The sequence below is a fragment of the Mytilus californianus genome, unplaced genomic scaffold (assembly GCF_021869535.1).
Source record: "Mytilus californianus isolate M0D057914Y unplaced genomic scaffold, xbMytCali1.0.p SCAF_5, whole genome shotgun sequence".
Classification (NCBI taxonomy): domain Eukaryota; kingdom Metazoa; phylum Mollusca; class Bivalvia; order Mytilida; family Mytilidae; genus Mytilus; species Mytilus californianus.
In genome coordinates, this window is record NW_026262701.1 from 68683320 (window position 1) to 68805215 (window position 121896).

General features: G+C 33.0%; 2 protein-coding genes across 2 annotated transcripts; one reads left to right on the forward strand and one right to left on the reverse strand.

Annotated features, from left to right (window-relative positions):
* The first annotated feature begins 11455 nt into the window (after nucleotides 1-11455).
* On the forward strand, nucleotides 11456-32801 carry LOC127701340 (uncharacterized). Its single transcript, XM_052205230.1, has 3 exons — nucleotides 11456-11724; nucleotides 29305-29730; nucleotides 32069-32801. The coding sequence occupies exons 1-3, from the start codon at nucleotides 11667-11669 to the stop codon at nucleotides 32446-32448; spliced, it is 864 nt and encodes a 287-aa protein (XP_052061190.1). The 5' UTR covers nucleotides 11456-11666; the 3' UTR covers nucleotides 32449-32801.
* A 33333-nt stretch (nucleotides 32802-66134) lies between these two features.
* LOC127701313 (uncharacterized) lies at nucleotides 66135-121218 on the reverse strand. Its single transcript, XM_052205198.1, has 2 exons — nucleotides 121162-121218; nucleotides 66135-67492 (listed from the first exon to the last, which is right to left on the reverse strand). The coding sequence occupies exons 1-2, from the start codon at nucleotides 121208-121210 to the stop codon at nucleotides 66297-66299; spliced, it is 1245 nt and encodes a 414-aa protein (XP_052061158.1). The 5' UTR covers nucleotides 121211-121218; the 3' UTR covers nucleotides 66135-66296.
* Between the last annotated feature and the right edge of the window lie 678 nt (nucleotides 121219-121896).

A 121896-nucleotide genomic window follows, 5' to 3' on the forward strand; every position in this document is an offset into this window, starting at 1 on the left:
ACACTGTAGACTTTAATGCCACATTACTCGGGAGACTGGCGGGCACTTGTGAGGTACTTTGTCTGCTAAAGGTGCAAGGATCTTGAAACGCTCTAGCTGTAAACGTGAAAGAGAGTCACTGATATTATTCTAAACTCCAGGAACGTGTTCGGCGCGAAACAAAAATTATTTTTACAGGCATACAAAGTAAGAGTTCTCATAAGTTTCATTATCAATAAACATCTGGAACGACCTTTATTAACAATATGTACGGTGGCTTCATTGTCACATCGAAATAAGATCTTTTAGTAGTCCATGAATGACCCCATAAGATGGCTGCAACGACTATAGGATAGAGTTTTAGAAAAGCCATGGAATATTTCTTTTCACATGGAGAATATAAATCATCCGGCCAAGGAGAGCAAAACCATTTCCCCTTGAAATAACCACCATAACCAATGGTAGAAGCCGCATTTGTATATAATTCGATATCCCTAACACTATTATAGTCAGAATCATAAAACATGTTAATGCCATTCCAGTTTACCAAAAACGAGTACCAAAAACGCAAATCGGTACGACATTCATCGGTCAAATAGATTTTGTCTTTGAGAACCTTGACAGTTGTTGATAAAGGTATTAGGTATGAAACAAATGAACGATCCGGAATTATAACCCGCATGGCAAAATTTAATGCCCTAACAATTGTAGAAGTTCACGTTTAGTACAATATTTTCTGTTTAAAAACTTCTTGATAAATTCACTGATGCTACTTGTTTTATCTAAAGGCAATCGGCTCTCCATCTTTTCCGTATCAAGTATAATACCCAAATATTCAATAACTGTACCAGGGCCAACAACCTTGTGTTTAGCCAGTGGAATATTAAGTCTTTTAAAAAGAGTAGTCATTAATGCCATAGTTCTCTCTGCGCAAGAATCTGGTTTATCTATAGTCAAGAAATCGTCTAAAAGGTAAAATATATATTCAATTTTGTAGATATTAGTAGCAATCCAACAAATTGCTCTGCATAAGTTATCGAAAATAATTGGCGAGCTCCTACAACCAAACGCTAGTCTATTAAAGAAATAGTATTCTTTACACCATGTAATGCAAAATAAATGCCACTGGTCCTTTCTAATACCTAATTGTTTGAAAGCGGACTCTATATCGAATTTTGAGCACATTGAAAAAAAAACTAATTTTTGTATAACTTTGATCGCATCGTCTATTCTGACATACGTCATTGAACAATCTTCTTTACTGATCAAGTCATTAATACTACAATCATCATCGTCGTCATGTGGGGCTGATAAATCCAATATAAGCCGCTTTTTCCCGGAGTACTTCCCCACAGCAAGTCCCAAAGGGCTGACTCGATAATAGTTAAACGGTGGACTTTTATACGGACCTGACAAGAAACCTTTTTCACATTCTTTGTCAATAAGCTCCAGAACTGCAAATATGAGCCAAAGAACAAACCGGTCTGGCACAACCCCTTGTGGTGTTATTAGTGTAGTTATTGCAGATCTCTTTTCCATCATGCAAAACTCGTGTTCTGCCCCTCCTATCAACGCGATCGGAAGATGGTCTATTCTTCGGATAAGTATTACGTTCTACTGATTGAGAAGAAAGAGGACACAAATTTGTGATCGGTAGCGTAACAAAGTCTACAAACTTCTGGCCTTGCATGCGGAGCTAAAAGCGTAAGAATGTCATTTTCTTTTACTCCCCAGTCAAATTTAACTTTGAAATCGCGAAGTGCAGTTGCAGCTTTGGCGGCAAAAAGCTTATGATATTCATAAAATTTCTCACCGTAGATAGATTCAATCTGTAAAATGTTAGCTAGGTAACAATCTAATTCTTCGCTGCGTTGAGGAAAACCCTACACATGACGCGCTTATATTTGCCAAAAGCGCATACGAACTCTTTAATAGTGAGCGATCTATGAAGCCGGATATCCTTTTTTCCTGGCAAATTAATTTCTAGACCACTGCTAGTAAGTAAAGTACTTATACTAGCTAACAGCCTGAACGGATTCGTAATCTTTCATTAGTAATCCGGCTAAATTAACGTCCCTACCTTCAATTATTTGCTTTTTAAGCGCTGGTGAAATGATATCGAAAAAGGGAACAGACGATGATGGCACTCCGTTAATAGTAGCTGTAGATGTGTTAAGGGTGGGATTTATCCCGCAATCGCTTTCACTAGGAGAAACACCGTACCATTTGTTTAATGTAAACACATGATTATCTGCTGTGTGCACTCGATGAAACCTATTTCATCTTGTATCTTGTATATTCCCAGAAAACTCCACTGATAAAGGAGCATTAGAATTATTCCTGTTGGTGTTACAATTCATAGAATCCCTTAGTCCTATTAAAACTTCTGTTAAATTTCCTATCAGATGTGGAAGTTCATTAGACGAATGACTGGTCACAGTTTGTAAAGTTGGCGAGCCTTCCTGGTCTTCATTTGACAATTGTTCAGGTTCGGAAACTGATTTGAGATTATCAAAATAAAGTTGTTGTAACACTGTTTTACTTAGCTTTGAAGTAATGTTTATTCCAATATTTGTCAGTTCTTCCTTGAATTTCTTAACTGACCAAGACGAACAGTCACTTTCTTGTCTGTTGATTTCAATTGAATCCGGAGAAAACCGACTTGTAGATTTCCTTTTTCTCCAAGAAGTCATAGTGTAAAGTAATCCGTAAAAACATTCAAAAGTTAAAAACTAAACTTTAGATATATATAAAAAGTGTTGTAATTCCAGAATAATAATATTTTTGGTTAGACAAGAACTGCTAACGAAACTGATCGAAACAAGAAGACAGCGTTATCTATCAAAATAATTTCAAGAATAATTATTTTAACGGCTATGATCTGACCGTTATCTGACTGCTAAGCTATAAATTCTCGACGAGACACAGAAACAAAAACAAACACCCGAAAGTCGTTATGGATCATTAAGAGAAGAACTTCTCAAACGAGCAATAAAATGCAGCTGTCGAAACAATCATAAACCAAATTATATGCTATATATTCAAATAATTTAACATGAATAAGAATGAAAATATGTACTTTTAATTTGTATATAATCATTGAACATGGGAAAAATCTTCAATTCCATATAAAAATGAATACAATTATCTGCTTTTGAATTATTGAAAACATCTTACTAAAATAGATTGATCCTTTTTACATCGCGATGACCGTGAGGGAATTCCGATGCATTGTTGCCGACGAGATTTCTACTTACGTAACTTTCGTGTTTGACTGGTAACCGATCTATAAATACGCGGACATTATCGAGTGCAAAATAACATTCCTTATCGCTTGTTATAAATTCATTTCTTAAATGAATACTCATAAAATATTTTTGTTTAGAACATAAATTAATTATATGAAAATGTTTTGTCGTTAGAAATATATATATAAGTAAAAAATCATTGATAACTATGCACACGTACAGAAAAATTGTGTTAACGCATGCGGAAGAATATCTCAAGAACGTTTTGCGGGAAAATATGAATGCCTGCTCAAATCCAATCTATTAGAAAAATCATATTATTACAGAAGAGTGTCCACCATGCACTTGCACTGCACTATTATTAGAATAGTAAAATAGAATGATATACAAATGGGTGAACATTATATTTTAGTCATGTAACTGTTATATACAAACATTAATATAATATATAACAACAAACCAGAGTATACTGATTTGTATCACTACAATATAATAGTTATTACGGTGACGTTGAATTCCCTGTCATTTATTCATTATCCACGCACGAACTTATCTCAGAAAAAAATATATCGTACATTAACCTCACTTTCAGGTATACAGATGTGATTTTTTTTTCTGAGACAAGTGCTTGTGACCACAAGAACTTGCGGTCATCCGATGTTCAGTACTTCAGTACTTTGATTCTGTTTTTTTTGTCAAAAAGATCTATTGTGTGAAACATTTATTCCTTATGATTTCTAAAGAACAAATAAAAAGAAAAAACGACACAAGCCGTATTCAAAACCACCCTAAGAAAAGATGTACGAGGCGAGAAAAAAGACCATGTTAAAAAAAAAAAAAAAAAATAGTGATAAATAAGAATAAAAAATATGGTAAACAACTGCAAAAAACAGTCTATGATTAATTTTGATGGAGGGAATGGAAACCTAAGTTTTAGTACAGTTGCATAGTTTATGAATTGAAAGTTGCAAATCAATATGTATAGTTAAAATCATCTTGGTACCAAAGCTCAGGCTACTAAGCAAATGGTATCCTCCGTGACTAACTGACCGCCAACAGCTGGATCTTCACATTGATACTTATACAAACATACAAAATCACAGAAAACAAGATACTGCCAAACCAGGCAAACAACATTAATTGATATTTGGTTGAAGAACTCGATTGAAAAATATTTCATCCATTTTTAGGATGAGATTTAAATACACAATTAATAAAGTAGGTAGGTTTTGAAGCCGCGACCGCGATTGCAATCGACAAATTACGACTATCACCGCTCCCTAGAAAGAAAGAAATGTTGAGACATAGTGTCTTAAAGCCTTGCAACAGGCCACCAATGTCTATTTATCGGAACTAAAATGCCTTAACATTGAGCATCGCAATTAACGTCCAAACGCCAAGTGCTTCTTATCTCTACTTCCTAATGGAAAGAATTCCAGGAGATGAACTAGGCAAGAAGATTTATTTCCATACCCCTGCCGCCCTGGGTATTTAAAATTTTCAAATTAAGTACTTACTCATCAGTGTCATTAATTCTTGCCTAAGGAGTTTCTTCCAAGAAATGCAGGCAAAATGTGAGAGTTTACTACTCAATGGACTAATATAGCACAAAACATGTTAAACATTTTAATGTTCATACTAAACATGTTAATGAGCATACCAAACATGTTAATGTACAAACCAAAGATGCTAATGTGCATACCCAATGTCAAGAATGCCATATGTGGTAAACAATCGTCATCTTTTCATGTTTTTTATCTATTGTGCGATTTGGTGTTCGTTTCAGTTATTGAGTCGTCTCTCTGTCGTCTCTCTTCAATTTGTTTACAACCTGTCTTAAAAATGACGATTTTAATGCTTGTCATGCTATGTGGACACTTATCCATTGTTGAAGGCATAGCATTGACTTCTAAATGTCTGTTTTCGTTAACTTGTTTTGACTTGCAGCTGCTTCATAAAACTTACACGAGTTTTACTAAAAGAGAGGCGAAGGATACCAAACGGACATTCAAACTTGTTTATGATGTCTTTACACTAAATCCATTGGAGGTTGGATGTGTACTGATTGATATTTTAGTCTTAGATGCATGATTTTTTTCATTAGTTGTTATTGACTTTGAACTAGCTGTCAATAACTGCGAGTACTCTCAGATCTGTACTTAGTGTCTTTCAGTTGTGTGGATGTATAAATACCCGCCCACGTCCACTCTGTGTTTTTGTTAGATATATTTCTATTTGTATCCATCTGATGAGTTAAGCCTTTTCAACTGATTTTTATAGTTTGTTCTTATGTTGTACTGTTACACCACTGTCCCACTTTTAGGGGGAGGGGGTTGGTGCCTTTAAACGAGTTTAACTCAGCCACATTCTGTATGTGCCTGTCCCAAATCAGGTGTCTGTCCCAAGTCAGGAGCCTGTAATTCAGTGGTTGTCGTTTGTTGCTGTGAAACATATTTGTTTTTCGTTCATTATTTTGTACATAAATTAGGCCGTTAGTTTTCTCGGTTGAATTGTTTTACATATTTCATTTAGGGGCCTTTTATAGCTGACTATGAGGTATGGGCTTTGCTCATTGTTGAAGGCCATACGGTGACCTATAGTTGTTAATTTCTGTGTCATTCGGTCTGTTGTGGAGAGTTGTCTTATTGGCAGTCATACCACATCTTCTTATTTTTATATCATAAGTCGAAAATAAACTGAAAACGTTATGACTAAAAAAGAAAAAACAAACAAACAAACAACAGTACACAAAACAACATATAAAACCATAAGACTGAGCAACACGAACCCCACCAAAACTGGGGGTGATCTCAGGTGCTCCGGAAGGGTAAGCAGATCCTGCACCACATGTGGCACCCGTTTCGTTGCTCATGTAAATACAAACCCGGTGATATGTCTAATTCTGCAGGTCACATTCGGGGTAAAGGGACGATATTGTAGTTAAGATTCTAAAGCGCATCCTTATATAGTTATTATGTCAAGTTAATACACTACTATTGTCTATATAGCATCTATATTATATCTACATCAAGCAATAAAAAAGGAAAACGAGAATAATACCAAACCACCAGCAGTTATAATAGTTCTTTAATAATCAGTGGAATACATTTCTTTTAGAAATACTTAGATACATTTAAAACAAATAAAATACATATCATACAAATCGATCATATTAAACCAATGCGTTTAGCTGACTTTTAAATATATGAATAGCTACTTCCGAGAAATTTAACCTTTTGTAACATTTTCTCAATATGGAACTTAAGATTTAATTCGCAATCAGTTTATTGTCAAACAGTGCTATAAATCATCTTATTGTTGCCCCTAAAGAAATCATGAAATATGGAATTATACTGCAGATATGAAATGGATATGGCCTGATAAGTTTGATAGATAATTTGCCTTCAAGTAATTGCAATCGACACTAATTCAATAGCGAACATTGGTCTTTCTTTTCATTTTGACCAAACTGTAATATCTACCTGATGTGATCTAGGTATTACAATGCAGTCATAACGTTTTCCCGGAGAGTTAATCCAATTTTATTGATATATTGACATGCAGTATTTAGTTGAACAACAGTAGGCACTGGAAGTCATTATTCGAAATTAATTCATAAAAAAATCAACTGTAGTTTATACAAAAGAAAAGTGTAAATTTCGAGTATCTCTTTTTAAGTTTCTGCATGTATTTTTTCGTGGTATAATTCTTATACAGAAGACCTGTTAGTTTCATGACAAAAAAAAAATATAAGATAGATGCTAAAAATAATAGTTCATAGCAGGCATATGCATATTATGATTATTATTACGATATCGGTCTTGTTCGTGTACATGATTGAATGATAGATCGCAGGCAATCATGCTCCTCAAAATACAGTCCTGTTTTTTGGGGAAAAGATTTTCGTATGTTTCGAACTTATATAAATACACCCTCAAGATTAATTGTTTTTCTTATCATTTAACCAAACCCAACTTAATAGTAATGGGATCTCGCGTTTAATTCTAATTTTACTATACAAAAGACTTTAAAAATACAAATAATTAGCCAATGAACGGCAAATAAAACAGTGGACATACATAGGAAGGGTAGTTAAGACGGTCACTGGAATATAAAGGCGTACTATGTAATCTAAAAAAATATGCCTTACAACATGCCGCTGAATAGTTAGGGAATTTATAAGATGCCAATCACGTGCCTTATATTAACTTATTATTAACTTCCTCAAGCATACTGGTATAACTGCAAATTCAACACCGCAAAGAATACAAGCTCTCTTTAGCAATCAGTCTTTCCCATCTACAATCGGGCTTCTTAAAACATGCAACAGGATTAGGACAAGCGATTCAATCCAATACACAAGCACACGCACACACTGTAATTCAGTGCCCTTCAGTTTATTTACATGTTAAATTTTATGGAGTATATAGCAATTTGCTGATTGTAATTGCTTACAGATATAATCAATAAAAAAGAACAAATATAATTTGACTAAAGGTTTTAATAACAATCAGCCATTCGCAATCCCCAGTGATTTAAGAAATGTTTTTTTTTCCATTTGGCTGCATGTTCCACTAGAACAGTTTAATTATCTTTGATTTACCCGACAGTTTGTTGTTAAAAGGAAATATCATCAATATCCCTACAAGAACCGAATAAAACGAACATATCTGTTGATTGACAAAGTCACACATCTAATAGACAAAGACATGTAAAAAGTCCATTTAATTCTTAGCGTAAGTACAGGTCAAGCAGTAAACAAGCATTCAACGACTTCTGAAGGTTTCGTTCGGCGCTGACTTGATTTCTTGTAATAAGTTGTGCATGTAATTGATAATAATCCCCACAAGCAAGAGTATAAAGGACAGACTGAAAAGATATTTATAAACGAAATACAGCGACGCAATTAGTGCGTTCAGAAAGTAATTGTCCTGGACCGACGACTGTAAAATACCAGCACGTTTATACCACTCCTACTTCTCGTTCGCAACTTCAAGATGTAATGATTAAGTCCACCAAAAATATAAGAAGCATCTTGAAAATTGCATCCTTGTGATCATCATGCCCCTTAAAAGGAAGAGCTACACAAACGGGGCTTGTTAAAGCCGCCAATATTGAAAGATCCTAAAGCTTCAACTCAACGGACGCCAGGCCAGGTCACCCCAGTTACTGAGCCTCATACGCCTGTCTCTGAGTCTGGAAGTAAACAGAAAGAGGGTGTGTTATTACCTGCACCCTCTGATGACTCTGTCTCAAGTCAGAAAGTCAGATGTCGGAGGATGATGGATGACAGAATCAGAATCACAAGAGGAAGAAGAAAACCAAGACGCACGCCGATCTTACCAAAGATCAACAAGAAGCCATGGTTGACTGGCTGAAGACCGATAAAGTTATCTACAGCAAGAAGCTGATGGCTATAGGGACAACAAGAAAATAAGTATCAATTAAAATACCGAACTCGAAGGTAAGTTCAAACAAGAGGCTCTCAAGAGCCTGAATCGCTCACCTGTAATTTTTTGCTTAAATCTTTCATCAATGATTATTTTTGCTTTTCAATATATATTAATGAGTGGCTTAAAAATGCCATTTCAATGTTCTTTGTATCTGTCATATTTTCTGCAAAAGCAAAAAAATACATTTTACAACTAGTGGCTATGTTTCTTGACGTACAAGGAAATAAAATACAAAATTTATACTATATACTATGAAACTCATTCAGCCCAAGTTTGGCTGAAATTGATTTAGCAGTTTCAAAGGAGAAGATTTTTTTAAAGTAAGCAAACTAGATGAACAAATTGTGAAAAATTGTCTTGAAAGGATAATAACTCCTTAAAGGGGCCAATTGACAATTTTGGTCATTAAACTCATTTGTAGATCTTACTTTGCTGAACAGTTTAGTTGTTTACAGTTTATCTTTATCTATAATAATATTCAAGATAATAACAAAAAACTACCAATTTAGTGGCAGCAACCAAACAATGGGTTGTTAGATTCATCTGAAAATTTCAGGGCTGATAGAACTTGACCTAATAAACATTTTTATTTCGTCAGATTTGCTCTAAATGCTTTAGTTTTCGAGGTATTAAGCTAAAAACTGCATTTTACCCCTATGTTCTATTTTTAGCCATGGCGGACATGTTTTTTGACGAAACAGAAAATAAAACACCGACTTTTTTCTAGATACGCTAAGGACCATTCAGCTTAAGCTTGGATGGAATTGGTTCAGTAGTTTCAGAGGAGAAGATGTTTGAAATAGTTTACACCGGACGGACGACGACGACGACGGACGACGACCGACGCCAAGTGATGGCAAAAGCTCATAATTCCTTTGGAAAGGTAAGCTAAAAAGGGAAGTCCATAAAACCTGACAAAATCAACGTTTTGCAAAAGACTCATCAGTGACTCTTATAATAAAAGAAGTTCAGAAGGTCAAATAAAGCACGAAATTTGAAGTTCCCTGCTCCCTTTTCTTTATGAAAAAAAATCTACGCGTGTTGCGTACAAGATTTTAATCCTGATGTCTATGATGAGTTTATTTCTATTTTGTTAGAATAAAAGCTATGAAAAACCATCACATCCCCGACTATCAATTCCCAAATTTCCCTATTAAACACTACTATTCAATACCATTTAATCTTCATTTACAAAAAAAATTAAATAGCAGCAGCAAAACACCTCAAAAGTATGAATTGAGTACTACTAGAGCTGCTGGAGCAGCAATACCCAAACTCAATTTACTACTCCAGTCGTGCTCATTTACAGAAGCAGCTAAAGCATTTGAACCGCGAAAAGATTAAAATGAGCACGACTGGAGTAGTAAAAATTCATTTCAAAGCATACAGTCACGAAAATAAAGAAGAAAACTTGGTAAGATGCCTGTGAACATTCCCTCTCGCCATAACCACCGCCGCTCCCGCCCCCAATGGAATTACCTACCTATGATAATTTAACAAGAATAAACTCGCCATAGATACCAGGATTCAAAATTGGTATACAAGACGCGCGTTTCATTTTCAAAAGACTACGAAAAGGGAGACAAAAATACCAAGTTTATTCTTTTGTTAACAAATGAAATAAGTAATATAGAAAAGCTCCCTAGGAAACATGAAATGGGGAAAATATCTATTGCCGTCCTTTGTAGCTAACCCAAAGAAACTAACGTTAAACATTTGGGTAATTCGAAATTGAGAACGCGGACCATCGGAAAGTCTAACTATTGTACGGAGTTTCTCTTATTCATATACAATGAATTAGTACAATTGATTGTTGATTATTGATGCAAGAAATGTTTCCCCTACCGAGCATCGTGTATCCCTCCTTGATTGTAGGTTTTATGTGATTTTTGTTTGTTCTTTTCGCTTCTTAATATATATTATGTATTATACTTTGATTTATTGAACTGATGAGTATTGTTTTGGATCAGCTGCTTTTTAAAGATATGACATATGAAAAAAAAACAATCACTTTTTATTTGAGTACCTTTGATGCTTTTTAATTAGCTTGTTTGATGAAAACATATCTGTTACAACTGTTACAACTAGTTAATTTATGACTAACGAGATCAATTAGGTTGATCAACAACTCATTAAACATAGTTAACTTTATTTAACTTGTATTGATTAATGGGTTAAGACTGCAATTTTTTTTTAACGCAGAGTCATATATTTAAAAGTTGTATATAATTATAATCTTATTGATAAGAACTGTTAAATTACCTTTTGAATTTTATTTGAAAAAAAGTTAATGGCTAGAACAGAAGCATTTTTAAATACAACAAATATAATTTAAGCAATAAAAATATTGGATTTAAGTTAATCAAGAACGCTCTGAGTCCTAAGTTTTAAAAGCCATAGAAAGAGACATGTTTAAAGATGTCAAAATATCGATTTATTTGAGGGAGAAAAACAAAATTTATAATGCGTTTTCGATGCATAACAATGGAATGGTTTATTCCCAAATTGTCCTTTCATAGGGTATCATGCATCATTCTAAAATATTCACATTGTTAGAAAATGTTAATTGGGCAGAACATTGTATCAGAACTAGAAAATGAATCGAATACAATGAAAATTTAATTTCAGAAGGAAAATTTGCCTATTAAATATTAAAATATGATTAAAATCCCAATGATTTATACGTTTTAAATATCAAAATATGTTAAAAACATAAAAGTTTTATAGATTTGTTTTATAAGATTTGCATTTCTAACATATAAATGGATCGATTACTTGAAAAGTATGATGATATCAAATGATAAAGTGCCTATGAGATTTACATTGGTATGTCAACGAAAAAACAAAAACATAATTAAAAATATTCCCTTGCGACTTTGGACTCACGATCTGTATATGATTTATTTATTTAAATACCGATAATGCAATACTTACACAAACAAGTGGAATTAGGAGTTGCAATGGATTGTATGAACATTTAAGAATAATGACTAGTTTTTTGATATTTGTCATTTCTGGATATTTCAGTAGTATATTGTGTCAAGGTAAGTGATTTATAGAATTCAGTCTTATATATTATTATTATCGTGAATTTAACTATTGGCATCTTCTACATCAGCTTTAATTTAAATGTAAAAGGTATGAGTATCTGATTATCATCGTGAAAAGATGCTAAAGATCAAACGGTTATCGTGACAGATTTGTGCATCAAAATCTTGTTTGACGATATTTTTAGGTATGAAACATACACTACAATGATTTATAAAGCAAAACGAGTTGGGTGATTTTCTATAAATTTTATACAATAAAACAGAATTTGCATTGACAATTAGAACATTTTGAGAGAAAAAAAAACATTTATAGTCACCTTAATTGAATGACATTAGCAAACTTTACCACATGTAATTTCCTACTTGGAGCACAGAGTCCTATGAACAGTTTTTTTTTCAGGAGAAGAAGTATGGGCAAAAAAACTTGCAAAATACACTGTACAACAAACGTTAAGCGCTGAATAAGAAAATATACTTAAATACATAGAATACTGTTTTGGAAATGACATTAATCGACAGTTGAGTAATTATATGTTCTCTTTAGGGAGATGGAGTAAAACAAAGATACGAACATGCCCATCTTGGCCCTAAAACCTAAACAATTATTTAGTTATAATTAAAGAAAAACAAAGGATATGGGGTTATCCATCCATGACACAAAATAAGTACATGCACAGCAAAAAACACATAAAAAGCAAAGGAACAGCGCTTTTATTGCTGTTCTTCATCTCAAAGTCACAGTGAAGCCTTCAACACCGAGCAAAAAAAAATCTTAAGACGACCTCTAGAACCGGCTTGAGCGGAATTCTTTGCAAAAATATTCTTGCTTAACACTCTAGGTAAGTGTCCTTAAACAACATTATATTGATGAGTCTTCACAAAACCTCTTTCTAAATTATAAACATCAATTTTATCAGCAATCAAATCGGGCTTCAAAGTTATTGTGAAGCTACATACTCTAGGTGCGGCATGAATCAGATTTGGATTCTCAAAAATTTCAAAGATCTGTCAGAGTACATACAATTTAAGTATCTTTCCTCTTGCAATAGTATTAAAGCATTTGTCTTTTCTACAACGAGATTCGAACATGCCTATCTTGGCCCTAAAACCTAAACAATTAATTATTTATAGTTAAAAAAAACAAAGGATATGGAGTATCCATCCATGACACAAAATCAGTACATGCACAACAAAAAACACATAAAAAGCAAAGGAACAGCGCTTTTATTGCTGTTCCTTATCTCAAAGTCACAGTGAGGCCTTCAACAAGGAGCAAAAAAAACCCAAAAACATAAGACGGCCCCTAGAACCGGCTTGAGCGGAATTCTTTGCAAAAATATTCTTGCTTAACACGCTTAGTAAGTGTCCTTAAACAACATTATATTGATGAGTCTTCACGAAACCTCTTTCAAAATTATTAACATCAATTTTATCAGCAATCGAATCGGGCTTCAAAGTTATTGTGAAGCTACATACTCTATATGCGGAATGAATCATATTTGGATACTCAAAAATTTCAAAGATCTGTTAGAGTGCATACAATTTAAGTATCTTTCCTCTTGCAATAATATTAAAACATTCGTCTTTTCTACAACGAGATTCGATTGAGAACAAAACTTTACGACAAATAAAATGATTTCAGCTTCCCAATTGTGAACTTTCCATTTTTATGTATCAAAAGTCCAGCAGCGCATGCACATGGAGTATATATACTTTAGTTTTTCTATGTTATCTTTTGTGTACTGTTGTTTTTCTGTTTGTCGTTTTCTTTTTTAGTCATGGCGTTGTCAGTTTATTTTCGACTTATGAGTTTGAATGTCCCTTCGGTATCTTTCGTCTCTCTTTAATGATGTCAGTATTCGTGAACTTTCTGGTTTAATCCGAGTGGTTTGTGTGGTTGCTTTGCCCCTTCATAAAAGCAAGATATGTGTTTCTGCGTTGGTCTTTCTGTTTTATAAGATAAAGATCATCTTATATTGTAATTATAAAAAATCTTTTAATCTTTAAATCTAGTATCCATATTTAATTAACACCTCCTTTAAGGTAGATAGTTTTACAGTACCTCTGACGCCCTGTTCAGTCGCTTATTCAATAGGTGTTAATAATTTTGAAAGGGCAGTTGGCAGATCTAGCAATATAACATTGTGTGTAAGATTACCTCGGTAATTGTGGTATCCAGTGAAATGAAAGAAGATCTAGTTCTTCAGTTTTGGTTGAAATTCCAAAGGAACATACAGCCAACCTATGATTGTTCAGAATTTCCTCTTTAGTAAACGTCGTGGGAATATTCATTGAGTTTTCAAAAGAATTTCCAACGCCGAATTCCTTTATGAATCAGTTAATATAATGGGATACAGACAAAAACGTTTTATCTTTTTTTAAATGCCAACCGATCTGAAAACTCTAATTATGCAGGGTATGTTATGCATTATAACGATGACCATAGCTGTGTTGACGCCGCGGTTCAGAGTTGTACCACAGGACTATCAATCTTACATTGCAACACCTCTCTGTTGACAGAAAGAGAACTACTGGATTTGGGAATTGGGAACTGCGACACCTTAGTTGTAAGATAAAGGTGTCGCAGTTCCCAATTCCCAAATCCAGTAGTCTTCTTTCTGTCAACAGAGAGGTGTTGCAATGTAAGATAGATAGTCCTGTGGTACATTTTATCAAGGATGCGAACTGGCATACAAGGACTGATTGATCAGTTTGATTAATATTCTGATAACCAATATCCTATGAATTGTAACTAATGTCTGATTTATGGCCGCACATTTAACTATCGTTTGCCCATGTCAATATAGCGGTATGATATGAGATACGGCATGATTGACAATGATACAAATATCTAACAAACGAGCAATGAACAAGGATGTAAAAAGTAAAATAACAAAAATACCGAACTCCAAGGGAAATTCAAAACGGATAATCCTTTATAAAATGGCAAAATCAAAAGCTCAAACACATCTCTAACGAATGGAAAACAACTGTCATATTCCTGACTAGGTACAGACATTTCCTTATGTAGAAAATGGAAGATTTAACCTGGTTTTATAGCTAGATAAACCTCACACTTGTATGACAGTCGCATAGAATTCCATAATATTGACAACAATGTGTGGGCAAAACAAACAGACATAATAGGTAAAAACGTCAAAAATTGAGGTACAGCAGTCAACATTGTAATATAATCGTAATTACTATAAAAACAAACTGTTTCAACAAAGAAACTCAAAATTGCATATAAACAAAGTACATAAGCAAAAGTGAAAGATAAGAACTCAAAATTTATCATATCATAATGGCGGGATGTATAAGTACTGATCCACGTCATAAGTATATAATCAAAAATGGATAAACAGTAAAGGTTAAAAATATACAAGGACAAAAAAGGGGGAACTTTATCAAAAAAGCACCTGAGATCACCCCAGTTTTTGGTGGGGTTCGTGTTGCTTAGTCTTTAGTTTTCTATGTTGTGTCATCTGTACTATTATTTGTCTGTTTGTCTTTTTATTTTTGGCCATGGCGTTGTCAGTTTGTTTTCGATCTATGAGTTTGACTGTCCCTCTGGTATCTTTTGTCCCTCTTTTTTAACACGTAATTAAGATGATAAACAACGACAGTACCTAGAATCTATACTTCGAGACCATCATGTATTATTTGTGAAGTTGATACGGAATATTTATCAACAAGGTCTTGGTATCTTCCAATGAACTCTTTTAGAAACAGGACGAGACGTTCTTTGACATAACCTTGGTTCATCAACTTTCTGCTCAGACACTGTTGACGTTTTATAAAGTCGAAATAGAATCTGCAAGCTCTTGAATACCGAATGAGTTGGGAAATGTATATCCAATATGCAGTCGAAGTTGGTATATTGCTGCTAAGGTGGGGGAAATTTACAATTTCAAAATTAAAGTCGTCTCGCTTGTCATAGATTATGGTATTGAGATGACCACTTATGTCAAATTCGAGGTATAAGTCTAAAAATGAGGCGGAGGAAGCCGTGTCTGTTGTTTCTTTAATTTCTAGTTCTGGAGGATATATTAATGGAACCCAATCAGAAAAATTTGGATTGTTAATGGAAAGAATATCATCAATATATCTGAATGTGAAATTGTATGATCGGGCTTCTCGCATACGAGTAAACCACTCGCATACGGCCTTAAACAATTACCAAATTATAATATAGCAATATGCAAAAAAAAAAAAAAAAACTAAGATGATATAATGTGAAATAATTCAAAAGAGAAGACTAATTATTGATTGACAAGATTATCATCAGCCCAGTAGACAGCACTTTTGTGTTGAATGTAAATTAACTTTCTTAAAATGTTGAATTATTCGAAACAACAAGAGTTTTCTACCCCCAGACAAAGATGCCTTTGCCGTATTTGGCAAATCTTTTATTCGACATTTTCAGTTTTTACTGCTCTTTAACTTCGGATTTGATTTAGCTGTTTTGATTCGAGAGCCAGTGATGAATCTTATGTTAACAAAACCCGTGTGCGAAATTGTAAACCTGGGGCCTGGTTTTCGAAAGTATCTTATGACTAAGACATGTCTTACGATGGTGTTAGGACATGTCATAGTCGTAAGATATGTTTTTGAAAGTGTCCTTATTTACGATATATCATAACTTTTATCTTAAATTTAAGACATCTCGCGACATGACTTATGACGGTCTTACGAATATCATTAAAATTAAGACATTACGAAATAATGTACCTTTACAGAAAAACTTTCTTTTCCGTTGATCAATTAAATATTAAGACAAAAAATGCCAAGGATATTGTGCTGTGTGACAGAATAACCCAACTTTTTTAGCTGTAAAACCTTTTAAATATCTATCATTGACCTAAAGAAGCAGGTCCATTTTTCTTTCGATTATCTTCCGCTGTTCCAAGGTGATTAGTGTCATTTACTGCATTTATCTTTGCACATGTTGCCTTTTTGCAATATTTGTTGTTGTGTTGCTCAGTTTACTATATAGTGCAGATTTATTCATCTCCACTTCGTCAATTCAAATTTGAATCTCTTGCGACGTAAAATTTGGACTCCTTTTCTTACTCATGATTATATATAACAAATATACTATATATTATTTCTTTCCTCATATAGAATTTATGAACGTATTTGCACGGACATTTCGTTAAACGGGTACTCAGTGTACCAAATCTTAAAACTATTCACAATTACATAACACTTCATGTATAATAATACATGCACGCAAAGTTCTAGAATTTAATTATATATGTACAAACTAAATCTAAACAAAGTATCAACTCAGATTGTAATTCCTTGTCATATATAATTTCATGTTCATTATAATGAAAAAAATAAAATAATCATAGTCATAATTATTATTTTCATACTTATTTTTTTTATAGTTATTTTTATCATATATAATCATTATTTAAGACAATAAGACAATACTTTATTATTAAACCTCAGACACATAGGTGTACAAGAGGACATCGTATATACACGTATACACATTTTTATACTCAATACATTTACACTACACATAAAAATGCATGCATGCATGGTAAAATACAGCAAAATGTCAATTTACAAATTACCATAACATTCAACTCAAAAAAAGACAAATATAAATCATAAGTATCGTGTAAGTATTTTTAAAAATATTGCTAAGTTTTTGTAAAGTTCTACATGACAAAATGTTAGAAGCTGTTTTAATTTGTACTCCGTTGGATTTGCAGTATAAAATTCTGGTATATATTTATTTCTAAACAGTTTTATTTCCTGTTTTTGACATTTGAATAGATAATGAAATTCATCTCCTATCCCGTTTCCACAGAAATGACAAATTCGCTCATTTTTTGGTATTCTAGACCATCTTCCCGTTTCTACAGGAAATTTTAAATTTGAGCATCTGAATTTTGCTATATAAATCCTGTCACACAGCTTCAACTTTATTAAATAGGTTTCCAAACGAAATTCCTGTTTGTAATGTGAATAAAATGCACCTCTTGAAGAGTTATTCATTTGGGAAAACCAATGTTGGATAAATTGGTCATTCAGTTTTTGTGAAATAATGTTCTTTAAACCCAGTTTATCTAATGGAAGTTGATTCTGCCAAATAAAACTAATTCCATTTTCGTCAAATATGGATTTAACGTACGTAATCCATTTAAATTTTGTGGGGTATTGAAAATGTAATTTGAGCATTAATTTATACATAATGGAAGATAACTTGTTATTCTCCAATAATAAACTATTCCAAAACATCACCATTTTACGTTTAACAATAATTTCCAAAAGGAATCTTCCGAGTTCCCCATACACCATATAATTTGGTGTACTGCTTCTTAATTTCAAAATATTTTTGCAAAATTGAAGGTGTATTTTCTCAATGCTATCTTTACTTTCAAATCCCCATACCTCTGAAGCATATAATAAAACAGGACTAACCAATGAGTCAAAAAGTTTAAGCTGCAAATCGACGGGAATACATATATTTTTTTATTTTTCGGTATAGAGCATACAAAGACTTCTGTGCCTGATCAAGAAGTTTTTTTCGTGCAGTATAAAAGCTACCATTGTAATTAAAAAGTATACCAAGGTAGCAGTATGAATCCACTATTTCAATGTTTTCTCCATATATCCTAAAATTCTAATTTCTTTTTACTTTCTTTTTACTAAAAATCACTGCTTTAGTTTTGCTTGTGTTAATCTTTAGTTTCCATTTTTTACAATATTCTTCAAAACATGCAAGGGTTTTTTGTAATCCTTCTGCACTTTCAGACAATAGCGCAGTATCATCTGCGTACAGTATAATAAACAATTTAACATACATGTGTAATGATTCCAACCACAGATTTGAAATATTATCTAGACTTTCTATATTATTTTCCACAAAATAACTTTCTAAATCATTTAGGAACAAAGAAAATAAAAAAGGTGATAAATTTTCACCTTGTTTTACTCCTGTGTGAGATATAAAAAATTCGGATATTCATTTCCTTTCTTGACACATGTTTTTATATTTTGATACATATTATAGATCACATTAAATAGTTTACCTTTAATGTTTGATTTTTGCATTTTTTGCCACAATCCCGATCTCCATATAGTGTCAAAAGCGCTTTTAAAGTCTATAAAAGTGCAAAATAGCTTCTTACCAAATGAAAAATATATAGTAATTAAAGAATACAATACAAATATATTATCAACAGTAGAGAATCCTCTACGAAAACCTGCTTGTGATTTTGAAATCAGGTCTACGTGATCTGCATAATTATTTAACCTGTAATTCAACATAGCAGAAAAGGTTTTACTAAAGCATGAATTTAATGTGATTTCTCTGTACATTTCGGGATCGGATCTTGATCCTTTATTTTTAAATACAGTTATCATGATTCCATTAGACCAACTGTCTGGGACAATTCCAGTATCTAAAATTAAATTGAATAGCTTAACGTAAATTGGCATTAAATCGTCAATTGTATTCTTTATATATTCATTTAAAATTTCATCACTACCTGAAGCTTTGCCATTTTTTAAATTCGAAACGACCTTTTTAATTTCATCTTCGGTTACTGGACTATTTAAAAATACCTCGACATCGTCTGATAAAGTTTCAAAGTCAAAATTTTGTTCGAAGTAATTTTCTGGCTCGACATTTTCATTTAGGATTTTAAAATGATCATACAATGCTTTTAGAGATATATCGTCATTGTTATCTTTTTTCTTACTATCATTTAGATTATTAAGGATTTTCCATAGAGCTTTTGTATCCTTTTTAGAAATGTTACGCAACTCATCAGCAACCTTCTGTTGATAGTTTGCAAAAGCCTATTTAATGTTATTTTATGTTCTTTACTAGCTTGTCTCATTTTACTTCTGTTTTCAGCATTTTTCAAAAAACTATATCTCTTTCGAGCTTTATGAAATTTTTTTCTACTCATCGAGCATTTTCTATTAAACCAAGGTTTTGAATTTTCATGTTTGTAAAAATGTTTATGTTTTTTTATTTTCCCAAACGTTTCTGCCGCCGCATCTTTAAAATTTTTGCTGATATCTAAAACTATATTGTTTATATCATTTTGAGTTGCATCATTATTTACGGACAATTCGTCCAGTTTATTCATAACAGTGGCTAAAATACCTTCGTGATCATTGTGAATTCGATCAGCGTATTCAGATTTCTGTTCACTTTTCCACCTGACAAAAGTTTTATCATTTCTATTGTCGGTAACAATTGAATCTGGTTTACTAAATGTGGCCTGAAGTCTAAAATGTATAAATGAATGACAATCAGAATATAACGGTATAAAGTCAGCAATTTCAAAATAAAAAATCATAGGGAAGAGCATTGATGAAATAATTAAATAATCAACAACACTCGAATCGTTACATGTTTTCTCCCCAATATCTTTATCTGATCCAACTCTTGAATTAGCAATATATAAATTATTTTTTCTGCACAACTCTAACAGTCTATGACCATACTTATTAGGTCTACATGTACACTGAGACACTCTTTGCAAGGTGATTTTGTTTTGAGTCAGATTCTCAAAATCATATAAATACTGTAATATATCAGCATCACAATCTAAATCAAACATACTAATAACTGACTCATCAGGTATAATATAATCGGGTAAAGACCCAGTTTTTGAGTTAAAATCGCCAACTAGGGCAACATTACAATTTTCAGTGTTTGTTAGGATATTCAATTCATTTTCCAATTCTTCAAAAGCTTCTATAGTAGAATACTTAGAATTTTCAGGTGGTACATAAACACAGCCAAAAATTACATCTGAATTAAGTGACAAAATTGATTTCGAAATTTGAAACCATAAAACAAATTGACTCTTAGTATTATGGAATTTCAACTCTTTTTCTAAACTCTTTCTATAAATAACAACTATCCCACCTGATGCTTTTTTAAATTTTTTTCTATTTTTTGTGACATAAATATAACCGTCTGGTAAGTTTAAATTATCTAGGTCAGTTAACATCGTTTCAACAAAAATACAAATATCATGTTCAAGCAAAATGTCAATGAAATCAGGAGACCCGAATAGTCTTTTCTTAAAGTCCACACACATTTAAGAAACACATATTTAAACTACCATTGTTAATTGTATATTTCTTATTCAAAGTTTCATTACTGTTCGATTTCTTTTGAGGTTTTCCTCTTGCACCATTCCTCTATCTGCCAGAATTCGGCGGAGCATTTGCGTGCGGTGGACGAGGAGACGGTCCCTGTCGCTGTCTTTTGCTAGGAGGGGTATCACTAGAATAAGACCCTTTTGGGCTCGTGTCATGGTTTGTCGTCGAAGAGCCGGTATGCTCTTTTCTAGAGTCCTCTAATACCGTGTCAGGAATGTAGAGCTGATTGTCTATATATAGCCTATCACGCACAAGAGAGGCTTGTCTATTTTGCTGTTTGGCCTGTTTTAACACAGGATACAGTTCCTTCCGCTTTTGTTCAATTTCATGAGGAAATTGTTCCCGTATTCCATACAGTCTACCTTTAAGTCTGGTAGCATTTGCTAATACATGTTCCAGATCGCGGTGATATAGGAATCTTGCAACTATTGGTGCTCTTCTGTTGTCTCCCTTTGTTCTGAATCGATGGACATTGCCGAATTCGATCTTGTAGTCGATCCCCAGCTCATTGTATAAAAAACATCGCAAAAGCTCTTCCGTATCTTCACCCGGAACTCTATGCAATCCCGTGAAGATTAGATTGTTTTTCATTGACCTGCATTGCAAGTCAAGAATGGCTGCCTTTAGTGACTCAATTTCCTCTGATTCGATGACTGTTGGAACACTCGGTTGGACGATAGTGTTCTCTTCGAGTTTCTTAATTCTCGTATCATGATTGTTAATATTACGTCTGTTAGTTTTTACTTGTCCAGTTACCTGATCAAAAAGATTACTAACACCTTGGCAGCTAGTCTCGCAGTCTGACAGCTTTTTGATGAAATCGCTCGCCTGGTTTCCTAATGTTCTAACCCTAGCCGACACCGTTAAGAAATCTTGTTTCAAATCATCAAGGCGCTTTTCCATATTTGTTTCCATTCGTCTCATTGTAGAGTCGATACCCGTAACTATTTCCAAAATCATGTTTAGCAATGCGCCTGAGTTCAGATTTACATCATTGGAAGCGTCAACGATTCTTCGGCTCTCCTTAATTAACCTCGACGTATCGCTCATCGACATTCTTTTGATATGATTGGTTGTTCTAATAAGTGAAGAGGTCAAATTTACTATAAAACAGCTGATTTTACTATAGTCCAAAGTCCACTTTCATTCAATGTCTAATGAACAGTTTTCAATATATACACTGTTTATCCCCCAGGGTATGCAGGACAGGTCTCAGTGAAAATAATAGTTTCTTTGTTATCAAAAAACTTCTAATATGGGTTCTAGATCTCCGAAATTCAGACAATAAGCTCAAAAAGTATAATATTTACAATTGTCGAAATCTTACTCCAGAATCTCCAGTATAACTATCCAAAATCCATATTTTTGTTGAGAGAGTAACAACACTTCATTTTCTTTCTAATCACGTGATTTCTCTCAACAAAAGAAAATATGTTCAATTATGATAGTCATAAGAGCATCATAGGTATGACTTTCTTAGGACAGCTTTGATTTACATTATATGACATATCATATGATAGTCATAAGATTGTCATAAAATTTGTCCTAAGATATATCTGATGACATATCTTTTGATGTTTTCGAAAACCAGGCCCCTGATATTTTTATTCTAAATTAATAATGGAAAAACAAGAAAGACAGACAGTCTTATGTGACAATCACTGGACAACATGCTCATAGTTTGTTACAAACACATACATGTTTTTCCAGACCACCATATCAATCAGTACATCAAAAACGAATTTAGTGTAAAGACTTCATAAGCAGTTTGAGAAATGCATGACCTTGCATTTGTATGTAATCATTATGCCAGCATATAAGTAGTGAAAGGATGTATGACCATTATTGAGCAATATATGTAAAGTTTAATCAATTTTTAGTAGCGATGCAGACAATTTTTAATCTCTTACTACATGCAATATTATGTTTATAATCTTAAAAAATAAGACCAATCAGTTTACATCGTATATTATCATAGATGTGATATCCTGTTTGTAATAAGATACATCCGAACTTCCAAAACAAATAATTGCATCTTTGACAGATTTTTTTTAGTCAAGGTTTCAAGTAATTTGTGGTTCAAGTAATTTATTGTTTTAACCAATTTGTTGGAACGAAATCCATGAATTAAAATTTTACCAGTGAAAAATAGATAACGTTCTTTTAAATTTAACATGTCACTTCGTGCAAGAGCATAGCGTACGAGAAAGGAAGTATGCAGACAGTTAGCAAAGGATACATCACTGACCAAAATAGGGAAATACAAAAAAGGCGAAACCCCGTGTCTTTTGTCGTAAATTTTAGTATAAATAAAAGTTTTCTTCGTAAAACAGAATCAATATCAAGAAAATGACAATTAAAGTTGTTCATATAAAAAATTTTTGTGACATAGACTAAAAAGCTGATTTTTCCATCTATATTACTCAATCTACCCTGTTCAAAAGAAAGCAGTGATTTGTGGTCATTAATCTATTCAAATTAATAAAAAGTTTTCCCCCGAGAATTTCAAAGTAATCTTCATTTTCAAAAAATTCTTTGAAAGGTATGTAAGTTAGTGCAAAGATTGTCAGACATGTACAAAACTGAGCTTGATGAATGAAACTAGCCATTTGCCTTTCATATAAGCTTTCGTTTCCCGCAATTAGGTAAAAATATCCCACAGTCCTTTGTAATAGTGTTTATTCTATTTTACCATCGGGTAGTAACCTCGTCATATCGAGAAGCGTTTAGTAGAGTGATTTTGTCATAGTTTGGTTAAGATGAACATGGTTGTGTTAAGTGTTTTTGATGACAAACAGTGTCAAAATATAAACATTCAAATAGTTTGTTAAAGGAACTAATGACAACAAATTCAAGCTGGTAAGCATCTTTGTTTATAGCTAATATGCTAATACATCAAAATTTGTATCATATAGTTATTAATTTGACACAGAATAATGCTTGCGTATGTCAAAATTTAAAAGTTGTGATTCGTTTCTAATGCATAAAGAAAAGCGGTTTGCTTACTGTCTGCTACATCACATATTTTGTTATGATATAAAACTGCCGTCAATTTTCCCGAAAAACAGCCCCTAGTGCACACAATTTGAGATTACAGAATATTCGGTGTCATGGTTTGGTTCATTCGTGTCATGGTTTATTTCATGTTGAACATGGTTCAGTTATGTGATTCGATTCGTGAATGAAGGAAGAGTAACGATCAAAATAAACAGACATTATATATATTGAAATACTCTTTTAAATCGTTGTATTTGGAATACCAAAGGACATATATACGCACATTCAATGTAGTATTATATATATTAAGTACATGCGGTCTGATTGCCAATGAGATAACTATCCACCCGAGACCAAAATGACGTAGATGTAAGCAACTATATGTCGTCATACGGCCTTCAACAATGAACAAAATCCATACCTTTTAGCAAGCTATAAAAGGCTTTGACAAAATTATATGTAAAAGAAATTTAAATGAGAAAACCAATGTATTATACAATATTACAAAAACATATTCATTTTTATTCGTTCGTAATAATAATTGATAAAAGTGAACATTAAATCGGCTTCATTCTAATTCGGAATTGTGATTTTTCATATATTTAAATTCTAATCTTGTGTGTATTTTTTTTTTATTTTAATTTTACTAAAAGTTTATACAACAAATAAGTTTTAACTGTTGTCCATGTCACGCGTTAACTATTTGTTTCGTGGATGGTTGAAGACGTACTTATTGTGTCCTCTTGATATCGTTTGGTTAGTTTTGTAGTTGGGATACTACAGCATGGGCGTATAACCCCACATCTCCTTTTATTCATCATAGACTGGTTCAAAATAAAACAACAGATATTTAGTTTGGTAGAAGAAAAAAAAAGTAGAACAAAAATTACTTTTTGACTAGCTGATACGTTTTGCAACTTTAAGAAGACGTTTTTACAAATTTTACAAGTGATGCCGCTCACGATAGCATCGACAGAGTCAATCATGGACATACAGAGAAAATAATCTATGTGAAACAGAAGCAGCGCTTTTTGTTTTTATACGACCGCAAAAAAATTTTGCGGTCGTATATTGGTATGAAGTTGGCGTCGTCGTCGTCGTCGACGTCCGAAGACACATTGGTTTTCGCACAATAATTTTAGTTTAAGTGAATGGATCTCTATGAAATTTTACCATAAGGTTCAAAACCACAAAAGTAAGGTTGGGATTGATTTTGGGGGTTATGGTACCAATTGTTAAGGAATTAGGGGCCAAAAAGGGGCCATAAAATAAGCATTTTTGTAACTTCCAGATAATAACTTGTGTGTTAGTGTATGGATCTCTCTGACATTGTATCACAAGGTTCCATATTGCAAAGGGAATGCTGGGATTGATTTTTGGGGAAATTGCCTCAAAATTTTAGGAATTAGGGGCCAAAAAAGGGGCAAAAACAAGCATTTTTCTAGTTTCATGAAAATAACTTGTAAGTGTATGGATCTTTATGAAATTGTACTACAAGGTTCCATATCACAAAGGGAAAGCTGGGTTTGAGTTTGGGGGTAATTTCCCTAAACGTTTAGGAATCTGGGGCCAAAAAGGGGCCAAAAAACAAGCATTTTTCTATTTTCCAGACAATAACTTGTGTTCAAGTGTATGGATCTCTCTGAAATTGTACTGCAAGGTACCATACCACAAAGGGAAGGCTGGGATTGAGTTTGGGGGTGATGAATCATAAGGGGTTCAAAAAAATTGGGGGGGGTCTATTTTAAGACTTGTATGATGTATTTAAATTGGTAATTATGGTTGCAAACTCCATTGGAAATTTGAATTGAGATTATGACCATATCTTGAGGGAAAGATTGTTTTTTGGAAAAGGGGGGAGGAGGGGGGGAAATGAAAAAAAAATTAGGGGGGGAGGGGGGTAAAAAAGAAATTGTGGGAGCAATTTTTTTTTCATTTCAGATTTCAGATATTAAAAAGAAAACTTCTTCAAATATTATTTCTTTTTGCAAAAAAAAGGGGGGGGGGGTAAACAAATTTTTTTTAGGGGGGAGGTCAGTACGCAACAGCATAGTGTAATTCACATAAGCAAAAAAAAGGGGGGGGGATTTTTTTTTTGTGGAAAGGGGGGGGGGGGTCAATTTAGCAACAGCATAGTGTATTGCACAAAAGCAAAAAATTGAATACAAATTCAAATCATATAACCAATTCTAAGTTCTTTGATTACAGTTATTCGGTGTCAGAAACCTATAATGTGTCAAATATTTATTTACAATCCAAATTCAGACCTGTATCAAGCATGAATATTGTGTCCATTTTTGCCCCAACTGTTCAGGGTTGGACCTCTCCGGTCGTATCCAGCTGCGCTCAGCGAAGCATTTTATTATAATTATTATCTCAAAAGATAGTTTAAAAGAGCAGTGACTATTTAAATTATAAAAGCAAAATAATAAAAATACGGGACTTCGAGGAAAATTCTAAACGGAAAGTCCGTAATCAAATGGCAAAATCAAAAACTGAAACACATCAAACGATTGGATAACAACTGTCATATTCCTGACTTGGTACAGGAATTTTTTCTGTAGAAAATTGTGGATTAAACCTGGTTTTATAGTCAGCTTAACCTCTCACATGTATGACAGTTGCATAAAATTTCATTATATTGACGACGATGTGTGAACAAAACAAACAGACATAATAGGTAAAAATGTCAAAACATAAGGGTACAGCAGGCAACATTGTGTTATAATCATAGTCACTATAAAAACTAAACAAATATTTCAACAAAGAAAAACAAAAAGGCATATAGACAAAGCACATAAGCAAAAACGAAAGACAAGAATACAAAAATTTACCATGGCACAATAACACAATGACGGGATGTATAAGTACCGAGCCACGTCAAATGGATTGGGCAAAAAATAGACTAAACAGTTAAAGTAATAATTTACAAAGACAAATAAAAGAGTACTATAACACGTCATTAAGGTGATAAACAATGTCATTACTTAGAATCTTTACTTAAAGACCATCGTTTATTATTTGTGAAGTTGAAAAGTAATATCTACCCACAAGGTCTTCCGATGAACTTTTTTGGAAAAAGGACGAGACGTTCTTTGACATACCCCTGGTTCATCAACTTTCTGCTCAGACACTGGTGACGGTTTACAAAGTCTGAGTAGCATCTGCAAGCTCTTGAATATCGAATGAGTTGGGAAATGTATATCTCATATGCAGGAGAAGTTGGTATATTGCTACTAAGGTTGGAGAAACTGATAATTTTAAAATTAAAATCGTCTCGTTTGTCATAGATTCTGATACTAAGATGACCGCTCGTGTCAAATTCGAGGTATAAGTCTAAAAATGAGGCAGAGGAAGCCGTGTCTGTTGTTCCTTTAATTTTTAGTTCTGGGGGATATATTAATGGAATTCAATCAGAAAAGTCTGGATTGTTAATGGAACGAACAATATATATGAATGTGAAATTAAACGATCTGGTTTTTTTATCTTCTTGTTTTTTACAAATGTCTGAAGGAACTCCGACTAATATGAAGATAAGAAGAGGTCGCTGCCGCACATTTCGCTCCCATAGACAATTTGGTGACAAAGTCTACATCCAAATTCAACAAATATTTTGTCAATAAGAAACTCCAGCATACTGGTCACTTGTTCCTCTGTGTAGTATGTTTTATTTTTTTTGTTCACTATTTACAAAATATGCCGTATGGTATCCAAAAGTAATAAATGTATAGCGTGCGCTACCATTTTATTTTGAAAAGCATTGTAGATTTAATTTTTTTTCTTTTAGACGATTTTTCAATTACACATAGGGAATGGTGGTACACAGGGTTGAAAAATTAAACGTTTTGATAGTACTCATTTCAGATTTATATTTATTCAGAAGTTCTTTAAGAGTTTTTTTAAAAGCCATACATGGTTAATACCACTACGCCGGTAAACAGTTTCACGGTATTTCTGAAAACCCTCTTTCATTGCGGAAAGAATCTTTGTCAATCTAATGGACAATTCTTTCGTCGAACATGCAGATGAGCTGGAAATGTACGGCTGCTTGTATGGAATTTTGTGAAGCTTAGGTATCCAATACAAACAAGGTAAGTCATCCGATTTGCTGCTCAAAGTAATGTTCATTGAAGCTAGTAAGGTCTTATGAATCACCAAAATCTCATACTTGTCAAATGATGTTTTTGTATGTGGGATTACATGAGTGCTCATTTATTCCTAATTCTTTTACAAGACATTCGTAGTAATACGATTTGCATACAAAGACAAGTCACAAACAATTAAATTGTTTAATGTACGCTTTGCCAATTACAGCATCTAATTTTGGTTTAAAAGGCTTTTTTTCTTCTTAGTTAGTTGGTAAATTGTGTAACTTCGTTTAATAACAAGCGTTTTTAAACAATATATCAATATTGAGCTGAAACACATATATATTAATTTGGATCTAAACCATGACAAACTTGATCAAAACCATGACAAATTTCTAGACACTTAACCGAACCATGTCATAACTTAACTAAACCATAGCAATTTCGATAGTTTGATTATTCTGCGTTAGTTTCTTGAAAACAACAATTCCAATGTAGATCGTTTGACTAACAATGCAAATTAAAACATCTTATTTGCTTTTCATTTGCTCGTTTGAATAGAACTGAGGCAATCGTTCGGGGAAGTAACTTAACACAACCATGTTCATCTTAACCAAACTATGACAAAATCACTGTACTAAACGCTTCTCGATATGACGAGGTTACTACCCGTGATGTAAGTATTGTCAATATGATACTTCCATGGTTTTACCAATAAATATTTACAGTGTCATTAACACATATTTGATAGCACAATATATCCTTCCGGAGCACCTAATGTCACCCCCGGTTTTTTGTGGGGTTCGTGTTGCTCAGTCTTTAGTTTTCTACGTAGTGTTTTGTGGTTTTGTTCGTCTGTTTGTCGTTTTCGTTTTTTGCGATAGCGTTGTTTTCTTCAATTTATGAGTTTTGAATGTCCCCTTGGTATCTTTCCACTGTTTTTTTATATATAAAGTATACGACAGTGCTGTCTCTTTACCAGAATTTAATTTCCCCTAAAATAAAATCCTTTGTTCTATATTTGAAGATTTTATTAACTGATCTCAGAATCGTATAAATGTTTTTCTTTTTATTCAAACTTGAAGGCCCCAAATAAGGATGATATGTATACACAAAAAAGAAAAACATGTTGAGTTGGAATTCTTTTTACTTACATTATCTGTTTGTTAAAAGTCAGAGGATGCAGTTGCCTTTAGATTAGGCTCACACGAAGCTAGACAAATTGTTAATTTGTTTTGACAACATATTCTTCAAAAGTAGCCTGATATCATAAAATAGAAATAAACGAAGCTTGCCAATCATAATCAAAACATATTTAATTTAATAAATGATTCGTGATTTACAGATATTTATTTAACAACGAATGGAAGTTACGAATACACAATTTTGGAGAGTCTAAAACCTTCTCCAGATAATTGCGGAGAAATCCATTTTCAGATACGAGCTGGAAAGAATGCTTTCATTGCCTTACTCTCTGGAAACGACGATTCAGACCCTCTATATGAAATAGCATTTGGTATAAATGATGTGTGTTCAACAATAAGAAAGGGGAAAGGTGGGCTTAACACTACAGGCGCCCTCGATGCTAATGACGTTTTCTTAGCACAATACGAATGGAAAAACTTCACAATCAGGTGGAACAATGGCTTTATATACGCCAAAACACCTTATATATCTATGACTTTGAATGACGAATCTCCTTTACTTGTAAAGAAAATAGCAGTTACAACTGCAGATGACGCATCTGGGGATTGGCACTTCAACACAGAAGGTATGTAATTTAAAAAGTCCCTTTACTTCTATTATTCTGGTTTATTGTATAAACTGGTATTATAGCAATTAAATAGTCTTACCAATAACTAAAGTAATGTATATGTTACAGTACAAGTTGGAATTCAGTAGAATACTGAATCCTCCTATTACAAATCGGAATTCCAATATCTGCTAGTAGAAATGTGGATATCCAGATGTGTACCAGTAACATGATTCTGGATTGTACTCTAGTAGGATCCAGGATATTACTTAAACAATAGTTAGTTTGGATCTTACTAGAGTTTTTACTGATGCACTTGAGTAGGAAAACTAAATAAATGATAATATAATGCACTTTAATACTTTTTTACAATAAAATATTATATATGTAAAATACATAAACTTCCTTGAAATTCTTTTATTTAAAGTAACATTTGCTTACATTTTGTTTATGATATTTCGATAAGCAAACAATTTTGACTTTACAACATAAACAGTTTAGTGAAACAAATTTTGTGTAAATTAACTGAATATTAATTTTGAGACATTGAAAATTTAATATGTTTTTGTTAAATTTTGTATCGAAAAACATCATAAACTGACTGAATTAAGTTTTACCTGATAGACAATATTTAAATTACTTCAAATAAAATTTTGATGTCGGTTAAGAATGTCCTTCTAATTATTCAAAATTTGTCAATATTTTGATCAAATGTGATGGAATACATGCACATTAAATTGTTGTTCAAATATTTAAAGTACCTCGTATGAACCTATTTTCTTTTTGAATTCAGACAAGTTTGATTAAATTAGTTTATTATGAAGAAAATCAAAATATGTTTTTTTAGTAGTCATCTATAGGACAACCAAGGATCCTCCTAGTACAATCTGGATATCCCAATTTTTACCAGTAGATATTTGGACTTCTATTTTGTACTGGACTAACATAAGTATAAATCCGAATTCCAATTTCTACTAGTAATTATTGAAATTCAAATATATACTTAAAGGATTCTGGAGCCTCCTGAATTCCAATCTATACTGTCAGATTTACATACTTATAACTGAAAGAGAAAATCCTATAGTCTCTCTTCTGACAGTGTATTTTACGTGGAATATAAAACAAAAATATGTTATTAAAATACTTTTTTTTGTTTAGAAATTAAGTCGTGGCATTGTGGTATTTTCTCGTTCTGAAATCAAATGTTCTTATTTAATGTTAAAATAAGGATGGCAATAAAAGATATTTAGCTTCCACAGGAAAAGATCTTGTAAAATTTTATTTCAAGACAAAAGAAATGGATAATGAAAAAAAAAATGGTAACTTTTTAGGTATTAATTTAAAGTTCTTTCATCGGACATCCTTTGGTGGCAATATTGTTTTATATATCTGAATAGAAACTATGGAAGCGTAATAGCGCCATTGAATTTTTTTTTAAATCTCGGTGTTATTTTGCAAACTTTTGCGAAATTTCGCAAACTGCTTTATTTCGGAAACTGCGCCATTTAGCCAACTTTGCGTAACTTCGATAAATTCAGCGTCATTCGTAAACTTTGCATAATTTCGCAAACTTTAAACAAACTTTTGGTTTATTTCGTAAATTTTGCGTTATTTTGCAAACTGTGCTCGAACAGTTTTTTTTTATTGTTGAAAAACAGCAAACATACTATTACAGTTAAAACGGAAGCAAATGTTATATATATATATATTAGTTATAAATTGAGTAAGCTCTCGAATTGTAGAATAAAGTTAAATTCTCTTTGTTCTTTTGTGTACGTTTTGTTGATCTACTGATCAATTTAAAAAGTGAGAAGATTCAGATATGAAAGAAAGCTAGTTCGCATATTCATGTGCATGTCTTAATTCAGGAACAACGTTGGTTATTGTCGTATGTAATATCTGAATAGATGTCGGCTTATATGTCCGCGTCCATCTGTCAAACAATACAACGAACAAACTCTTAATTTAACTCAATTCTTAGTTTCGTTTTTTTTTTGGTGTGAAAAGGGGGTGGGGGCAGATACTAAACGTAAGGTTTGGTTTAGCTAAGAGGTCTCAGTTGGAGTAGGGACATTAAAATCAGATTTAGGTGAAGCTTGTTCAACCAGATATAACCAGTTTAACAATAAGAAGTGAAAGCAAGGAAATATAGCAACGAAAAATGTTGGCGAAATATAGTGAAGTTTGCGAAATAACAAAAAGTTTGCGAAATAACGCAAAATGTTTGCGAAAGAACGGAAAGATAAAAGAAAATTTATGTGGCACTACTTTCATTCCGTAAGAAACAGTGTTCTGTTAAATGATTGTTGTTATGATTTTAATTAAGTCTTATTATAATTTTTTAATTTTTTTTTAGTTTCAATTCCAAACGGATGCAATATAACAGTTCAACAAACAACTACTTCAGTTGGCGATAGTACTCAAGAAAACCAAGTCTGCATGTGTCCATGTTCACGGGTCTCGAATAGTAAATGGCTCTATCTTAAAAACTTAAATCTCACATTGGATGAAATACGAGTGATACTGTCTGATGAGCTTGAAGATTTGCGAAAAAATTTAACAATCGATAAAACGAACACATCGGCATATTTACGTACAAAAATATCTGCACCTGATAATCGTCCTTCTGCAAAATCGATGGGTGCAGTCGGCGGACTATTTCTGGTTACAATCGTCGTTTTAATTTTCGGGTCTGATACTATTAACTTGTTTAAAACAGCACTTTTTAAACGGTGAACAAATCAAAATTAATTGTTGTAAAAAATCATTTTGCAGTTTTACTAGGAAAGGCCGAAAATTACATTGAAGTGATGACTGTTAGTCGTGTTAGTGCACCCAATTAACACGCGGATAAATTGTATCATTCGTAAGTATATCATCTGCACTATTTTCCTCGGTCTTTAACAGTAGTACGGTGCTATTTTCTTTAAAATAAGTTCAAATGTTAAGAAATGCACGATCCAAAATTCTGGAGGATGTCAGCACAAAATGCATATTTTGAGGTAAAAATAGAATGTGAAAATATGCAAAACTGCTAGAACAGCGTTTATGTTTTATCTTTATTTAGACGAATACAAAATAATTTATTATTTGGTTTTACCTTTCTAGCATTTTCCTACTATCTTGACATCTTGACAGAAACCAATTGTACAAAGCAAAACAAAAAAAGACAAAACAAAATCAGCAATTCAAGATCTACAAAAAGCCAATATAACTGAAACAATCGAATTATAAGAGGAATTGGCCTAAACAAGATTTTTTCTTTCAATATTTAGATTAAGGCTATTATTTGTGGAATCTACTTTTCTTCAGGGTCCTCGGTGGCCGAGTTGTCTTATGTGTTCATTTACAGAATCCACAAACAAGCAATTTGAAATCTACCAAACATTTAAAAAATTTACTATTGTTAATGGCTGCTTACGGGAAGGTCTATTGGTTTTGTAGAAGTGCGGATTTGGAATATTTGTTAATAATATTTTCCAACCTGATTTTTATGGGAATCGATATTTTTTTTTCATACATTGGTTTTATAGTGTGTTCTTTTATGTACCTTCGGTTAGTCTTCTGATCAAGTTAAAAAGGGGGGATATTTAAAACCAAACTAATTTAACCCCGCCATATGTTCAATTGCCCGTCTCAAGTCAGTTACCTTGTCAGTGATTGTCTTATGTCATATTTATCAATCTTTAGTTTGCCTTTGAAACAAGTGTTTTATTAATTTATTCACAGCTTTTAGTATATTTAAAATGTACAAAGTTTTATTGTTGTAGATTTTCTCGCTGTGTTGAAGACCCATTGGTGGTCTTGGGCTGTTTTCTGCTCTTTGGTCGGGTTGTTCTTTCTTTGACGTATCCCGTTTCCATTCTCAATTTTATGTGATGACTTCTAGGTGCCATTTGGTTATTTGTGTCGTTGTAAATGCTGTCTCACTTCATACCTTGTATTACCTTTAATTCATAATTTGACCCTATTATTAAAGCATTATTGGCCTTACATTTACCCAAAAGCTGTACATTTCAAAATTTAAAACATTCTGGAAAAAAATACTGATAGATATAGAGTCCCTGGTTATCTGCGTCTTTGTCAAATTAACTATCGACAACAACACCTTTTTGTTGGCTTCTTTCTTAGATTTATTTGTATATTTGTTTGATTTTTTTAAGTTAGTTGTGTTGTTTGTCTGTGATGTATGTTTACACAGTTTTGGCTGCTGAATCACAATAATTGTCACATATCAGTCTCCGATGGTATCATCAGCTCAGTAGTCGGTACGTTCCTTAAGGTTTCAACTCCCGCAGGCAAAGTTGACCTTAGATGGATTTGGCTTGTATGAAGGTCCTTTAGCTCTTCAAGTGTTTCGGTTCTGATAAATCCTTGACTTTCAATTATTTGGCGTTGAGTGTTCCTGGAGAAGGTAAATCAAGAACAGCGATTCGGACGCATGAAATTTATAACGTGTTGTTTTAATTTTTTAACCAATTATGTCTTTTTCAGTTGCTCACCCATTTTTGTCAATATAAAGGAACTATAAACACGGTCATACAAGTGGGATGTTATGCTAGCTATAAAACCAGGACTAACCAACCATTTTCGACAGAAAATATCTGTACCAAGTGAGGAATATAACAGTTGTTTTCACTCGTTCTGTTGTTTGATAACGTTTGATTTGTCAGTTTTTATTGACTTTCCCTTTTTGAATTTACCTTTGCATTCGGTATTTTTTTGTCTTTTTTTAAATATTGTTGTCATTCTTTCTGCGACACGTACAAGTCAATGTACAGTGATAGACAAGTGTCAATTAAAAGTATCAAACTCTTTTGGTCATTAAAAATGTAAAAACTTGTCATTTCGGACAACAACAAAACTCTTAAAAAGCCATTAAAATATTGCAAATTGATTTCTTTCTTTTCAAGACAGAACTTTATTGCTGTTTATGAGAGATACAGTTAAAAAAAAATATAATTATCAAATGGTTATTGGCAATTGATATTTTACTTTGATAAACTGCTACAACATTCAATCAACTTGACCAAAAAGTGGAACTCAGTATTGTCGTATCGTTTATACATGGACTTTATCCGTTGATTGTGGGGTCAGCGCAACAAAAACATAGTAAAGCAAAATGCATAAAATATTCAAGGGCAACATGATTGGGTAGATTTCCTCTGGAGGTAAAGGTGCAAGTAAGAAGGATTTTATATATGTGTGAACCTGTGAATAATAAATCAAATCTTTGTATTTAATGTATAGATTTATGCTTTGCTTAAAGCCTATAACACAATTAAACTTTAAATGGAATAATTCAATAGAACGATTGTTAAACTGTACTGACATTGAATATATTTTTGCCAAACAAACGGGCCACTGTGGTAAATTTTACAGTCTTTGTAATCAGTTTGTACAACAGTGTTCTAGTGATATAGAAAGTTCATTATGTGGACAATTTTACTCGATATTAAAAAAAAACTCTTTGTAAAGCTTCTAAAACTTCCTCAATATTTCAAGCTTTGGATCACATATTTATTTTAGGTGTTCAAGTTTGCGTCTCATTATCGAAAGTAAAAGATAGCAAAATATTCCGATAGGATATGTGCTTTGTTCTTTGTGAAGGGTGAATATTGGCAATGAAATTCATCTATGATTTAAATGTTCTAATCAAAATATTATTACCTATCTACTATACAGTGAATCCTAATTAATAAAAAAGGAAGGTATGCTTTCAATATATAATGTACATCTGCATAAGCGACTTTCTGTGTTCATCAAAAACGTTTTGAAGTGTTGAAATGTTTTATATATAATTGTTATTTCTACATGTATGTATTTATTGATACCAAAGGTACACATGTAACTGTGTTTTTAGTTTTCAAATAAAATCTTGAAAATTGCATGATAAATTATTTGATTTAATATCTATATATATTTTTCTCATAAAACTGGCTTTAATTTGTTGGGGGACAAAACGGACTCAATCGGCATGCTTTTATTTTATGACTAAAATGTCGATTAAGTTGTTTGAACGCATTTTTGTTGAAAATCATATTGTGACCTAGGAATATATTATTCCACAAAGAAAGCATAGCGTAATAAATAAAATCAACAATGACGGTGAGAGAAACATAAAGGAATGATATGATTGAGAAAAAAAGAAAATAAAGAAGACCACAGTCTATTGTGAAGCCCGCCTCCGGGTTTCGGATTTTCTCGCTGTAATGAAGACCCATTGGTGGCATTGGACTGTTTTCTGCTCTTTGGTCGGGTTGTTGTCTCTTTGATACATTCCCCGTTTCCATTCTCAATTTTATGATACATGTACAATAAGATACATATCTTACACAGCACACTTGTGTTGTAAATGATCACGTCTCTGTGTAAGAAGTAAGAAGTGATAATTAATTAATGAACTTACAAAGATTTCCCATCTTTAATGTAAAATAGAAATACCATTTGATATTTTAAGTTCCATTTGTATTGTGAAACATTGAAGTTAGTAACAACAAAACAGCGGGGGATTGAAATTAAACTTTGCATAGTTCTTTTATAGCAGAATGTCATCATAACATAATTTCATTGCATTGACTATTATCGTTGCTCTCTATTCATTTATAAATATTATAATAGTTATTGATATTTTCCTTTTTTTTCTGTCTTGCATGTCCCATATTGATCCATGTCAACAAATGTATAATCACTTGGAAGAATAAGAGATGCGTAATAATCTATATTATAATAATAACCAATTATAATATGTTTTAATATTTTAGTAAAATTGTAAAAATTTAGGACGTTCATAATTTTCATTGACATGATATTTGCTAGTTTACTATTTCCACAGGTAAATCAATATCTGATAGTTTCTTTTTGTTCCAAAATCAAAAAGGGCTTTAGATTCGTGTCCATATGATATGTTATAAATTCTATCGTTTGAAAAGAGAGGTTGCGTTTAAAATTATGTGTTCATCCCTCAAAAACAAATCAGCAAAAATCCTCGAAACAAAAAACATACACTAGAGCAAGGCCATTTTATTGAGATCATAAAATGCTTGACCTCTATTTTAAAAAAGTCAAAATCAAAATGCATCAGGTCAACTAAACATTCGACATTTCACGATTCCTATGAATTTTAGGATCGATGGGTTGCTGTCTTATTGACGTATAACACTAGTTCCCATTAAAAATGATTACATTTCATTGTTGTAATAACCGACATTAATCTGCGCTATTGCAGAAACCAGTAAATTCACTACATTTTTTGTTATTACACGGTTTGTATCATAACAATCTATGATTCGTAGCGCAAATAATTATCATTAATCATAATTGTTATCGTAATTATTGCAGAGAAAACAGTTTCGTAAGTCAATGTCAGAACAAAAATATATATACCAAATAAAGCAGTTTGTGATATCTTTAAACATTACAATGCATATTTTTTTACTTGAAAATTGCCAGAAGGAAACATGATAGTCATGAATGCCATAAATTCTAAATGATTTGCATTTCCTATACTATCTTAAAACATTTAATAAAATCTATTACGTTTTCTGGAATTGATTTACATAATGTTAACATAGCCAATCTTGGAACAATGACAATAAAAACTTGTCGACTACGCAATAACTTCATTGTAGCGAAAGTTTCACAGCATTGAAAGAACTTAGAATCGATTTTATAAACGGAAAAAATCATATAAGTAAAGGCTAATAGTACGAACATCATGTGTTATGTCAACGAATATTAATCCGACATTTTCTACATAAGGAAATGCTTTTACTAAGTCAGGAAGATGACAATTGTTTTCCATTCGTTTGATGTATTTGAGCTTTTGATTTTGCCATTTGATAAAGGGACTTTCCTATTTGAATTTTCCTTGGAGTTCGTTTTTTTTGTTATTTTACTTTTTACAATAACAAATTCATAGGACAACACAATACTTAATATGTTTCTATCCTTCATCATATATTGGTAACTTTGAAATTACAAAAATTTAGCAAACATTCTTCGCATCCAGGTTCATCGGAATCTCAGATTTTGACATCATGTAGAAATCCCCTTTGACGACATAACATAATGTAAGTTTTTTTTATGAAATCAACGATGTTTTCCTGATTGGTTGATACAATTGATGAAAGAACATGGAAAAAATATCTCCGACAGTCAATCAAGGGTAAAGGTTAACAAAAAAGTCCCTTCATCGTCATTGTTTGATCTGCCTTATGAAATTACTTTTAGGCAAGCTTTAATGTGGCCAGTGTAAAGCCAACAGGTGATAAAGGTAACTGCTATCAGTTTCTGCTATCAAGTTTACGTTCTTTATTTTTGTCTTTGTGTTCTTTAGATGTCTCACATGTTCAGAGTGTTCAATTTAAATTCAGACGAGAGAATGTCAAAATTACAACATACCGGGTTTTACTACAGTAAAAAATTCTGTTGTTGAAGCAATTAAAGGCCATAACACCTTGATAGCACAAGTAAAAAATGTCAAATTCATTGCTGACCTTCATTTGACATCAAAAACAACAAACATATGATTAAAATTTGAAGAAAATTGGTAGAACGGTTCTCAGGTTATCTCATAGAAACCACATAAAGAGCCATTTTAAAAATCAACCAAGGACCACGACTCCTGAACAGCAAAATTGAAAATCCTCAATTTCAAACTAGACCTACTTTTTTCTATTAGAAACAACACATATATAGAATTGAAAAAAATTATTTGGTTAAATGTTCTCAAGTTATTACATGGAAACGACACAAATCACTACTTAGTAAACCAAAGACCATGACTTCTGATCGAAAGGAAAAAATTATTGCGTGCATTTATTATTGCAATTTTTGAAAAATGGACAAAAAAGCGAGATTAATTATTGCGATTTCAGATATCAGAATGCGAGTTCTTATGATTGCGATATTCACCCAGTCTCATTATTCGCATTAATAAAAACCCCCCAATAATTTCTGAATTTACAGTATCAAACTTAAGGATGTAGTCAGTTCAGGTTTAGGAATGTATGTCAGATGTTCTGACTCCTTGGGTTTTTCCTACAATACAAGGTAAAATATTTTGTCCCATATCACCAACTTTTCTTTTCATAGAAGACTCCAATAGCTCATAAAAGCTAAGGTCATTACCAAAATTTAAGCAGATTCTAGATTTCTTTTCTTACGATTTGAGACCCAAGTAATGTCAATGCTAAATATAAGGTAAAAGTTCGAGTCTGCCTTTTCCCGCCATTTTGTTGAAATCAAATATCTCGAAAAGGAGTTCCATAACCTATCAAAATTTTTAGCTTTTTTGTTCCTTAACTAATGCTCTTCTGATTTATAGTATCAATGTTAAATTCCAGATTTTCTTTTATTTCACCTGACTTCATCCTTAACCTCCAGATTGTCATTAGAAACAACATATCAAAATTTGAAAATGATTGTTTCAACGGATCCCAACATATTGCACGAAAACGGTTGGAATAGCAACCTACCGTATCACTCCAAATTAATAACAGGATTTTTCCGTAAAAAAATCATTTAACAATTGATAAACTATCTGATTATAATGAAACCCAGTTCAGACCATCTATTAATTAAATTTAACATCTGTTGGGTAATCGCCCTGTAGTATTTCAATTTTCCCTTTCTCTTTGATTTAACATCTGTTGGGTAATCACCCTGTAGTATTTCAATTTTCCCTGTCTCTTTAATTTAACATATGTTGGGTAATCGGCCTGTAGTATTTCAATTTTCGTTGTCTCTTTAATTTAACATCTGTTTGGTAATCACCCTGTAGAATTTCAATTTTCCCTTTCTCTTTAATTGCCGAATCCTCAAAACTGATTTCAACACTTCATCTATTAGTTACTTTTATTTCAATTTTTGTAAAATGATTTTCTACTTCAAATTGTTTTACATTGACATTGGACTCTAGTATGTCTGTCATGTGCCTCGAAATAGTTGATTTTATTATTGCATCTGATTACGCGGCACTATATACAGCTGCGTATTTTAACAAATATTATCTCTTCAATGATACTCGAGGGCATAAAATAGGAAATCCAAACTTAAAACAAACATCAAAGAGCTTGAATAAACGAAAAGGGCAAAATCTACTGGCTAAAACGCAACTTTGCGTAAAGTTTGATTGATTGTTGTTTGTTTTACGTTTAGTGACATGTATTTCATGAATCCTCAACAGGGGAACAAATTAACAATTAATCCAAGACAATGCGTCGACCAGCATGAGGACCGCGGTTATTACGACTGCCAGTGGAGTTAAGGATAAATGTGGTAGGGGCAGACACACTACCTTGCAACATGTCACAAACCGAACCCTCAAAGAATTGTTGCAAGTGTTCTTTAACGTTCCCATTACGACCGGGCTTGACAGCGTTTTCATATAATCAAACATCCAACAGAGCCAAATTGACGCCCTTGTAATCTTCTGTTTTATTCCGGTTTGGAACATTTCCAATGATGACAATATTTCTCTACTCCACAGTCAACCCTTTCATATTTTACCTAAGAAAAAGAAAATGTTTATTATTTTAATGAATTTCTCTAGTTTGTCGTTTCAAAATTCTTTGAAACTATGTCAGTAATTTCATGTACTTTGGAGCACTTGGTTACTGATAATTGAAAATTAAAATTAAGTATGGTATCTAAACACAACTATGATTTATTGCATTGTTTACTGTAATCATTTCTTCACATTACTGCTTTTTTCAATTTAAACGTGTTAATTATGGATATTTCAATTTTCGTTAAATGATGACTTCTTTTATCAAGACAGGAGGTCTAGCTAACAATAACATAAACGGTTACGTAATAAAAACAAAAAACATTAGAGAACTTAAGAAATTGATTTATATTTGACAAATTATTTCCATTTTATGACATTGTTCCAACAATTACAGCTGCAATTACAAATGTTAGCTCTCCCAACCCGAATGAACAATCAGTTTGCGTCCATAACCGTTGTGACTTAACATGTCGAATTTTGATCTTTTGTGAATGTTTGAATTGATTACATCCTGATTTGGAATACATGTAGGTGATCCTATGTTTCACAAATATTTTACTTTTCTGCCTTCCAATGTGGTGCCGTAATAAATGCATTTTTTTTGCTGCTGTTATGCGATTGTGTGTTTTTTCTTCTTCTCAAGGTGAACTGCCTCAGGCAGAGTTGAATTTAGATGGATTTGGCTATTATTTTTAGGTCCTTTTCGGTCATATAGCTCTTCAACTGTTTCGATTCTTATACATCTTTGGCTTTCAAATAATCGCCTTTGAGTGTTCCTGATTACGAACGCTAAAACCCAATAATTTGAAAGCCAGGTGTGTATAACACGTAGCCACTTAAGGAACTATATGACTAAGAGGGATATAAATGAAAAGAAAAAATTCGGTTACGGTCAAATTTTCAACGGGATTTCTTTCAAAAACATGTTACAAACCAGGTTATTACTAAAGTAACCTTGTGATTGATTGAAAGATTGCTGCTTGCTTAACGTCCATTGCTTTTATTTCATGCATTTTAATATCGAGAACTTTAAAACATTTATAAAATAGATTCTGTTTGGTAGATAGAACGGGATGAAAGACGAGAAATTTGGTCTCACTGGAAAATGAGGGCCATAAATTTTGTCTTGCAACACGGCCACATACGGATCCCTCAGAGAGTTGTTACAACGATTCTTTAACGTGCTGAGTTCTGGGTACTCACCTTACATAGGGTATCGGATTTATAGTCGAACGTGTTTGCATAATTTACCATTCTGTATAGGTTGAGCAGCACATGTTATAGCAATTAATTCATTTTCCGAAAAAAATAATATACTGACAATTTTACCATCGAAAAATAGCACTTAAAGCTCGGTATTTATACACTGATATTTAGTATCATGTAGACAAAATTTACTTATAAAAATAAGAAGACGATGTATTATTGCAAACAATTGTCCACCCAAGCTCAAAATATGAAAAGTACCACACCTCCTTATTTTATCATAATAATAGCATTGAAAAGTATAGCAGCATACCTATGTAACAATTTGAGTGGTTTATTGAAGAAAAATATGTATTATCAATTTTCAACATCTGAACTATTTATGTCCTTAGAGGAAATTACATAATATTTCGCATGTATCAGGTAAAAGTTAGCTAATAATTTAACTAGGATGTAGAAATGGGGTCAAGTGGACTTCTTCAGTGTGCTAGTAGAACGTCCGTTTGGCTTATGTCTTTGTATTCAGCGACGTTTGGTTGAAATGTTAAGGTTAATTCCTTGTTTTGAGCTTGCAACGCTTTCTGTATGTTACGACAATAGAAACCTTGTAATAGGTTTTTTAAGATCGTAGATGATTCAAATTTTGTCCTTACCAGACGTACCACCTTTCCTGGTGAAACTTTCCGCCCTTAATCAAATTGATCCGTGTTATAGAACTTGTTGATTTATGGTTTGAATTTTTCTTACACTGAATTGGCATGACATATTTACACCGGATATTACCAAAACAGCACCAATCAATCACTCACTGAGCTATTGAGATTGAAATATACGTATACTTTTTTTTCTTCCAATTATGAAATAAAATTATCTAAATGATGATTTATATCAAAGAATGAAATAAAGATAGTGAACAATAAAACACGAGCCTTGCAATCTCGTTCTGGAAGACAGAGTCTATGTTAATGGGAAGGTCAAACTTTTGTTGAACTCTTTTGGTGTAAGGATTTAGAACAAATACAGATATATATATAAAATAGTGTCTTATAATCTAGACCAGAACCAGGCTTACTGTGTAGTTGGTGCCGGAAAAGATAGAAATGGGTTCCATGGGATCATTTGATAAGGGACTTTCCGATTTGAACTTTCCGTGGAGTTCGGTATTTTTGTTATTTTACTTTTCACTATACAAACTGTGGTTTCAAAGCCAAGCAAAAAAAATAATGTATGTAATGACTCCCACCTAATTTCAAATTTTGTTAAGACCGACAACATCTTTGAGGTGAAGGATATCTGAGAATGCAAATTGGAAACTTGTTTCATTTGACAATATTGGATCCTCTCCAGAAGAGAGCAGTACACATTTTCTAACGTGTTGCCTTTGTTAAAAGAAACTTGTGCAGAAATTTCAGAATGGGATGAATTTTACAAATGTTACCAAAAATGGATTTTCAAACAATATTTCAAAAAACAAGATATCGTTTTACCTGGTACCTTTTTCTCAATTTCAGCTGAAAGCAATGAAAAATCTTATTTGACAGTAGTACCATTTTGGATGAAACATCAGACAGCAAGGAAACAATATTGATGGTTTTTAATATTTTACAAGATGAATTTAAATTTGTTCAGGCAACAAATTATTGTGTTATGTAGATGACGGGATTATGAATATTTGATCAAACTTCAATATGGAAAAAAATATGTACTAGGTATTTGCATACTTTGAATATACCGTAAAAATGTAATTCAAATAATTGTAAAGGTATATTTTGATGCAGGATTAAAACATCTTACTACTAAACACCATCATGGAGCACCACTTAAACAGATTCAACTTAACGAGGCAAGTTTGCAGTTACTCATATTGGGAAGCAATACTGTGTTATCAGTTGCGATTTTGTTTTTGCATAAAAGTCTTGTTAGGAACCTTATTCCATTCAAATTACAAATTTAATTTATGAGATGTTATTTGAAGAAGAGGATGTTGATAATTGTATAACAACTGGTGTCTTGAAGAAGGTATATAAGAGAAGAGATGCGTTTTCTTTTGTATATATATACAGGTGAGCTGTGAAAAAAGTTTCAGACTTGGCGATATGATCACTCCTCAGTCAACCAAACATTTGCTTTTTTTGGTAAATTTTTTATATTGAGTTTTTATTGCCATCTCTATTTGTTTTTCTTCGTAGTAGAAACTGGCACTTACTGAACGTGTCAGACAAAACTACCAGAGGCTAATTTTGTACTATCTTTCATATCTTCACACATTTCCAAACCTGTAATTGAACATATTGCAGCTTGATTCTTTTCATTTTCAATTTGGGGTAATCGTTTATATTCTTTTATAATGGATTAAACACACGAAATGGAAACAAGTTGCAGCTTGAAAGGGTGAAAGGTTTACATCAGAGAGAAGGTGCAAAGTATAAGGTAGAAAATGCAGGGGAAAAAACAGTATAAGAGTATTTGTCCAATTTACAAGCATTATTTTTTGTTTGTCACAGACTGCAACTACAAATTACCTTTTTAAATAGGACCTAGACTGACAATGAACAACGACATTTGTCCAATAACAGACAGTACGATGAGGAGGGCATTGATTTTCATTTAAAACTTCTGAAACAGCAGGAAAAACCTCTCCCAAGTTAAAAAAAAAAATTGAAAACTTTCGGAACTGTTAGATATAACTTTTCACAAACAATAAAAATAAATATAAGATGAAAACAAACTGTGATTTCGTGTTTGAGGCTGGAAATGGATTCCCTTTGTACAGTGGTAACGCAGTCAAAGATGGTGGACCATTTTTTATTGTTGCCACGTGCTATATGTGATGCATAAGGGATTCCAGACAAAAGGTAAAAAAGCGACTGAAGCTAATGTTATCGAACATATTTATTCTGTCATTATTGATTGTATCTTTATCATCAATGCCAGTCCGCTTGCCTCTCGCGGAACCTTTGGTGATAATTTTTATTCAAAAACAAAATTGTGTACGTCGTCAATGGAGTTGATATCCGTTATAAAAGTAAGTATCGAAAACATCTTCTGGTCTAGTAACTAAAGTTGTAAATGAACTAGGAATCTGAGAGAATGTTTCAAAAGAGAGGCGAAAGATATTAAAGGTGGCATTCAAACTCAATAGTAAAAAATAAACTGACAACACCATGGCTAAATACAAAAAAAAAACAAAGAAACAAAAGACAAACAACAGTATATAAAAGACAAACAACAGTATATAAAAGACAAACAACGGTATACAAAACACAACATAGAAAACTTAAAACTGATTACACGAACCCCACTTAAAACTGGGAGCGATATCAGGTACTATGGAAGGGTAAACAAATCCTGCTCCACTAGTAGCAGCAGTCGTGTTGCTCATGTTAGTAAAGATCTTTTCTTAAATTTTCCTTTGCCAAAAAAGGTCTCGATGGCGTCAACTTAGGCAATATCCTTCATCATAAATTAGTTTAGTCGAAAATACCTTCTTATTTTAAAGATCAGTCTGTACCAATAACTTCTAATACCTATACCAAACCAATTGCAACTAAAATGTTCAATTACAAACACGTTTTGCAGGATCTTAACATTGACGACTTCAAGTCTAAACCTCCTGATTGCATCTGTGCTAGTTCCCGATTCACATATAATCCGGCTGGTCACCTTATTACCGGAGACCTCAACATTGTCAATAACACTTCCCTGCGAAATTTGTTATCCAAAAGTCCGAAATATCGTGAGCCTAAATCCATCAATTGGAAATACAACTTCAATATACTGATGGATTCAGTCGAGGATTATGCCAGGCAATGGGCTAAACGCGATAAAGAAGACGTAGATACTCTTTCCGAATGGATTAAGGCTGTGAGGTCGTTGATACAAATCCGAATTAAAAAACTAAATGGGTCTATCAATACCCACGCTACGTCAATTTTTAAAGACCCAAATGTTGCAAAACACTTGTCCTACCTCCATGACAAATATGTTGTTGTCCCCGCAGATAAAGCCCCAAACAACAGTATTTTTGTGTGTAAATATCATTACATAAACTGCTTGATAAATGAATTAGGTATTGACAATTCATTTGGAAACTCAACATATACCCTCACGACACTTACCAAAGAGGAAATCCTGGATAATCATAGATTTTTGCTATGTTCGTTTGGAATTTCAACCAAAGATGAAGAACTGGATCTTCAATCACTGTATTGGATACCTAAACTACATAAGTGTCCTTACAAACAACGGTATATTGCTGGGTCTTCCAAGTGCTCCACGAAACCTCTTTCGAAATTATTAACATCTATTTTATCAGCAATCAAAGCCGGGCTCCAAAGTTATTGTGAAACTGCCTATTCTAGAGGTGGCGTGAATCAGATGTGGATACTAAAAAATTCCAAAGATCTTTTAGAGTACATACAATCTAAGACTCTCTTATCTTGCAATAGTATTAAAACATTTGACTTTTCTACACTTTACACAAGTATTCCCCATTCCAAACTAAAAGACAAATTGAAAGAGTTGGTATTACTTTGTTTCATTAAAAAGAATGGCAAACGTAGATACAAGTATCTTGTCTTGGGGAGGGATAAATCCTACTTTGTAAAGAATCAGTCCGATTCAAACAAAAAATTCTCTGAAACTGACATTATCAAGATGCTTGATTTCTTGATTGACAACATATTTGTTACGTTTGGAGGACATGTTTTTCAACAGACTGTCGGAATTCCAATGGGAACCAATTGTGCCCCTCTTCTTGCCGACTTGTTTCTTTATTCACACGAGGCTGACTTCATACAGGAACTTCTTAGGAAGAAAGATGAGAAGTTAGCAATATCCTTTAACTTTACGTTCCGCTATATAGATGATGTTCTCTCACTAAATAATACAAAATTTGGCGACTATGTTGAACGAATCTATCCCATCGAACTAGAGATAAAGGATACTACAGATACAGTTAAGTCTGCCTCATATCTTGACTAACATCTAGAAATTGACAATGAGGGTCGGTTGAAAACAAAACTTAACGACAAAAGAGATGATTTCAGCTTCCCAATTGTGAACTTTCCATTTCTATGTAGCAACATTCCAGCAGCGCCTGCATACGGGGTATATATCTCCCAATTCATACGATATTCCCGGGCTTGTATTTCCTATCATGATTTCGTTGATAGAGAATTGCTGCTCACAAGGAAGCTATTAAACCAAGAGTTCCAAATGGTGAAGTTGAAATCATCCCTTCGTAAATTTTACGGACGCCATCACGAGTTGGTTGACCGTTATGGAATAACCGTTTCACAGATGATATCGGATATGTTCCTTATGTCGCAACTACAATACCCTTCCCTTTTCACGAATGTGACCTACCGAATTAGACTATTTACAGGTTCTGTAATAACATAAGCAACACGACGGGTGCCACATGTGGAGCAGGATCTGCTTATCCTTCCGGAGCACCTGAGATCACCCCCAGTTTATGGTGGGGTTCGTGTTGCTTAGTCTTTAGTTTTCTATGTTGTGTCATCTGTACTATTATTTGTCTGTTTGTCTTTTTGTTTTTGGCCATGGCGTTGTAAGTTTGTTTTCAATCTATGAGTTTGACTGTCCCTCTGATATCTTTCGTCTCTCTTTTAGTATAAACCCGGTGACAAGACCGACTATCTGACAGAGTAAATCTTTGTAAATATACATAATCTATATACTGTTTAGGACTGATTTGCATTTTTTTTTGGAATTGAAAATATTGAACTGAGTATATTTATATGTATTATTTTTTGTGTGGAGTAGTCATTGAATTCTATATGTTGTCACTTGTATTTGTCAATTTAGAATTGTTACTATCGTTCATATTATGTTATAAAAAATAGTCCATTAGAAAGTGATAGTGTTGTTGGATTTTAAGTAAAGTAGATACTAAAGAACAATGGTTTATTTTTTGTCTAAATATGATACGACAATAAGAGGGATATATGGATTCATTGCCCTACAAGCTAGGTCAGTGAGTTGAAATATAAAGAAAACGGTTGACTGTCTTTACTTTTCGACATCCATTATTTTATCTTTTGGTTTTTTAAATTATTTAAAAGTGAATCATAATGTATTTACAACATTTTTTAATATTGGACATTTTTACAAATTTTTACTTTGTTTTTAGTCAGATATTCGTTTTTTCGTGTGTCTTCTGAAAATAGGACAAGTTGTATAAATCTTCTTTTTGGTGAAATAGCTATTCAACTCAATTGTTTTGGTTCTTATTCACCATTGGCTTTCAAAGTTCGGATTTGAACGTGCCTGGTGAAGGTAAATCTACAAAAGCGCGTCGGACGCATGAAATATATAAAAGTGTTGTTTTCATTTTTTGTATAAAAATGTATATATTTACATGTTTTACAAAAAAATAGTTCCTAAGTTAGGAAAAATAAGAAAAAAATTCTCAAACAACACCATTACAGCACAACTTCAAATTATGTACAATCTTCCCGTGAGGTTTCAGGGATCTGGGTTGAAAACTGTCGACTGAGGAGTAAATTATACAAAACATGTACCCTCTTTCATAAATTTTGCTGAAAAAAAGACATAGTTCCCAAGTCTGGAAAATTAGAAAAAATTGCCCAAACAATTTCAAAATAGCAAATATAAGAGTAGTTGAATAAACAAGTTAAGTATCTATTTTTCTTCTTCCACCCAACATCGCCAACATCGTGCAACCCGGCCAAAATGGTTACTAATTCATATTCATCGTTGTACGATTCTTTCGCCTACTCACACTCTGTTTGGTACAAATAAAGCAAAGTATATCAGAACAAAAATGTCAAGCAAGGAAATGTGATCGATATAAGAAGAAGCATTGTACCTTTACATTATTATTATTCTAATACTATTAGTATATCAAATCAGTAAATCTAACATGAATAATATATAAAAATTGTCGGGTCATTAAAATCTAACGTGAATTAGATGAGTTTTGAGAGATTTTATAACCAAAGGAAATTTTTATTATCTTTGTTTTAATGGGGTTTTTGTTCTATTAGGGTTGTTTTTGTTTTTGCATGATTTTTTCATTAAATAGATGGCTGGTTAAATTTAGTTTTTATGATATAGTAAATCATTTTTATTTCTGCAACAAACTGTCGTGTAAGTTTAGAATAATTAAATTGTTCGTCTGGAGCATGTAGCCTAGTTAAATAGTATTTTTCATCATAAACACTTTAGGGAATTTATGACTTCTATCATAACAATTTTTTAATTGATATTTTTAATATAAAAGTGCACGAAAATGTTTCTGGATCCCATATTAAACAGTTATGATTAAATTGCGAGATGCCATAAACTTCGAGAAATATGAAAATAGAAATAATTTGAGAGCATACAAACCAACACACTGTAAACAGAACCGCTATTATTTCTTAGGAAGTCCCAGCTTTTAGATATTAAGGGGCTAAGTGGTAAAGAGGTTTAAGTCGATCATATTTAGTGGTTAAAATACTTGGCTCACACCGAACAGTAAGCTATAAAGGGCCCCAAAAATTACTAGTGTAAAACCATTCAAACGGGAAAACCAACGGTCTAATATATATAAAATATGAGAAACGAGAAACACTTATGAACCACATCAACAAACGACAACTACTGAACATCAGATTCCTGACTTAGGACAGGTGCAAACAAATGCAGCGGGTTTAAACGTTTTAATGGTACCAAACCTTCACCCTTTTTCTGAAACAATAGTGTAACCTCACAACATAGAAAGACACACTATAAAATATCAACTGAAATAGCTTAGCTCAATCAAAGGACATATTAACACCAGTGAACAAACACTGAACAAATAAATTTGACCTATGATACAATGTAAATACAAAATAAATAAACTAAGGGAAGAATAATAAAAGTAACATGTTATATCGGTATGAAATGTTAAACAGTTTAAGAAAAACAATATGCTCGAACAAAAATGTCAGCCATTAGCAATAACTTTAAACACAGATAAATGAAAATAATTTTGTTGTTAGGTATACGTGTACAGTTCCAACAGAGAAAGGAAATATTTTAACAAAATTGTTTAATATGGGATCCAGAAACATTTTCGTGCACTTTTATATTAAAAATATCAATTAATAAATTGTTATGATAGAAGTCATAAATTCCCTTAAGTGTTTATGATGAAAAATACTATTAAGAGATAATACTCATTTATTATATGATCATTTTTAAATTGTTGATGGGTTTTCTATTTTGTTTTGTGTGTCCAGGTTGATAGTTTTTATTGTCTTTATTTAATCATTCATGTATCTTCCAATCATTAGCATTCCTAACTTATAATTTTCAATAGTATTTTTTGCTTAAAAAACCATTTCGATCGTGTTGGACATTTGGGATATAGATATATATCGGTGTTTATATATTTTTTCATTTTTTCTATATTTACCAAAGTTTTACCATTTCTTTCTTATCTGAATATTTATCAATTAGTTTATGATTAAGATTACCATTGATCGTTGTTTGCTTTACGTGCAGTAGCAAGTATTTCATGTATGTTCAATACGATTTTTGGTGTACCAAAACTATGGTGAAGAGCTCAAAAATATATTAGTAATTTTTTTTGCTTGTCACACTGTTATCGTTATGATAATCATGCAAATATTCAAGACTGCAGTGATGTTCATAATTGTTTATCACATACCAGTACTGTGGAATCATAATTATTCGTGGGAAACCAATTTTTGTGGATTTCGTGAGTAAAGGTGAACCGAGATTTTTAATGTTCAACGAAGTAAAAAATTTCTATATGCTTGAATGCAGATTTTGGCTAAACTACGAAATCAAATATAAAAAAAAAATACAATTTTTCTCAATCCACGTATTAATTGGTATGAGGCTGTTGTTTGGACGTATGACCAATAACCCATTAATGTTGCGTTTACCTGGTGTCGATTTCTAGTATGTCTCCCGTTTGATATCAGACAGCGCAACGACACGAAGAGTGAAAAAGTAAGAATACTATCCTGAATGATCTGGAATGTCCTATCATTGTCTGAAAGCAGTCGTATACGTTCGTAACAGTGTCCTACGGGTCGGAAATGGTCCGGAGGGGTCCAGACAGTTTGGTGCGTCCCGTAACATTTGGGAAACTCATCCTTTTTTTTCTAATCGGATCGCAATTTCGACTATGTTGTGGCAGATTCTTCTTCATCGGATCAAATATATACCAATTTCCTGTGTTGTCTGGACAGTGTATCATCTGGAGAAATTTTTCGTTGACGTTTCTAACCGATTGAGTCAAGATCTTGTCGAATTCGAATCGTAACGCTTCCTGAACAAAATATAATTGTTGTCGTGATTAAATAAAAAAAATCTTAATAATAAAGTTTGAATTTCCAGCAGCGAATCAAAGGATCTTTGAACAGACTTTTGAATTTTTTATTGGTAATTGTCCTATCAAGGACGACAGCAAAAATCCAGAATGTATGACTGAGGTTTAACATCTACAGACAGTCATAGTGGATGATAATAGATTCAGATAATGTGTACAGCCTTTTTTCACGTTGGATTTTAAGTTCACCCAGTCATATCTTTTTCACTGAACACTTGATTGTATTGTAATAAAGTGTCAGAAGACTTAAGTTTTAAAAAATAAATATAGATATTTTTTTCTCAGTTGTGTGTATGAATTAAATAGATATTGGATTTAATTCAGTAATATGTCTATTCGTCTCAAATTATATATATATATAAATTATATAGCCTTCCAAATACCGTTTCGATTCCTAACATCACTGAAGAGACATTAATTGTCGAAATCCGGGTATGGTGTACAAATTTTTGCACCTCATGTTTGCGGTATACCATCTTTTTCGCAAGTTTATTGTTTTATGTTTGGTATTAAATTAATAATAAAGATCCATTTTGTTACATCTTGTGATCCGTTTATTTGGCAATCGTCAATGGCAGTCAGCAGGGTTTAAGAACATCCGTTGTTCGACCTGTTAGTCAAATGCGTTTTGGTAAAATATACTTTTTCACTTTATTGGTCATTTGGAAAATGTTGTTTGTGCTGTATTTAGACCCCTCTACCAAGAAATTTGTTTTGCATGCACACGTATAAAAATTGCGGTTTTTATCCAACGCAATCATAAGTTTGAACGTTGTTTTCAATTTAGACTTATATATATATATAAACAAGTCTAAATTGAAAACAACGTTCAAACCTATGAGTGCGTTGGATAAAAACCGCAATTTTTATACGTGTGCATGCAAAACAAATTTCTTTGTAGAGGGGTCTAAATACAGCACAAACAACATTTTCCAAAAGACCAAAAAAGTGAAAAAGTATATTTTAACAAAACGCATTTGACTAGCAGGTCGAACAACGGATGTTCTTAAACCCTGCTGACTGCCATGGCGATTGCCAAATAAACGGATCACAGATGTAACACAATGGATCTTAATTATATTAATTTAATACCAAACAGAAAACAGTAAACTTGCGGAAAAGATGGTAAACCACAAACATGAGGTGCAAAAATTTGTACACCATATCCGGATTTCGACAATTAAAGTCTCTTCAGTGATGTTAGGAATCGAAACGGTATTTGGAAGGCCATATAATTTACCTCAATTTGGGATTGACTCTTGAATTTTGAAGAGTCGAAATAGGATGAACGGATCATATAAACCCGAAGGCAAATATAATACAAGCCCAAACGAAAAAATATAAACAAGTCTAAATTGAAAACAACGTTCAAACCTATGAGTGCGTTGGATAAAAACCGCAATTTTTATACGTGTGCATGCAAAACAAATTTCTTTGTAGAGGGGTCTAAATACAGCACAAACAACATTTTCCAAAAGACCAAAAAAGTGAAAAAGTATATTTTAACAAAACGCATTTGACTAGCAGGTCGAACAACGGATGTTCTTAAACCCTGCTGACTGCCATGGCGATTGCCAAATAAACGGATCACAGATGTAACACAATGGATCTTAATTATATTAATTTAATACCAAACAGAAAACAGTAAACTTGCGGAAAAGATGGTATACCGCAAACATGAGGCGCACAAAATTGTACACCATATCCGGATTTCGACAATTAAAGTCTCTTCAGTGATGTTAGGAATCGAAACGGTATTTGGAAGGCTATATAATTTACCTCAATTTGGGATTGACTCTTGAATTTTGAAGAGTCGAAATAGGATGAACGGATCATATAAACCCGAAGGCAAATATAATACAAGCCCAAACGAAAAAATATAAACAAGTCTAAATTGAAAACAACGTTCAAACCTATAGGTGCGTTGGATAAAAACCGCAATTTTTATACGTGTGCATGCAAAACAAATTTCTTTGTAGAGGGGTCTAAATACAGCACAAACAACATTTTCCAAAAGACCAAAAAAGTGAAAAAGTATATTTTAACAAAACGCATTTGACTAGCAGGTCGAACAACGGATGTTCTTTAACCCTGCTGACTGCCATTATATATATATATATATAAAAGTACGTCTAAACAAGTGACAACTCTACGACAGATCCATTCATTGGATCACCAGTGAAGGTGATACACGGCTGAAAACACATTATATTTATAATTACTCTAAATATCAGCACAACTATGTTAAATCTGCAAATTTGCGGAAGCAAATTTTTGTTCTTCCCTCTCCGAGATTCGAACTCATGCTATTGGGATATCGTGACAACACCGCCTGCACTGTGTCCAGCGCTCTAGACCACTCGGCCACCTAGACTGAACTAAACATTCAGCTATCGGTGGCCTAGTGTTACCTTTCCTTGTCAGTAGAATCTAGAGTTGTAACACAGTACATGATATATTAGGCATGAAGATGGAATTGATTGCAGATTAGCAAAATTATCTGTCGTAAAGGATCGTAAGATTCAGTCACAGAAACAATTTTTTGATAAGTACGTCTAAACAAGTGACAACTCTACGACAAAGCCATCCATTGGATCACCAATGAAGGTGATACACGGCTGAAAACACAAATTATATTCATAATTACTCTAAATATCAGCACAACAATGTTAAATATGCAATTTGTTTTTCCCTCGCCGGGATTCGAACTCATGCTATTAGGATATTGTGACAACACCGCCTGTACTGTAGTTCAGTCTAGGTGGCAGAATGGTCTAGAGCGGTGGACATAGTGCAGGCGGTGTTGTCACGATATCCCAAATTTTTGTTCTTCCCTCGCCGGGATTCGAACTCATGCTATGGGGATATCGAGACAACACCGCCTGCACGGTGTCCAGCGCTCTAAACCACTCGGCCACCTAGACTGAACTAAAAATTCAGCTTTCGGTGGTCTAGTGTTACCTTTCCTATATTAATTACATATATATACAATAAATGGAATTTACCACAGCTTAAATCGAACTATTCGTGTTATAAATACAGCATACCCATTCATTTGGTCATTCCATTAGTCTTAGTCCTTTTTGAAGACATTTATTGAATGAAATATATATAGTTGCATCATTTGCGTTGGTCTTTATGTAACAATATAGCTTTCTATTTTCCAATCGTTACAGTTCGTGACAGGGGGTAAGATAATTGGTCAAACATAAGTATACGTTCACTTGTTCGTCTACAGGAAAGAGCTCACAAAAATGTTGTGGACTATGCAGACTTCATTTTTGATTCCACTAGCAATTTGTTCGTCATTCTTGGGTCAATGGACCCCCTTAACCATTACTCTGAGCTTTAATGTCCTGCTGAGTATGGGTTTCGCTCATAAAGCTTTATTGACCATTTGCGTATAATCAGACTTCTGGTTATGCGTTTATCGTTGTCCTCCTCCGTGTTTGATAGACTCTCTACATGCCCAACATTATTTGTAGACCTTTAAGATAACCTACCTGTTGACTGTATGTTTTGATAAATGATTTTATAAAAAAAAAAAACAAGTGTGAGGTACTGGTGTCTGTTTGGTTTGGTATCATAATATAAATCTTTTTCTTGGATAAATACTTGTTTCACTTGGCGAAAAACCTCACGGGGGTCAATTTTAGTGAGAGGTTTATCTAGCTATAAAACCAGGATTAATCCACCATTTTCGACATAAGGAAATACCTGTACCAAGTCAGGGATATGACAGTTGTTTTCCATTCGTTTAATATGTTTGAGCTTTTGATTTTGCCATTTGATAAATGATTTTCCATTTTGAATTTTCCTTGGGGTTCAGTATCATGGTTATTTTACTTTTTACTATCAGTATCATCAAATAAAGTGGAGCAAAACTAGATTCCAAAGCAGAAGTATATGATTCCGGTATGTTTTAAATATGGCCGACTGCCCCGCCAATGTTAATGGTTTTGTTTTTCATTGTTAGTAGATTTTACACTCACAACACTTTAAAAACGAATATCTATCGACCTACAGTAAGTGTTGGTTTTACTTTTGCAGTTAATTTTCTCGATTCACGTAGAAGCGCTAAATATCTCTTATTATTATTATTAGCATTGGTATTCTTTAAGTCGCTTATTTATACTTATTCCTTCAACAAAACCCACTTGGAGATTGTTAAAAGTTTTTTTTCGGGGTAAATATATTTGTAATGTCCTCCCGTCTGGATGATTTGACAATATCTGCACTTTCACCTCTATAGCAACGTTCGTCTAGCACCCTAACTATAGTGACTAAGTTCCATTGACTATTTCTTCTCAGACCAGGTATGGTATATAAGGGGTAATACATGCAGAAACGGCGAGTTTTTACATTTTAGTTGTTCTTTAAATTGTTGTCATATTTAATAATAAACGGTTTCTCGTGTCTGTTCATATTTGGATAAATTAGTAATTTCGTAAGATGTCTATTTTAAATATCATAACTTTATATATAAAAAAAACTTTTCTGTCAGATAAGGTAGTATGAGAACAAAGTTAAGGCAATTCCAATGCAGAGCCACACTTTCGGGAATAAATAATAATTCGATAAAGACTATATATCCTTTTTCCAGTTCCAAATCGTGTAAATATACTAAATCTAAGGTTGAAACTTCTGAATGCAAAAATGACCTTAAACGCTTTTGGTAGGTCAGTTAAGCCAAGCTTTCCAAGAAAACGGGACATTTCGGTTCTCCTGTATCAAATGAATTTTAAAGGTCAGATGAATAATACAGTAAATTATGTATATATAAAATGATAAAATTCATTACAAAAATTCAACACACTGATGTAATATTCTTTCTCGCTACTTTGCACACTTAATTGTAACATACAACCACAACATAATTGTCAAGCAAGGTAATATGTTCATTATCAGAAGAAGCATTGTACCTTACTGTTATCTTTTAATTATATCAAATTGGTAAATCAACACATGAATTATAAATACAAAAGTTATTTAGACTCATTAAATCTAAGGTAACTTAGATGAGCTTTTAAAGGCTTACAACCTATGGAAAAAAATAAAACACACTATTATATAACGTTTGGCATTTTATAATCCTACGGAGCCCAATGACTGCTTGCTTAATCAGTTCTCTATTGCCAGGGAAAATACAAATGGCAGAACATTTTATATTTTGACGGGCACGTTGAAAGTACAAAGGGTATAATTTTACGTCCTCTAACTTACCATTGTAATTAACAATTGAAATGAATGAAAATAGATTTGAAAATACACGCTAATTTTGCAGATATCATCTGTGTTTTGCCAAATGTGCAATTAAAGATTCAATGTGCAAGAGATTATAGCTAAAACAATTGTGTGACGTTTTATTATGTTGAAAATTTGAAGGAAGCTTAAGGTAGTGAGTAAAAAATCATTACTGTCCATGCAATTCATATGTACAATTATATTGTTCGTGTTTGTAAATCACACAAAACACCACTAATTATCTAGCAAAACATGCTTGTACTGTTTGAATATAAGTTATCCCAGCCTGTTCATTTGTCATTAAATTGACATAGTTTTGAAAGACTTCATTAATTTTACTATTTTTGAAAAATTCAGGAGCAATTAAATTGCCTTGATCATACTTCCTCCCTTTACCTGAGGGAGATATAACATTTGTATATAATAACAATTACATTATTTATGAAAATGTAGTCAAAACGTATCGAATTATTATAAATATATATAGTTTTGGACAATATCGTTTAGGTAATGTTATCAAGTATTCATAAAAGCTAATGGATTTCGATTTTTATCATCAAGCCTGTAAATTGAATATACAACATTGGTTTAAAACATTTTGGCTTTGAGCCATTCTGATGAAGGTTAATTCAAAAAAGCACTTCCACGTCTGGTAAATCGTCAAATCTCAACCAAATGGTTAAGCGAGAAAAAAGTTTACTGGCACTTCTGTTGAGCTTTTCTGGTACAAAATATCAAAAATATAGATAGGGTGGGTTGACTTTTCATCAATTTATTGCCAATCTGTAAATATTTTCTTAAATAGGAGAATGTCATGCCATAGATAATAAATCTTCAGTGAGTGATGGCTCGTCTAGTGGATCCCGCTTTGAAGTGTTAGCAGATATGCACACAGGTCCAGACTAGGACACATCGAGAAGCATCTCCTTTATTAACTTTTTGTATTGGAACATTAATGGTGGTTTACATGATAAACTTAATGAGCCAAATTTTTTATCTTACATTAAAACATATGATATTGCTATTTTGTCTGAGTGTTGGATCGATAAGTCAGTTGATGATATTGTAGATGGTTATATTTGTAAGCCAGTCCCATTACTAAAAAGTAAATATAAACAAGGCGGTGGACTATATTTGTTAATAAAAAACTGTTTTGCAAAGTATGTTGAAGTTGTTGATATTCAGAACGATACAATTATATGGCTCAAGTTGTCAAAGGATATATCAACTTGTGGGTTTGATTATTTTATTGGATGTGTGTATTTGCCTCCTGCCTATTCAAATTATTATAAAATGTATAATTGTGATTTATTCTATGATTTGTTAAATTCTGTTGAAAAGTATTCATCAGAAACGTCAAGAGTATTTTTACTAGGTGATATGAACGCAAGAACTGCTATAGCTAATGATTTTATAATAAATGACAATGTATGTGGCCCAATTTTTGATAGTTTCAACCATATTTTTGGGTATTTAAGTGACACAAATCTACCAGTAAGAAGAAATCCAGATCAAAGTACTAATGAGTTCGGGTTAAAATTGTTAAATCTGTGTAGAAGCACTGGTCTACGTATTTTGAACGGTCGGCATAAGGATGGTTTAGCTAATGACTATACATTTTGTGGTTCCCGGGGAATGAGTGTTGTGGACTACTTATTGGCTCCATATGACTTTTTACACATTATAGACCAGTTTATTGTTTGTAACTTCACTTCTTTTAGTGACCACGCGCCTTTACATGTTCGCTTGAGGTGCATATTGCACGATTCACAAGAGCCCGAGCGTAATAGTGATACGTCAAACAACTCATATAATAGTTACCGATGGAAGGAAGAGCTAAAAGATCAGTGTTATGAGTCTTTAACTTTAAACAGTGGTTCACTTAGCCAGATAGTATTTTCTGATATTGAAAAATCCCAAGATGGTATTGACAATTATGTTGAATCGTTTACTTCCAATTTGATGGGCATTATTTCACCATTCTTTTGTAACTCACATAATTCAAATAATACTTGTGACCGTACCCGTAGTAAGACGACCCGATATAAAGATGACAAACCATGGTTTAACTACGAGTGCAAAAGACTTCGATCTATCTATATTAGTTCTTTGTATACATTTAATAGAGACAAAAATGTTGAAAATCATCAAATATTAATTATGTCTAAAAGACAATACAAGCGTTTAGAAAATAAACTAAAACGAAAATATAAGCGTCAAGAGGGTGATATGATAGCTACATTGCGTAAAAGCGACCCAAAGAAATATTATAAACTGTTTCAAAAGAAGAGAGCCAAAACTTCTAATGTGTCACTTTCAGAATTCTTCGAACATTTTAGAAATTTGGTCACAAATGATGGTATTAATGTGACAGTCGATACTCCAGAGACCGGTTCCGACACAACATATGATGAACTTGATCAAACTATTACACAAGATGAAATTTTGAAGTGTATTTCTAACCTTAAACGTGGTAAAAGTCATGGTATTGATGGTACATTTAACGAGTTATTCATTGAATTTAAGGATATTCTGCTACTATTCCTAGAGGAAATATTCAATAAGATATTAGCATCAGGACATTTTCCGAAATCTTGGGCACTCGCAGTGTTAATTCCTGTTTTTAAAAAAGGCGACTCGTCCGATCCAGCGAACTATCGTGGAATCAGTTTAGTCAGTAATTTAGCGAAACTGTTTACATCTATTATAAATTCAAGACTAATAAAATGGTCTGAGAATAATGATATTATTACAGATGCGCAATTTGGATTTCGCCCGGGTAGCAGCACTGTTGATGCAATTTATTCTTTGTTGACACTCGTTCAGAAAGCACTTTTCAAGAAAAAACGTTTGTATTGCTGTTTCGTTGACTACAAACAGGCATTTGACTCCGTAACCAGACTTAACTTATGGTTGAAACTATCAAGATTTGGTATAACAGGCAAATTACTGTCTGTTTTAAAATCAATGTATTCTACAGTAAAAGTATGTGTGAAAGTTGATGGTTTTTATTCTGAGTAGTTTACAAGTTCAGTTGGTCTTATGCAAGGGGAAGTTCTTTCTCCTATACTATTTTCGTTATATGTAAATGACTTTGAAATGGAATTTCTACGTAATAGTAATATACCATATGAAGTGCAAGACTTGTCATTGTTTTTACTTATGTATGCTGATGATATGATTTTATTTTCTGATTCAGTTATTGGCTTGCAAGATATGTTAGACACATTATTATTATATACTTGTAAATGGGGTTTGACTGTAAATATTGCCAAAACAAAAATTATGGTATTTAGAAACGGAGGTTTTGTAAAAGACGAAGAAATTTGGTATTATGATGGCAATACTATTGACATAGTGGATGAATTTTGTTACCTTGGTGTACTGTTAAATTTTAACGGTAAATTTGTTAAAGCTCAAAAACATTTAGCTGAGCAAAGTAGAAAAGCTGTTTTTGGTTTAAAGTCGAAGGTTTCGTCATTGTATTTGAATGTTTTTACATATATTAATTTATTTGATACTTACATTAGCAGTATTTTATGTTATGGTTGTGAAATATGGGGCTTCCATAAAGCTCCAAATATTGAAAAAATACAACTTGATTTTTGCAAAAACATATTAGGTGTCAAACAATGTACAACAAATGTTATGGTTTATTTTGAATTGGGTAGATATCCTTTGATATATTTTAGAATGCACAAAATAGTGAAGTACTGGTTAAAATTGTTATCCACAAGCAACTGTATTCTTAAAAACTGCTACAGGGAACAACTGTATAATTTCTGTAATATTAGAAGCAGTTGGATTTATCAACTACAACAATTATTATTTAACTTAGGTTTAAATGAGATCTGGTATAACGAAGACAATTTGATTATTGATACAAATTTATTATTATTTGTAAAAACAAGGATATATGATCAAGCAAAACAGACTTTGAATGATCAACTGAACGTTTCATCTAAGTGTTATTTATATAAATATATTGTCAATAATGTATGTTTACAGAATTATCTAACCAAACATATGAATTTTAGAGTGTATTTAACTCGCCTTAGATTGTCATCTCATAATTTGTTTGTTGAAGTAGGCCGTTATCATGGAGTAAATAGGTTAGATAGAAAGTGTACTCTTTGTACTTTGAATATCACTGAAGATGAATTCCATTTTGTTTTACAATGTGAATGCTATAGAGACTTAAGGAGACAGTTTATTAAACCTTATTATTATAGACGTCCATCGTCGTTCAAATTAGTGCAACTTCTCAGCACTGAAAATGTAAAAGATTTGCGTAATTTGTGTAAATTCTTGTTTAATGCATTTAATCATAGGACCAAACTGTTATTGGTCAATACTTGATATTTATTTGCTTCTCTGATGTATTATGTCATGTTGTGTTATAGAAATGTATTTGTATTTATTGAACTGATAAGCATAATGTGCTTAAAGTAATAAAGAATTGAAATTGAATTGAGATAACTAAATGAGAGCTTGTCTCGTTCATTACTCGGACCAATATGATTTAAAATGACTTCGGAATGACTTTTCGCCCGCAGGTAAGTGCGGCCAGCTCAGTGAGTTTTTGACAAAATGACGGTGAGTTCATCAATATGTCAGGTATATCAGTATATAAATGTTCTTCTTAATCAATATAAACGTATAATAACAGTTTTTTTGTTCTATTTCTTACGAATATAATTTCATTAAGCTGAATATGTTGTAAAGTATGTCAAGTTGAGATTGTCTGGTATCGGTTGTGATATTCTGGAATAATGTTGAGATCTACTGTTGAATAAAAGTTTCAACTAGCTACGTATCAATGTGATACAACCGTCAAATTTCAAGAACTTTCTGTATAGTGGTTGTCATTATACCTTGTTTCTGGTTTTGACATAAATTTTATATGGAGTCCTGTTAGTATAAAACAGTACTAAAGAGTTGTGTTTTTAAAGTCTAGCTAACGAGATGTAAAGTCTAGCGCTGAAAATTTTAAAGTCAAGCGCTGTAGTTTAACGTTCGGCGCAGTAGATGCAATGTCCAGCGCTGCAGATCTTAATTTTCAAAGCTGTAGATGCAAAGTTCTTCCTTGCGTCCTAACAAATAAGGCTTACTGTTGTGTCATGTATGTGCATATTTATGGAAACAGCATCTTTTATAGATTTGATTTACAATAGGTAAAATGGTAAAATGTAATCGCTTTTAAGTGTATCAAGGAAACAATTTGCATTTATTTGATACAAAATATTGCAAAAAGGGGGATGAAAATGTCTATCTATGGCATGACATTCTCCTATTTAAGAAAATATTTACAGATTGGCAATAAATTGATGAAAAGTCGACCTACCCTATCTATATTTTTGATATTTTGTACCAGAAAAGCTCAACAGGAAGTGCCAGTAAACATTTTTCTCGCTTAACCATTTGGTTGAGTTTTGGTGGTTTACCAGGCGTGACTTCGGGTGCATAAAACTTGTAAAGTTTTGGATAATACAGACTAGTTTCATACGAAGTTCATAATATTACGCTGATAATTTAGAGATTATAACGAAACTAAGAGACAAATATCTCCCAGCCAAAGTGACCTATCGCGGTTTTGGCTTCTCCGTAATCTTTTTATATCTTTTTTTTGGTCATGAAACTCTATAGCGCACCAAGACTTTATTCGACCTCGGGTTTCTCGTCGGTTTTAAGCGCTCCTGGTGATGGTAATTTCAGAAGAGCGATTCGGAATGGCCAAAATCGATAAAATTATTCTTTCATTTCATAGACTTTACCGTGAATAAAAGGAGAATAAACATGCATATAAACACGATACTAGTATTATAAAGAGGTTACATATACTGCAAAATTTGGAGTACTTTGCAAATAAACTCATCATAGATAGCCGGCTTAAAATTGTGTACGCCAATAACGCGTTTCGTCTACAAAGGACTCTTCAGTGACGCAAGAATAAAAAAGGGTGGAAAGGCCAAATAAAGTACGAAGTTTAAGAGCATTGATGACCCAACATTCCGAAAGGTTTTGCAAAATTCAGCTAATGTAATCTATTCCTAGAGTAGACAATCCTTACCAGTTAGAAAAATTCAAAGTCCTGTTAACAGTTAATTTATAATTATGACCATATCAATGGTAATTCATGTCAACACAAAAGTGCTGACTATGGACTGCAAATTGCGACCAATTTGAATGTATTTTGACAACTGCCATCGCAATAGTATTATTAGTATACATGTCCGTAAAATAAATATGCAAATGTGCCAATATTAAGTCTCGTCAACAATATTTTAAAGTACACATTATCTGCATTCTGTTCATGTACAAATAAAAAATCTCAAATTTGTAATCGTGTGGCCTTTTTAATTTTAAAAAACGGTAGCGTAGAATAATTGCTATTCAAAAAACCAAAACTCGTGAAAGTCGGATAAAAAATACATATACAGAAAGTAGACGAGATTTGTCTGCCTACTAGTATAGGGAAACACCTTGGAGGTTGATTTTTCAGAGCAAATAACTTTTATCTCACCTGTTTTTTTGAATTTTTTACCAAATTTTTTTAAAATCTGTTGATTTTATGTTTCCCATTGCATAAACATTCAAGTTTTATGCATTTGCGTCAGAATACAGAAAATATTTGTAAATATCCGCCAAAGGAGATTTTCTAAGACATGTTATTTTTAGATCCTAGACAAGGAGTTGATAACCCGTAAATTTGATACAATTCATAACTTTTAGTATTCTACCAAAATAGGTAGTAGAATTAAGAGGGTAAATCGCGTGATGTAAATCCCACGAATAAAGTATCTAGAATTTTTCAATAATGAGGTAGTATGCCCTGGTTTTAAGAAGAAAAAAAAATAATTTAATTAAAAGAACGTTTTTATATTATCTTGTAAATAGATATCCTCTTTCTTTCTTTTTTTAATTCAAAAACATATTGTTTTTTACAATTTACCTCACTAATCTTACCTTCAAGTGAAGGGTCCCTGTTTGTTCATACAAAAAGTCATTTGGTAAAAATCAATATTTTTTAGAACAACGTACTAGTACTTTTTTCTCCTAGTTGCTTTTTTAACGTATTTTATAAAAATCTGATTGTCGATAGCGTGTAATTGCACTACTCTCTATGCGTTGGGGCCTTTAATGTATGTTTATATGAACAAAAGATATCATGTATACGTCCAGCAGCTAATTGACACTAATAACTAGACTACATATAGAGTTGTTTGTTTGTAATATGTCTATCAACTGCATTTATCTTTGTTTAATGGAGACATTACTTATGTCAAACGTCTAAATAAAACTACATTAAAATTATTCAACTGATACAAATAAATCAAAAGTACTGAACTGCAAGATAGTTTACAAGCACTCATTGGCAAAAAATGACCAGAAATATTTATGCAACATTTGGTTTCAACAAGAAAACTTAACAAAACAGTCAATAAAGATGTACTCATTTGTTAAGTTTACATTCATAGCAAAAAAAAAAAGAAAACTATTTCAGCGTTATTAACAGATGGAAGAAATAATTATAGTAAAATACGAAAACAGCATTTTATAAATGTCTTGCGTCCGAAGCGCTTTTCTGGATTTACTTTCAGCAGGAACGCTCAAAGCCGAATATTTGAAGTCATGTTATGTATAAGAACCGAAACAGTTGAAGAGCTATATGACCAAAAGAGAAAAAAGAATTTATGTGGGGTATGCGGAATGAATTTGAAAGATTGCGCATTAATTTTATAATGGGGATTTTGTATAAGTTGCATAACTATTGCCGTTAACCGGTTTGGCGGTCAGTATAAAAGTTAATTGCACGGGTTTTTAGTTATCGAGGACTGGGTAGTGACCACACAATCGCACGTAATATATATAGGTAGAAGTTTATTTATTTTTTTTTTTTTTTTTTTTTTTTTTTGTATACAAAAATATTTGTATTCAGGTTTTTATATAGTACAGTATTTAAATGTGTTGTTTTTATTTTGTAGATTATTTTGTTACAGAACGTGATATTGTCCAAGATTCTGTCAGGCAGTGTATCTTGTGTTTTTGAGGGACTTTATTTTTGTAGTTTGATGGACTTTTAACCAGATCAGATGCATAGTGTATTAAGAAAATAAAATTTGAGATGGTCACTGCGCCATTTAGTATCCAAACTTGTGTTTGTTCTATTGTATTTAGAAAAACTTACTTTATTTATTGTAAAGGCTAATGTTGAAGTGTACATAATTGCATGTGCTCAATTAAGTACATATATGTTCAAAACAGATGGAGCATTTTAGCACATAAATACTTTATGTTTGGTTAAACAACGTGCATTAAAACATAACTAAATATACTAGCCAACTCCATCTAAGGTCAACTTGCCTGAGGGAGTTGAAACCTTAGTTTCTAAATAATTACTAAGTTCATAAACGGACAATTTTAGAACGGTAAGTTATAAGTCATGTCAGTATACTGAAGTACTGATTACTGAGCTAATTCATTAGTAATATTCATGATCCCGACTAGGTACCGGTACATCAAGAGGAAAACTGACCAGCTGAGAAAATAAGTCTAAAATAGTCCTCATTGATGCTTAGTTTAAACAAGATCTTATGAATTAAATCATCACATTTGATGGGGTTCGAACTGTTCAGTATTTAGTTTTCTATGTTGTGTTTTGTGTACTGTTTGTCTTCTGGTTGTTTTTCGTTTTTTGCCACAGCACTGAATCATTGTCAGTTATTATTCGACGTATGTTTTTGCATCTCATTTTATATGAATATAAAATATTATGCATGAAATAGATATGATGGTCAAAACTACATTAAAAAATTGAAAACAACACGTTTAATAATTGCATGCGTCCGAAGCGCTTTTCTGAATTTACCTTCACCAGGAACGCTCAAAGCCAAACATTTGAAATCCGAGGGATGTATAAGTACCGAAACAGTTGAAGAGCTATATGACAAAAATACCTAAAACAAATAGCCAAATTCATCTAAGGTCAACTTTGCCTGAGGGAGTTGAAACCTTAGTTTCTTTATAATTTCAAAATTTATAAACAGACAATTTTAGAAAGGTTTGTTATAAATCATGTCAGTACCAAAGTACTGACTACTGAGCTGATGGTACCCCCGGGGACTGATAGTCCACCAGCAGAGGTATCGACCCAGTGATGTAAAAAATTGAAAACAACACGTTTAATAATTTCATGCGTCCGAAGTATTGCATAACCATGAAAAAATAGTGTATTGTGATCAGTATGAAATGCTTATGTTTATTTTTTGATAGATCATTTAAATTATAGATCAGAACGTCTGCTTTTGATAATGTATTTCTGTACCAAATAATACCAGGCTGTGCTGCTCATTGAGGCAAAAAGCAAGATATTGGCTTCAAAAGGAATAGGTTGTTCCAAAAGAGAAGACTAATCGTCTTCCCTAAAATCGGTATATAGTGGACAAGATAACAGGCAGTGAGAATTTGGAAGCTACCAAATTCTGAAAAGGTGTGAATTTAATGAACCCGTGTCCATCTTTAAGTATTAAGAACTTTTCCACGACGATATGAATCATGAGTACGAAAATGTCTTTTAGAAATAGATAGAGATTCACTTGACAAAATATTCAGAAAATAGACGGGCTCGTGTAGTAAGTTGTAAAAAATTATTGGGTTGTCTTTTGTAATGGCCATGTCTACTTCCCACGGTATCCGCCATTTAAACTATCAGACACTTGTTTTATTATTTATTATTTTATTTTTAAAAAGTATTTATCTATGATTGCGTGTTGTATTGGACAGTTTATCCCATTGAGTTTAAACATATAATTTATTGGTGCTGGTTAGTTCTGTACCCCCTGTAGCAATACGCACATCATCAATCTGGATATTCTCAAGTTTACTGAGAGATTCCCATACAACGTCCGCATATTCTAGAATGGGCCGAATAAATGGATTATATTTTTTTCATGAGTAAACCTATTATGTACATTTGTTTATTTCCTCATCATGTTTTTCTTTTTAAAAATTGTTAGTAATATATATTCAATATTATCATCCTTCTTTACTTTTGCTTTGGTAAAAAGACACTAAGAGCTTCGTGTTTATTATGTTTTATTGCATACTCAGTGATAATTAATATTTTTCGTAATTTTTTTTATTGCATTTGTAGTTTATTCAAAATATTTTGGTTTTTTCCCCGTTTTTTCCATGCTCACTATGAAGCAAATTAATTTAAAAAAACAAAACTTTTTCATAACAACAATATCAGTTCAGAAATGTATTCATAGAGGATCGATTTATTATAAATCTGTTGGCATCCAGTTTATTTGTAACCCCAGCTGAACTAGGATGTCGCCGGTTTGTCTGTTTCTCAGTTTGTAAATTTCTAGAGTAATTATCGGATAAACCAAGAAACTGAAAGTTGTTTAATTTTGATTTCATTCTATGTGAATTTGGATCGTTTTCCTTTTCTTCGTCATCCTTTCCTGACAAAGATATTTTCAGACGAGGAAATGTCTTATCTCGTACATGCGTCGAACGTGATACAAATGGGTAAGGCTGATTATTGTGTGGGCTGAACTCTGGTGGGGTTGTTGGAAAGAGCTTTGAATTTATTTCATTTGATTTAGATGGTATTTTCTGTCCATCCCCGTTTAGTTGTATCTTTGCTGGTTTAATTATTTCATGTTTCTTGTTTTTATCAGGTATTTCAGACCAAACATTGAATTCCGACCTGACTGGCTTCCGCCGCTCAAAGCGATCACCTTTTCTCCTCACAGTAACACTATCACTGTGAACTGTTGATGCACGTATTTTCTCAGCTTTTATATTTTTGGCTTTGACAAAACTTGATTGAATGTTTCTAGAATTAATTTCTTTTGCTTTTAGTAATCCAGACTTTTCGTTTATTCCTGGGGGTCGTGTCGGTGTAGGTGGGATCTCATTGTGTATTGTTTCCGCTGCTTTTACTACCGGTTCACGTTCATTTGGCTGTACAGAATGAAGTCCTTCTCTCGATAAATCCTTTTCGGTCGGCACAGATTTAATCTTCGATCTTTTTCTTTTAAGAGGTCTCTGTTTGTCAATTGCTTGTTTCGATTTTGGTTTTAGTCCATTATTTGCAGACGACTTTTCACTTTTGTCTTGCCGGTTAATCCGTTTTCCATCTGATGAGACAAATTTATCTTTACTAAATTCTTCTCTTCTCGGTGAGTTATCTAGAGGTTGTTCTCGGTTCCGTTTTCGTGTTACTCTTAAATATTTTACTCTTATTGTACCTGCCTTTATGCGATCTGCCATAATGTTTTCGGCATCAACACTTCCTGCTGACACATCACCAGCTGTTATAGTTTTGGCTTTTAGTCGACCACTTCTATCATCACTGTGAGTACTACGCCTGTCCCGCTTATCAATAATGAAGCTTTTTGTCAGTTGGAAGGGGCCTTCCAATGCATCAACACCTAAATGTATACAATGTTGACGTTAAATTTGTCTCAATATTTGTCAAATATATACACATTCAAGCAAGGACTAAAAAGTAATTTGTAGAACAACACAAGCCTCTGATTGAAGTTGATTCGATATTTTGCCAATTTTATGGTACACAAATAAAGGTAAAATTGTAATGAATTCTAATTCATACACATTAAAGCAAAGGTTAACAGTAATTTTGTTAAACAAAATGGTTTATTGCCTCTGATTTAAAGTTAATTCGATATTTTTCTAATTTTATGGTTAATACATTAAGGTAAAATTGAAATAACTTCTAATTTCCGGAAAAAATCACGGAAGGAAGGTGTATAGTATGGACTTTTAGTGTATCCTTCCCTTAGGGCTAGTGTGAGCTATTGCCAAACGTAATTGCGCCCATATGTCACATGTTAAAACAATCGGGACGTTCTAACAATAAGAATAAAGATGAAAATATCAATATAACATTGTGTGTTGCAAACCATTTCGTTTGTTTGTTGTCCTTTTAAACGTTTGAAAATAATTATACGACCGCAAATTTTTTTTGAGGCCGTAATATGATATAGCGATGTCGTCTTCAGCGTCGTCGTCCTAAGACATTTGGTTTCCAGACAATAACTTGAGTACAAGTGTATGGATCTCTATGAAATTGTATCACAAGGTTCCATACCACAATAGGAAGGTTGGGATTGATTTCGGGGGTTATTGTCCTTACTGTTTAGGAATAAGTGGCCAAAAAACAAGCATTTTTCTTGTTTCAGGACAATAATTTGTATATAAGTGTATGGATCTCTATGAAATTGTACCACAAGGTTCATTATCTCAAAGGGAAGGTTGGGATTGATTTTGGGGTATATGGCCCAAAATGTTTAGGAATTAGGGGCAAACAAACAAGGAATTTCTGGTTTCCAAACAATAACTTGAGTATAAGTCTATGGATCTCTTTGAAACTTTACCACAAGGTTCCATACCAAAAATAAGAAGGTGATTGATTTTGGGAGTTATGGCCCTAACCGTTTAGGAATTTGGGGCCAAAACAATACTTTTCTAATACTTTGTATAAATTGCTTATTTCTTGACAAATTTCAATGGGGTTTAATTCAAAGTTCTTCAACATGCAGAATCTAACCGTATATTTAGATTTTGGATTTTGAGCCCCGTTATCAAATTGGTCCACATTGAATTCTTGTGGTTCTTTGATATTCCAAATATAACCATGCATTTAGATTTTGGAAATTGGACCATAATAGGTAAAATCGAATTTCATTTTTTTCAGTTCTTTGACCACATTCATTCTGTGACAGAAACCTATGACGTGTCAAATATTTAATCACAATCCAAATTCAGAGCTGAATCAAGCTTTAATGTTGTGTCCATACTTGCGCCAACTATTCAGGGTTCGACCTCTGCGGTCGTATCAAGCTGCGCCCTGCGGAGCATTTTATTATGGGCCGGCACTAAGGTTTGAAATTGTTACATGATTATCTGCGGATCTATATTATTTTCTGTATATGCAAAATTAAAGATTTTAGGTAATTGAAATAAATACATTTTTATTATTCTTTATAAAAGAAGAAGATGCCAAAAAAAAATTAAATATATCTATAACAATGAATATTCATTGTTTTTTTATGCACAGAATGCGTGACTCATATTTGCGTAAATTCCCAAACCGGGTTATTTTTAGACATGTAAACAAGGTAACATAACCTTACAACAACTCGTCGTCGGAACATGGGAAATGATTTATAGTTCGCGTTTTCAACGTAAACGATCTCGGAAGTTTTTATAGGTAACATGTTTCCATGTCTCGCGGGTTTTTCACAAAGACACAGAAATGTCAAAGTTCAAGCCATTCGTTTTTCTCAGAGATTATCATCAGTCCAATCCAAAAGCATCGCACAGATACAAGTTGCTTTCTTTCAAAAAAAAAAGAAGAAAAGCAATACGTGAACCCAAGACCGCTGACTGGTCACCAAAAAATTTTTGCTGAAAATTGTTAGCTTTTGAATTGAAATAATTGACTATGTCTTGAATAAGATAATGATGATGTTAAAACACCTTTATTGAAAATATGTAATTGTGTGTAGATTTTTACACCAGTCATTTGAAAGCAATGTTGGATAGTTGTACAGCTACTATTTGAATATACATTTTAAGGCTCGACTATTTTGTTTATTACTTGGGAGTGTACATAATTTTTTCATAACCCTTTTGCAAATCCCAGTTTCTACAAACCGGATGTCTAATGCAAATTGCACAAACCAATCGCAATATAAATTTAAATACTCAGTTTGCATTATAAACTGGATGCATTTATTTTGTCTATCATATCTTCATATTTTTTTCATTCACGACTGTTTAAAATTTAAATATTTAGCTACCTTTGGGTACGCATCCGTGCTCATTGGTGCTCATACGTTGCATATAATTTTCATAAATGTAATGACTGTTCAAACCTGTGCGACATAATGCACGTATATATGACTATTTTAATCATATTCTATTAAGAATAAATTCAGTTTCAGTTTAAACTTAATAAGAATATTCTCTTTGTCTGGTAGTATCTATTAATGAAATATAGATATTTTAGCAGAAAAATCCGAAACTTTTCGAGTCGTTCCGAGAATCTTGATTCTGAGGATATCAAATGACCCATAGCCACTTCCAAAACTCACCAATATATAAGCGTGAACCCCTCAGGGGGTTCACGCAAAAAGGATTTTTAACTTCAGTACCTGAAAGTGATTTTCAAGCCTCTCAAATATCCACTTGGTGTTTGTTAATACTTTGCAATTTTACTGCAACCCAACAGAAATGAAAACATTTTGTGAAGGATTTTTCAGCTGTTACGAAGAGAATAGTTTGCTATACTGTCTGAAGCGTTCTGATTTTTAGTTGTAGTATGTAAGCAGTTTTTTAGTCTGTCGTATATCCAATGAAAATATGAAGGGATATAGAGTAAATGTACATGAAACAATATTGATATCAATACATGGTAAAACCCAAAAATTTAACGTTTTTATTGTTGTCATTCATCTTCAAGTCACCATGAGGCATTCAACAATGAGCAATATTCCTCATAACGGATAATAATTTCCAGTTGACCCCTCGCATCGGTATGAGCAGAATTCTTTGTTAAATATCATACAAAGCTACATCCATATTTTTATGTCTGTTTGTTGATACTTTAAAATTTCACCAAAACCGAATAGAAATGACAACATTTTGTCGAGGATTTCTAAACCTTTACTGAGAGGAATAATTTGACATTTGTTTGGTTTAAGATTTTTATATCTTTTGTCAAACGAAGTTGGGGAAGGGATATAGTGTTTCATCTGTCCGTCACAAAGCTATTGTCCATCCATCTGTGGAAGTATAAGTCATAGTTCATGAGATTTTGTTCATAGATGCGTCTCGAATAACCAAGGGGTCCTGATAAAAATAAGGTCATCTTGACCTACATTTCATATATGAGTGACTGATTAAAATTTGCGTTAGAGTCCATATCTGAGATACAACACGTGGAGAATTAATATTTTGTCAGTAAATGCAACTTTGATAGTCACGAGTTTCAAAATCAAGACTTGAAAATGAATTAAATGATATTCCATTTCATCAACTGCACTTAAATGATATTCGATTTCATCAACTGCACAATTTAGTAATATTTTATAGCATTGTCCTAACTAATTGGATTGGAACAGTTCTGGCAATTGAGGATTCAAGTCAACTCAATATACAGATTGTTTATATAAGCATTTTGCACTTTTTTACACCAAAAACCTCCTTACTTCCGGCCCAAACATTTGGTGATGCACCAATTTACTCTCTTGTATTATTCTGATATGCAAACATTGTATTATATCTAACTAAAATAGTTTCGATTGTCAATTCTGTTATAAATGTTTATTTGTTTTATAATTCTGCGTGCTTCTGTTTAGATAATGAATAGCATCTTCAATGAGCCATCCACAGACACAAAAAAACATATAGCAAGCCATACGTGTTCTAGATTTGGTAAAATATAGGTGGCATAATATATTTTTTGAATTCCTGAATCAGATCATGATATCACACCTTATCAAATGCCTTCGATACATCACAAAACACTGTCTAAAGTCTTTCGTAATTGTTCAGGGTCATACAAGTCTTGTGATATATTTTAATTACTAGTACTAGAAACTGATAAACCGTATCTAGTGACCATGACAGAAACCAGATTGATGGTTATACAATGAAGAATTTACCATGAAAAAGGTAACAAAAAATGTTTATAAACAACCCTCTCTTAGACTTTTCCCATAAAACAAAAAAAGCGATATTGGCCTTTTTTCGATGAGTCTGTTTTATTACTTTTTCTAAGAGAATGAAACAAGAATAAATCTCCTGGGACTAGGAAAAAATACCCCTTTTTAGTCAATAATGACATATAATTCAAAGTGGTTTACATACAGTATCTGATGTATGCTTAACATAATGGCTTTGACCGTCGTGCAGCATCACCAGTCTTGCCAATTTAAGTTGCAAAGTGTGGATTATATCCGTGATTGTAATTAATAATACCAAGCTTAAATCCAGTCTTAGATTCGTCCGATATTTGAAATCTGGAAATGGATTGTCAACGTGGTATATATTATATTGGACCCCCCCCCCCCCCCAAAAAAAAAAAAAAACAAAAAAAACCAACAATACTTCGAATTCCTATGTAGTTGGGTTTAAATAACATGTGTCCATTAATATTGTAATAAATGCCTTTTTTTTTATTTGAATTAACTTCTTTATTCTGAAATTGTTTTTGCGTTCATTAAAATTTGTATGTTTAATTAAGTTATTTACTTTGTTCGTATGTCTTTTATATCTACTTACTAAATAAACATTTTTCTTTGCTTGTTTGTGTCATCTATTACGAGTTTGTATATTCTGTATATACATTTTTTTGTTATAAATAATAATGATATATCAACCTATTTTTCATAAAATGTGCAATTCTCATAACTTATACAAATTATCTATGAATAGACGAGATTTGTCAATACGACAGGAATTTTCCCGCCTGCAGCCTAATTGTTAATACATTTCTTGGAATTCTTATGAAATACTAGATGTACCAGTAAAATACTACTTGATCTGTAAGTCACCATGATACACTATAAATATCCCAAAAAAATCAGCTTAAAACCTGCAGGAATTAAGTTAAGACAAGTACAAATTTCAAAGTAATTTTAAGTTTAAGGACTGTAATTCCGAGAATAGGGCGTCAACTGCACGAACGCAATCTGTAAGTTATCATTATACATGTACCATACATAATGTGCCAAAAAAACCCCAGCCCCTGGTCTGTATGCCAAGAAGTGGTCGGGTCGTAAAACATGCAAAATGTGTTGTCTTTTGTTTTCATTATTTTTTTTTTAAAGTTTTCATCTCTTCTAATTTCATCACTGACAAACGAATTCAACAGTTAATAGTCATTTAATATCTTTTATAAAGCAAACAAGTTTAGGAATTCAAATCATTTTTTGTTTGTTTTAATAGAGTTAGATGGTGTCTCCCTGTGCTGTTCACTTAATTGTATGAAATCTTCCATGAAGATAACCATTCGACATTAGAGTACAGAGTGCTTTGATTTCATATCTGCAAGTTAAGGACTTTGAGCTTGATTTCAAAAATCTGCGAGCATTCTTGGGTGGTTTGATTTCATAACAGCAGGTTAAGTATTTTGAGCTTGCTGTCAATTACTGCGAGCATTCTAGGATTCTTTTATATCAAACCAACAGGTTTAGTACTTTGAGCTTGCTTTCAATTACTGCAACCTTTCTTTGATACGATATGATAGTGTTTAGTATTTGTTTTTTTTACTTATGTTTTGTTACGTACTATACCACTACATGTATTTGTAATGTATTATTTTTTGTTCACAACCTTTTTATCTTTCGGGGCGATTTAAAGCTTGATATATTAGATAGCCACCTGTCTATTGTTGATTACAGTACGTTGTCTTCAAGATGTCTTATTTTGCTGTCCCAGTCACATTTATCCTACATCTTATTATATAGCCACCTGTCTATTGTTGATTACAGTACGTTGTCTTCTAGATGACTTATTTTGCTGTCCCAGTCACGTTTATCCTACATCTTATTATATAGCCACCTGTCTATTGTTGATAACAGTACGTTGTCCTCTAGATGTCTTATTTTGCTGTCCCAGTCACGTTTATCCTACATCTTATTATATAGCCAGCTGTCTATTGTTGATTACAGTATGTTGTCCTCTAGATGTCGTTTTTGCTGTCCCAGTGACGTTTATCCTACATCTTATTATATAGCCACTTGTCTATTGTTGATTACAGTATGTTGTCCTCTATGTGTCTTATTTTCCTGTCCCAGTCACGTTTATCCCACATCTAATTATATAGCAACCTGTCTATTTCTGATTACAGTAGGTTGTCCTCTAGATGTCTTATTTTGCTGTCCAAGTCACATCTATCCCACATCTTATTATATAGCCACCTGTCTATTGTTGATTACAGTACGTTGTCTTCTAGATATCTTATTTTGCTGTCCAAGTCACATCTATCCCACATCTTATTATATAGCCACCTGTCTATTGTTGATTTATCTTATTATATAGCCACCTGTTTATTTCTGATTACAGTACGTTGTCTTCTAGATGTCTTATTTTGCTGTCCCAGTCACGTTTATCCTACATCTTATTATATAGCCACCTGTCTATTGTTGATTACATACGTTTTCTTTTAGGTGTCTTATTTTGCTGTCCCAGTCACGTTTATCCCACATCTTATTATATAGCCAACTGTCTATTGTTGATTACAGTACGTTGTCCTCTAGATGTCTTATTTTGCTGTCCCAGTCACGTTTATCCTACATCTTATTATATAGCCACCTGTCTATTGTTGATTACAGTACGATGTCCTCTATATGTCTTATTTTGCTGTCCTAGTCACGTTTATCCCACATCTTATTATATAGCCACCTGTCTATTGTTGATTACAGTACGTTGTCCTCTAGGTGTCTTATTTTGCTGTCCCAGTCACGTTTATCCCACATCTAATTATATAGCAACCTGTCTATTTCTGATTACAGTAAGTTGTCCTCTAGATGTCTTATTTTGCTGTCCCAGTCACATTTATCCTACATCTTATTATATAGCCACCTGTCTATTGTTGCTTTCTATTGTTGATTACAGTACGGTGTCCTCTAGATGTCTTTTTTTGCTGTCCCAGTCACGTTTATCCTACATCTTATTATATAGCCACCTGTCTATTGTTGATTACAGTACGTTGTCCTCTATATGTCTTATTTTGCTGTCCCAGTCACGTTTATCCTACATCTTATTATATATCCACCTGTCTATTGTTGATTACAGTACGCTGTCTTCTAGATGTCTTATTTTGTTGTCCCAGTCACGTTTATCCCACATCTTATTATATAGCCACCTGTCTATTGTTGATTACAGTACGTTGTCCTCTATTTGTCTTATTTTGCTGTCCCAGTCACGTTTATCCTACATCTTATTATATAGACACCTGCCTATTGTTGATTACAGTACGTTGTCCTCTAGGTGTCTTATTTTGCTGTCCCAGTCACGTTTATCCCGCATCTAATTATATAGCAACCTGTCTATTTCTGATTACAATAAGTTGTCCTCTAGATGTCTTATTTTGCTGTCCCAGACACGTTTATCCCACATCTCATTATATAGCCACCTGCCTATTGTAGATTACAGAATGTTGTCCTCTAGATGTCTTATTTTGCTCTCCCAGTCACATGTATCCCACATCTTATTATATAGCCACCTGTCTAGTGTTGATTACAGAACGTTGTCCTCTAGATGTCTTATTTTGCTATCCCAGTCACGTTTATCCCACATCTTATTATATAGCCACCTGCCTTTTGTTGGTTACAATACGTTGTACTCTAGATGTCTTATTTTGCTGTCCCAGTCACGTTAATCCTACATCTTATTAGATAGCCACCTGTCCCGTGTTAATTACAGTACGTTGTCCTCTAGATGTCTTATTTTGCTGTCTCAGTCACGTGTATCCTACACCTTTTAATATGTAGCCGCCTGTCTTTTGTTGATTACAGTACGTTGTCCTCTAGATGTCGTTTTTACTGTCCCAGTCACGTTTATCCCACATCTTATTACATAGCCACCTATCTATTGTTGCTTACAGTATGTTGTCCTCTAGATGTCTTATTTTGCTGTCCCAGTTACGTTTAGCCCACATTTCATTTTATTCACATTGTGTCCGATTCGAACGATTCTTTTCATTATATACGTGAATGATGTTTTGTACATTCTTTCATATTTCGTCTACTTAGTTTTCGTAAAAAGTTTTCGAAAAATCCACTTTCTTACAGGAAACCATATCTACGGTACTATTCTCTTACAGTCAGCTATTCAAAAATACGTATTTCATATACTATCAAATAAGGATAACTGGTATGATTAGCAATGAGACAGCTATTACAGAGACCAAATGAAATATAAGTCACCGTATACGTCCTAAGCCCACACCTTAAATTTAGCTATAAAAGACCCCGGCATGGTTATTAATTCTGCATCGGAAAGTTTAATTTACTATAATTCTATGAGAGGCTAAAATTGCAGTTGATATCGATATGTGTCAAATTGAATAAAAAAAATAAGTGAACATTCAAATTTATTATTAAATTTCATATTATAGCAGTTCCAAGAAAAGTGAGATGCTGTCTAGATGACAATGACAAATCAAGGCTTAAAAGCACACCGTTTTTACAAAACTACAAAAGGCAGATTGCTCATCGAAATTTCGGAGAAATAAAAATGTAAACAAACATGACATTTTTCAATTTTTTTAATGCATAAACTACTATTCTCTTTAAAATATTGTTCAATATTACTGTTTAAAATATTCAAAAAGTTATTCAGTTTAATTCGAAACTTTGCAAAAATGGTAAAATTTGTAAAAATTTGATATTTCGGATCATGAATGATCGGGTACCGCACATATTTTTGATGATCGTGAAAGGATCGTGAAAGATATGTTGCCGCTTATTTGTTATTGCAAAAAATCCACGAAAACGATCATTTTTTTCTTTAAACAAATGATAATTTATATTTGTAATTGGTATAACAAAAGAGAGGATTTCCATGACTTATTCCGCTTCAGTTTTGTTTTTGAATAGGGCTATGATGGTTCAATGCAATTGAATCTGATTATTATATAAATAACACATAGCTGAGAGGGTGATAGAGCAGATTATTACCCCGAGAAAACATTGTCAACTGAGGCGAAGCCAAGGGTAACAATCTGCTCTATCACCCTCTCAGATATGTGTTATTTAATTTATTATACTGAATGTTCTGTTATTACTAAAATTGAGAATGGAAATGGGGAATGTGTCAAAGAGACAACAACCCGACCACAGAACAGACAACAGCAGAAGGCCTGTCTATTAAATTTCAAATTCAACGTAATAAACTTTGTCGTCTTGTACATAACAATCATCTGTATTTATTGAAGAGCACACTTGAGCAAGTGTCTCCGTGAAGGGTAATAGATTATTTGCCATGGGATGGCGTAAATTGTCTCCCTCGTATTAACCAATCAAAATCTGGCATTTTGACATGAAGTATAATACTTGATAATAACACACCGACTAGTTTTTTATAACAATATAAGTCCGTCTGTTCGTCCAGCATAAGTTTTATGTCGTTTGAAAAGTTAAGATTGTCTCGTCTGATTTCCATTAATTTTTAAACACAGTCATATCTATAAAACGAAGATTCTTGTTGATTTTTGTAAAAATTTGAAAAAAAACATTGTTTAAAATTCCCGCAGGAAAACAATTGTCATATTCCTGACTTGGCACAGGCATTTTCTTAGAAATTTGTTGGTTACATCTGATTTTCTAGCTAGCTAATACGCCCACTTGTACGACAGTTGTTTAACGTTCCGTAATATTGCCAAATTTGGTGAGCAACCCAAACGGTTATAATTGCTTAATGTGGCCATATCTGGGACCCAGAAGCCAAAACTGTGTAAACATACATCACAGACATACAACACAACTGAATTTATTGTTTAAACACACTTACAATTAAATCAAATAAAGACGCCAACAAAAAAGTTTTTGTGGTTGATAATACAGTCAGTATAGACGGGTTTATCTATAATTGACCTAGAAAACATGGGCGCATCCATTAACCTCTCACGTGACCGATCCGCCATTACAACCGTGAAAAATAACGCACGTGTATTGATCAAAACATTATCGATTTTCTGTTTACATTTGTATTTCCTTCATTTTCTTATTTATTTCACTATGGATACTGCCGAAAGTTATAAAAAAAGGTGGAGGCATTTCTTGTGCAGTTAATATTTGTCCAAATAATTGTAGAAAATTTCAGATGTGCAAAAAAAAATCAATAAATAAAATATGTGAACTATACAAGTTGTGCCGACTGCACACAATCCTTTTTTTTTTAATAAAACTTTTTATGAAAGTAAAATTACACTGGCAGACGAATGTTGACACGTTGTCAAACGAAATTATCTATGAAAATTAATCCGATGACTACAGTGCATCTGTCTCTGTTTGTATAGAAGATCTACACATTAGATGGATCCAGGATTTTGAAAGGGGGCCGCGGGTCCCCAAACAAGACACAATTTGTAGTGGAAGCGGTAAAAAGTCTGAATTAACCATGAATGAAACTTTATAAGGGGGCCTGGGCACCCCCGAAATCCGTTCCTGCACATTTCTTTAGATAATAATAATGAAACCTACCCCGAGGCTACATGCATGCATTGGATGCAAATCAAACAAGTATGAAGAGACGATTTTTTTTTATACATGACGACTATCTTTAGGCTGCAAAATGGACAGACGTTCCGACAACATTAACTCAGACAAACATATTGTTAACAGAGGAGTAAGGAGTTCAAAATTGAATAAAATCAGGAAACCACGTCGATCAGCGTATAAATATACATATTATGAATGACAGTTACGCCTCATTGTATACTTGTCTTATGTAACTAAGTTTTCTATACTTTAGTAGAATAAATACACAATTTACTTTTCAACTACGATATTGCAGATCAGCTGTTGCTTGATCGTACTGATTTAAAGGTTAACACTTAGTTTGATGTTTGGTTATTTGGGACGGCGCTTTCATATTTCGAAAAGTAAGGCTAGTAAACTATTTTATTCCTGGGTGCCAGTTCTTGCTGAAAAGCTTAAAGGTTTTACAAACAGCTGCATCCATAGACAAATCACAGCAAAACTTACTATTAAGGGCACTTCTTTATAAACCTCGTCTTAATGGTCCATATATATGAAGGAATGTGTGCTTAAATAGATATAAGAAGATGTGGTATGAGTGCCAATGAGACAACTCTCCATCCAAGTCAAAATTTATAAAAGTAAACCATTATAGGTCAAAGTACGGTCTTCAACACGGAGCCTTGGCTCACACCGAACAGCAAGCTATAAAGGGCCCCAAAAATTACTTAAGACCATTCAAACGGGAAAACCAACGGTCTAATCTATATAAAAAGTATATATTCACTTTAGTCGGATGGTCCAATATACATCCCTAATGTAATACTGTAATTCTGTATTTCACTGTATTATATATATCGGGGACTCATAAAGGAGTCTAATACAGATTCAGGATGAAAATATACGAGACCTCTGTTTTGGGGTGGTGGGGAGGGGCAAAACACTAAATGACGCTTTTAAAACATAATTCTAAGCATTGCTTTTAATTTACACGTTTGCGTCTTTTGTGGTTTAATGACATTCATTTATTTTCAGCACGGGCCGGAGCATGATGTTATAGGCTATGCATACTAGTAGTTTCATGTCAAGCAATTTTTCTACAAAAGAAATAGGAATCGAACACCTACTGACTATATGATAACATGGGCCGTGAAAGTTCAAAACTTCTTCGGCCCAATTAAATCGCAAAGTTAAGTCTACATATGGCCCGACGCACTGATAGCTTATAGCGCAATTCACGCGGAGACAAAAGTGATACGAAAACGTCACTAAATTTTGAGCAGTATACGTGAGTTGAACCAAAAGCAAAAATATCGTTTCTGTGAAAAAAGTTTATCATCAAACGGTACATGTCTATAGGTATAATTTTTTCAGAAGATGTAAGTAACCGCGCGCCGGAGAAAACGGGCTGTCGAATAAAGGACCGTCGGGTTAGAAGATTGTTGAATTTTAGGACTGCCTCATTATAGGTTTGCATGACTACAGAAATTTCTATGAGTTTGATAAAATTGCTCCTGGTTTTTCTGATATATCACATTCGACGCGCAAGACAATTTATTTTTATTTATGTACGGGTTATAATAATCAATATTATGATTGCCAAATGATTATAATCGATATGTAACCTGGGATTCGTATTCGCAAATATTATGTCCCGGTTCTAACGTATCAAATAAAATTAGTTAAATTTTAAGGACACGACACCTGGCCTGCAATACACTTATAATTTTAATGTCCATTCCTTATCTAATTACTTTATCATTTACTTTGAAATTTTGCCGAGGTCAAGTACGCTTCACATTCTTGTGTTTACGTTCACGTGGTCTGGGAAATAGATGTATATCTTGTTTACATTTTTTTCACGGTTGTAATGGCGATCGTACTACAACGACGTCTAGGAGTCGCGTCACAAACTAAGGCAGATAATTGGAAAAACCTGTCTATACTAAAGCATAATTACAGAGCCCCTTAAGTGTCATGTAAATATAAATATTTTTGTTTCCCGGAGATTTAATTTGGTGCGAACCAGTTTGAAAAATCTTACACACGACTTTGAAACTCGGGTGCACCAGTTTGAAAGTCGTGCGCACGCTTTTGAAACTAGTGCGCACCAGATTTAATCTCCGGCAAACGAAAATATTTATATTAACATGGCACTTAAGGGGCTCCTTACATAATGATATATACACAATCCCGATAAAATAAAAAAATAAGTAAAATATAAATACAAGGGTATTCAAAATGAAAAATAAAATTATAAAAACCTCATGTGTCCGAATCGCATCTCTGGGCGCACTCGCATATAAGGAACGTCAAAAGCCAAAAACCTGAAAGCTGGATGCACGTATACCGAACAACGTCAAGAGGAACATAATAGTACAAAGCAAATAAAGGTAAAACTGTTAGGTAGATAAAATAGTACAAAGAGTCAGCACCTAGAATCTATAACTCAACTTCGGACCATCCTGTAGTATTTTTTAAGTAAACACAGAATATATATCTATCAGGTCTTGGTATTTTCTAAAGAACTTTTGGAGAAAAAGGACGACACGTTCTTTCACGAAACCCTGGCTCATTATTGTTTTGCTCAGGTACTGATAACCTTTAATTTATAAACTCTGAGTAGCAGCTGCAAGCTCCTGGAAATCGTAATGAGTTTAGAAATGTATACACCATACGCGGATGAAGTTGGTAAATCGCTGCTATGGTGAGGAAAATTTATAATTTCAAAATTGAAATCATCTCGTTTGTCATAGACTCTAGTATTGGCCCCTGTAGTCAAATTCGGGGTATATACCTAAAAATTAGGCCGAGGAATGTTGTATATGTGTAGTTCATGACTATTAATGGGACCCAATCAGAAAAAGTTTGTATTGTTAATGGAAAGAACATCTTCAATACACTAATGTAAAATTAAATGATAAAAGTCAGAAAAAATTTTTGTCCAGAGAATAAACCACATGCACCACCACTAAAAGATAAATGGCATAGATGCTTTATTATCTTACTTCCTATACATTTTTAGGAATATGATTGGTTAAAAGCGTCTGCGTGGAGACCGTGTATATTCCATATTAGGTTAGTAGGGAGGCGGGGCTTATTTCAATACACGGTTAGTAGTGGAGTTACGACTTTGGCACTATTTGATTATCTAAATGTATTGAAAGTTCTGTTTAAGATTGGTATATCAAGGTTGTTGATATTAAATTGTTATTGTTGACATTCGTTTTTTTTGTTTGCAAACCAATGGAAGTAGGTTCTTAAAATTGAACGCTTCGCTCTCACCCCATATGGAATTTACTGACCCCATATATACCGTATTAGGTCACTAGCACACTATGTAACTAATAGTATTTGCCTCATTGATATGGTGAGTATAATACATTTCTCCCCATTTATTTACTGTTTTGCTAGAGCACGGGGAAAGTCGCTATTACTAAGAACTTTTACTATGAAAAGGTTTTGTTTTACCTATTAATTGTATCTTTATCATATATTTATCACTTCAGATTGCTAATTTGAATATGTATTTTCAATAATAAACATTGTTCGTCCAACTTGTACAATCATCATTACCGCAGTTGTCTGTATGCAATATTTGTATGACAATTTTACGATAGGTTTCAAAAAGGTTCTCTGTCAACAACAAATTCTGAAATCCTTTTCCTATGCTTTCTTTGACGTAGTCTATGTTGAATGTATCTTAAGGAAAGTTTTTTGGTCACAGCCATGACTGAGAGTCTGGATGGGGTTCTCAATTTTCAGTATATTCTTTCATTTTTTAGATCATTTTTCTCTATTTTTTATTTATTTTCCCATTATTCTCTTTTCTTTATACATTGAATAACACCACATTATTCTCTACTCTTTATTGAATTAGGAAGATTGCCTATAGAATTTTTTATTAAAACACAAACCCTTTTATATTTAGCTAGACTATATAATAATAATATTAATCCATTGATAAAGGAAGCTTTTTCTCTAGCACAGTCTCTAGATTTGACTGGAACTTATTCATGGTATACATATGCAAAAAATATTGTTGAAGAGACTAATATTGACCTTAATATTCTTTCTACTTGTAAGGACATAAAAGATGCAAATAAAATAAAAAACGATATAAAGTTAAAAATGAAAAATAGATAAGAAGATTTAATTGAAACTAAATTTGAAAACATTGATGATAAAAGTAAATTTTATCTATATAAAAAACTTAAAAAAGATTACAAACTAGAATCTTATCTAAATATATCTAATTTTCAGATAAGGAGATTGATCACTAAATTTAGACTATGTGAAAATGAGAGATATTTCAAAATCCCAAGAGAGGAACGACTTTGTCATAAATGTAAAATACTAGAGGATGAGAAACATTTTTTACTCTATTATGATTATAATAAAACACTAAGAAATGCCCTTTTTGAACACATATGTACTGAAAATAATAACTTTAATAATTTAAATGAAGAAGAAAAAAATCATTATTTATTAAATCCACCAACGCCTTTACAAACAAATAAGTTAGGATCCTTCTTGAAAATGTCATTAGAACTGAGGGCAGGGGACTCTTAACAGCTTGTTTGTTTTTATAAATTTTGATGCTGTTTTTTTATTGTGTATGTTTGATATAGTTTATACGACAATAAAATATTTGATTTTATTTGATTTGAATTTATTTTTTTTTGTCTATTTTTCGCTATTCAGTATCTATTTCGCCCTTTATTCTGCACTTTTGTCCTAATGTTTTCTTTCTTTAAAATTATGACAGGTTGTTATGTAGTCGATTAGCGCACATGACTGATTGTCTAAATACAGTGGATTATATTGTTTTTGTCACGCGTGAAAAAAAATGTTGGTTCATATCATTAAACTCTTCTCTTTTTCTTTCATGTCCATGTTGAAACTTATTGACATGGAATGTATTTAAAATAATAAAATGATTAATTGACGAGGTCATATTCACTTTTGAAGAAAGTTTATCTTGTAGTTCACTTCCCCGTACGTGACGATAAATATATATATATAACTCGTATATTGAAGTGTTATATTAAAGCAGTGCACATCGTTACTTTTATAGATTTTTTCCGGAGGGTAAAAACTTTTTGTTAAACTTTACATGCTAAACCAATAAAAAAACGGAAACAAGATCTCGTAAATAATTTTATATTTACCACAACAATTTGGGATCATTATTTCAATGCACAACGGCAAACAGATATAATTAGACAAAAGTAATCAGTTTCGAAAATGAAGGTAGCCGATCGATACTGAACTGTACATCTAAATATTAATATATCTCAAATTTTACTCGGTCCGCAGCTGGGCCATGGATGACTTCAACGAAGCCGTCGACATCTTACAAAAAGATGATGCACCCCCTTGATTATTAAACTGCCTTCAAAAACATATTTGCATTTGCTGTCCGACAATACTGAAAAAAAAATATACAAAAAAGTTAATGTACTTCGTTATTATGAATTTTGAAGGAAAACTTGGTTGAAATATGCAATGAAAACGGATGAGATGTTTAAATAGTTTTAAAACCATAAAAGAACTCATGTTTCAACTCTTCTAGATGTCCGTAGGTGGCCTTGGCAAGCGTTATTTCTGCTCCTATCAAAAGTCTAAATTTCCAGTCCTTCCCGCCGGTCTACCCACTTTACAAAACCTTTTTTTCTTTTATCTTTTATTTGTTTTTCAATAATCAGGATTTTACATACCACCATACGCTACCACCTGACAAGGGTATCAAGGGATTAAATATAGAAAATAATACTGTATAAATTATGTATTGAAAGGTTCTGAAATAAACATCTCTACAGGACTTTTTGGTTATCATGAAATATTCTGACCATTCTGTTGTATCAGTAATCAATAGTTATTCCCATTTCAAAAACTTTACTGTTGGTGGTTGAATAACTTCATTTACTAAGTTATTATATACAAATTTGTCTTTCACATTACATATAATTCTTTTTAAGAAAGTATCAAAATATTGATTTAAATGGCTCTCTTTAAGGCATTTTTTCATAGTGGTAGGGATTTTTGAAATCAGACAATAATATTTGATAAAATTGTTGATTTGTACTCTTTCTTGCAATTGCTCAAATTTTTAAAATATCATATTTTCATGATTACTGACTTCACACCTCCCTTTTACAATTGATTATAATATGGGAAATCGTCCAAAGAAAAGTTCAAAATATCCAAGGAAAAAATGTCACGGACAGAAATCAAAGTATCAGGTTTTGCAATAGAAAAGCAGAATAAAAAATCCTTCCAGAAATAATTTTAAATTATTTAAAAATCTCAATCAGGTTTTCTTTCTCATGAAGATGTAAAACCCTTTCACTTCAATACTGTAAAAGGTCTGCAAGTAACAACTGCTACCAGCCACCACCAGGCTTTGACTATAGTCTTTTTATCCAACTGATTTTCAAATAGATATTAAAGGAATGAAAATGTACCATAGTAATTCCACCTTGTGAAATATATCACCAATAAGTGTGTTACGCTTAATTCTGTATGGTTTTCCATTACATATAAAATCATAAAATAATAAAGTGAGCTCTGTTAATCTGGAGTGTGATAGGTTTGCCAATGCAGTCATTCAGTGTACCAATTTTGAAAGAGCAAGTGATTTGATTACTGTAATTTTCCCCAAATAACGCGAGTTTACGATATTGGCAGCTCCTCAGAATTGAACAGACCTCTTTTATTTTCTAAGCAAAATTAATTTCTGTGATACAGTTCAAATCTAAAGAAAATTCAATCCCAAAAAGTTTAAAATTTGAATGTGCCCGATGAAGTTTTAAGTGGGACAAAGAATAAGATCTGAATACTTTTTGCTTCCAACCCATAATGCTTTTGACTTCGAAGCATTCATTTTTAAACCTGAAATTTTATAAAAAGATTCAAAACATGAAAGAGTTTCCCTCAACGATATTTCCCTTCCATCTAACATAAGGAATGTTTCATCTGCATACTGGTTTTAAGTGGTTCATTACCAGTATATCATTGACAGTAAAAAATTAAGTTGGTAACTCAACACCAATTATAAATAAATAATGAGAAAGAGTGTCTCCTTGACTCCATCCTCTTTCCAAATGAAAAAAAACTAAGATATTATTTATAACACAATTTGATGCTCCTGAGTAAAAAGTTTTAAACCATTTACATATCGACGGCCATTGTTTTAAGAATAATCAATATAAGGAATCAAACGTATTTTCAAAATCAACAAGTAATAAAAGACCTATCTTATTATTTTCCTCAAGATAGTGCATTAAATCGTATAAAAGGTGTGTGTTCTCACCCATAAATCTATCTTTCATGGGTTCTTTTTGTGTATCACTCTACAGAACCTATTTCTTTGATTTGCTACTAATGAAATTTGTCAATAAATTTTAAAAATGTTATAGTCGAACATAAGTAAAGACATATCAGTCATAACTAGCAAATATAAAGAAAAATACACATTAATCATAAGCTAAAAGTAGTCGGTACTTCGGTACTGACATTATTTATAATATACTTTTCCAAAAATTTCCCAGTTGATAAAAAAAAAATATTAAGAAACTAAGGTTCCAACTCTCTCAGGCAAAATTAGCCTTATATTAATTTGGCCAATCTATTTAATATAAAATTGACAAGATGTGGTATGATTGCCAATGGGCGACTCTCCACAAGAGACCAAAGAACATAGAAATTAACAACTATTGGTCACCGTACGACCTTCAACGCTGAGTCAGCCATAAAAGGCCGCGAAATGACAAATGTAAAACAATTCAAACGAGAAAACTAACGGCCTGATTTTCGTACAAAATAATGAACGAAAAACAAATATGATATATAGTAACAAACGACTACCACTGAATTACAGGCTCATGGCTTGGGACAGGCACATACATAATGTGGCGGGGTTAAACTAGTTTGAAGGCGCCAATCCTCCACTTATCTAGGACAGTGGTGTAACAGTACAATATAGGAACAAACAATAAAAATCAGTTGAAAAGCCTCCATACACAAGTCTCTTTTGTTATAAATATCTTGGTTTTGAACACTTCTGATGAAGGTAACTCTAGAAATTGATAGAGTCATTTTTTTTATTTGGATACGTTTTATTTCATCAAAAAAAGGAGTAACAAACTCTAAAAGTCATAGATCTAAAACATACCGAGGAATAATTCTTAATGTATAGTAGACAAAATAACGGAGAGAATTTACCATGGGAGCAATAAAAAAACACAAGTCACAAATCCCGCCAAAAATAACAACGAAAAACAATCATGCAATTTAAAGACAGAAGTTTGCTTCGTATTTTCGTCTCTTTCTCTTTTACTCAGAATGGTCCATTTTCTTCGACATCGGAATTTTTTTTTATCGAGGCGAGGGTGGGAGTTAATCTGCTGTTGATATGTTGTTTTTATCACTTTCTATTGTTTATCTTATTTTCATTTTCTTAACATACATATGACAAATAATCTTAATTTGCTGCCGTACTAATAACTGAATTGATAGATTTTTGGTGTTTTAATGACACTTTCAGCACTTTTGACTTTTCGTGGTGGCCAGTTTTTATTGGTGGAGGAAGCCGGAATGCCCGGAGAGAACCTCCGACCTTCGACAGGTAAACTGGCAATCCTAGTCATTTCAGATTAGAGAGGCTCGAACTCACAACCTCTGTTGACAGGCTTGTGGTACAGTAGTAAAAATACTAAGACCACTCGGCCATGAGGAACCCCGTACTAATATTAATACGCGCTCTAACTAAATCAATTTCTACTTGATAACTAAGAAAATATATATTTTACTTACCAGACATTGACATCCATAACAGCGCAAAATACACAAACGATTGCACCATGTTGTCCTTTTCACGATTTATGTCAGATAATACATAATTAAAATGGCTACTTTCATCCTTGTCCATTAATATCTTAAACAAGCTTGGAGCAACATCCTAGTGTTGTTTTCTTTTAATTTATTTATAGAAAATGTAACTTTTCTTAATTTGACAAAAATAAAACACAAATACTATTAAAGATAGTTGTTAAAATAAATATGTTTTCTGCTTGACTGCCCTTTTCCTTTGATGGTTTATGACAGCTGAATATTAGTCAATAAGTACATGTTACATTTTGTCTGGCTTACCTCCAGGGGTTATTTTTATACAATAAATGCAGGACATTTCAAACTGTCACATCACCAAATGCTCTTTTTGACAATAATTGTCGCAATACATAATTGTGCGACTTTGCCCCCAGCAGAGCTATAGAAAAACAGTACATTAACGGGTGTTACACGGACACTTTTTAGATGATACACGGACACTTTTTAGTTGTTACACGAACACTTTTTATGAATAGAACTACTCGTGCATGATCAGTGAGTTCATGGGCACATTAAATTTCAATTAGATTTGAACTTTTTGTTTCACCGACATATTTCCTGTCTTTTTTATTAAAATATTTACGTTGGCATCAATAACTATATTTTTTTCAAACAATTCCAGTATATTACTATTCATATCAGTACACTAAGGGATTGACCATTTAACTTCAAAAGGGGGGTTATGGTTTTTTCCTAAAAAAAATATTCTGATCCCCAATTTTATGAGAAATAATATATATTGTGGTCAAGCAGATGACAAAATAATGTTCTGATTCCTGATTTTCCGAATACCGTATATAATCGTGCTAATTTAGAAAAAAAATAATTGGGTGATAGCGTTGAAAAACTAAATAATGTTCTTACTCAGAAAAAAAACATACCCCCCTTTTGAAGCTAAATGGTCGGTCCGTAAATGTATTTTTTTTTTCCAATATATGGACACGAATAGTATTCTGGACAATGCTGCAAGTAAAGAAATGCTGGTACCGACGTTTATCTTTCAATAAAAAAAAAAGACAGGAAATACAATTATATAAAAAATCAAATCTAATCAAAAGATAAAATCCCTATCAACTCACCAATGCACGATTGATCCTATAAATAAAAAGTGTCTTTGTAATACATTTTCAAATAGGCAGCAAATCTTGGAAAAAAATCATTCAACTTATGTTTCCAATTTTGGACGGTAAGCTGCGATTGGATCATATTGTGACACGTGTTTAATCCTGATCAACACTATAAGAGACATATAAAAACCTATAAGCATGACAAATTTAAAAAAAAATTAATATATATGCCTATATGTCTCTGGTTTGTCTAATAACAAGACAAAATCCATTTTTTTCATATTATGTATTTCATTCACTAATGAAATAGGAAATTCATTCTTTTTATACATGAATATTGTTAATGAATTCATATTATAATAATATAAATATAATAAATTCTTTATTTAAAGAGGGTAACTCAATTAGAAGTAGTCTAATTTTCAATGAGGCCCTCAAACAAAATACATGTATACAGTTAACATTCATACATTCGATTCATACATTAGAATACAATATATATTACTAGTATATACACAATTCAATCATTCAAACATACAAATGGCAATAAATGGCAATGATTGGTAAAGTTTTGATTAAATTTTCTTATTCTTAAAATAAAAGAAAGAAAACAAATTATTCGACTTGCATAGAATTTTCAAGAAAATGATTATAACAATGTTTCTTAAATAATTCCACATTTCGAAATTTTTTTATTTTGAGTGGTAAATTATTCCATACCTTTGTTGCAGAATAATGAAAAGATTTTTTATAAAAATTTGTGTTTGGTCTTGGAACAAATAGATCATTATTAGAAACAGATCGTAAGTTGTGGTGTTGCACATCATTAATATTTAGCATTGTTAAGTAATCAGGTGTTAGTCCATTTACAATTTTATACATTAGAATTGATTGTTGGTATTTTATTCTTTTTGTAAAAGATAGCCATTTTAAAGATGAAAACATAAAATTCGATGGAACAGAAATATCGCATTCAAGTATAATTCTTGCTACTCTTTTTTGAAGTTTTATGATTCTATCTGAATCTTTTTGTAATAAATTTCCCCAAACTGAACTACAATAGTCTATATATGGTAGAATATATGCATTATAAAATAGTTGTCTTGTGTGTATAGGCAAACATACTTAAATTTTAAACAAAAGTGATATTTTAGATGAGATAATCTTGCATATACGATCAACATGATCTTCCAAGCTTAAATTTTCATCAATGTCAATTCCAAGTAATTTGAAAGAATGGACATTTTCAATACATGTTTCATTGACGGTAACACATAATTCTGATAGTTGTGTAAGTTTTTGTTTTGAACCCAATTTCATACACTTTGTTTTTTGTGCATTAATTTTCATACTGTTATTGTTACACCAAGATTGTATAGCATTTAAATCATTTTGCAATATGCTGTTTATTTTTTCAATGTTTTTATTATGAAAAGATGTGCAGTGCTCAAAGGCTATGTAAGTAATTAATGGATAAAAATGAAAAAGGTCATTTTAAGTATTAGATATAATACAAAGGTAACAAAGAAACAGGCTAATAATTTTTTATTATATTGTTTTCTATTTATACTATAGATAAATCTATAGAAAATATTGCTTAACTTATTTTTTTTATCAAAATATAACTCAAACAGAAGTCATGATAGTTCTTAGCATAATTATTCATATATTTGGACACAAACGTACGATTTTTATTATACTTTAAGGGGGAATGGGGGGATGAAATGGCACATCCTGCATTTTTTCAACAAAAAAAGGATCAAGCCTGTTTATTTTAAATTTATCCCCCCCCCCCCTTTTCCGTTTTTCCCCAAATAAAATCATATGTTAGCTTGCCTACCTCTGAAATCTTTTTCATACATTACTTACTTGCGAAGTTGCATTTTAAAAAGTCTCAAATGTGTACGACATTCATCTTTTACTTGACATGGTTCTTTTTTATAAAATTATTATATTCTTGAATTTCTTGAGAAAAAAAAAACTCTCGGCTGAAGGGAAGTGAAAAAAAAAGTTTGTTTAAACTTGTATATGGCCATTTAAGTTTCTAATGTGTTTAATTTTGTAAAATGTACTACTTCTTTCTTGAAACGTCGTACAAGTCAGATACAAAACAAAGGTAACAAAAAAACACATGACTACTCGTGCAGAAAAACTATCCGGTCGTGCAGAAAAACTATCCGGCAACGGTTGTTACCGGCCTGTTTCTATGTTACCTTTGTATTATATCTAATACTTAAAATGGCCTTTTTCATTGTTATCCATTAATTACTTACATAGCCTTTGAGCACTGCACATCTTAATTGTATTCTATTTATACTATAAATCTATAGAAAATATTGCTTAACTTATTTTTTTTTATCAAAATATAACTCAAACAGAAGTCATGATAGTTCTTAGTATAATTATTTTTTTCTGGTTGACTGTCATTTTCTTTTGGTGGTTATGTGGTCAATAAGCACTATTCTTGAATTTTTGGCTGACCTCCAGGTTTGTTTTATATATATATATATATATATATATATATATATATATATATATAAACAAGTCTAAATTGAAAACAACGTTCAAACCTATGATTGCGTAGGATAAAAACCGCAATTTTTATACGTGTGCATGCAAAACAAATTTCTTGGTAGAGGGGTCTGAATACAGCACAAACAACATTTTCCAAAAGACCTAAAAAGTGAAAAAGTATATTTTAACAAAACGCATTTGACTAGCAGGTCGAACAACGGATGTTCTTAAACCCTGCTGACTGCCATTGGCGATTGCCAAATAAACGGATCCCCAGATGTTACAAAATGGATCTTAACTTTTAATTTAATACCAAACAGAAAACAATAAACTTGCGGAAAAGATGGTATACCGCAAACAAAAGGTGCAAAAATTAGTACACCATATCCGGATTTCGACAATTAATGTCTCTTCAGTGATGTTAGGAATCGAAACGGTATTTGGAAGGCCATATAATTTACCTCAATTTAGGATAGACTCTAGAATTTTGAAGAGTCGAAATAGGATGAACGGATCATATAAACCCGAAGACAAATATAATACAAGTCCAAACGAAAAAATATAAACAAGTCTAAATTGAAAACAACGTTCAAACTTATGATTGCGTTGGATAAAAACCGCAATTTTTTTACGTGTGCATGCAAAACAAATTTCTTGGTAGAGGGGTCTAAATACAGCACAAACAATATATTCCAAAAGACCTAAAAAGTGAAAAAGTATATTTTAACAAAACGCATTTGACTAGCAAGTCGAATAACAGATGTTCTTAAACCCTGCTGACTGCCATTGGCGATTGCCAAATAAACGGATCTCCAGATGTAACAAAATGGATCTTAACTTTTAATTCAATACCAAACAGAAAACAATAAACTTGCGGAAAAGATGGTATACTGCAAACAAAAGGTGAAAAAATTAGTACACTATATCCGGATTTCGACAATTAATGTCTCTTCAGTAATGTTAGGAATCGAAACGGTATTTGGAAGGCCATTTAATTTACCTCAATTTAGGATAAACTTGAATTTTGAAGAGTCGAAATAGGATGAACGGATCATATAAACCCGAAGGCAAATATAATACAAGCCCAAACTAAAAATGTAAACAAGTATATATTGAAAACAACGTTCAAACCTATGATTGCGTTGGATAAAAACCACAATTTTTATACGTGTGCATGCAAAACGATTTCTTGGTATATATATATATACACAAATGCAGCTGACAGGGAGAGGCGGCCGAGTAAGGATCTAGAAAGAATAAAAGAAATCATAGTGTGTAATTGCACATAAAACATTATCGACTAAAAGTTTAAGGGTCACATCCAGCCCAGCTTATTGATGCGATATTTTGTTTTATGGTTAACAGACTCCCAAAAGAAGTTAAGATAACTTATTGGTTTATCTCCGTTTCTTATAATGCCCCATGTCCACCCGATCGAATTAAAGTCATGTGACTTATTATTATTCCCCCGTTTCCTTTTTATCATTATTCTTCCAATAATTTTTGTCTGCAAAATTTTTCAGAGATTATGGGAGCAAACTTTAAGAAATGTTACCTCTTGTGTGTAGATGTATAATTTGGACATTTTTTATGTGATCAGAATAAGAATAAGAATTTTATTATATTATGTGATAATATTATGTGATACATTTCATATAAAACATTTACCATGCATACAGAAGATGAAGACCTTTTTTTATTTACATTTCAATCATGATTGTATACTGTGTATGGAGGTATAAAAAAAATTGTACTGCTGTATTTCTTTAGCCAATGGCTCAACATAAATTATAAATATATTCTCAAGATTTATATGCTGCATTTGTTATTTGTCATTCCATTTCCGTTACCCTGCTGTTTTCTTAAAAGTGTTGACATAATAAAATCGGATTATTGGAGGTAAAATATGTAAAAATTTACAAATTAATAAAGTAGCCTTTGTTTTCTCGGATTATTACTTTATTGCACTCATTTTTGGAAAAAATATCGTTACATTTATGTCAGTTTAAAAGCTTATATTTTACTGAAAGCCAATACCCTTCAGGGGCATACGACAAAGTTTTGATCTCATAATGAAATTTTTGATGAAAATTTGCATATAGGCTTTTTTTTACCTGATTAAATCAAATATGTAATAAAAAATATACCATCATGTGCTACTTTTTGAGTAAATTGAGGTTGAAATTTCAGATATTTCCTCAAAATTCAGATTTGTGGACGTATTTTTCCTTTCGACAGAAATACATAACTTTTTTTTTAAAAAGATAAACACTAGCTGTTTTTTGTTAAATTATTTGTAATTTCTGTTTTATATAAATGTTCTATAAATTTGTACATTTTATTTTTACAAATAACTTATATTCATGAATGTAGAAAAAAAAACGTAATTTTTTGCTGTATATTTATCAAATTTAAAAAAAAATGCACTATTGACTTTTTCATGAAAATTGGTACACATTATCTTCATACATAATCAAACCAAATGTCATTTTAAAAAAGAGTGGTCCATGAACTCGTTTTCAAGTTAAATCAGTTTGAATGATAAAAATCAGTCGAAAACTGCATCTTTTCCCGATAAGTCACAGTTTGACGTCGCGAAAATAACAATTTACGTTAGCAACGTCATTACCTCCCCTGTAACTGTATCGTATGCCCTTAATTCCACATCAAATTACCGATGTCACATAGTCATCAATGTGCAGATGGATCGGTGTACGATGTACATATAGATTTGCCCTAATCCCGAAAATAGGAGTTAGTACACATGTTACGGAAATTCAACTATTAAACATGTCTAGATAATAAAACATGTAAACAATTAAAGAAGGTTTTTCTATGAGGCGCCGTTTTACTATTTATTCCTTATTTTCTGATATCAAAAATTTTTGATATCAGGAAGTCAATTTTCTGATATCAGAAATTCTTATTTTTGATATCAGAAAATATTCTTTTTTTTTTTATATCAAGAAATAGATTTTCTGATATCAAAATGATTTTGTGATATCAAAAATTCGAATTCTTGATATCAAAGAAAATAAGAAATAAATGAATGATGGCTCCCTGTGTGTCAATAAAAGCATCAAAGCTCACCCATGAGCCCAAACGTCAGGAAATATATGCAAAAAATGTTCCTGGTAGACCAATTGTTTTATAATGTGGAGTACCGCTAAACGATATTGGTCATCATTATATTGATGACATATGGTCCTTTGTTACAAAAACAAAATACTTATATCAAGGACACTTCAAGTTTTATAATGATTTAGACTTCAAAGTCTCTAAAAAAAAACTGCTATCCAATAACATTTGAAGCGAAAAACATGTACACTAATCTTCATTTTGACGAAACTGAACGAGTACTGAATTACCTCATTCCAAGTTATTACGAAATTCGAGTCCCATCCACTAAAAGACAATATATTGAAGCTTTTAGGAATTATTCTAAAATAAAACATATTTACTTTTGCGTCGAACACTTAGAATCCCAATCGGCGGAATAGTCCTAAGAATTTACTAAATACTGAAAAATGTTTTACAAAGCTTGACACATCGAAACAAAATACTGATGTGTTCAAGATTTAAATACGATGGCTGGATGATATATTCAGGTTCAACTGACTTAATAAACGATCTTTTCGCCTTATATATCTAATACAATACATACCCACCTAAATTTTACATACCAACTTTCTTGACAGTCGTTTTAATACAAAGACAAACGCTTCCAAAATGAAGGTATTTTAGATAAAAAAAACGTAAATCAAACTTACTGAAAATGTTCAATACTTCACAGAAAAAGCTCATATAAAATAAATGTATATTTAAAGGACTTATGCAAGGCGCAGTCCATAAGAAATACTAACAGTCTTCAAAAAACGTCTCTTAAAAAGACGAAATAGACGAAGTATTTGAAAATACAAGACATGCTTTTTTTTATTAGTTGTTAATGGCTTTGAGCTAGCTGCCAGTAACTGCGAGTACTCTCAGATCTGTACTTTGAGTCTTTTTGTTGTTGTTACGGATGTAAAAATACCATCACGTCGGGTCTGTGTTTTTGTTAGCTGTTTTTCTTCTTTGTATCGATCTGATGATTTAAGCCCCTTTCAACTGATTTTTATAGTGTGTTCTTATGTTATGATGTAACACCAGTGACCCAGGTAAGTGGAGGGTTGAGCGATCAAACATGTTTAACCCCGCCACATTCTTTATGTGTCCGTCCCAAGTCGGAAGCCTGTAGTTCAGTGGTTGTCGTTGGTTCATGTCTGTCATATTTGTTTTTCGTAAATTGTTTTGGTATAAATTAAGCAGTTAGTTTTCTCAATTGAATTGTTTCATATTTTCATGTCGGGGCCTTTATAATAGCCGACTATACGGTATGGAGTTTTCTCATTGTTGAAGGCCGTACGGTTGCCTATAATTGCTTACATCCACTGCATTTGAATTTTGGTGGATAGTTGTCTCATTGGCATTCATACCACATCTCCTTATTTTTTTATTTAACAGAACTAACTAACTTACTAAATCCGCAACATAAACAACGGGGTAAAAAAGTTAAAACAAGATTACCAAAACACTGAGGTTTAATTTCATAAAATCCTGGCTGCACAAATCTGTTTCAGAGGAAACCAATAATTCCTTATAAAAGAAACGGGAACTTACAAGAACAATAAACCTTAAAATAATTGAAATGTGAAACACAAAAACACAAAACTTCGTATAACTGATGAAGCCGAATTCTGAGATATTCTTTCCTTCAACACGACCGAAACATTAGATCTAATGTTAGGGCTCATGGGTGAGCTCGGATGCTTTCATCGACACACAGGGAACCATCTTTCATCTTTTTCCTATTTTCTGATATCAAAAAATGATTTTTTGATATCAGGAATTCGAATTTTTGATATCAAAAAATCATTTTTTGATATCAGAAAATGTATTTCTTGATATCAAAAAATCATTAGTATTATTTGATATCAGAAAATCAATTTTTTTATATCATAACATAGATTTCTTGATATCAAAAAATATTTTTTGAAATAAAAAAATCGAATTTCTGATATCAAAAAATTAAATTCTTGATATCAAGAAATCTTTTTTGATATCAAAAAATATTTTCTAATATCAAAAAATCAATTTTTAATATCAGGAATTCAATTTTTTTATATCAAGAAATATTTTTTGATATCAGAAAATGAGGAACAAAAAGTACAACGGCGCCTCATATTTTTCCACCTCACATGTTGATACTTCAGGTTGAAATGAAATTTTATACAGATATGCAAGTTATTTTTTTTAATCACAAAAAAAAAAACCTTCGTAAACAAAAAGTGTATCAGAAGATAAAAATATATGGTTCCTTTATACTTTTGATTGAAATAAGGGAAATAATTAAAAAACTTCCGGTGTACAAAATAATACTTCCTGTGTAATTCATTGCTATCATTACATTGATTCAAAAAGATATATGGTTTAGATATACTTTTGCTTGCAATGAGGAAGATAATTTGCAACTGCCGGTTTGCGAAATGTCACTACCGTTTCATATGAAAGGTTGATTCACACGGTTTCTGAAAATATATGGTTTCTATGAACGTTTACATGAAATAATTGCAAACAATGCTACTTCCGGTTTACATGAAGTCACTTCCGGTTGACCTTTTACAAGATGATTTGTCGTCCAGCCTAATATAAAAGACCATATGGCTTTATCATGTACCAGTTATGAAGTTTTGGCAAAGAGCAAAATCTAGAACGTCTAATTTAACTTTGACCTTGACCTAAATATTAAGGTCAATGGTCATGGATCTCATATCAAAAGACCCCATGTCATGATATGTATGGTTAAGAAGTTATCCTTCCAAACAGCCCATTTTGAATATTCATGTGAAAAAACTGCTATATAAAGTCACCAGAGCAATTGGACCCAAATTTATGTCATTCTGCAACTTACATTTGCCAAAAACCTTATGTTGATAACTTTTATGTTTTCTGCGACAACAAGCAAATTTAATAAAATATTGAACATGACCTTGACCTCAATTTCCTTCTTATTGACCAAAGACCTCATATCAAATGCCTCTAGTTCTCTATGACTAATAGTTTATCAGTTACCTCAACATAACTTTTATGTCAAACAAACGTCTAAATATGACCTCTAAAGTAAATAGAAACCATAAGGTTGTTTTTAAAAGGCATACACCTCATTAACGTTTATCACATTTGTCTTAATATGCATAACAATAATAATCATAAAACAAATTCGATGTATACGTTAACAAAAAAGAGGCGGAAGATACCAAAAGAAGAAAAACAAACTCATACATCGAATAGAGACCGACAAAATCACGGCAAAGTAAAATGACGAAAAGAGAAACAAGAGTCTCAAAAACATTAAAAACATAGAAAGACTCAGCAACACGAACCCCACAAAAAACCTGGAGTCCCAGGTGCACAGGAAGAGTAAACAAATCCTGCTCCATATGTGACACCCGTGCATCAAAATGCATTACAATACAATTTTCAAACAAGGAGAAGCAAACTTCTATAGAATAGTCTTAGAACAATATACATTATTTTTCTGCTATGGATACATGATTGAAGAAAAAAATCTAAACTTTATAAGTGCTTGATTTTAAAGAACTTAGATTTAGATCATTCTTAGTCGTAATTTTTGGTAGTCGTCACCAAAGTCCATCAAAGTTCAGCGCTTAACCAATTTGAAACGTGCGTCTCTTGTCACGTGCGACTTTCGTCTGCCTAAGCTACCAATTACAAATTTACATCTTCCACCTTATGGTGGAGCCAAATTAATTGAAATCAAAGATACCAGGCTTTTAAAGATAGGTCACCAAACTTCGGTGAAATAATACAGAAGCACGTCTGAAAATGTGGTAGAAATAATAAATTTGGCATTTTTTATTTACTCTGCCAATTTTCTTTAAATTTCGATAAAATGAGTGACCAACAGAGGCTTGATTATGCAAAAGTATTGATTATTGCAATTCAAAGCAAAAGTAATTTTCTCAAACTTACTACGGTTACATTTTCTGTTTAATCTCACGGGAAGTAACTCGTGTATAAAGAGGTACACGAAACGTCAACACAACGCGACAAAAGGGACATCTAAAGGTCAACATACGGTTTTTCACAATATTAAATATGTGAAGGTCTCAATCGTCCGGAGTCTACAGAAGTTACGCCTTAACATAGATTATCAGAGATCTAACATCAGCACCAAATTTTATAAATAGCTTTAGAAATAAGATATAACAAAACACATATAACCACTAATTAGGTGTCATTGATCATGTGGCTGGGTTAAACTCTTTCTTTTTTTTAATTTCAACACGCTCCTCTTGTAATTCTTCAGTGGAAAAGCAAAGGTAAGCGATAGAAAGAAGAACAAAATCATTACAGAATAAAAACATACTCTATTATAACGGTTTCAAAGATAAAACAACTCGTGCATATACAAAAATAGCATGTAACAATAATAATCAATAACGTATAAAAAAAACTTGCATACAGTTACAGAAAGCAAGTTCAACGTACTTAACCTGCTGATAACTTAGTAAAGAGGCGCGTTTTGGCTTTGTGGGAAGTGTAAATACGCAGCCACGACCTGTCGGAATGGGGGACATTAAATCCCCTGTAGAGGGAATGCCACGCTCTCTACATGTACGTTTGAGAACCCTTGCAACAACTCTATGCGAGTCCACAGTTTGCCTGTTGCAATGTGTTACCTTAATTTCCAGTGACAGGCCAAAATTACCGTCTTTCATCCCAGTCGACCTACCTGAATATTCATAATCTATTTGCCATTCGGCGTTAGGCAAACAACAATCGGGCAGCCAGTCTCTTGCTTGTCGAATAGGTTATTTGTTTTAAAGGAATAGTATTTCCCGTTCCGCATTTGCAGTAAAATATACAAACCATCCTCCCTCTGTATCTATGGAATGTATTCTATATATAGTCTGTAATGATGTACATTGCGTAAATAATCATATGAAACAATGTTCAAATATATATATATATATATATATATATATAAAACGTCTGAATAATAGTCAACGATTTTTCCCACGAGGGCGCTGGATCGTTACGAGTAACGATACATGTACACAATAAATAAATTATATAAACGCCTAAAAAGTGTACACAACAACACCAATAACAAAAAAAGGAACTATAAGTGTAATTATTTATAAATATTTCGGATAACAGATATCCTTCATCAGTAAATATGATTGTGATGTTAAATGAATCATATATCAGTCTACTTAAATTAAACTATAACAATCTTGAAATTTATACAATAAAAAAGTCAAACCGAACATCAGGTAAGACGCTTGCACAATTCTAAATATGTGTTAAACACGACATAGGTTATATGACTAATTACAGCAGAGAGTTCAAATATATGCTTTAAATAAAAATAATAATGTGCAATATGAACTAGCACAATTCTAAAGCTTTAACGGTGACGACAGTAATGATGTTACAAGAACGATTGCGTCAATAAGAATTCCAAATAAACAGCACTGAACTGGCTTGGCACTTTTACATCCCTCAAAAAATTAAGCAATTTAAATTGGTATATTCAACAGATTTTAGAGATGAGTAAAGTAAAGAAATAGAAACAGAGACTGTAATAATAAGTAATATAACCTAAATGTGAAGCACTGCATGGAGTCGAACTACATCTTTTCATTTATCCCATTTGGTGCCAAAGTTGTTAATTTTCTTATCCAAAATCTTTCCCGAGTGAGTCTATCCTCCCTAGACCAAGCAGAGTTGTGGTCAATGATTGTAATGGTCAGTCGATTGAGATCTGCCTTAGTGTGGCCAGGGGATCTCAAATGTCGACTGAGAGGGAGGTCTGGCTTGCATTGGTAGTCGCTACGATGACCGTTCATTCGTTTGTGAAACGGCTGTTCTGACTCGCCAACATACTGTTTACCACATTTACACTTTAGGAGATACACAACATTTGTAGTCTTGCAATTAACATTGCAAAATATGGTGTATTCTGTACCAGTGGAGTGACTGTTAAAAGTCTGGGTAACCAGTATTTGTTTGCAAGTCAGACATCGTTTGTTCCCGCAACCCTTGCAAGAGCCCACAGACGAAGAGCCTGCTTGAGAGGACAAGTCAGCTCTCACCAGCAAGTCTTTAAGGCTTTTGGGCCTACGGAAACCCAGTACAGGTGGCTCGGGAAAGATCTTGGATAGCTTAGGATGCTTTTCGATTTCTTTCCAATTTTCGCGGATTAGGTGAGATAAGTTGTCAAATTTTGGATGGTAAGTCAACACAAAAGGCACCCTCCTGTTGACCTTTTTGACTTTATATTGTAAAAGTTCATCTCGGCTGATGTTGTTAGCACGAGAAAAACCTTTATCAATGTCTTTTCTTTTGTAGCCTCGATGTTTTAGGTGACCGCGAAGTTCTTGTAGTCGTTTTTTTGCAATATCGTTGGTGGAGCAAATGCTTTTTATTCGTATGGCCTGGCTGTAGGGAATGCTCTTGGTGCAATGTTTAGGGTGACAACTCAAAGGAGATAGATATTGATGTTTGTCTGTGGGCTTGCAATACAGATCTGTAAATATGTTTCCATCCCATACTTGCGTTGTAGTGTCAGGAAATGTGATCTTAGAGTCAGAGATTTCATATGTGAATTTTATTGAGGGATGGGCATCGTTGGCATGTTGAATGAACAAATTTAGTTCTTGTTCAGTATTATCCCACTTCATATCAATATCATCGATAAATCGGAACCAAGAGAGGGGTTGATAAAGAGAAGAATTGAGAATTCTCTGTTCTAATTTCCCCATAAAAATATTGGCATAAGACGGGGCCATCTTTGTTCCCATTGCTGTTCCATTAACTTGGAGAAAGTGTTCACCATTGAATGTGAAGTTATTGCATTGTAATACCAAAGTTAGAAGCTGGATGAGACATTCAGTCGGTGGATGTAAGGTGTTACGAGAGTTCCAGACTTCCCTACAGGCTTCAATACCATCATCATGGGGGATGTTAGTATAGAGGGAGGTAACATCAAGCGAGACAAGGATCGTTTCAGGTGGGAGAGGGTTCAAAGATTCCATTTTCTCAAGATAATGTGTTGTGTCTTGTATATAGGATGGTAAATTTTCCACATGTGGTCTCAGATGAAAGTCAATAAATTCTGATATTTTCTCTGTAGGGTGGTCATTGGCGGAAACAATTGGTCTACCTGGATTATTGACTTTATGTATTTTGGGCAGAAGATAGAAACGCCCCGGCTTTGATTTTTCAGGTTTTAGATATTCAAATGTGTTTTCATCAATATGTCCCTGTTCACACATGTTTTTCAGGTTTGTGGTGATCTCTTTGCTGAATTGAGGGGTGGGGTCAGAGTCTAATTTCTTATAAAATCTCTCATCAGAGAGTTGACGTTCTGCCTCTTGAATGTAGTCACATTTGTCCATGACGACAACAGCGCTACCTTTATCTGCTGGTTTTATTATTATGTCGTCTCTGTTTTTAAGTAGCCGCACAGCTTCATTTTCTTCAGACGATAAATTGTTGAATGTTTGGGAAGTGGCAGTGGACAGATGTGTTACGTCGGATTTAATTTTGTCAATAATATGTTCTAAAGTAGCACGTTTTATATATATTTTTATTCTTAGTCTGTATCGGGTGATTTATCACGCGATCCGATTTTTCTTACAGCCTTACCAGCAGGCAAACTATGTCTTTTTTTAAAAAGCTTAGAGCTTTGAGTCTTAAAATAGTTAGAACCGAACATCATGTATCAAATTTAAAAACTTATCTGTCTCAGGGTATTGTTCCGATGGGGCTCATTTTGAAAGCTTCACCCCTTACCACCGGTGAAAAATCTATCAGATTTATGGATAGATGGAAAAATATTCTCCACAGTAGTTCCGTGAAATTGATGGATCTATTACACGCTGAAGCGTCTCATAAACATTTAAATTTACAAACTAGTTATAACCATCTTTACAACAAATCATGCCAAAAACTTTCCGGTCCTGAATTGCTCACCATCAACGAGCGCCTCCATGACATCTTGCGCATTGAATCCCGGAAATTACACAAAAAACAAATTAACAAATTTAAACGAGACGGCGTACTTTTAGATACTGTTGTAAGAGAGCAGACCACTTTAACTCTCAATCGTACCATCATAACCGGAAAAAAATCCCGGAATCGCCGATTCAGGAGAAAAAAACAAAGTTGTATGAACTCTACAAACACTGTAGTCAATTTGTCTTCAGTTGCTTTGTCGGAGACCGAGACTAAGGTACTGTCAAAAGGTCTTAATTTTTGTCCCACGCCGGGCAAAATAGATTCTATACTTTTGGGAGATGACCTAGACAATTTAGCAAGATCCCTCAGAATCAAGGAATATTTTTCCAAGGACACCACAAAAAGAAGATGTCGATATTCCCAGATTCAGGAAAAAAAGTTCATGGATTCCTAAACCCAGTAAATGTGCTACTTTAGAACATATTATTGACAAAATTAAATCCGACGTAACACATCTGTCCACTGCCACTTCCCAAACATTCAACAATTTATCGTCTGAAGAAAATGAAGCTGTGCGGCTAATTAAAAACAGAGACGACATAATAATAAAACCAGCAGATAAAGGTAGCGCTGTTGTCGTCATGGACAAATGTGACTACATTCAAGAGGCAGAACGTCAACTCTCTGATGAGAGATTTTATAAGAAATTAGACTCTGACCCCACCCCTCAATTCAGCAAAGAGATCACCACAAACCTGAAAAACATGTGTGAACAGGGACATATTGATGAAAACACATTTGAATATCTAAAACCTGAAAAATCAAAGCCGGGGCGTTTCTATCTTCTGCCCAAAATACATAAAGTCAATAATCCAGGTAGACCAATTGTTTCCGCCAATGACCACCCTACAGAGAAAATATCAGAATTTATTGACTTTCATCTGAGACCACATGTGGAAAATTTACCATCCTATATACAAGACACAACACATTATCTTAAGAAAATGGAATCTTTGAACCCTCTCCCACCTGAAACGATCCTTGTCTCGCTTGATGTTACCTCCCTCTATACTAACATCCCCCATGATGATGGTATTGAAGCCTGCAGGGAAGTCTGGAACTCTCGTAACACCTTACATCCACCGACTGAATGTCTCATCCAGCTTCTAACTTTGGTATTACAATGCAATAACTTCACATTCAATGGTGAACACTTTCTCCAAGTTAATGGAACAGCAATGGGAACAAAGATGGCCCCGTCTTATGCCAATATTTTTATGGGGAAATTAGAACAGAGAATTCTCAATTCTTCTCTTTATCAACCCCTCTCTTGGTTCCGATTTATCGATGATATTGACATGAAGTGGGATAATACTGAACAAGAACTAAATTTGTTCATTCAACATGCCAACGATGCCCATCCCTCAATAAAATTCACATATGAAATCTCTGACTCTCAGATCACATTTCTTGACACTACAACGCAAGTATGGGATGGAAACATATTTACAGATCTGTAATGCAAGCCCACAGACAAACATCAATATCTATCTCCTTTGAGTTGTCACCCTAAACATTGCACCAAGAGCATTCCCTACATCCAGGCCATACGAATAAAAAGGATTTGCTCCACCAACGATATTGCAAAAAAACGACTACAAGAACTTCGCGGTCACCTAAAACATCGGGGCTACAAAAGAAAAGACATTGATAAAGGTTTTTCTCGTGCTAACAACATCAGCCGAGATGAACTTTTACAATATAAAGTCAAAAAGGTCAACAGGAGGGTGCCTTTTGTGTTGACTTACCATCCAAAATTTATCTCATCTAATCCGCGAAAATTGGAAAGAAATCGAAAAACATCCTAAACTATCCAAGACCTTTCCCGAGCCACCTGTACTGGCTTTCCGTAGGCCCAAAAGCCTTAAAGACTTGCTGGTGAGAGCTGATTTATCCTCTCAAGCAGGCTCTTCGTTTGTGGGGTCTTGTAAGGGTTGCGGGAACAAACGATGTCTGACTTGCAAACAGATACTGGTTACCCAGACTTTTAACAGTCACTCCACTGGTACAGAATACACCATATTTTGCAATGTTAATTGCAAGACTACAAATGTTGTGTATCTCCTACAGTGTAAATGTGGTAAACAGTATGTTGGCGAGTCGGAACAGCCGTTTCACAAACGAATGAACGGTCATCGTAGCGACTACCAATGCAAGCCAGACCTCCCTCTCAGTCGACATTTGAGATCCCCTGGCCACACTAAGGCAGATCTCAATCGACTGACCATTACAATCATTGACCACAACTCTGCTTGGTCTAGGGAGGATAGACTCACTCGGGAAAGATTTTGGATAAGAAAATTAACAACTTTGGCACCAAATGGGATAAATGAAAAGATGTAGTTCGACTCCATGCAGTGCTTCACATTTGGGTTATATTACTTATTATTACAGTCTCTGTTTCTATTTCTTTACTTTACTCGTCTCTAAAATCTGTTGAATATACCAATTTAAATTGCTTAATTTTTTGAGGGATGTAAAAGTGCCAAGATACGTTCAACTAGTTAACCTTAGTCAAAATTTATTATCATATTTTAACGGCCGTTTGTTTGCGATGTTTAAATACGCAGACTCTGTTGTAACTACTCTACCGTTGTCAAATTTGAAATATTTACAAATTTAGATCGTTCAGTGCTGTTTATTTGGAATTCTTATTGACGCAATCGTTCTTGTAACATCATAACTGTCGTCACCGTTAAAGCTTTAGAATTGTGCTAGTTCATATCGCACATTATTATTTTTATTTAAAGCATATATTTGAACTCTCTGCTGTAATTAGTCATATAACCTATGTCGTGTTTAACACATATTTAGAATTGTGCAAGCGTCTTACCTGATGTTCGGTTTGACTTTTTTATTGTATAAATTTCAAGATTGTTATAGTTTAATTTAAGTAGACTGATATATGATTCATTTAACATCACAATCATATTTACTGATGAAGGATATCTGTTATCCGAAATATTTATAAATAATTACACTTATAGTTCCTTTTTTTGTTATTGGTGTTGTTGTGTACACTTTTTAGGCGTTTATATATATCTGTGAGCGAATCAGGCTCAATATCTACTTCTGAACGTCTTAAGTGTGTTCAACGTCATCATGATATTCTGACATTATTAACATCCTTGTAAATTTTTGATTTTGTCGTAAAATATTTGGACAATTTAAGGATTAAAATTCAGACAGATTCTTATTTAAATTATTTGATCTTATATTTATTTATTTGTATATGTGTAAACCTATGCCGTACTGCTTCCAATATGCATTATACCCTCGATTGTTTATTGCCTATTTGTCTGTCTTTCCATTCGTTACATTTTTCTTAGTGACTTACTCGGTGGTCTCTTGGTAGCGTGTTCGCCTCCAGTGCGAGAGGTCGTGTGTTCGAACCCTGGCCTGGTCAAACCAAAAATTAAATTGGTATTTGCTGCTTTTTCGCTAATCACGCAGCATTAAGGAGTAAGAGCAAAGACTGGTCGGCTCGGAGTCAGAATAATGTGTCCGGGTAAGGTGATATATCTTCCTGTGGACTGTTAAAAATCCGGCTCAGCGTGTCGGTCTAGTACAAAGCAGGGTTAATAACCATATTACATTAACATGTTTTCGTCTTAATTGGCCGCTGGACGTTAAGCATCCATCCATCATCATCATCATCATCATCATCATCATAGCAACTATACACCAGAACTTCTTTAAATTATGAAAAAAGCTCCATGAGATGAGTTTAAGTGATATTAGAGCTTTAATTCAAGACTTAAATAATTCAAGAAATACTGTGTAGAATAAAATCGGCCGCATGTGGTATGAGTTTTGCTCATTGTTGAAGGTTGTACGGACACCTGTGATTGCTTACACCCACATTGTTTGTACAGTCGAGTTGTCTCATAGGCAATCAATCCACATCTCCTAATTTCTGATCAAAGATTTAAATAATTCAAGAAATACGATGTGGAATAAAATCGGCCGCAGGGAAAAAACAGTAAACGAGGTCTGGCAAGACAATACAAACCGATGGCATTTGTAATATTGGCAATTTAGTGCTCATCCGGTAACAGAAGTAATAAAAGTTCCTCTAATGGAAATAGAGTGAACGACTAGCACGACCCCACACTGACGCTAGGCCATAACCTGAATAACGCTTCCCCGGTATTCGGAGGATAAACTAATTCAAAACTGGTATCAGTAATGAACCGGCCGCTCTGGTAAACAAGAGAAAACCATTTATAAAAAACCTAACTTCGCTGTGGTACCACAGGAAAATATTGTAGCATATGGCCTAACGTAGAATTATATGGTCATCAAACTTCTTAATCTAAATTTTTTTTTGCGTTCATTAAAATTTGTTCACGTGTATGTTTAATTAGTTATTTACCTTGTTGGTATGTCTTTTATATCTACTTATTAAATAAACGTTTTTTCTTTACTTGTTTGTGTCATCTATTACGAGTTTGCAAATCCTGTATATAATTTTTTTTGTTATAAATATTAATAATATATCAACCTATTTCTCATAAAATGTGCAATCCTCATAACTTATACAAATTATCTATGAATAGACTAGATTTATCAATACGACAGGAATGTTCCCACCTGCAGCCTAATTGTTAATACATTTCTTGGAATTCATGAAATACTAGGTGTACCAGTGAAATACTGCTTTGTTTGTAAGTCACCATGTTACACTATAACTATCCAAAAAAATCAGCTTAAAATCTGCAGGAATTAAGTTAAGACAAGTACAATTTTCAAAGTAATTTTAAGTTTAAGGACTGTAATTCCGAGAATAGGGCGTCAACTGCACGAACGAAATCTGTAAGTTATCATTATACATGTACCATACATAATGTGCCAAAAATCAGCTCCTGGTCTGTATGCCAAGAAGAGGTCGGGTCTTAAAACATGCAAAATGCGTTGTCTTTTGTTTTCATTATTTTTTTTAAGTTTTCATCTCTTCTAACTTCATCACTGACAAAAGAATTCAACAGTTAATAGTCATTTATAAAGCAAACAAGTTTGGGAATTCAAATCATTCTTTTTGTTTGAATAGAGTTGGATGGTGTCTCCCTGAGCTGTTGACTTGACTGTATGAAATCTTCCATGACGATAACCATTCGACATTAGAGAACAGGGTGCTTTGATTTCATATCTGCAAGTTAAGTACTTTGAGCTTGATTTGTATTACTGCGAGCATTCTTGGGTGGTTTGATTTCTTAACAGCAGGTTAAGTATTTTGAGCATGCTTTCAATTACCTCGAGCATTCTAGGATTCTTTATATCATACCAACAGGTTAATTACTATGAGCTTGCTTTCAATTACTGCGACCATATTTTGATACGATATGATAGTGTTTATTTTTTGGGTTTTTTTTACTTATGTTTTGTAATGTACTATACCACTATTTGTAATGTATTATTTTTTTTTCACAACCTTGTTATCTTTCGGGGCAATTTAGAGCTTGACATATTAGATAGCCACCTGTCTATTGTTGATTAAAGTATGTTGTACTCTAGATGTCATTGATTGCTGTCCCAATCACGTTTATCCCACATCTTATTATATACCCACCTGTCTATTGTTGATTACAGTATGTTGTCCTCTAGATGTCATTGATTGCTGTCCCAATCACGTTTATTCCACATCTTATTATATACCCACCTGTCTATTGTTGATTACAGTACGTTGTCCTCTAGATGTCTTATTTTGCTGTCCCAGTCACGTTTATCCTACATCTTATTATATAGCCACCTGTCTAGTGTTGATTACAGAACGTTGTCTTCTAGATGTCTTATTTTGCTGTCATCCCACATCTTATTATATACTCACCTGTCTATTGTTGATTACAGTATGTTGTCCTCTAGATGTCATTGATTGCTGTCCAAATCACGTTTATCCCACATCTTATTATATACCCACCTGTCTATTGTTGATTACAGTACGTTGTCCTCTAGAAGTCTTTTTTGCTGTTCCAGTTACGTTTATCCTACATATTATTATATAGCAACCTGTCTATTGTTGATTACAGTACGTTGTCCTCTAGATGACTTATTTTGCTGTCCCAGTCACGTTTATCCTACATCTTATTATATAGCCACCTGTCTATTGTTGATAACAGTATGTTGTCCTCTAGATGTCTTATTTTGCTGTCCCAGTCACGTTTATCCTACATCTTATTATATAGCCAACTGTCTATTGTTGATTACAGTACGTTGTCCTCTAAATGTCTTATTTTGCTGTCCCAGTCACGTTTATCCTACATCATATTATATAGCCACCTGTCTAATATTGTTGGTTACAGTATGGTGTTCTCTAGATGTCATTGATTGCTATCCCAGTCACGTTTATCCCACATCTTATTTTATAGCCACCTGTCTATTGTTGATTACAGTACGTTGTCTTCTAGAAGTCTTTTTTGTTGTCCCAGTTACGTTTATCCTGCATCTTATTATATAGCCACCTGTCTAATATTGTTGGTTACAGTATGGTGTCCTCTAGATGTCATTGATTGCTGTCCCAGTCACGTTTATCCTACATCTTATTATATAGCCACCTGTCTATTGTTTACTACAGTATGTTGTCCTCTATGTGTCTTATTTTGCTGTCCCAGCCACGTTTATCCCATATCTTATTATATAGCCACCTGTCTATTGTTGATTACAGTATGTTGTCATCTAGATGTCATTGACTGCTATCCCAGTCACGTTTATCCCACATCTTATTATATAGCCACCTGTCTATTGTTGATTACAGTACGTTGTCTTCTAGATGTCTTATTTTGCTGTCCCAGTCACGTTTATCCTACATCTTATTATATAGCCACCTGTCTATAAAGTTGTTTATTACAGTATGTTGTCCTCTAGATGTCTTATTTTGCTGTCCCAGCCACGTTTATCCCATATCTTATTATATAGCCACCCGTCTATTGTTGATTACAGTATGTTGTCCTCTAGATGTCTTATTTTGCTGTCCAAGTCACGTTTATCCCACATCTTATTATATGGCCAACTGTCTATTGTTGCTGTCTATTGTTCTTTACAGTACGTTGTCTTCTAGGTGTCTTTTTTTGCTGTCCCAGTCACGTTTATCCTACATCTTATTATATAGTCACCTGTCTATTGTTCATTACAGTATGTTGTCCTCTAGATGTCTTATTTAGCTGTCCTAGTCACTTTTATCCTACATCTTATTATATAGCCAACTGTCTATTGTTGCTGTCAATTGTTGATTACAGTACTTTGTCCTCAAGATGTCTTTTTTTTTTTTGCTGTCCCAGTCATGTTTATCCTACATCTTATTATATAGCCACCTGTCTATTGTTGATTACAGTATGTTGTCCTCTAGATGTCTTATTTTGCTGTCCTAGTTACCAGTTACCCTACACCACAAGGACAAAGCAGCAAAAGTAGAGAGAACATCATTGATACAATGACAGATTGTGATCATCTTAAACTCAACTTGTAAGGAATAAATCAGTTAACGATGACTTAAATTCTCGTTTTGATATATTCAGGAACTTTTAATTGGTTTATTCTGGTTATTCCTACATTTTGAATTTTATAGGTAAATTAGTAAAATTTTATGTTGGAGTTCCCAGAATTATTATGTAAACAATGGGATTATGTAGGATTATGTTGTAACAACACTTAACTAATGAACCAAGGTAAATCCAGGTAAATCTTGTGGAAAATAAAGAAAAGGAATAGTTTATATTACAATATTTTATTTAATAATTTCATAGCACATTTTGTGTAAATAATATTCAAAAGCACAATATGAATTTATAGGCAGATTATTATTTACAAGCAATTGAAATTATTTAGGTGAAAACATTAATATATACAAGTAAATAGTATCAATTAAAATATAAATATATTAAAATTGTAGTAATTATTCTTTGAAACAAAGCACTAAATTTTGAGTTACACTTCATATTCATTGAAACAAAGCCCCGAAAAGTACACTAAACTGACATTAAAACATAGCACTAACACAGTAATATATTGCACTAAATTGAACACACAAGAGAATACAAAGTCTTAATCAATGTGCAGGTGATGAGAAGCAGCATCTCCATACTGGACTAGCGTAAGTTCAACTTTCTGTAACCTTGTTTTCAGTGTTTGAATATAAATAGAAGATGTGGTATAATTGCCAATGAGACAACTCTCCACAAGAGACCAAATGACACAGTAATTAGCAACTATAGGTCACCGTACGGCCATCAAAAATTGAAGTCTGTCATCCATTTCCCTGTATTTTCTCTTACTTTCACGTTTCCCACCGGCTCAGGATTGGACAAGTATGAGAGCATGGAAGGCTTCTCCTTGTCTCAACAACTTGATCACGCAAAAGATGTTTGGGTGAGGTGGCTTGACTAACTTCTTTAGGGTACCATGCCAACCTTCTAAATGATTTTTTGATCTCGGACCTTCTGTTGCGTAGTGATTCCATAAGCTTTGGGTGTTTTCTACCCAGTAACTTGTTACATAGTCTGTGAAGTTAAGAGTTGGTGTATCAGTATCTGCAGCATCGATATCCTCCAGTGCGTTAAACCAAACATCTTCGACTGTATTGGGTGGTAAAAGTGGCAGAACTGTAGCTCTTCGAACAAGTTGTTGAATGTCGCCTTTTTCACTGCATGCATTCTGCAAACATTGCTTCTATGCATTTCTCCAGATACACTGATTGTAGTGAAAAAAACACCCTTTAATGTTGATTCCTTTGAAGATTGAAGTGGCTGCGTTTCTGATGGCTATTTCGTAGTCGAGGAACGTCGTGGCTGGTTTAAGTAGTATGTTGAATTCTTTGAAGCTAAAGTTGAAAGTGTTTGTTGCTATTTTAAAAATGCTTTAACTACCTTTTCTATTAACAAGTTTTTTCAGACTTTTAAATACTTTTACTACTTTTTCTTTTAAATCGTTTTATTTTCCAGACTACTAAATGCTTTTACTACCTTTTCTTTTAAATAATTTTATTTTCAAGATATTCCATATTAGAAACACTTAATTAAAACACTTGATACATGTTTTCAAACAAAAAAAAAACCCATATTTTACTGTACATAAATTTCAATTAAATAATTATTTTTATTTAATTTCTACGGGTAAATTTACCTGTGACCTAATTAGACACTAATGATTAAAACAACATGTTGCAATAACAACATCTATTGTTCTTTCCATAACCTCCCATGTAGAAATAGCCAGAATAGTCAAATACAAAATGTAGGAATAGCCAGAAGACACCCTTTTAATTAAGGACTGCTGAAGGTTTTTCCAAAAAAAAAATTTCGTTTATGATTTAGTTACTAATAAGACGATAATTCATATTTGACATTCGAAAGTAGCGCCATGCCACGGCTGTCATTCGGTATAGCGAGAAAAATGATAGTGAAAAAATAAGTAACGGTGGTCAAGTATTGCGATTGGATCGTGAAAGATCTGGTAAAGGATCGTGAATGAAATCTTATCGAGAAGACACATGCAACGTCATTAGATAATATAATTTAATCAATTATAATGACAAATATTGAGAAATTAAAACTGTTTGCAACATGGTTCAACATGATGATCAGCTTCCTAGAAAAATCAAGGCTTAAAAGCACACCGTTTTGACAAAACTACAAAAGGCAGATTGCTCATCGAAATTTGAGAAATAAACATGTAAACAAACATGATTTTTTTCAAATTTTTAATGCATAAAATTGAGAATGGAAATGGGGAATGTGTCAAAGAGACAACAACCCGACCAAAGAGCAGAAGTCAGCCCAAGGCCACCAATGGGTCTTCAACACAGCGAGAAAATCCCGCACCCGGAGGCGGGCTTCAGCTGGCCCCTAAACAAAAATGTGTACTAGTTCAGTGAAAATGGACGTCACACTAAACTCCGAAACATATAAATGAACTAAAATTTAAAAAAAACATAGTAGACTAACAAAGGCCAGAGGCTCCTGACTGTGGACAGGCGCAAACACTACTATTCTCTTTAAAGTATCGTTAAATATTACTGTTTAAAATATTTCTTAAATTTTTTTGATTCAGTTTAATCGGAAACTTTGCAAAAATGGTAAAATTTGTAAAGATTTGATATTTCGGATCGTGAAAGATCGGGTACTGCATTTTGATGATCGTGAAAAGGATCGTGAACGATCTGTTTCCGCTTATTCGTCATTGCAAAAAATCCACGAAAACGATCAAATTTTTCTTTAAACAAATGATAATTTATATATGTAATTGATATAACAAAAGATAGGATTTGCATGACTTATTCCGCTTCACTTTTGTTTGTGAATAGGGCTATGATGGTTCAATGCAATTGGATCTGATTATTTGATAATACCACACCGACTAGTTTTTTTATAACAATATAAGTCCGTCTGTCCGTCCTGCATAAGTTTTTATGTCGTTTGAAAAGTTAAGATTGTCTCGTCTGATTTCCATTAATTTTTATGCACAGTCATATCTATAAAACGAAGATTTTTGTTAATTTTTGAAAAAATTGAAAAAAAGATACATTGTTTAAAAAACCCGAAGGAAAACAACTGACATATTCCTGACTTGGCACAGACATTTTCCAAGAAAATTGTTGGTTAAATCTGATTTTCTAGCTAGCTAATACGCCCACTTGTACAACAGTTGTTTAATGTTCCGTAATATTGCCAAATTTGGTGAGCAACCCAAACAGATACAATTGGTTAATGTGGCCATATCTGGGATCCAGCAGCCAAAACTGTGTAAACATACATCACAGACATACAACACAACTGAATTGAACGTTCAAACAAACTTACAATTAAATCAAACAAAGACGCCAACAAAAAAGTTTTTGTAGTTGATAATAAAGTCAGTATACTAAAGCATAATTACGGAGTCCCTTAAGTGTCATGTAAATATAAATATTTTCGTTTCCCGGAGATTCATTCTGGTGCGCACCAGTTTGAAAAATCGTGCACACGACTTTGAAACTCGGGTGCACGACTTTTCAGATCGTGCGCATGACTTTCAAATTTGTGCACATGACTTTCAAACTGGTGCGCAAGACTTTTAAACTGGCGCGCACGACTTTCAAAATGGTGCGCACGACTTTCAAACTCGTTCTCACGACTTTCAAAAATGGTGCGCACTACTTTGAAACTCGTGCGCACCAGTTTGAAAGTCGTGCGCACGTTTTTGAAAGCTGTGCGCACCAGTTTTTAAATGTCTTGCGCACGATTTTTCGAACTAGTGTATATCAATCATTGATTTTACCATAACGTTAAGCCCCGGTCACACCTTACCAGATAGCGCGAACTGACGCCGAACGGATAACTTTTTTTCAATCCGTTCATGTCAGTGAGACGTCCGTTCTTATCCGTCAAACGTCCCTCCATATCCGTTTCATGTCCGTTCAGCGTCCGTTTTATCCGTCGACGTCCGTTCTGTCCGGTGGAAAATTTTGAGCATGTTCAAAACTTTGAACGGACGTCCAACGGATGAAGTGTCCGTTGAACGTCCGGTAGGCGTCCGTTTTTTACGGTATTCGTCCGTTTCCGTTACTTGTATCCGTTACTTGTCCGTTATACATCCGTTGGAGGTCCGGTAGACCAATTCACCAACGGACTTCTACCGGACGTATAACGGATAAAACGGATGATGAACGGATGTGAAACGGACATGAACGGAAGGATAACGGATAAAACGGATACGTACCGAATGTAAAACGGATAAATGCCAATTGAAAATTTCGCGTCAGAAATGCCAATTATTGGTATGTCAGATTTCTTGAGTGTCATGAAGGTTTATTACTCATGATGGATCTTGGAGTAAGAGCACGTCTCCACTATCAAGCAGCTCTTATTCAGGCAAAGACTGAACTTAAATGTTGGAAATATAAACCTACTAGCTGTCGAAAGGAGAAGAAGGAGAAGACAAAGGAGATGGTGGACAAGATCATGGCTTAGTCCTGAAAGACGACGCAGTTTTGGTTTATATGACCAACTCATGACTGAATTTAGGCGGGAGGATCGGTAGTACTTTGTACACTTTCTTCGAATGCCCCCAGAGATGTTCGACGAGATATTGCAACGGGTCGGCCCTCCCATAGCAAAGCATTTTACAGAAATCCGCTAGAACCAGGACTCAAGTTAGCAATTACACTTACTAGTAGACACCTTGCTTCTCGAGCAAAATATCGTAGCATGCAGTACGGATAGAGAGTTTTCATACCAGAGGTACATAATATTAACAGATTTAAAATATCAACTTTAAAAGAATGAATTACTACATTGCTTCATTTTTTTTTCGAATCAGAGTAGCGCTATATTTGCACACATATCTTGCAAAACAAAACGTAATACAACAATAAAATCAACTAAACAAGTGCACTAAGGTGTCCCTCGCCTTTAAAAAAAAATCGGATACATTGTTCTATTTGTTTGGTACGTGTGACCTTGAACTTTGTCCCACTGACCCCACTTTCGCAAAAGCAAATATTATAATAAACGGATGACTCATACTAGTATACCATGTTCATCTGACACGCACCCGTCATCGCTAGGGACAACAGTGCGCAAAACCTTTTTACAAGTCGGGTTCCTTCAGTTGTTTGCATGTATATTATTTCAGGTGTGCCAAGCAATCATCCTCTTCCTTTTCCAACACTGCCCTTTGGCGGCATTTTGAAGAATAAACTAAAACCTGTTACACGGAAACATTTTAATTATTTTAAGGTCACGTGTATGTGATTTACATGTATTATTATTGCCGCCTTTAATTTTCCGCTTATCTTGTTCATCCGTTTTATCCGGTACGCTTCCGTTAGGTGTCCATTTTATGCGGTACTCGTCCGTTGGATGTCAATTGATTGACGTTAAGGTGGATAGGGGGTCTTAATTAAAATCAATAGAATTTTTTAATAATTTGTCAAAATGTAGTTTTTATCATGCTTTTTTCCAAAATATAATAAAAAGTATGGGTCACCGAACTTTTTTTCGCGCTACAGGTTGTGCAAAATTGTCAGATTTTGTATAGATTATGCATGGAAAATCCAATTGTGTGTGATAAAAAGAAAACTAAACCATAGAATTTTAAGATAAAATGTGAGAAGATAGCTCTTATAACATGCTTTCAGATAAGAAAAAGAAAAAATGGGGTCATCGGACTTGTTTTCTTGCTACATATTAAAATAGGTAAGTTCACAACACTTTCTGTTATAAAATTACTTTATCTGAGTTATCTCCCCTACTATCTGAGTTATCTCCCCTTATGTGGCAAAGTTGAAAAAAAAATGAATCAAACAAAAATATTGTGTTTTTTAGAAAAAAACAGCCTTAAATATGATAAAACACATTATTTTCTATATTAATATGAAAAGTCTTACACATGAATTACATACTACTCTCAAAATTTGCACAATTCATTAAAGATCTAGACCAATTGTCATCTGCTACTTCAAAATCCAAGATGGAGGAAGACACCCCAGGCACCTTAACAATAGTAGGACGTTAACAAATACAAGGGAGACTACTTATGACATTAAACAATTTGAGTAAAGTCTTTAAAATGTTATTTAAGTAAAAAATAAAATATTATTTATCATTTAATCCTGTGTTGAGAATGTTTATGAATAGTTCTTCTTTCTTCTTCCGGAGAAAATCATTTTGACGATTCACCATATACAATGGAAATATCTTAAATCGTCCATTAGAACAACGATGGAAATGGTCGTTAGCCCGGACGATTGTTAAATCTTCATGGTTGAAAAGATGGTATACCGCAAACAAAAGGTGCAAAGGTTTTTGTACACCATATCCGGATTTCGACAATCAATGTCTCTTCAGTGATGTTAGGAATCGAAGCGGTATTTGAAAAGCCATACAATTTACCTCAATTTAGGATAGACTTTTGAATTTTGAGGAGTCAAAATAGGATGAACGGATCATATAAACCCGAAGGCAAATATAATACAAGCCCAAACGAAAAAATATAAACAAGTCTAAATTGAAAACAACGTTCAAACCTATGATTGCGATGGATAAAAACCGCAATTTTTATACGTGTGCATGCAAAACAAATTTCTTGTTAGAGGGGTCTAAATACAGCACAAACAACATTTTCCAAAAGATCAAAAAAGTGAAAAAGTATATTTTAACAAAACGCATTTGACTAACAGGTCGAACAATATAGACAAAGTATAAAGATAAAGTATGTGCATATATAGACAAAGTATGTGCATATATAGACAAAGTATGTGCATATATAGAAAAAGTATGTGCATATATAGAAAAAGTATGTGCATAAACAGAAAAAGTATGTGCATATATAGACAAGTATGTGCATATATAGAAATAAGTACATATAAGGCAGCCATGGCGTTCCATATTAAACCATCATTTAGGCTCACAGAAAAGTGTTCCTCTTTATACATATTTTCTATAATATTAATAAAATTTCCTCTGATATTATAACAAGATAATTTGTAAAGAAGTGCTTGTCTATTTACTGTATCAAAAGCCTTTTTCAAATCAATAAAGCAGGCAAAAATTCAGTTATTCTACGTTTCTTTTTTTCTTATTATTTTCAGCTTATATCTTGGAATTGTATGAACCAATTGTAATGGAACTATACAATAAAGTTAACCAGCATGTGCAGATTTGCAATCGGGGTAGGGCCACAGACCACAATTAAATTCTCTATTAGTTCTTTATAACGTTTTGTTTCATTAAAAAAATTGCACTGATTCTTTTTGTCAAATATTTTGTGAGTGTAAAGTACAGTACTAGTCCAAACATATATCAAACATTCAGAAATATCGCTCCCCAGCATCTTACAAATTTAGCCAATACACATCCATACCCCTATGGACAAGTCAAGAGATGTTCCGAAAACTGTAAATATCACCTTTTTGCACCTGGCCTAATCACTCTTTCCATATCAAAATCAGTTGAAATACAACATCCAAAAGTTTATTTCACCTCTCTTCTTTCATTTCCATCCAAAAAAATCTAAGAAATGAGTGAGGAAGGGAAAGAAAAAAAATTAAGAAACTCTAATTAAAAGGAACTATATTCGTGGTCTTTGGCCTATGGCATTTCCAAGATGGCCGCCGTTTCCATGGAAACAGCAAAAATGTCCAAAAAATCAATAATTGGCATGTGTAGATGCGCTGTTTGACTTTGGAATTTTCAAAATGGCTGCCGATACCCTGGCAATGGGGAGACGAGGGTGCCATCCGTTATTGCTCGCAATTACAAATCTAGGTGTTTTTCAGATTGCTCATTTGAATATGTATTTTCAATGATAAACATTGTTCGTCCAATTTGTACTTACAATCATCATTACCGCAGTTGTCTGTATGCAATATTTGTATGACAATTTTACGATAGGTTTCAAAAAGGTTCTTTGTCAACAACAAATTCTGAAATCCCTTTCGTATGCTTTCTTTAACGTAATCTATGTTGATTACGGAAAGTTTTTCGGTCACAGCCATGACTGAGAGTCTGGATAGGGGATTTCCATTTTTATATTCTTTCATTTTTCAGACCATTTTTCTCTATCCTTTATTTATTTTGCCCATTATTCTCTTTTCTTTATACATTGAATAACACCACATTATTCTCTACTCTTTTTTTTTTATGTCTGTTTTTCGCTATTCAGTATCTTTTTCGCCCTTTATTCTTCACTTTTGTCCATTATACTTTATCAAGACCCTTATGACTTAGTTAAGTGTTATTGACGTTGTATATGGTCCTTTGCACGTTTATGACATCACTGAATAAACCTTATCAGCAACACGAGTGGGACAGGAATTAATTACTTTCGGAGCTCCTTGGTTAACCTGACTTTTAACGAGATTCGTGTTGTTTATTCTAATGTTTTCTTTCTTTAAAATTATGACAGGTTGTTATGTAGTCGATTAGCGCACATGACTGATTGTCTAAATACAGTGGATTATATTTTTTTGTCACGCGTGAAAATAAAGGTTGGTTCATATCATTAAACTCTTCTCTTTTTCTTTCATGTCTATGTTGAAACTTATTGAAATGGAATGTATTTAAAATAATAAAATGATAAATTGACGAGGTCATATTCACTTTTGAAGAAAGTTTATCTTGTAGTTCAATTCCCCGTATGTGACGATATATATATAACTCGTACAGTCAGTAAAACTATTTTGAAGTGTTATATTAAAGCAGTGCACATAGTTACTTTTATAGATTTTTTCCGGAGGGTAAAAACCTTTGGTTAAACTTTACAAGCTAATAAACCAATTAAAAAACGGAGACAAGATCTCGTAAACAATTTTATATTTACCACAACAATTTGGGATCATTATTTTAATGCACAACGGCAAACGGATATAATTAGACAAAAGTAAGCAGTTTCGATAATGAAGGTGGCCTATCCATACTGAACTGTACATCTAAATACAAATATATCTCAATTTTTACTCGGTCCGCAGCTGGCCATGGATGACTTCAACGAAGCAGTCGACATCTTACAAAAAGATAATGCACCCCCTTGAATGTTAAACTGTCTTCAAATCTAGTTAAATTTCACAAACATGTTTTCATTAGCTGTCCGACAATACTTTTAAAATATTATACAAAAAAGTTAAATGTACTTCGCGTTATTATGAATTTTGAACGAAAACTTTGTTGAAATATGCAATGAAAACGGATGAACTGCTTAGATAGTTGTAAAACCATATATGCGACTTGAAATAAAGTGTAACCACAATGGTGTACAGGGGTATAAATATAGCATATGGTCACACGGACTTCTTCCGTTCGGCAGTAAAACCCATCACGAGGAAGTCTATTCTGAAAGGGGACATTAAATATGATGCATGGTGTAGGGAAATTGTCACTCTCTTTTCTTTAAAGAACTCGCTGTTTCAACTCTTCTAGAGGTACGCATAGGTGACCAGGCAAGCGTTATTACTGCCCCTATCAAAGGTCTAAATTTCCAGGCCTTCATGCCGCCGGTCAACCCACTTTACAGAAACTATTTCTTTGATTTATTGCTAATGACATTGTCAATAAATTGAAAAAAATGTTATAGTCGAACTGTCATAAGTAAAGACATATCAGTCAAATCTAGCAAATGTAAAGAAATATACCCATTAACCATGAGCTAAGTAGTTGGTGCTTCGGTACTGGCATGATTTATAACATACTTTTCAAAACTTCATCAGTTAGAAAATTTAAAAACATATTAAGAAACTAAGGTTCCAACTCTCTCAGGCAAAGTTGGCCTTATATTAATTTGGCCATTCTTTTTAAGTCATTTTTGGTTACAAATCCTTGGTATTACAAATTTTTGGTTTTGAGCACTTCTGATGAAGGGAACTCCAGAAAAGCGTTTCGGAAAAAACTAAATATATAGAGTTATTTCTTTTTTAATTTGGATACGTTTTATTCCATCTAAAAAGAATGAGTAACAAACTCTAAAAGTCATAATACAAAAACATAAGGAATAATTGTTAATGTATCGTAGACAAAATAAGGGAGAGAAGTTACCATGGGAGCAATCAAAAATCATAAGTCACAAATCAAAAATCACAAATCCCGCCAAAAAGAACAACGAAAAAACAATCATGCAATTTAAGGACATAAGTTTGCTTCGTGTTTTCGTATCTTTCTCTTTTACTCAGAATTGTTCGTTTTCTTCGACATCGGATTTGTTTTTTATCGAGGTGGGGTTGGGGTTAATCTTCTGTGTTAATGATCTGTTCTTATAATCCCTTCTATTTCTTTATCTTATTTTCAGTTGCTTTGCATATATATGACAAAACAATCTAAATTTGCTGCCGTACTAACAAGATTGGTTGATAGATTTTTGGTGTTTTAACGCAACTTTCAGCACTTTTGACTTTTTCGTGGCGGCCAGTTTTTATTGGTTGAAGAAGCCAGAGTGAACGAAGAGAACCTCCGACCTTCGACAGGAAAACTGGCAATCCTAGTCAATTAAGATTGGAGGTAAACGCACCTGCCACGTGCGGGGCTAAACTCACAACCTCAGTGCTGACATGCTAGTAGTACAGTAGCAGAACTGTAACGGGGGTTCATGTGGCTAACAAAACCCATCCAGTAAAAGTTAATAAATTTATTATTGGCACCAGACGTATTCAATATAACACAATAAATCATATTTGTGCGTCAAGGATGTGCATTCACTGATATTTCCAACTATAACAACCACATGTCTTTGGACAAATCTTCAATAAAAAAAAGAACATCCAACCCAATGGTTTCACAATAATAATTTTGATTTTTTTAGTAACTATTATTTCATAAAATAAAACACATATATAAAATTAAATTCACAAGCATCACAAGACCACTAAAAATGTCACTATTACATTCTTCCCCGTCCTCGAAATGGCGTCTCGGCATTTATCTATTTCTGTTCAGACTAAGCGTCATCTAAAATAGTATTTACAATTCTGCTGACCATAGTTTCTGATACACCCTGTAAAACTCCTGAAGAAATCAAGTTAACAAACACATGTTTTGTCTCTGGTAATGACTCCCGAACAGACATTTGATTCATCTGATAAAAACTATGCCATTCTGGCTTTAGAAATTCACATTTTTTCAATCCTAACTTTAAATTGCATTCCCTCAGTCTTTGAAATATTATTTTCGGTCTTTCTTAATGTTCCTCACCTGTGTTTGACAAAGATGTGTATAGATGTACAGTATCAGAGAACAGTACAGGTTCTATAGCTGGATGTAACCTTATTGTGAATGACATGGATACAGGAGTCAATGGACAAAATGATGTGACTGTGAAGAATGATACAAGATTCAAAATGAAGACGACAGGGGTCGTGAGTTCGATCCTCACTGGGGGCTCCAAAATGTAACGGGCTTCATGTGGCTGACAAAACCAATCCAGTAAAAGTTAATAAATTTATTATTGGCACCAAACGTATTCAATATAACGCGATGAACGCCCAAAATTATGGATTTTAGTCTAACTGACAAATCATACTTGTGCGTCTTTAGGATGTGCATTCACTGATACTTCCAACTATAACAACCACATGTCTTTGGACAAATCTTCAATACAACCTCGTCAACTTTCAGCAGCGAACTAACTAGATAACTATCTACCCGTAAAACAAAAACCATAATCCAACGTGCATGACTAAAACACATATATAAAATTAAATTCACAAACATCACAAGACCACTAAAAATGTCACTATTACATTATTACTTAGACCACTCTTCCACCAATGCCCCCATACTAATATTAAAACGCGCTCTTATTATAAAACAAATTCTACTTGATAATTAAGAAAATATACATTTTACTTACTAGACATTGACATCCATAACAGCAAAAAATGCACAAACGATTGCACCATGTTGTCCTCTGCACGATTTATGTCGGATAATACATAATTAAGATGTCTACTTTCATCCTTGTCCATTAATTACTTAAATAACCTTGTAGCAACATCCTAGTGGTTTTTTTTTTATTTTATTTATAGAAAAGGTAACATTTCTTAATTTGACAAAAATAAAACACAAATACTATTACTGAGATAAATAAATTGGATGCTTTTATTGACACACAGGGAGCCATCATTCATTTATTTCTTATTTTCTGATATCAAAAAATGATTTTGTGATATCAAAAAATGATTTTGTGATATCAAAAATTCGAATTCTTGGTATCAAAAAATCATTTTTTGATATCAGAAAATAAGAAATAAATGAATGATGGCTCCCTGTGTGTCAATAAAAGCATCCAAGCTCACCCATGAGCCCAAACATCAGGAAATATATGCAAAAAATGTTCCTGGTAGACCAATTGTTTTATAATGTGGAGTACCGCTACACGATATTGGTCATCATTATATTGATGACATAGGGTCCCTTGTTCCAAAAACAAAATACTTATATCAAGGACACTTCAAGTTTTATAATGATTTAGACTTCAAAGTCTCCAGAAAACTGCTATTTAATAACATTTGAAGCAAAAAACATGTACGCTAATCTTCATTTTGACGAAACTGAACGAGTACTGAATTACCTCGTTCCAAGTTAT

What these genes read in the sequence shown, in the direction of transcription:
- LOC127701313 (XM_052205198.1), bottom strand. Translation starts at nt 121,210, where the DNA reads ATGGTGCAATCGTTTGTGCATTTTTTGCTGTTATGGATGTCAATGTCT. An exon ending in GTTATGGATGTCAATGTCTA is followed by an intron (nt 67,493 to 121,161) that starts GTAAGTAAAATG and finishes GTATACATTTAG; the next exon opens with GTGTTGATGCATTGGAAGGC.
- LOC127701340 (XM_052205230.1), top strand. Translation starts at nt 11,667, where the DNA reads ATGACTAGTTTTTTGATATTTGTCATTTCTGGATATTTCAGTAGTATA. An exon ending in CAGTAGTATATTGTGTCAAG is followed by an intron (nt 11,725 to 29,304) that starts GTAAGTGATTTA and finishes CGTGATTTACAG; the next exon opens with ATATTTATTTAACAACGAAT. An exon ending in TTGGCACTTCAACACAGAAG is followed by an intron (nt 29,731 to 32,068) that starts GTATGTAATTTA and finishes ATTTTTTTTTAG; the next exon opens with TTTCAATTCCAAACGGATGC.